At 35.7% G+C, this 142,912-nt stretch overlaps 12 protein-coding genes across 22 annotated transcripts in view; 6 read left to right on the plus strand and 6 right to left on the minus strand.

Moving 5' to 3' along the window:
• The first annotated feature begins 476 nt into the window (after window positions 1-476).
• Window positions 477-6,350, plus strand: LOC140878401 (glutamate receptor 2.8-like). Its single transcript, XM_073282004.1, has 5 exons — window positions 477-747; window positions 3,612-4,957; window positions 5,038-5,338; window positions 5,451-5,851; window positions 5,973-6,350. The coding sequence occupies exons 1-5, from the start codon at window positions 477-479 to the stop codon at window positions 6,348-6,350; spliced, it is 2,697 nt and encodes an 898-aa protein (XP_073138105.1).
• An 8,264-nt stretch (window positions 6,351-14,614) lies between these two features.
• Window positions 14,615-16,846, plus strand: LOC140878402 (glutamate receptor 2.7-like). The gene is made up of 3 exons (XM_073282005.1): window positions 14,615-14,867; window positions 14,992-16,325; window positions 16,435-16,846. Exons 1-3 carry the CDS (start codon window positions 14,615-14,617, stop codon window positions 16,759-16,761), a joined length of 1,914 nt encoding a protein of 637 aa, XP_073138106.1. The 3' UTR covers window positions 16,762-16,846.
• Window positions 16,847-17,786: 940 nt separating this feature from the next.
• On the minus strand, window positions 17,787-19,588 carry LOC140881041 (F-box protein PP2-A13). The gene is made up of 3 exons (XM_073286018.1): window positions 19,232-19,588; window positions 19,009-19,127; window positions 17,787-18,620 (listed from the first exon to the last, which is right to left on the minus strand). The coding sequence occupies exons 1-3, from the start codon at window positions 19,532-19,534 to the stop codon at window positions 18,194-18,196; spliced, it is 849 nt and encodes a 282-aa protein (XP_073142119.1). The 5' UTR covers window positions 19,535-19,588; the 3' UTR covers window positions 17,787-18,193.
• A 32,389-nt stretch (window positions 19,589-51,977) lies between these two features.
• Window positions 51,978-54,744, minus strand: LOC140877098 (peroxisomal membrane protein 11C-like). Of its 3 annotated transcripts, none has more exons than XM_073280619.1 (8): window positions 54,591-54,744; window positions 53,448-53,656; window positions 53,175-53,249; window positions 53,011-53,085; window positions 52,852-52,932; window positions 52,670-52,744; window positions 52,319-52,492; window positions 51,978-52,222 (listed from the first exon to the last, which is right to left on the minus strand). In XM_073280619.1, exons 2-8 carry the CDS (start codon window positions 53,637-53,639, stop codon window positions 52,187-52,189), a joined length of 708 nt encoding a protein of 235 aa, XP_073136720.1. In that variant the 5' UTR covers window positions 53,640-53,656; window positions 54,591-54,744; the 3' UTR covers window positions 51,978-52,186. The 3 variants fall into 3 exon arrangements, with proteins under 3 accessions (XP_073136720.1, XP_073136722.1, XP_073136721.1); XM_073280621.1 differs by having other exon boundaries at window positions 54,596-54,738; XM_073280620.1 differs by having other exon boundaries at window positions 53,448-53,717; window positions 54,591-54,734.
• A 506-nt stretch (window positions 54,745-55,250) lies between these two features.
• Window positions 55,251-58,649, minus strand: LOC140877096 (serine/arginine-rich splicing factor RS41-like). 6 transcript variants are annotated; one of them, XM_073280613.1, is made up of 6 exons: window positions 58,511-58,649; window positions 57,849-57,958; window positions 56,638-56,750; window positions 56,280-56,515; window positions 55,596-55,853; window positions 55,251-55,493 (listed from the first exon to the last, which is right to left on the minus strand). In XM_073280613.1, the coding sequence occupies exons 1-6, from the start codon at window positions 58,591-58,593 to the stop codon at window positions 55,457-55,459; spliced, it is 837 nt and encodes a 278-aa protein (XP_073136714.1). In that variant the 5' UTR covers window positions 58,594-58,649; the 3' UTR covers window positions 55,251-55,456. The 6 variants fall into 6 exon arrangements, with proteins under 6 accessions (XP_073136714.1, XP_073136715.1, XP_073136717.1 ...); XM_073280614.1 differs by having other exon boundaries at window positions 57,849-57,968; window positions 58,511-58,586; XM_073280616.1 differs by lacking the exon at window positions 58,511-58,649 and adding an exon at window positions 58,420-58,471.
• Window positions 58,650-63,508: 4,859 nt separating this feature from the next.
• On the plus strand, window positions 63,509-66,879 carry LOC140881040 (protein-ribulosamine 3-kinase, chloroplastic). The gene is made up of 9 exons (XM_073286017.1): window positions 63,509-63,897; window positions 64,539-64,692; window positions 65,025-65,115; window positions 65,201-65,275; window positions 65,353-65,441; window positions 65,664-65,782; window positions 66,027-66,167; window positions 66,349-66,425; window positions 66,504-66,879. Exons 1-9 carry the CDS (start codon window positions 63,789-63,791, stop codon window positions 66,654-66,656), a joined length of 1,008 nt encoding a protein of 335 aa, XP_073142118.1. The 5' UTR covers window positions 63,509-63,788; the 3' UTR covers window positions 66,657-66,879.
• A 1,263-nt stretch (window positions 66,880-68,142) lies between these two features.
• LOC140881851 (UDP-galactose/UDP-glucose transporter 2-like) lies at window positions 68,143-71,531 on the plus strand. 4 transcript variants are annotated; one of them, XM_073287478.1, is made up of 8 exons: window positions 68,144-68,350; window positions 68,460-68,724; window positions 69,594-69,622; window positions 69,722-69,923; window positions 70,139-70,381; window positions 70,487-70,588; window positions 70,690-70,797; window positions 71,109-71,531. In XM_073287478.1, the coding sequence occupies exons 2-8, from the start codon at window positions 68,599-68,601 to the stop codon at window positions 71,364-71,366; spliced, it is 1,068 nt and encodes a 355-aa protein (XP_073143579.1). In that variant the 5' UTR covers window positions 68,144-68,350; window positions 68,460-68,598; the 3' UTR covers window positions 71,367-71,531. The 4 variants fall into 4 exon arrangements, with proteins under 4 accessions (XP_073143580.1, XP_073143579.1, XP_073143578.1 ...); XM_073287477.1 differs by having other exon boundaries at window positions 68,144-68,346; XM_073287479.1 differs by having other exon boundaries at window positions 68,143-68,724; window positions 69,751-69,923.
• Window positions 71,532-72,680: 1,149 nt separating this feature from the next.
• On the plus strand, window positions 72,681-75,798 carry LOC140882651 (zinc finger CCCH domain-containing protein 48-like). The gene is made up of 10 exons (XM_073288779.1): window positions 72,681-72,779; window positions 73,458-74,036; window positions 74,163-74,258; window positions 74,352-74,441; window positions 74,531-74,632; window positions 74,738-74,884; window positions 75,006-75,125; window positions 75,217-75,273; window positions 75,359-75,456; window positions 75,550-75,798. Exons 2-10 carry the CDS (start codon window positions 73,467-73,469, stop codon window positions 75,668-75,670), a joined length of 1,401 nt encoding a protein of 466 aa, XP_073144880.1. The 5' UTR covers window positions 72,681-72,779; window positions 73,458-73,466; the 3' UTR covers window positions 75,671-75,798.
• Window positions 75,799-88,239: 12,441 nt separating this feature from the next.
• LOC140881985 (ATPase GET3A) lies at window positions 88,240-93,109 on the plus strand. Its single transcript, XM_073287689.1, has 7 exons — window positions 88,240-88,684; window positions 89,666-89,790; window positions 90,460-90,610; window positions 91,864-91,974; window positions 92,241-92,379; window positions 92,469-92,584; window positions 92,652-93,109. The coding sequence occupies exons 1-7, from the start codon at window positions 88,424-88,426 to the stop codon at window positions 92,826-92,828; spliced, it is 1,080 nt and encodes a 359-aa protein (XP_073143790.1). The 5' UTR covers window positions 88,240-88,423; the 3' UTR covers window positions 92,829-93,109.
• Window positions 93,110-93,333: 224 nt separating this feature from the next.
• On the minus strand, window positions 93,334-99,763 carry LOC140879887 (phospholipase D gamma 1-like). The gene is made up of 10 exons (XM_073283844.1): window positions 97,346-99,763; window positions 96,512-96,628; window positions 96,091-96,285; window positions 95,513-95,761; window positions 95,355-95,423; window positions 95,114-95,261; window positions 94,758-94,906; window positions 94,331-94,501; window positions 94,059-94,256; window positions 93,334-93,755 (listed from the first exon to the last, which is right to left on the minus strand). The coding sequence occupies exons 1-10, from the start codon at window positions 99,095-99,097 to the stop codon at window positions 93,462-93,464; spliced, it is 3,342 nt and encodes a 1,113-aa protein (XP_073139945.1). The 5' UTR covers window positions 99,098-99,763; the 3' UTR covers window positions 93,334-93,461.
• A 550-nt stretch (window positions 99,764-100,313) lies between these two features.
• On the minus strand, window positions 100,314-103,881 carry LOC140882363 (subtilisin-like protease SBT4.14). The gene is made up of 10 exons (XM_073288330.1): window positions 103,574-103,881; window positions 103,348-103,445; window positions 103,079-103,176; window positions 102,835-102,978; window positions 102,609-102,714; window positions 101,984-102,497; window positions 101,564-101,886; window positions 101,349-101,457; window positions 101,063-101,276; window positions 100,314-100,951 (listed from the first exon to the last, which is right to left on the minus strand). The coding sequence occupies exons 1-10, from the start codon at window positions 103,706-103,708 to the stop codon at window positions 100,386-100,388; spliced, it is 2,307 nt and encodes a 768-aa protein (XP_073144431.1). The 5' UTR covers window positions 103,709-103,881; the 3' UTR covers window positions 100,314-100,385.
• Window positions 103,882-138,478: 34,597 nt separating this feature from the next.
• LOC140882110 (agamous-like MADS-box protein MADS3) overlaps window positions 138,479-142,912 on the minus strand; it is a 4,906-nt gene continuing 472 nt past the window's right edge. Inside the window, exons 2-8 of the mRNA XM_073287875.1 lie at window positions 141,357-141,435; window positions 141,126-141,187; window positions 139,794-139,893; window positions 139,504-139,545; window positions 139,234-139,296; window positions 138,861-139,000; window positions 138,479-138,756 (exon numbers count right to left, since the gene is read on the minus strand). Coding sequence (XP_073143976.1) covers window positions 138,669-138,756; window positions 138,861-139,000; window positions 139,234-139,296; window positions 139,504-139,545; window positions 139,794-139,893; window positions 141,126-141,187; window positions 141,357-141,435 — 574 coding nt within the window. The 3' untranslated portion in view covers window positions 138,479-138,668. The remainder of the gene's footprint in view (window positions 138,757-138,860; window positions 139,001-139,233; window positions 139,297-139,503; window positions 139,546-139,793; window positions 139,894-141,125; window positions 141,188-141,356; window positions 141,436-142,912) is intronic.

Below are 142,912 nucleotides of genomic sequence, written 5' to 3' on the forward strand. Positions count from 1 at the left end.
CTTAATGAATTTTGGAAAGATTTTTTCCAAATCAATTGGAAGGATAATTTTGTAATTTCATGTGTATTGTATAACTGTAACCCAATGTGTAGCCCTCCATGTACATGTAGCATTACTCTTAAATATATGAGTTAATTAAGCTTATTTTCTTTTGTTGCTTATTGGGTCGTCCATTATTAATTAGGATGACATATATAGCTAGCTAGTTTGAACCTTCACCAATTGGAATTTCATTTAAAAATTAAAAAAAAACTATTTGAAATGGTGAAGTATATTTTAAGAAGTAGAAGAAGAATGAATTAATATAAAGAAAAAAGCCAAAAAGGGAAACTTCAAGTTAGAAATACATGATGAGCTGAAGACAACTACGTACATATATATATTATGTTACATCGATCCCTCGTATCTTATTCAGTTCCTGAAAAGTAGCAAGTGGGATTTATCCTAGTTGCTTTCCGAGGTTTATCGTTGTATGCATGGATTCGTTGTTGCTTCCACTTTTTGTTACTCTTGTTTTGCTGCAGTTACCTCTTGGTGCTGCACAAAGCTCCAGTAACAACAACAGCACAGTTGATTTTCATGTCGGCGTCATTCTCGATTCGAATTCGACCGTGGTGGGGCGTATAGGTGAGAGCTGCGTATCCATGGCTCTTGCCGACTTTTATTCGGTTCACAGAGACTACAAAACTAGGCTGGTTCTCCATTTCAGAGATTCAAATCAAAGTGTAGTTGATGCAGCTGCTGCTGGTAACTTTCATGCAGCTATATCTATCTATATACCTATTATATATATTCTATGTATATTATGGCACTGTTAGAGATAATTTATAAAACGTATATCTCAGTTTTTTTTTAACGAAATTTCAATTTTTGTTAACGAAAAACAGGAAAATGCTTCTTAAAAACTTTCTCAAACACCACCTATATATTATATATATCTTCATTACTTACTATATTAAAAATCAAGAAGACGACTATATGATTGCGGTGCTGTTGGTATAACATATCTAGCTTATCCATGCCACCTTCAATAATCCTTTAATTTACATTTAGAAAAGTGTTTTATTATCTTTATCTATGTTTATCATTAAATTTTCTTTATATATAATTCATAATAAAATAATTTTTTTAAAATTTATGGAAGTGTTTATTTATTTATTTATATAGATATTGATTTAACATTTAAAGTCATGTTTATTATTCTTTATACATGGATATTGGATAGTATAGCTATATGTATATGTAAGTTATGTTTAGCATTTAAAGTGTTTTGTTACTTTTATTTAGAATTCAATTTCCATAACGGAAAATAAAAGTAGAAAAAGACGGAATTATTTCAATAAATTGATTTTAGACGGTGTTTAACTAAACTTATTAATTAAAAATATAACCTAATTGTAATACTAAAACCTAAAATTAAATAATTGTATGACCAAAACACAAAACATATACTCTTCCGCATGATTTTGACTATTATTCCTTCACTATATTAAATAATGAGAAAGTTAATTACATGTTGAATTTGTTTAATTCTCAAGCAAATCACTCATGATCAGATACTTTAGGTGGAAATTCTTAGATTGACTTTTTTTTTTTTTTGGCACGAAAATTACGGTGATAGTTTCTTTAAAAAAAACACTACTATTTCACGGGTTTTTCAATTTTTTTAATTAAGTCTATACATTGATAATTTTCTACATAGTTTTCAATTCAGTCTTGAGATCGAAGAATGTTAAATGCTCATGATTTGTTTTTATAATACTCTATATGAAAAAGAAAAAAAATTATTAACAATATTTCATATAAAAATATATCATTACAATTACAGAGACGGAGCTAGAGGGGGGCGGTGGGGGCCGTCGCCCCCCCTCAATTTTTCCAAAATTGTTTGTATATATATTATATATATCATATATATAATTAATTAAATTAAAAAATTAAAAACTCTTTTTATATTTGTGAGATCAATGTATATTTTTCATTAATCCCGTAAGAACAAACTTTGATACAAAAATTCACATAATATGAATCACATTTAATTGCAAAATTTTTGAAACAAATATATTCTCGACGGTTTAACAAATTAAAAACAGTTACCTTTAAATAAGTATTTATATTTTTTATTTTGATTTCTTGTACAATCATCAATTTTTGAATGTATCAAACTACTAAAATTATAATCACTATTATAAAAAACTGAAAAATAATATATATGTTAGTATGTCATAGATATATTAATTAGATTAATTTAACTATTTCAATTTTAACTTTAATAGAACGTGTAGTTTTAGGTGTTAAATTTCTAATTAAATATGGAAGATTTATGTTTTAACATTTATTCGTTGATATTACACTTATGCATATTTTGTTCAAAATTTTATAATAAATTTAATCACTACTTAGTTTTAAATTTTATATAAAAAATTCGAGTATAATAATTTATCTAAATATACTCCCTCCGTCCCATATATATTGTCCTCTTTGGATTTTCACATAGATTAAGAAAAATGTATTGGGAAAGCAAATTTTATATAAACTTCCTATTTTATCCCTATTCAATGTATTAAAAAATGATTGCATAATTTTTAAGGTGTAGTTAATAGGGATATATTAGTAAAGAAGAGTAAAAAAATATTACTAAATATGATATATGACTATATATTTGGGACAAAAAAAAAAGAAAACGTGGACAATATAATTGGGACGGAGGAAGTAATAGACATGTAAATAAAAAAAATTACATATTATTTTAATTTTTAATCTACATGTTAAATAATTTTTTGCAGTGATTAAAGTTTTAATTTTAATATTTTAAATATTTAAAAACATTGAAACAATTGTTTTTAACTTTTACATAATTTAATATAAACCATATGTTTAATTTTTATTTTAAATTTCTTTATAAGAAATTCAATTTTTTACCAAAATTTTAATAAACTTTTCTCAATGATATGAGTCCAAAATTATTTTTTATATTATTATGTATATATATTTTAAATTTTTTAATAATCAATAATTACATAATCTAAATTCGCCCTCCTCACTTAAAATTCCTAGCTCCGTCCCTGATTACAAAACCAGTCAATGGTTACTGCCAACAAAGAAAATCGTGGAATCAAATATGTGATACGCAATTAATAACAAAAGTAAAATTAAAAGTTCGTAAAATTTTTGAAGCGTAAAAAAACGCAGACATTTTTTGCATTCTAAATAGAAACTAACCATTTCAAAAATAATCATAATTTATATTATTATGGAAAAACTGCAATTTTGGTTTTTTCGTGTTTCTCATTACTCATTTTGTGATTTCGATCCATTATATAATTATATTTTCGTATTTCAGTTTAGTTCTACATGATTCCATTTTTGGTAATTTCAATTCGTTTTATTCGAAATAATTATGTGACACTGTATACGTCAGTTCCATGTCACCACTGTCACGTCAGACTAACGAAACACTTTTTTCTTGATAGTAGCATAAAAAAAGCAAAATAAAAAATAAAAAAATAATAATAATAAAAAAACCTTGAATCTAGAACTAGAGTGTATTGGTTTCTTGGATCTTAACAAATGTGTTTAATTTGCTTTCTATGCGAACCCTTAATTCTCAGCTCTGGATCTTCTGCAACATGAGAGAGTGGATGCCATTATTGGTCCTCAAAGCTCGGAACAGGTCAACTTTGTGATGAATCTTGGAAACAGAACTCAAGTACCCATTGTTTCTTTCTCTGCCACCAGCCCTTCTCTTGCTCCTCGAGCTCAATTTTTCGTTCAGACATCACAAAGCGACGCCTTTCAAGCCAAGGCTATTGCCTCCATCATCCAGAACTTCAAATGGAACCAAGTTGTGGTCATTAATGAAGACACGGAATATGGTAATGGCATCATCCCTTATCTGTTCAATGCCTTAAACGATGTCAATGCCCGAATTTCATATCGAAGCGTGGTTCCGAAATATGCGTCCGATGATTTCATAAGCAAGGAACTGTACAAAATGATGGGTATGCAGACTCGGGTGTTCGTGGTGCACGCGTCTCTGTCTCTTGGAACAAAGCTGTTTCCAAAGTTGAGAGAATTAGGAATGAACAGCGCTGGATATGCTTGGATTGTCACGAGTGGGCTAACGGATTTATTTCATTTCATGGATTTGGAAGTTGTTGAATCCATGCAAGGTTTTCTTGGGGTGAAACCTTTAGTCCCCAACTCTAGAAAACTGCGATCTTTTTCTCATAGATGGGTCCGAACGTTTCATCGGGAAAACCCCGATTTGAAATTAGTCACTGAGACGAGCATATTTGGGCTTTGGGCGTACGACACTTTGTGGGCTCTGGCGATGGCAGCGGAAAGCATTGGAAGCACCAACCCAAATCTGGTTACGAACAAATTAAACAGGGGAATTAGCATTAATGCTGCTAATCCATTTGCTCTAGAGAGTTCAGACACGGGTCCTAAACTTCATGACGCATTGTTAGGAACGAGGTTTAATGGTCTTGCTGGAGAGTTTAAGCTCGTAAATGGACAGTTGATGCAGACACCGTATCAGATAGTTAATTTTGATGGAAATCATGAGAGACTTGTAGCAACCTGGACACCATATGTTGAAAATCAAAAGGAAACCATTAATTCGTACTTTACTCCAAAGGTGAAGTTCGGGCCGATCATAATATGGCCCGGCGATTCGACGGAGGCACCGAAAGGATGGCAAATCCCTGTAAACGGTAACCGCCTGCGAGTTGGGGTGCCACTAAAACCTGGTTTCAACGAATTCTTGACAGTGGAGATTGTTCCTACAACTAAGGAAGTGCAAGTTAGCGGATGCTATAAACAGGTGTTTGATCATGTAATAGCCTCGTTACCTTATGCTATAGTTCCCAAATTTGTGGCCTACCCATTCTTTGATGCAAATGGTTCAGCAATCGGGAATTATAATGATTTCGTGAATCAAGTATCTAAGCAGGTGATTTTGAATTTGTTGTAAATTACTTTTTGAGTTTCTAATTTAATCAACACTGACATGCTCATGGTTGATATTTATAGGAGCGATTTGATGCAGCAATAGGAGACATTACCATCACATACGAACGATCGCTAAACGTGGACTTCACCATGCCATATGTGGAAGGAGGTGTGACCTGTATAGTCCCGATTACTCGTGAATATCATTATAACAGGTTTACCATTTTTACCCTCTTCCGCATAGACCTGTGGATTACTGCTGTTGTCTTGTATCTTGCAAATGCTCTGGCTATATCAATTCTTGGTCGCCGGATCCTCTCTGAATCCACGGAGCAACTTGGGCAGCATCCTGGCATGATTGGCTATTTCCCATTTTTCCCTGGTAAAAAATATATATATTGCACTTTTAATTAATGTCTGAATAATTAATCTAGTGTAGTACCTTTCATCTGATATGTATATATATGAAGGGTTTATTTTTCTAATGTACGTAGGACAAGGACTCAATGCCAATTTGCTTTGTCTGATTTTGGTGGCATGGGTTTTTGTGTCATCTCTGTTGTACGCGACTCTTACCGCCAGTGTAACATCGGCACTCGTTGTGCCGGGGCTTCGACCTAATGTGACAGATGTGAGTGAACTTATCGGGAAAGGATGGCCTGTCGGGACCCAACAAGGGTCGTTTGTGTTTCGTTTCTTGAAAGACTTAGGATTCCGAGAATCAAATATATTGAACTATAATTCGACAGAAGATGTTGATAAAGCATTAGGAAGTACCGGAGATATAAAAGCATTTTGTGATACTGTGCCTCACATAAGGCTCTTGTTGTCGAATAAATACTGTGGCAAATACATGGCAATTGAGCCAACTTATCGAACAGAGGGTTTCGCTTTTGTAAGCATCTCATGTCAACTCAACAACATTTATATTACACATGCATGCGCACTTCAGTACGTACAGTTAATTTGCATATTTATTAATTGTTGACATGATGTTTTTTTTGGATCATGTTCAGGTTTTTCCCAGAGGTTCCCCCTTAGTTTCAGATGTCTCGCGCGCCATACTTCAATCGACGACGTTGGCAAACAAGAGTGGCACCATTGAAGACATCGTGAAAAAGTGTATTGAAAACGAAACATGTTCGGATCCAGATAGCAACTCTAGTACTGGATCTGCAGTGAAGACGGAACTGTTTGTGGTGCCTTTTATTTTCTCAGCTTGTATTACAGTGGCATGCCTCCTACTTTCAGAAGTAGCTGATCTTCGTAAGAAAGGAAAACTTGTGTTTGATCAGAAAATGCCGGCTAGAATACTGTATCGATGGAACTCTGCACTTGCTCCAATACTGCCAAAAAAATATGTTGGCCAGACTCCAAGTAGTACAGGTGAATGAATGAAAGTTGGTGTTTGAGCAACAAAAAGAATGAAGATTATGAATTTTGACGAAAATTTGCGAGTGGAATCAACATTTCAGGGGAGGGTGTGATGTGTATGTACGTAATTCATGTAAAGAAGATCCTTTTTTCACTCAGAAGAAGTTGATCCTCTTTTGCTAATGTACGAAGAAAGAGTTCACGTGGTGTGGTTTGAACTGTTTATTATTATTTATTAAAATTCAAACTGATATATATAATATATAGTTTGGTTTGAAAAATATTTTGTAATTTTTTTTTTAAAGTAGATATGTGCTTTAGGGGGTTATGCGGGTTTTTCCACAAGGAGAGTGATTGAAAAATACAAACAAAAGGTATGTTATTAATACATTAATAATCTATATATCTTTTATTATAAAATTGTGAATCAATTATGCCTAAAGTTTCACATTGTGTATTGATAACTTTATCTTTCGTATACACACGCTTGAGAAATTTGATAGGGATATTTTCATAAAATTAATTATTATGAAGATATCAAAATTGTCAAATTGCATGTATACTATATAAGAATCCAGTTACCAACAGTCGATACCTATTATAAAAATAAAACTATTATAAAATTTAGGGAAAATTGTAAATTTAGTCCTTTATGTTTGTCACTTTGCGATTTTGGTCCTCTATGTTTTCACATTTCAGTTTTAGTCCTCCATGTTTTGATTTTTGGCAATTTTGGTCCTTTTTATTCGAAAATGCTTACGTGACATTATACACGTCAGCTCCACATCAGCATTGAATTGATGCCACGTCAGCGCCACGTCGGAAAAAAGACTAAAATTGCCAAAAAAATAAAGATAGCGGACTAAAACTGAAATATGAAAATATAAAGGACTGAAATCGCAAAGTGACAAACATACCGGACCAAAAAAGCAATTTTCCCTAAAATTTAAACCAAAGTCAAAGTTTTACATTTTGTGTTGGGTTTAAAAATGCAGCCAATCTTGTTTTTGATAGCAACAAAACTTGTTTTTATGTTTCTAAAGTGTGTAAATGGGACAAAGTTGAAAGTTTTGAGAAGCTAAAACTCAAATTTATTCATGCTGGAATTCTTGTTTATTTGAATTTTTGGAACATATCTCGTAACTCTGTGATCCAAATCACCAAAAGCCAAATTTTTTGGAAAGCCTACTCAAATATCTACAAGTCATATTTCAGATCAGATCAGTTATTTCAAATGTTATCCAGACGAAATGGTGGTCGCAATATCGAACTGGATGCAATTGATACAATAACCAGATCAAACATGATCAACTCTGGTATTTTGGTCATATTTTCCAGCTCGGTTATCCAAATGAAATATGTTCTACGAAGCTAATTAAGACAATGATATACAAAACATATTCACAAGTCAAATTCTGAATCGAAGTGTAAGAAGCTGAAATATCGCGATGAAATTTTTGGTTCTGCACAGGATAAAGAAAGAGTTCAAGTTTGTCCACAGTCTGGTATTTCGAACATATCTCTAACAAAAATCCAAGACATTTTGAACATTTTTCTCTTGTATGAATTCGAAATCGATTGATTCTTGATTTCATGGAAAGCCAAGACAAAGGGCTACAATTGAATGTTCATCAATTTGCATAGAAATCAGTAAATTAAGAGCTACTATCAAGTGAACAGATCAGTTCAATCTTGACCAAACTAGATCCATTCGAATGGACCATATTAGTTGGACCAGACTAGATCAGTCAAATCTAGACCTGGCCAAGGGCCAAGGCAAACCTGGACCGGAATCGGCCCGTGGTCAATGGGTTTGACACGGAATTGTTACCGAACCAGCCACTAACTGATCTGGTCACAGTTTTTTATTTTGAAAAGCGCTGACCCGGCGGGTCCAACCCGTGGGGATGGCCCGGGTCCACCCGACAGGTCGACCTATTTTTAAATAATATATATTTATTATTTTATTAAAAATTTAAATAATATTTATATATTTAATACCCACGTATTAGATTTGAACCCAAGACCAAATGGTATTGGAGCATCACTCTTGCCACTAGGGTAAGAGATCATCAGTTAATAGATTGTGATTGAATATAATTAAATATAATAATTTTTTTATATAAAATGAAAGTTGAAATGTAATAGATTTTTTTTTTATTGATATAGATAGAGTTTTTAATATAAGATGTTGAAAATTAAAATATAAAATAGTTTTTATTGAATAAATGTAATAAAAATGGGAAAATAAGTTTTTTAGTCCAGTAACTTTACACTCTTTGGATTTTGGTCTATTAACTTTTCTGATGTGGGTTTTGGTACACTAACTTTGCATTAATTTTTTTTTTTAGGTCCAACTGCATACGTGTCAGCTTCTGATTGATCAACGTCATCATTTTGGACCAATAAGAAGTTGACACGTATGCAGTTGGACCAAAAAAACACAAAAAATGCAAATTTAGTGTACCAAAACCCACATCAAAAAAGTTAATGGACCAAAACCAAAACATGGACAAGTTAATGGACCAAAAAACTTATTTTCCCTAAATTTATTATTGAGAGATATAATTTTTATTATAAGATGTTAAAAGTTTAAATGTAATATATTTTTTTATTTAATTTGTATAATATATTTTTTAGTGACATAGATAGAGTTTTTTTATATAAAATGTTGAAAGTTGAAATGCCATATATTTTTTATTAAATAAATATAATATTGTAAGATGTAAAAATTTTAAATGTATATATTTTTTATTGAATAAATTTATAGATTTTTTATTGAGATAATGAAATATTTGATAGAGTTTTTAAAAGTTCAATTGTACAATTTTTTTTTTTAAAAAAACAAGGGTTGAGCCTGACCCGGAACCGGCGGTTAACCGGACCCGAACCGGAACCGCCGGTTCACCAACTCGAACCGGAATCGGCCATGGGCAGGCCGGTTAAGGGTTGTAAAATGCCAACCCGGACCCAGCCCATGTCCTGATCTAGTCAAACCAGTCTGATGAACAATAAAATCAGCTCAACTTTAGAAAATTGTCAGCAATTCAAATAAGATTGTTTCAACATTAGAAAGTGTCAAGAAAATTCCCAAACGACCATATTCTTGAATATCTTTGTATATGAGTTGAAGAGAGCTCACTCACACACATATGATAATGCTTTGAAATATTAGTTGAGTGAGTGTCTTAGCACAAAGACATTAAAGATTGTGTTTTTAGTCTTGGTACAATAGACTTTAAACATTATGCAGATTGCGAGGTTGAGACCTACAATCGAGTGTGCTAGGAGTTCTTGTTTAGGCAGTGGGTACGTAAGTACTATAGACTGCAGGAGTTTGTACAAAGAGTTGTATAAATCAAAGTTTCTAGTGGATCCTTTCAAGGGGAAGAAGGGGAAACGTAGAAGTTTTATCTCCGAACAACCATAAACAAATTCGTGTCTATTAATTATCGCTTTACTTTACTATTTCTAGTGTTTTGGATTGCATTGTTGAAACATTTTATGTGTTTGATAAAATTAAATACCAAAATACTGCATACAGAGTTTTTGATAAAATGCTTCAACCAGCTGTTTTTATCATTTCAACTTGCATTCTTTACAATTGATTTCTAAAAATTTTAGTCGGTTTTTAGATGGATTATTTTGAGTTATTTTCGTTCGGTTTGAAAATTGAACTCGATATAATATCTCGGTACTCGGTTCATTTTTGAACATTTAAAAAATGAGCTATTGTAGATCTAAAATATTTTTAAGCGTGTATTCAACTCGGACCCTCCCTCTACATACACTCAAGATCCTAACATTTTGTATTATCAACTTTATCCTTTTTTTACAAATGCTTGAGAAATTTTATAGGAATATTTTCATAAAATAATGAATATGACGATGTCTAAATTGTCAAACTACATGTATACTAGATAAGAATCTCGTTACTAACAAGACAAAAACTCCAAAATTATTTTATTTTTATTTTTTTGTAGATAAATATAATGAATTGAGGAAGCCAAATCGTGTGTTCTAACTTCTAAGGATGGTGAACGAAGAAGTAGGGTGTTTTAAATTTCGGATAAAATAAAAAAAATTATAAATAAAAACCAACAAAACTTTGAATTTGAATATAAATTTTAAAATCAAAATATATTTAGTTTGATTTTGAATTATATGTGTCAAAATCGAACTGACAAAAAAACAAAATTTTATTAAATTAATAATTTCGTAATTCCGAAGCAACAAAAAGTCTTGTAAAAAAAGAAAGAAATGTTGTTCATCCAAATTGTCACCACATCAATCGTATGCAGTGCGGTTTACACTGTGTTTTTCTTCTTATTTTTTAAATCGCGGTTTTGATCCACACGCGGTCGTACAGTGCAGTTCGATCATTTTTAGTCATTAATTATTATAAGTTTGATTAGCCAATTCTAGATATATGCCTCCTCCCAAGCAAGAGGCTTATTAATTATTATATACTTTGGATTTTTCTTTTTGAAAAATATAAATCTACATTTTTAATTTAATCAAAATAATTATATTCGAATTAAAGCCCCTCGTGACTATGACCCGATCAAGGCATGAAAGACTTGACTCCACATCCTATTCAAATTAAAAGTCTTAACTTGTCTTATGGTGGTGTTCAAGTTGATGGAGTAAGTGAACTCTTGACCTAGTGTGGTTTACCTGATTAGCGTAGTTTGCAGGCTATTGCGTTAGTCAATGGATTTACCCAGAGCGCACCAAAAAATAGCGACTGCGGTTTCCTATGTCACAAAAAAATTCTTAACTTGTTTTAATATTTGCTTACTAACCCAAATTGACTTGACCAGTGAAAGCAACTTTTTTTTTCTATATTTGTAGTTGCATGCACGTTAATTTGAGGACTATGACTTGTTCCCATCAATAATTTATTAGGCTAGCACTAAATTAATTACGCACTAATTTTCAACATCATGCCAATAGTCAATTTAAACATTATGGTAATTATTTAATTTACACATCGGAACAACGTTTAATGTTGAAATTCAATCCATTTACAATACCACTTCAAAGTTTAAATGTTTGTTTTAACATTATTATATTGTGCATGCACATCTTAATTACTATCTTAGAAAAGTAAAATAAAATTAACGATGATTTGATGTGTCTACTAATTAACACCATCCAATTAATAGACCCGATTTATAAATTTAATATACTCTAATTCGTTTCAAATATAAATGACACATCACACATTTGTTTTATCATTCATCGTAAATATATAGTCTAATGTCTATAATTAGTATTATTCTCTATATTCTTTTACCAGTGTACACACATTCATAAGGTACGAAAATGAGAATTGCATGTCTTGCAAAACTTATGTTTCCTATAATTTTATTATTATTCTTTAGAAAACATGGATAAACTTAAATATATAAGAGGGAGAGAGTAATATGAGAATACGATATTTATTTTATAATACAAAAAAATTACAGAAAAAAGTTTAGAAATGTATATATGATCCGAGCAAAGACTCTCTCCACCATTACTTATTAATTGTACTTGCGTGTGCATTAAATATGCGGTTGTAGGAATTCAAGCATTATTCTTACGATTTTGTCATCGAATTAATTGACATCTATCTCAGCGCATTTTCTCAGAAGTTACCTATCATTTAAGATATTTTGATTAATTGATATCTTTCAGTCAACTCCATTAAAAATATTTTTTAGTTAACTTAAGGTTGTATTCAGATGAAATTATTTGAATTTGAAAGGAAGAAACACACGTAATTAGATTTGTTTTAAAAAAATATTTAAAAAATATATTCTCAATATTTATGAAGATTTGGAAACCAACATGTTTACGAGAAGAAATTAAAATATAAAATGTAACGGGGAGGGTTTAAAATAATTAAGTAAGTATCATATTGGCATATCAATTTTAGTATCATACTAACTTTGATATGCCAATATGATACTAAAAAATTTATTTATAATTTTACCCTTCATAATATTTATTTTGATATGTCAATATATGATACTAAAATTTATTTATAATTTTACCCTTCATAATATTTATTATCTACTTTGCTAGTAGGGCTGTAAACGAGTCGAACCGAGCCGAACTATAGCAAAATTTTAGTGTTCGAGCTCGAGTTCAAATTGAAATATTTGAAGTTCGGCTCGAAGCTCGAAATTTTTTTATTTTCGGCTCGATTTCGATTCGAGTTCGAGTTCGAGTATATTATATAATATTTATATAATATTATCTATATATAATATAATATTATATATATATATATATATATATATATATATATATATATATATATATACTATTAATTAAGGGAGATGGGTGAATAGTAACTACTTTTTTGGTGAAGCTTTTTTTCTTAATTTCAAGTCTACCCTTTCATACATTAACTCCTAAACATATTTAATTTTGTAGAAATGTTTAATTTCTCATATTTTATATAAATAATTATCTTACTAAATTTTATATCATATTTATTTTTGTACAATACGGTAATTAAATGGAAATTTTTAAAAAATAAATATGCAAACATATTATGTTTCACACACAACGTGTGTGCCAAGTTGCTAGTATTATATAAAGGTTCGCGAGCCGGCTCGCGAACGTTCGAACAAAATATTTTAGGCTCGAGATCGGCTCGTATAATAGTTCGAGTTTGGCTCGACTTCGGCTAGAGTTCGAAAAATTCGAATTCAAATCGAATATTTTTTCGAGCCGACTCGAAAAGTTCGCGAGCCGGCTCAGATCGTTTATAGCCCTATTTGCTAGTGTACGTGTGTATGTTAGTAATTTTCGTACCTCTATCGATTTTTTCTCCAATAATGTCTCAAAGTTCAAACTATAACAATAAAGTCATATTTAATATACAAGTATCACATCTTAATTAATAACATAAAACCTGGTGAAAGATTACATAGACGACGGCACGACGCCTTACTATCCATAAAAACTTTAAAATCCAATAAAATTATATGATTTATAAATTATCTTGAAAAAATCTAAATTTTTTACGAAATATTCGTGAAAAACTCAGCTTGTTATTATTATTATTATCTTATAATCCATATATATTTTTGAAAAAATAAGTTTTTTGATCCATTAATGTGTATAAGTTTTGGTTTTGGTCCATTAACTTTTTTGATGTGGGTTTTGGTACACTAACTTTGGATTTTCAGTGTTTTTTTGTCCAACTGCATACGTGTCAACTTCTGATTGGTCCAAAATGATGACGTGGACCAATTAAAAGCTGACACGTATGCAGTTGGATCAAAAAATACTGAAAATGCAAAGTTATTATACCAAAACCCACATCGAAAAAGTTAATGAACCAAAACTCAAAAAGTATAAAGTTACTAGATTAAAAACTTATTTTTCCTATATTTTTTAGACAATAATGTATTCCGAGTCAGCTTTTATATGCAGTAGGATCCAAGTAGATTATATTTTATCAAATGAAAATGGATGTCTAACACAATTGAATCAACCCCCCTTAGCTCGTGCCGCTAACTATATATATAACTCAATTGCAACGAAAGTATTGAATTTGAATATATATATCTTATATTCGAAATTCAATTACGACATATCTCTATCCCAATTAGAAAAAAAAAAAAATACCCATTAGCTCGTAAAATAAAATTATCAGGACGACAAGGTTTAGGCCTTGTTTTAATTTTTTTATTTTTATTTTAAAATCGGCTTGAAATTATATAGAACTATAATCGTAAGGTAATAATAATATATTTTAGATTTAGTTTGACTTGCATGCATACGTCTATCACGTCATGAGTTTATTTGTAGATATATAATAACAAGTGAAAATTATTTTTTTAGCCATGTATATTTGTTATTTTGTGATTTTGATCATTTATATTTTCAGATTTCAGTTTTAGTCCGCTATCTTTATTATTTTGGCAATTTTAGTCTTTTTTCTGATGTGGCGCTGATGTGGCACCAATTCAGTGCTTATGTGGAGCTGATGTGTATAGTGCCACGTAAGCATTTTCGAATAAAAGGACTGAAATTGTCAAATATCAAAACATGCAGGACTAAAACTGAAATATGAAAACATAAAGGACCGAAATCGCAAAATAAAGATTATAAATGACCAAAATTTTAGTTTTTCTAATAATAATAATAATCTACCTTGGTTATCAACTACTGCTAAAGATCTACAACTATAAAGATACTGTGTTACATCGATCCCTCGCGTATTATTAAGTTCCCGAAAATTAGGAACCTTAATTTGGTGGGATATATTGTTTTATGAATAATGGATTCGTTGTTGCTTACATTGTTTATTAGTACTCTTGTTTTGCTACCATTTCGTAGCTCCAGCAATAGCAACACGGTTGATTTTCAAGTAGGCGTAATTCTTGATTCGAATTCTACGGTGGGGCGTATAGGGGAGAGCTGTATATCCATGGCTCTCGCCGACTTTTACTCGGTCCACCAAGACTATAAAACCAGGCTGCTTCTCCATTTCAGAGATTCAAATCAAAGTGTAGTTGATGCAGCTGCTGCTGGTAACTTTCACTCATCGAATAATCTTGTTTCTTGATTGGTTTCTTGGATCTTTAATTAATCCACCATCATGTATATATATATATGTGGTTTGGTTTCATCTTCTAACTTTATGCGATTTCTCAGCTCTTGATCTTCTGCAACATGTTAGAGTGGATGCCATTATTGGTCCTCAAAACTCGGCACAGGTCAATTTTGTGATGAATCTTGGAGACAGAGCTCAAGTACCCATTGTTTCTTTTTCTGCCACCAGCCCTTCTCTTGTTCCTCGAGCTCCTTTCTTCGTTCAGACATCGCAGAGCGACGCCTTTCAAGTCCAGGCTATTGCTTCCATCATCGAGGCCTTCAAATGGAACCAAGTCGTGGTTATTAATGAAGACACGGATTATGGTCATGGGATCATCCCTTATCTGTCCAACGCCTTGAAAGATGTCAATGCTCGAATTTCGTATCGAAGCGTTGTTCCGAAATCGGCATCCGATGATTTCATAAGCAAGGAACTGTACAAAATGATGGGTATGGAGACACGAGTGTTCGTGGTGCACGCGTCTCTGTCTCTTGGAACAAGGCTGTTTCCAAAGTTGAACGAATTAGGGATGAATAGCCCTGGATATGCTTGGATTGTCACGAGTGGGTTAACGGATTTATTTCATTCCATGGATTTGGAAGTTGTTGAATCCATGCAAGGTTTTCTTGGGGTGAAACCTTTAGTCCCCAACTCTAGACAACTGCGATCTTTTTCCGGTAGATGGATCAGGACGTTTCTTGGCCAAAATCCGGATTCGGAAGTCACTGAGGCGAGCATATTTGGGATTTGGGCGTATGACACTTTGTGGGCTCTGGCGATGGCAGCAGAGAGCATTGGAAGCACCAAACCAAATATGGTTAAGAACAACAACAGTGGCATTAGCAATGCTGCTAATCCTTTTGCTCTAGAGAGTTCAGACACGGGTCCTAAACTTCATGACGCATTGTTAGGAACGAGGTTTCCTGGTCTTGCTGGAGAGTTTAAGCTCGTAAATGGACAGTTGGAGCAGACACCGTATCAGATAGTTAATTTTGATGGAAATAACGAGAGACTGGTAGCCACATGGAGACCATATGTTGAAAATCATAACAAAGGAAACAATGCTTACTTTCCTCCAAAGGTAAAGTTCAGGAGTATAATATGGCCTGGGGATTCGACGGTTGCTCCGAAAGGATGGCAACTCCCTGTAAATGGTAAATTCCTACGAGTTGGGGTACCGCAAAAACCTGGTTTTAACGAGTTCTTGAAAGTGGAGATTGATCCTACAACTAATGCAGTGCAAGTTAGCGGATACTATAAACAGGTGTTTGAGTCTGTGATGGCGGCATTACCATATGTTGTAATTCCCGAATATGTGGCCTACCCATTCTTCGATGCAAATGGTTCAGCAGTCGGGAATTATAATGGTCTAGTGTATCAAGTATCTCAGCAGGTGATATAAATTTGTTGTCAACTTTTGTGTTTCTGAGGAGAATGAATTAGAATTGATCACATTCTCACTGTTTTGTTTCTCTTTTTTCTTGGGGGGGTTTGATATATAGGAGCAATTCGATGCCGCGATTGGAGATATTACTATCACATATGAACGATCGATGAACGTAGACTTCACCATGCCATTTGCGGATGGAGGTGTGAGCTGTATAGTCCCTGTTATTCATGAAGATCCAAATAACGGGTTTAAAATTTTTACCCTCCTGAGTAAACGACTGTGGGCGACCGCTGTTGTCTTCTATCTGGCTAATGCTCTGGCTGTCTGGATTCTTGGTCGCCGGATCCTCGCTAATGCCACGGAACCACCTGGGCAGCATCCTGGCATGATTTGCTATTTCCCATGTTTTCCTGGTGAAAATATCTCCCTCTTTTTCTAGCATTGCACTTTGTTTTGAGTACATGTATCTTTCATTTCGTGAAGGCTTTATTTCGAATGTAGGACAAGGACTCGATGCCAATTTGCTTTGTCTGATTTTGGTGGCATGGTCTTCTGTCTCGTGCCTGCTGATCTCGACGTTTACTGCCAGCTTATCATCGACATTAGTCATACAGAGTATTCAACCTACTGTGCCTGATGTGAATCAACTTATCGTGAAGGGATACAGGGTCGGATGTCAAGAAGGGTCGTTTTTGTTTGGTTTCATGACGAATTTAGGATTCCTCGAATCAAATATAAGGAATTACAGTTCGACAGAAGAAGCTGATCAAGATTTGGGAAGTGGACTTATATCAGCATATTGTGATGTTGTGCCTCACATTAGGCTCTTGTTGTCGGAGAAGTACTGTGGCAAATACATGGCAATTGAGCCAACTTATCGAACCGAAGGTTTCGCTTTTGTAAGCATCTGTGAACTCAAGAAGATACATTTACAGTTTTTGCATCAACATATTGTTCACATCTTCTTTTTGTTTGTCACGGGGCAGGCGTTTCCCAGAGGTTCCCCCTTAGTTTCTGATGTCTCACGTGCCATAATTAAGTTGACCACAGAAAACAAAACCATTCAAGAGATCAGTAATGCAACATGTTTGGTTCCAGATAGCAGCCCTGGCGCCCCAACGAAAATCTCAGTGAAAACCTTTGAGGTGCTTTTTATTTTCTCAGGTTGTGTTACAGTGGCGTGCCTCCTAGTTTCCGAACTCGTTGATCTACATAAGAAGGGAGTTTTGCTTCAGAAGATGTCAGGTTTTAAGGCTACTGCCAACTCAAGAATTCATGCATTTCACAGTGCCCTGAAACGAAGCAATTCTAAACTTGTTCCAATACTGCAAAAACAAGATGTTGAACTCCAAGTAGTTGATGAAGTTGGTGTTTGTGCAATATAAACTGCTGCTCAACCATAATCTTCACCTTTTTCTTGCAAGAAAATAATGGTGATTATGAATTTTGACGAAAAGTCGAGAGTTGAAACAAAATTGAAGGATGTGTATGTAATTTATGTAAATAAGATCCTCCTATTACTCAAAAGAAAGTTGAACTTTTTGCTAATATACAAAGAAAATCAAGGAAGCAATATTGATCATATTCTGCAACTAGCTTTCATTCTTGAAACTATGTACAATATACATACCATCACTCGAACAAAACAAATGTCCCAAAACAATCAATACAAAACTGAGACAAAATAATAACATAACTTTGGTGCTTTCAAAAAATTCTGCTCCTCAGAAAGCGAGTCCTTGAATAACATTGCAGCAATCAAAATGTGGCATTTTGGTCGCCGCAACAACGAATGAAGTTGCATCGTCACAACTAACCACTGCGATAAATACTCGGTTCTTATAATCTGTACACTAGAACGTTTTGCGCAGTTAACCATCAACAGAAAACATATGCTTTCCTAAACTAATGGGACATATCAAAACAGAATCTACACAGAGGCCCCCTTTTGTGTGAGTACAATCGATCTGAGTCAAAGAAAATTTGATCTTTGTCAATGAATCGGGATCCTTAACAACAAAATCTCCAACGCGGTAATGTAACCAGTTTCCTATGTTGTCCAATATGCACCGGGATTCAGCATGCTGCCCATCATGTGTTTTCAACTGAAAATGTGCGGGTTTTATGTTCCATCCATGCACATTATCAGAATTACATACTCGACGGCCCAGTCTCTTGCAGATTCTTCCAAGTTGGAGTCGGAAGAACAAGCTGTAAGTCCCGGCCGGAAGTTTGAACTCGAGGTCTCCATCTACTTGCAGCCACCACATCTGTTGCAAGTATGCAATAGTTTGAAATCTACACAGAGAGAAATGAAATAAGAATTTAGTCAACAAGAATCCATTTGCTGGAATCAAATAAGTGCAAAATAAATCTGCCTCATTCTCGAATCAAACTTCATCTTTTCTAAATCAATTTCCCAATTCTGTTTCTTTCCACAGATTCTTGAAGCTTAAGATGCCAACAAAATGAGTCATATTCATAAACAACTCCACTGATTCCATCAACAAAGATTCCATATAACACCAAACAATACGAGCAAAAACAACCTTAAAAATCGAAGGAAAGTAGAATCGACATAGGCTTTGTTACAGAAACAACTGCGAGTGGGATACTCATAATCTGCACTCAAAATATGCCAATGCAATCTTCAATGCTATCACACACACTTGACAAAAAAGCCAACCTAGATTCATCGGTCGCGATGTGATTCCAATACCGCCGATCATCAATCCCAGTAATCGCCATTGCCTTGGAAGAAATCGCCAAACAGACCCCTCCTGTTTTCTTGTCAACCCAAACTTCCTGTTTTCACCAAAAAAAAGAAAAAAGAAAAAGAAAGAGTAATTAATTCACATCCCAAAACCCCTCAAGAAACTTATAAGTCCAAATGAAATGAAATCACCCACCTTCGTGCCACCATCAAAGGGATTGGGCCTGCACAGTCTGAAGTAGATATCCTTCTTGCTCTTCCCTTCATCGGGCATCAATTTGCTGAGAATAAAGGGGTAGGTGGGTGGCAGTTTTTGATCCCATATAAAATCAGCTGATGACGCGGCCCTGAAAGCCCGATTGAGCCCGGCCAGCTTGATGATCTCCGGTGGGTTCATGTAACACAGGATCAGGGCCATGCATGACTCCGGGATGTCTTCCAATTCGGGCCGCCGCGACTCGTGTGCCTCATCCGATAAAGCAGATGCATTGGCGCCCATTTCAGTTGACGGAGGATTTTCAAGAAATGGTCTTCCGCAAGGAATGAGAAAGAGATCAAGAAAAAAACTGAGCTTTTATTATTTATTTAATAAATATGGGAATCAAACTCAGTACAGTTTCCTGCAGTTCCCAATTCTTTCCTTTTTCGGATTTTTTTTTCTCTTTTTTTTTTTTCCCTAAATACGGACACCAAAGGCTGCCATCGAACCTGTCCCATAAGGCCTAAAACTTGTGATTGCTACACGGAGAAAAAATCTGGAGCAATTTTAAACAATTAAGTTCGGAGGATCATTTTGTTTGAAAATATGCAAAGTATTTTAATTTTTTTTATTTTTTACATACGATGTTAGTCCAAACATCAATTGTAAATACATCAAGAAAATTTCATTAGATGAACTTACAATTTAAGATTAAACTTGGATAAATAACTAAGTCTATGTAAAAACAATCAAATTAAATGTAATAATTTAATGCTACGCGAATTTTTATGGAGGTGGAATGTTTAAAAATATATATAAGTTTTGAAAGTGGAATATATATTAACTTTCCAGTTTAGAAAAATAAAATGAATTAATTATTTTTTAAACTAACAGCATACTACGCCGTAGATTGTAGTAACTAACACCGTGTACTTACGAATTTAACAGTCGTGATTCTAATCGAACTCTTATTTTCAAATTATTGCTTTAAAAAATATATACGTTGTAATTTTTGAAATTTAGGGAGAAAATGGAAGGGAACCGCAGAGAATGTCACCGCAGAGAGGCGGAATCAATGTCTGTTTGGAATGCTGACATGGAAGTGGAAAGGTTCTTATCCAGTTTAGTTTGACGTTGGGTCCCATATTTCACGCGATATTATGGCGCGTGCATTACTTTCCCCTGTGAGAGAAAGTAGAAGGTGCGGCCACGCTCGCACATGAGAGTGAAATTTAATGGGTCCAAAGTGACGTGCAATAAAAGTTGAGCAAAAATTCTAAAATTAATAGTCCAGTTGGCTAACATTGAAAAAAGGAAATTAACTCTTTCTTTTCTTTTGGATATATAAAGATACACGTAGGAAAATCACTATTAGCCTTAATCATTTTTAAAATATCACACTCAGTGGTCAATTGGTCATAAATTATCCATCTAATAGTGTTTTTGTAGTAGGTGTCAAAAAAAAATGTTTTGCGGTACTATTTTCAAATCAAGTATGTTTGATTATTTGTTGTTATACATGAAAGGGGTTATTTTTTTTAAGACGTAAGAATTTGTAGTAGTGGTGGAGTCACGTATAGTTGTTATACATGAAGGGGTTAGCTCGGGTGGCCGAAATCATTTTAAAATTTTGTATATATTAATTTTGGAAAATTTGGATTAATTTGATATTATCTCGAGTGGTTCAATTTAAAAGGTTGAACAATTTTAGAATTTAAAATTTTAGCCGAGTAGTTTAAGAATTTTGGCTCTGCCATTGATTTATAGTCGCTATTATTCAATGTGTGTAAACCTTCAAACTTACATAGTAATAACAGTAATATGATAAATCGCGATGACCAATCTTGCTTGTATAACAGATTCGCTCGAAAAAATGTTCGGGAGATGAAATCGAATCCATGATCATTGGTGAGACAAGCTTACATCATATTCTACTAATTTGGACACCCCTTTGAGGACTACAATGGGCGACTTTTTAAAAAGTCTTACCGTGTATGTTTTTTTAAACTAGTTTTCTCGGTGTATTGAATAACTATTTTTATAAACATGATATATCATAATTTTTCTACAATATAAAATGGATAAAAATATGTAAGTTATGCCAAAATAAATGAGATTTATATAACCAAAAATATATGTTATGCTGATGCAACACTTATCTATTTCAAAAGTTCGGTTTCTTACACTCCTAATCAATGGGTGATGAATTGGCCATAAGGTCAATATCAAATCAAAATTGCGTAGTTAACATGAAAACATTTGATACGGCTGTATATGACAAAGCTAACATAAATAATATTGTTTTAAAAAAAACATAAATAATATTTGGGTGGTGTTAAGATTAAAAAAATTGATTATTGATTTTTGTTTCACAAAGTTTTCAAAATAATCTATACTATTAAGAAAAGGAGATGTGCTAATAGTAATTATTTTTGGTGAATCTTTTTAGTATACCAGAAATGTCGTTAATTTTTTTTATTAAAAGAAATTGATTTACTTTTCCTTTAAAAAATTTTAATTTTAATTTGTTCTTTTTTTTTCGAACATGTGAGTGAATTCATTCTATTGTCTTACAATTCATAAATTATTTAACTTATGTAATTGTCTTTCTTTGTTAAAAAAAATGTATAACTTTTACATTTTGTTTACACACATAACGTATGTCATGTGATTAATAATAATAATAATAATAATAATAATAATAATAATAATAATAATAATAATAATAATAATCTTTTAAATGGTATAAAGAATACATCAAATTAAAAATATTGAGAAATATATATATATATATATATATATATATATATTCTTCGATATATATTATTAAAACTAATTTTTTACTAATAATTACGGTTCTGTTCAAATTTTTAATAATATTTTCTTCGTGTGAACACCTTAAAAAAAGATGAACGAGTATTTTCCCTTGTGTAGCATGAAATCTCTCGTCACATAAAATGGCTAACGAACCCAATCTACATAAAAATAATCCTTTGTGTTTGAATGATTGATTTCTTTCATATCATTTAATTAAAAACTACAATATTGTCATGTATATCTTTTTTATTTATATTAATATTAATAATTATTGAAACAAGGAAGAAATTATAATTTATCATCTTATCTAAGATTTAATTCATTAAACAAAACATACTATTATTTTTTAATACTATTTCACATAAATTTTAAATATTTTAATAATCAAAATATTATTTATGTATACAATCTCACCAACTCAACTTAACAGGTCATCCAAACAAAATATCCATATATGGGTTGAAATTTATGTGCCACTCGCCAAACAATTTTGATTGACCGGATTAAATGTTTCCTGCAAAATTACAAGTTAATAGAAAATGAATTATAACAAATTGATTTTTATTTTTTGGCTTTAAATAACAATGATTGCTTTATATCATTTATAGCCACAATGATAAGTATCAATATCGAATCAGCATTCAATATCGTCTTATCCAAATTTTGTGGCCGGCGAAATTTTGGTGATTAATATATGATTAAAAATTTTTAAATGGTCCCATTAATTTTCTTATTTAATTAGTACTCCAATGCGCGTTGCGTGTTCCTACAATTCATTTTTTAAATGAAAACAAAAAATAAAATAAATTGTAATTTTTTAAAAAATACATAAAAATATAGCATTTTTTCCTAAACAAATAATCACAAAAACGCAATAGATATATCAATTTTATGAAGTGAGTATCATTTTCGTAAATAAAAAAATCAAATAACACAAAATGAGTGTCATTTTAGTAAATATTAGAACATTTAATGGCTAAAAACTAAGAAGACATAGATATATCAATTTTACTAAGTGGGTGTCATATTCGTAAAAAAACAAATCAAATCACAAATGATCGGTGTTACTATACATCTTTTGATAAATAATAGAACATTTAATGCCTAAAAAAGATGAAGCCTTATAAAATGACTAATTATTTTCCTAAAAATTTTGATTTTATTAAAAATAAAGTTAGGATATAATAGTAATTTCAAATCAGGCTTCACCAATTAATTGAAAGTTAGTTAATTAGAAGACATCTACTATAGTAAGATAGTAAGATAATGCATTTTTTTCTCTATGCATTGATTTTAACTACTAAATTGGAAAGATGTTTCGGACCTCGAGATCACTTTTTTTAAAAAATATATTATCATTGTTTCAATTATAGATGTCAATTCGGGTTGAGCCCGTCGGGCCAACCCGTCCCGCCATTAAAAAATTGCGGGTTGGGTTGAAGAATTGGCAGCTCGTTTAGGGGCGGGCCGAAACGGGCTGGCCCGTTTGGGCCGCAGGCCGAGGCGGGGTGGGCCGGCCCGCCAAATTTTTTTAATTTTTTCACAATTTTTTAAATTTATATTATAATTAATATTTTAAATATTTTATGTATGATTGATAAGTTTTGAACAATTTATATTGTTTGAAATATTTTATATATGATTATAAGTTCTAAATAACTTTTATAATTTATGTTTAATTGATTAATTTTAAAAATTTATATTATTTAAAATAATTTATTTATTTTGAATGAGTTATTAAATTTGTATATCATTTATAATTGTTTATATATGATTTTTTAAATTTATTTTTATTTTTTTGAATTTTTTTATTTTTTGGCGGGTTGACCCGCCCAACTAGGGGTGGTTCGGTACGGTATACCGCATACCGTACCGGAAATTTCGATACCGAAATTTCCGATACCGATACCTTACCAAAAATTTCGGTATGGCATAAATCCATACCGATACCGTATCGAATATCGAAATTCGGTACGATATCGGTATGATACTGTGCATACCGATTTTTTTATACTATTTTTTTTAAAAAAATATCGGTATACACGGTATCATACCGATACCGTGTATACCGATTTTTTTCTGGTATACCGAAAATTCAAAAATCTTATACCGATATCGATACCGAAAATTTCGGTACGGTATCATACCGTACCGAAATTTAAGGTGTGAGACCTCGATTCTAATCGGCTAATATCGAATAAACAATAATTGAACATCATTAATCAAAAGCCAGGAGATTTTTTTTAAAAAAAAAAGGGGCCGCGCGGCCGCGCCCTCCCGAGGCGCGGCCGCGCGTGACGCCCTGCCCGAGGAGAGGCTCAGGCTGCGCGGGCGCGCCTCACCTGCTGCTCCTGCTGGAGAAAAACAATCCAAAGCAAAACTAAACTCGGAAAGAGCAACAATCAAGTTCCAACAACAAAATCATACATCGGTGCTAGCTATTACAAGCCGAATACAAAACATAATCAATTGTATTACACAAGCAAGACACCTTCCAATCTAAGTTTGTGTTCTAAACATACTTCAAAACATAAAATAGATTGTCATGCTAACAAGACTTCTAGACCGAGTCTCACTTCTACACTTGCCCTCGAAGCTAGCCAAGCCTCCTCTGACTTGATCATGTCCCACCTGTTGTCAAGTACATATACAAAGACAAGACAACAGCCGGATAATCCGGTGAGAATACAATTCCCAGTAAAAGAGACAAACATGCATATCAAATAATATATCAAAACATGATATATATAAAAACTAAACAAGCAATTCAGAATCATCTCAAAACTCAATTCAAATGCGTAAATGCAATGCATGTCTTTAAAATATGGGATTATCAAGTCCGGATAATCAAGGAATTGCTGCTTTTGCTTTTGGGGATCCCGAGGATGAGATCACGTAAACAACTCACCGACTCTCCCGATCGAGGTGGTGCTACGTATCTCCATCCTCTAGACTTTGGTGCGACTATAAGGAGTATGCTAGCACTAGGTGAAACGGCTACACCCAGGCCACTCACAATATAGCCCCCAAAATGTCTATCATAAAAGGGTCGTCCTGCCCACTGAAATCAAGGATTCTTAGCTCAAGATGAATGCAATGCAAACATAACTCAATCAATTAAATTCAATTAAAAGCAAATAACATGCAAGTATGTGATTCTTCGGAACACTCGAATCAAGTCGGATTCGAGTCACTCGTTCCATTCCAGTCTAAGTCATCTTATACCTCTTTTCAACAACGTCGATGCTCCAAACCTGGGAACAACAACGATTCCTCAAATCAAGATTCATTCTAACATTCTAACGATAAAAGGCAAGTCGATACTATACCGGCTACAATCTTCAAAGCGATTCAACTCCTGAAATCTCACAACTCAACGGCCTTCGAACGAATCTGTACGGAGGTAAGAGAAGATCAACAATGACGATCAAACTCAATAGCCAAATGTCATCGACTCAAAACGGTTCAAAATCCCAATTTCAAACCAGCGGCATAACGGCTATATTCTAATCAAACCGAAATCGTAGACATCATCATAACAACGATATCAACTCAAAACAAAGCCCAAACAACAACAAAAGCTCAAACCCAACAAATCTAAAAATCCTCATTTCGAAAATGGCTTCCAAAAATCATAACAATTCCGAATGACGCTCAAACTCAAAACTGACAGATAATAAACGATCAGAACTCCGCCAAGAACAACAACTCGAATCTCAGACGATTCTAACAACATCCGAAAAAACAAAACGCATCGGATCGGAGAAATACTTACGGTATAACGGAGCTCTCGCAGCCGTGATCGCTAATCTGCCTTCAGAAATAAATTCCAACGGACGGATCGAGTGAAAACCAAATTCCCAAAGCTTGAAGTTCATGTTTCTCTCATCAATGGAGGAAGAAGACGAGATGGGGGAGGAGAGAATGGAGGAGACCAAGTCAAATCCCTTATAAATATCTAATAAAACCAATATTTGCATTTTAGTCCCTGAAAAATCCAAAATTAGAAAAAAAGACCCCGATCAAAATCAAGTCGGCTCTTGAACTCTGGAATCTTCGATTATCTAAAATAAAGTCAATTAAGATAAAAAAATCGGGGCATTACAATTCTCCCCCTCTTAGAAAATATTTCGTCTTGAAATCAAACACGGTTCCAACGCGAACTGTGTCTCTCAAATACTCCTTCAAGTCCGCCAATCAAAAGTCGACTCATTCTCGTCGGCAAAATCCTCATCTGCTCAGTCACAATACGAAACATCTCTGGTTCCAACTCAAGGCATAAAATCTAAAGTTCGACTCGTCTGATCTGGCTGTCCGTCGTTCTGAGGATATCGAACTGAATAAGTTGAAATCAGACAACAAAATCTCATCAAAGTCCTTGCCGAAAGAACGAGTGCCTCAAAGATCTCTATCTAAACTGACAGACTTCGGCAAAACATGACATCTGACGACCTCTGACAAGATATCAATCCTCTAATCTTGACTGAAAGTCATTGTGTACAGAAAACGGTAGCAGATTCCAACAATCGGTCAATCAAGGTCAGATAGTAGATAAAATAAGAACAGCTCAAAACATCAGTTGTTGCATTAAATTCCTCAGATAAAGATTCGCAGTCAGAAATCTCATTCAATCTAATCCTCTTATCTGCCTTCAAATCAGTTCTGTCTGCGAAAACAAAAACTCCAACTCTTAAGATTAGAAAAGATCGCGTAAATTTCCTCATAAGACAATAGATAACAGATCTTCTAATAAATAATATCGCTGCGACTTCAATGTCCAGATTCAGACATTGAGTCTCGAGCGTCTTCAGTTGTCTCGATGTCTAGATTAGAGTACGATTCCTCTGAATAAGAATACATCCCAAAATCTCGATAAGAAGAAGGCGCTGATCAACAGAAATTCCATCATCAAATCATACAATCGAAGAAGACCATTCGATCCAAAAAGAATTCAGACATCGAAGAATAACATACAACTGTTTGGTACCAACATCTGCTATACGATTCTCAAAAGCTCTGAAAGATCAGTACAATTCTCATTCCAAAAAAGTAAGAAATCAACGATAAGAATTCCTAATCTCAACTAATTCTTCTGAAAGATCCGATTAATAGAATTTACCAACACTACTGGAGCATTCGACAATTCAAACGATTCAACCAAAGTTAAGGAGCACGATTAACATTAAATAGATTCTTCAATAAGAAGGCAAGAGACTCACCAAAATCTAACATTCAATAAGAGTAGGAAAACCAAATCGAACGTTTACCTGATATGTCATTCTCGGGTGCAGCCTGAGTCTGCGGATCCTCAGACAGAGCAAAAACTCGTGCCTGCTGTCTGGGAGGTTGGTTCGCGTACTGATTAAATTCCTGTCTATTCTGCTGCTGAGGTTGGAAAGAGTGGACAGTAGGTGCTTGCTGCTGAGGCTGAGCTGACTGTCTCGAAGAACTTCCACTCTGTGCTTGCTCAGGGACACGCTGAGGACACATTCTTGCAAAGTGCCCTACCTGGTTACAGATATGACAGCTTCCAAAAATACCTCTACACTGATCACTGGAATGACGACCTCCGCAATTGGCACAAGACATGCCTGACTGACCCAAAAATACCTATTTTTTTAAAAAATAATATCGGTATACACGGTATCATACCGATACCGTGTATACCAATTTTTTTCCGGTATACCGAAATGCCAAAAATTCGAAAATCTTATACCGATATCGATACCGAAAATTTTGGTACGGTATGATTTAAGGTATACCGAAATTTTCGATATTTTCTGTTTTTTTCGGTACGGTAAAGGAGATATGACGACATTTCGGTATTTTTTGTCAGCTTCCACAACCCATGACGGGTTGGGTTGGGCTGGGATATTCCCAACCCGTCATCAATTTAGGCCGCCCCGCTCCCTGATGACGGGCCGAGCCGGGCCAGCCCGAACTGACATGTCTAGTTTTAATTATACAGACTTTTTAATCTCAAATATATAAGCTTGTATTACTTTAGTAATATTTTTCTAATATTTTAATTACGCCTTTTATAATTTTTTTTTGAATGATTTTTATGGGAATGAAGTTTTCTTTTGAATGTTTTTTCTTAATTTGTGTAAAATAAAATATATATATATATATATATATATATATATATATATAATCGATACGAAAGAGTATATATAAAAGTAGATATTCATGAGACGAGTTGATAAGATCTAAATCTATAATAAAAAAAATATTTTTAACATACAAAATAATATTTTTTTATAAACCGTCTCATAGTAGGTTTTTTTCCCCTATAAAATTCGAGGGGCGTTAAGCATATTGTTAAGCTTAATTAATATCGTGAAGGCGACAAGAAAGTAAGTAATGGAAATTAAATATTATAAATCTATAAATAATTAAGAAAAGTTCCATTTGTTTGGATACGTGGAGCTGAGTCAGATAAAATGCAAGGCCACAAGTCGGGCTTTGATGTCTATCATATAAAATAGAAACAATTTTATGATTGTGGGATACAAAGGGAACAATCATTCTTGCATTTCTTCATGTTTTAAATTCTGTCGTATATACCTTTTTTTAAAAATTAAAAATCTGTCGTATATATAATCTTCAAAATAAATAAAATAAATTATGTAATGTATATATATAATATAAATGAAGTAAGTGTCTTGTGAGAGGATTTTATGAATTTATATCATTGAGATGAGTCGATTCTATAAGTAATTTTTTGACATAAAAAATAATATTTTTCACGATGATATTAGGTCGAAATGTTTTCTGAAAAATTAACTCGTGAGAAAATTTTATTAGGTTTTTGTGATATAAAATGGTGTGTTAATATTTCCTCTTACCAACTGAAATTAAAAAAGAGAAAAAGAGATATAAACTATGCTTTTATGTGATACATAAAATTAGTGCAAGTTAAGAGTCAATTTTTGTTTTTGTTTTTGTTTTTAAAAAAAGAAGAGCCGTATATAAAAACGATGAAGAAAACTATTTGAATGAAATTTTTGCTTCCATTTTTTTATTTTAATAATCAAGAAAAAAGTAATTGTACTCGGCTCAAGATATAAGTTAATTATTGGTTAATAAGAATTCTTAATGTCGTTTATCAATTTTGTGAAATGAATTTCTTATTCGACTCGATGTATAAAAGAATTAATTTTAGCCAAAAGAATATATTACTTTTCATTGTAATATGAACAAAACTGATTTATCTCACGAATATAAATTTATAAGACAATCTAACAAAAAATCTACCATTAATAGTTCGGTCCCAATTTAGGGACATTAAAACTCAAGATTAATACAAGATTCCAACTTTGTTTCAAACTTCTCTTACTATCTTATTAAAGTAGAGACCCCTATAATTAACAAACTTTCAATTAATTGATGACGTTTGATTTGAAATTACCATTATTTCCTAAATTAATTTTCAATAAAACCAAAATTATTGGGCAAAATAGTCATTTTATACAGTTTCCTCTTTTCTAGCCATTAAAAGTCCACTTTGTGCCCGTTGATATTATTTTATTACAAAAATGACACTCACTTTATAAGATATATATTTTTTGTGAATATTTTTTTTTAAAAAAACGTTATATTTTTATTATTTTTTAATTTTACAATTTATTGTTGGAAAAACGTGTTCAAATCAATTAAGAATTGATACCCGGTGCAGCGGAAGTTTAAAAATTTTTATTTTTCGATATGAAACGATTCCATATCATGGGTATCAAAACTTTACGATTAAATTATGCAAGTAAAAATAAAATCACAATTAAATTTTTACCTATTCAAGCAACGGCTTGATTATGAACACCAACAGAATTTAATCTGCTCTTCTTGTATATCCCGGGAACCGATGGCTTTACGATCAATCTCCGAAATAAGGTCCACGAACAAAAAACAGAAACCCTCTGATTGATTGCACTAGAAATCAATCAGATGTTTATCGAAGAGAATAAACAGATTTGATCTGTTAATTCGGAATGTAATTTTTCACAAAAATCACAGACCAAATTTTCTCAAAAAGGGACAGAGGATTTTCGAAAATCCCCTTGAATTATTTTATGTGAATTTCGAAAAATTGCTAGAATTAATTGTGTCAATTTTCGAACACTACACATGTATTTATAGATAATTTCTAGACTAGATTAAGTTATAATTATATTAGGACTCTAACTCCTTAGGGCCCACAATCCATAACTTAAGCCCAACAAGCCAAGCCCGTTGTTATAGAAATTAATATAAAATTCATCATGACTCCGATTGATAAACCGATTTCACCAATGTGCACAAAAACCATTTCTGCACCTTTTAAAGTCAAGATAATTTTTCTGAATCCGAATTCAGTGATTTCCAAAAATGTTCATCCCTATGTCATTTTACAAAATTCCACTCCCTTTTAGTTAAGAAGTCCAACTTCTCTTTCATTAAATTTAACTCTTTAAATTTAACTATCTCAACGGGGTTTAGTAATCTATTACTTGTGTGACCCTCAATGGTTCAGGGATACAGCTAGCCGTGGGCTCACAACTCCTTGTGACTCGCAACAACAATTTTCGACTTACCCAACGAATCATGGTAAGAGCGTCTAGCAATATCGCCCCATGATTCCCTAGGTATCACTGATAGTGCCTGCAAGAACCAGTAGATTTTGGTTAGCGTACAATACGTTCCCTTCATCCATATATCCCGATCGAATCAACAACCATTGGTGCATCGAGAGTCGTTCGAGATTCGATAACTATGCATTACATCTTGGAGATCAAATAGTGACATCGCATGTGTTACTAGGAAAACCGAGTAACCTAAAACACATCATGTACTCTGGCCAGAGATTCGCCACAATAATATCTCCTCAGATCGCATAGGATATCCACACTCGCAAGTATGTGGTGAATCCTTGACAACAAAGCATCGACTCCTATATGTGTCGTAACTGTACCCAATCCCGACACCTGATGACCCCAATAGAGTCGGTAAACGAGTCAAAGTACAGTACTAGCATATAGAGTCTCAATGATGTTTCAAGTAGTAAGGACTAATGGTGTACAACCAAAACCGCGAACTTTATCCACTCGATAAGTGATAACCACTTGGAAAGTTCGAATAGGGTAGTTCGATCATTCATCATATGAATATCCATTGGCATGCTTTGAACATCTCCATGACCATTACCAATGAAACGTGGTACTTGGAATCACAAATGCTAGTCTCAATCTCGAGCGATCCTTATCCTTATTAGCGGACGGCTCAATTGACTAGGAACTGTTTAGAATATACAGTGACTATAAGATGTGTTTCATAATAGTGATCTCTCTTTATTCACTATCTCATCTTACTTACACTATAGTATATTCAAGGTCTTTATCAAAACATCAATAGTATATCACAATATAACAATATGAAGAAAGATAAAGAAAATGTCATTAATGAATGTAAATTATATTAAACAAATATTGTTTATACATAGAGTCATAAAAGCCCTTAGTCATAAGTTGGCTAACCGGGCACCCACTATTTCAATCTCCCACTTGCCGTAAAGCCAACTAGTCATACTACGTAATCCCATTGCTTCACGATGTTTGTCAAACAATGGTCCTGGCAAGGGCTTAGTAAGTGGATCAGCGATATTGTCTGTAGAGGCCACTCTCTCGACAGTGATGTCTCCTCTTTCCACAATCTCCCGGATGATGTGGTATTTCCTCAGTATGTGTTTGGATCTTTGATGAGACCTTGGTTCCTTTGCCTGAGCAACGGCACCAGTGTTGTCGTAGTACACCGGAACTGGACCAATAGCTTTAGGAATTACGCCCAACTCTTGGACGAAATTCCTCATCCAAACGGCCTCTTTAGCAGCAGCTGATGATGCAATGTATTCTGCCTCAGTGGTGGAATCCACTGTGGTGTCCTGCTTGGAACTCTTCCAAGAGACAGCACCGCCATTGAGCATGAATACAAATCCAGAGGTTGACTTCGAGTCATCCACGTCGCTTTGGAAGCTAGAGTCGGTATAGCCTTCCAATTTCAATTCTCTTTCTCCATAAACCATGAATATATTCTTAGTCCTTCTCAAGTACTTAAGAATATCCTTCACGGCTTTCCAATGCATTTGACCGGGGTTGGCCTGATATCTGCTCGTGACACTCAGAGCAAAGGCTATATCCGGTCTGGTAGATATTATCCCGTACATAATACTACCTATGGCTGACGCATATGGTATGTGTGTCATTTTCTCTATCTCTTCGTCAGTCTTGGGACACATAGACTTGGATAGAGAAACTCCATGACACATAGGTAGATGTCCTCTCTTGGACTCATCCATAGAAAACCTTTTCAATATGGTGTCGATGTAGGTTGCTTGAGTGAGTCCTATCATTCTCTTAGATCTATCTCTATAGATCTGTATCCCTAGAATATAGGATGCCTCACCCAAATCCTTCATCGAGAATCTACCTGATAACCATATCTTTGTTGACTGCAACATCCCTACATCATTCCCAATGAGTAGGATGTCATCAACATAAAGCACTAAGAACGTCACCGCATCCTTAACTACTTTCTTGTACACGCACGGTTCCTCCGGGTTTTTGATGAAACCAAAGTCCTTTATTGTTTCATCAAATTTCTGGTTCCAACTTCTTGATGCTTGTTTGAGACCATAAATTGATCTCTGAAGCTTGCATACCTTATGCTCGCTTTTCATGGATGTGAATCCCTTGGGCTGCATCATATAGATTTCTTCCTTAATGTTTCCATTAAGAAATGCAGTCTTCACATCCATTTGTCATATCTCATAGTCATACCATGCTGCTATGGCAATAAGGATTCTTATGGACTTGAACATTGCGACTGGTGAAAAAGTTTCATCATAGTCAACTCATTGTCTTTGAGTATAACCTTTTGCTACCAATCGTGCCTTGTAGGTAAGTACCTTACCATCAGGCCCAAGTTTTCTCTTGTAGATCCATTTACACCCTATTGGAACAATTCCATCGGAAGGATCTACTAAAGTCCAAACTTGGTTTGTATGCATCGAGTCTATTTCCGACTGCATAGCTTCAAGCCATAAATTAGAATCCGCATCAGAAATTGCTTCCTTGAAGTTTCTTGGATCACATCCAATGTCGGGTTCACTTTGATCCCCTTCAAGAAGAAGACCATATCGAATAGGAGGTCTAGAAGTCCTCTCGGATCTCCTAGGTGTAGGCGTGTCCACTTAAGGTTCTTGAGGTGTGGGATCGTTATTTTGTATCTCGGGTTCTTCTCGAATTTCTTCGAGTTCCATCATCTTGCCTTTCTTATCTAATAAAAACTCCTTCTCCATGAAGGTGGCATTTCTCGAAACAAACACTTTTGTTTCAGTAGGATGATAGAAATAATATCCGATTGAATTCTTCGGATATCCTACAAAATAACATAAGGTGGATCGACTATCCAACTTATCTCCCACTGTCTGCTTCACGTAAGCAGGACATCCCCAAATCCTTAAGTACGAATACTTAGGAGCTTTGCCATTCCATAACTCGTATGAAATTTTATCTACTGCTTTAGTGTGGACATTGTTCAACAACAATACCGTCGTTTCAAGCGCATAGCCCCAAAACGAAGGTGGGAGCTCAGTGAAGCTCATCATAGATCGAACCATGTCCAACAAAGTTCGATTGCGACGCTCCGAGACACCATTCAGCTGAGGTGTCATAGGAGGAGTCCACTGAGAGAGAATCTCATTCTCTTTTATATAGTTCAAAAACTCGGTACTTAAGTATTCTCCACCTCGATCCGATCGAAGTGCTTTAATACTTCTACCTTGTTTGTTTTCTACTTCAGCCTTGAATTCTTTGAACTTTTCAAATGATTCAGACTTATATTTCATTAAATATAAATACTCATACCTCGAATAATCATCAGTAAAGGTAATGAAGTAGGTGTGTCCAAATTTAGTACCGATACTAAATGGTCCACAAACATCTGTATGGATCAAATCCAACAGGTTTTGACTACGCTCAGGCTTCCCTTTGAAAGGAGATTTAGTCATTTTTCCTTTTAGGCAGGACTTACAAGTAGGTAGAGAGTTAATATCAGACATATCAAACATGCCCTCTCCCACTAGCTTGTTCATCCTCCTTGAGGAAATATGACCTAGCCTAGCATGCCAAAGGTTTGCCGGGTTTTGGCTATCGTTTTTCTTTTTATTTGTTGTTACCGGTTTATCAACATAATTAATTAGAACGTATTTTAATTTTAAGTTATATAGATCGTTTTCAAGTTGTCCATTTCCAATCAAACATTCATTCTTGTAAATATTGCAAATCTCATTCGCAAATTTTCAAAAAATATCTTCTCTATCAAGAATAGAAAAAGAAATAATGTTTAATGAAATCTTGGTACAAAAAACATCTCTCTAAAAATATAGCTTAAAATTGTTTTTGCAAAATTAAACAAATGTTTCCCATAGCTTTTGGATTTAACTCTGGAACCATTCCCGAGCCTTAACTGGGTCTCACCCATCCTAAGCTTACGACTTCTTGTCATCATCTGCAACTCATTGCAAATGTGAGATCTACATCTGGTATCCAATACCCAAGAAGTATTATTAAGTGAAACATTTATAAAATATATCCTCTGCAGTTCGTAACTACTCGATATATATTCTTTGCAGTTGCGCTTCCAGTAACCGGGTTTCTTGCAGTGATGGCAAACTTCTTTAGACTTGTCTAGTTTTGCATGTAACATTTGGCCTTGAGATCATGGTCCAACCATTTCTCTAGTTTGGCCAACCTTTCTGTATAGTTTGCGCCAGAAAGTTTATTTAGTTCGAGAATTGAAACATGTGGATTACGAAGATTCATCATAATGATATACTGAGATGAAACAGACAATAACCGATGATTGTTTAATTAATTTACTAAGACATAAAATATGGCAAATTTAATTTTATGAATTTCACTCCCACTATTTTAACGATATCACTACCCTCTAGTGAAAATGGGAAACTCCATTCCTTAGTGGGAACATGGAGTCCAATTGACAAATCATAGTCCCGAATAATATCAGCCAACCATAATTTTCAAAAGGTAGAGCCCAATTACTTCCAAAGTAACCCCCATGTTTTTACCTCATGTCCAATAAGGGCCAATAATATGACGCCGTTTATTGTGACATGTCAAGATAACCCATCAATATTAAGTTGTGATAGACGGTCGCCATGTGGATCCCCCAATAATATGAGCCAATCCCATGGGAGTTCCACCCAACTTATAATATGTATCGATCCAATGTACAGCTTTTCGACGAACGGGCCCCCCCAATAATATGAGTCGGACCGTATCCGCGGGTAGCATCTCATACATTGATCGTTGATGGAAGGTAGGAACATTTAAATAATATTTAAATTCCCTTTTATAAATCTTGATATCAATTTTAAATCATATTTAAAATGAGGGATTTTAATTTTTGAAAATTTGTCTCATCATGCAATTTATGTATGCTTGCGGGATTCATACAATTTAGTTTAAACATGCATACATCAATAATATCATATATTATTTAAGGATGATCGATCCCATTATCTAATCGACCCGTGGTTGCCAATCACGAGTCTAAGTCCAATCCTAGGTGATATGCAAGTATGCAATGCAATCCTATTACATTGAGCTTCCATTTACATTTCTTCGGTCTTTATCGTCTGCTGGGCCCATCATTGTTTTCAAATCTTTATCTCCCACTAAGTCTAACGAATTTACAATAAATTTCGATGACAAGTAGGGGATACATATTTAAGGGGTGAAAACGGGCCATAAACCAAACCCACTTTTTATTACAAATGACAATTCAAATTGGGCTATAAACCAAGCCCATTAATAAAACCCAACAACAATAAAACCAAATGTAAATTACCTAACATACACCTAAAACATTGGTCATGGCAATCGATCTTCCTTTTATCCAATAATTAATTCAATAATTAAATAATTGGATAACATGCAATGGCATCATATTTAAAAAGATAAAATCAAATTTTATCTTATCCTTTCATAAGATCATATCTTATCATCAATTGTACCAAAATAATTAATTTTATAAAATCTAATTTAACGGATAAGATTTACAAATTTTCCAAAAATTCAAATTTATCCAAAAATCAATTTTAAAAATTTCGGACTCAAACAATTTGATCCGATGCCTCGTGGATCAATCAAAAACAATTTTCGATCGGACCAAAAACTAAAATTCCAAAATATTAAAATTTAATTAAAAAAAACAATTTTAATTTTTCCGGGCTGCCCGGGACAATCCCGGGCAGCCCGCGCCCCAAAATGGGGGCCGGGCAGGGCAGCCCGTCGCTGCCCATGGGAAGCACCGTGCACTGCCCTGGGCACCGATGGGCTCGCTGCCCTTGGGCAGCGCCCAGCGCTGCCTGGGCAGCGACGATCGCTCCCGATGTGCCCATTAAATTTTAATTTAAAATTTTGTTTTTGTTTCAAAAACCCGAGGCCAAAAATTTTGTACAATCGATTAATTTAATCGTTTGATCTGAGAGCAACCTGGCTCTGATACCACTGTTGGAAAAACGTGTTCAGATCAATTAAGAATTGATATTCGGTGCAGCGAAAGTTTAAAAATTTTTATTTTTTGATATGAAACGATTCCATATCATGGGTATCAAAACTTTACGATTAAATTATGCAAGTAAAAATAAAATCACAATTAAATTTTTACCTATTCAAGCAACGGCTTGATTATGGACACCAACAGAATTTAATCTGCTCTTCTTGTATATCCCGGGAACCGATGGCTTCACGATCAATCTCCGGAATAAGGTCCACGAACAGAAAACAGAAACCCTCTGATTGATTGCACTAAAAATCAATCAGATGTTTATCGAAAAGAATAAACAGATTTGATCTGTTAATTCGGAATGTAATTTTTCACAAAAATCACAGACCGAATTTTCTCAAAAAGGGACAGAGAATTTTCGAAAATCCCCTTGAATTATTTTATGTGAATTTCGAAAAATTGCTAGAATTAATTGTGTCAATTTTCGAACACTACACATGTATTTATAGATAATTTTTAGACTAGATTAAGTTATAATTGTATTAGGACTCTAACTCCTTAGGGCCCACAATCCATAACTTAAGCCCAACAAGCCAAGCCCGTTGTTATAGAAATTAATATAAAATTCATCATGACTCCGATTGATAAACCGATTTCACCAATGTGCACAGAAACCATTTCTGCACCTTTTAAAGTCAAGATAATTTTTCTGAATCCGAATTCAGTGATTTCCAAAAATGCTCATCCCTATGTCATTTTAGAAAATTCCACTCCCTTTTATTTAAGAAGTCCAACTTCTCTTTCATTAAATTTAACTCTTTAAATTTAACTATCTCAACGGGGTTTAGTAATCTATTACTTGTGTGAACCTCAATGGTTCAGGGATACAGCTAGCCGTGGGCTCACAACTCCTTGTGACTCGGAACAACAATTTCCGACTTTCCCAACGAATCATGGTAAGAGCGTCTAGCAACATCGCCCCATGATTCCCTAGGTATCACTGATAGTGCCTGCAAGAACCAGTAGATTTTGGTTAGCGTACAGTACGGTCCCTTCATCCATATATCCCGATCGAATCAACAATCATTGGTGCATCGAGAGTCGTTCGAGATTCGATAACTATGCATTAAATCTTGGAGATCAAATAGTGACATCGCATGTGTTACTAGGAAAACCGAGTAACCTAAAACACATCATGTACTCTGGCCAGAGATTCGTCACACTAATATCTCCTCAGATCGCATAGGATATCCACACTCGCAAGTATGTGGTGAATCCTTGACAACAAAGCATCGACTCCTATATGTGTCATAAATGTACCCAATCCCGACACCTAATGACCCCAATAGAGTCGGTAAATGAATCAAAGTATAGTACTAGCATATAGAGTCTCAATGATTTTTCAAGTAGTAAGGACTAATGGTGTACAACCAAAACCGCGGACTTTATCCACTCGATAAGTGATAACCACTTGGAAAGTCCGAATGGGGTAGTTCGATCATTCATCATATGAATATCCATTGGCATGCTTTGAACATCTCCATGTCCATTACCAATGAAACGTGGTACTTGGCATCACAAATGCTAGTCTCAATCTCGAGCGATCCTTATCCTTATTAGCGGACGGCTCAATTGACTAGGAGCTGTTTAGAATATACAGTGACTATAAGATGTGTTTCATAATAGTGATCTCTCTTTATTCACTATCTCATCTTACTTACACTATAGTATATTCAAGGTCTTTATCAAAACATCAATAGTATATCACAATATAACAATATGAAGAAAGACAAAGAAAATGCCATTAATGAATGTAAATTATATTAAACAAATATTGTTTATACATAGAGTCATAAAAGCCCTTAGCCACAAGTTGGCTAACCGGACACCCACTCTTTCATTTATTATTTATTGTTTTCGTTAAAAAAATGAAATGTACGAGCACGCAACGCATACAACGAAATACTAGTTTCTATTAGGGTTGGAATAGGGTCGGGACCCGTCCCGTAAACCCCCTACCCAACTCCCGTCTCGAAAAGAATCGGGAAACTTTTTTTCCTCCCGATCCCATACCCAAAACATTTCGGGACCCGACTATTTGGGATCCCGAATGTTCGGTATCCCGTCGGGTAGGGAGAGAAAATCCCGAATTTTTTTTCATATTCAAGATTTCGTTCAAAAATAAAAAAAAAATTGTGATAATTTTATTAAATATACTATTTAGAAACTTATATTTATAAATAAAAATAAATATTCAACTTAAAACATATAATATTAAAATATTTTGGATAATGTTTCAAAGTTTTGTTAAGAAAAAAAATGTATCGGATAACTATTAATAAAATGTTCGGATACAATTATTAAATAAATTTTGGTAAATAGATTGTCAAATTAATCTTTTGAGTCTTGTTCTACATATTTGTTCTAATCAGATAATTATAAATATGAATTAATTAAATTATTAATTTAATTTTTAAAAAAATTACACAAAAATAAAATGGCATTTCGTGATTTTACAATTTGATGGTTCAACCAATAAAAATTATGTGAATTAATTTCACAATTAAGTGTTACATGAGTTGAAACCTAATAATATTTAGCTTATTATATTAATAATATTAATACAATATATTGTTATATTATTTCGGGACGGGTCGGGAATCCCGTCGGGAATCCCGTCGGGATAAGATTTTATTCCTGATCCCGCTCCCGATATTAATCGGGATGGGAAAAATCCCGAAAGTTCGGGTCGGGAAAATTTCGGGTTGGGATTTTTTCGGGACGAGAATGGGATGGGATTCGGGAAGAGTCGGGATTTTGGGAATTTTTGCCGCCCCTAGTTTCTATGAACCAAAACAGGACATAGCCCATAAATCCTCGATTCCTATTTCGTCTTTAGACTAAAAACAATTTTTTATTCCCATTTTTGGGAGCCAATTTCAGTTATGGTTCACAATCGATTGTGCATATCTTTCTTATGGTATCTGATATCCCGGAAGGCGATTAGCTCAGCTCATCGATGACCCTAAGCTCCAAAGACTATTATTTGACAAGCTACGATAGAGATAGGGTGTTCAGCCTCGGCAGCTCGGGAGGTTGGGACCTAAGCCAAGCCCCTTGTTGTAATTCCCAGCTCGGGTCGGGAGCTAAGCTCGGGAGTTTGGGAGCTCGGCCAAGCTTCCCCACCATAATTCTCAGCTCGGGTCGGGAGCTCAGCTCGGGAGCTCGGCTAAGCTTCCCCACCATAATTCCCGGCTCGGGTCGGGAGCTCAGCTAGGGAGCTCAGCTCGGGAGCTCGGCCAGGCTCTCTCGCCATAATTCCCAGATCAGTTTGGAAATTTGGGAGCTCAGCTCAGCCCTAAGGGGATTAGGAAGTGAGCTTGGTAGATTTGTTCGGAAACCTTGGTGAGCTAGCTAGGATGTTAGGATCAGTGTTTAAGGTAAGATTCGGGCGAGATCTTAGCCTAGATATTCGGGATTGTGATCCCGGGATTCTCGGGTTCTTGATAAGGAAGGTAGGCGTTAAATGCGGAGCTCTCTCCTATAAATACCAGGTTCACTTTCATTATTGGATCCTAATTCTTCACTCGTGTGCAAACACTACTCTCTATATTTCGCTATCCTAGCATCTGACTTGAGCGTCGGAGGGGATACGCCGGAACACCTTCCGGCCCCCCATTTACACTCTTGTTTGTGATTTCAGGCCAGCAGCGGCTCATCATTCATTGGAGGAGTTTCGTTAGCTCATCCAAGGAGATCACATTATTGAGGTATATCAATTGGCGCCGTCCGTGGGAAATTGAAGTTAAGGCGTAGATATGGCAGGAAGAGGAAGAGGAAGAGGTAGAGGAGGAGGAGTGGGGAATGTGGCGGACATGACTGTGGATCAGCTTAGCCAGTTCATCACTCAAACGGTACAAGAGGCCATGGGTCAGAACCCACCACCTCCTCCCCCTCCAGCAGGAGGGCAGCCGAACCAAATGGATGCGATGTGGGAGGAGATTAGGAGATTGGGCTGGCAGGTTGGAGGTCGGCCTGGGCCTATGCAGAGGGAGAGCCCCTTTTCTCGGGCTATTTTAGATGAGGAACTCCCTGCAAATTTCAAACAGCCTACTTTAGGGGAGTATGATGGGAGCTCAGATTCGGAAGAGCATTTGGGAAGATTTGAAAATGCAGCTCTGTTACATAGATATTCGGATGCAATTAAGTGTCGGGTTTTTCTCACTACTTTAGTGAGGTCAGCTCAACAATGGTTCAACCTCTTACAGCCTGGTAGCATCCGAATTTTCAACGATTTCAGTTCAGCTTTTCTACACCAATATGCGAGTAGTAAAAAATATTTGAAGACTTCCCTCAGTTTGTTTAATCTGAAGCAATCTGAGGTGGAACCCTTGAGGGAGAACGTTCAACGCTTCAATACAACAGCTCTGGAAGTGTCTACTGCCACTGTTGACACCTTGGTTAACTCTTTCACTCAAGGGTTGAGGGGAGGAGAATTTTTCAAATCCTTGGTCAAGAAACCTCCTTTGACTTATGATGAGCTCCTTGGCTGAGCTGAGAAGTATGTGAATTTGGAGGATGCACAGAGACAGAGAAGGCAGGAAGGAACATCTGGAAGTAAGTCATGAAGTAAATCAGGACTAAAGGCAGAAGGTAAAGTGGAAGTTGGGAGAAAGAGGAATGCGGAAGAATCAAGCAGAGGTAAAGGGCCTTATCCTTATGTACCTCTTTCAGTGATCCTGGAAAAAGCAATGCAGGTATGTGAGGAAAGGCAAGTGCTTGCGAGACCCCGGAATGCTGAAAGAGGCCCGTGTTTGCCTCCATCTAATAAGTTTTGTGATTTTCATCAAGAATATGGGAATTTCACTAATGACTGCCAGAGGCTAGGGGAGGAGGTGCAAAGAATTATTTCTGAGGATGCTCGAATCAGGGCTGAGCTGACTCGGAGAGCAAATCCTCCTCGTCAAGGCCGAGCTCCACAATGGAGAAATCAGAGGAATGAAGGCGGGGAAAATCAAGGTGATCGTCAAGGAAGAGCTCCTCAAAACGGTCAAGAAGAGAGGGTTCAGCAAATTGCGAATCACCCTCATAGGGGTATGATCCATATGATTTCAGGGGGCGCTATGGATGGAGATTCAGGGAGGGCTCGCAAAGCTCACGGGCGTAGGTTGGAAAACTTCAAGGTAAATTCTCAGCTCAGCTGTCCTAATGATCCGAACATCAATTTTGGAAGGGAAGATTTAAAATATGTGGTGATACCTCATAATGATCCTTTATTGGTCACTTTGACCATAGCCAATTATGACGTGGCTCGCATCTTCGTGGATACGGGGAGCTCGGTGAACATTATCTTCAAAGAGGCCCTTGATCAAATGAAATTGGAAGGATTTGAGTTGGATCCAATCACCACGGAGTTGTATGGGTTCACGGGTCATGCTTTACAACCCTTGGGACAAATAGTGCTCCCATTATCTCTTGGAAATGGGGAGCAGAGAGTAACCAAAATGACTTGTTTCACTGTGGTGGATGCACCATCCTCTTTCAATGGAATATTGGGACGCCCGGCCCTGAGTGATTTCCGAGCTGTGGTTTCCACTTACCACCAGAAGTTGAAGTTCCCAAGCGGAAAAGAAGTGGGGGTTGTTCGGGGTGATCAAAAGGCAGCTCGGTTATGTTATGTCAACGAAGTAAAGGTTGATGCAAAGAAAAGTAGGAGGGAGGTAGGAATGGTTTCAATAGGCTGGGCACCAAGAGTGTTTGGTCAAAAAGTGTTTTTTGTGTCTGAAGAAGGTCATGAGAAGGTTGAGTTAAGTTCTGGAGCTCATGTTGTGAAGTTAGCTGCAGATCTCAGCTCCTCAGTGAAGCAAAGCTTGGTCGATTGCTTGAAGAAGAACAAAGATGTTTTTGCTTGGTCTGTTTCAGAGCTCCAGGGGGTTAGTGCAGACATTATGGTTAATCGACTCAACATTCTTGCGGAAGCAAGGCCGATAAAGCAAAAGAAGAGACACTTTGGACCTGAAAAGGATAAAGTTATTAAGAAAGAGGTGGATGAGCTCCTTAGGGCAGGTCACATTAGGGAATTGCAGTTCCCTACTTGGTTGTCAAATGTGGTTCTTGTCCCTAAGAGTTCAGGCAAGTGGAGGATGTGTGTTGATTTCCGAGACTTAAATAAGGCGTGCCCAAAAGATTGTTATCCACTGCCTCGAATTGATCAGTTGGTTGACTCTACGGCAGGTCATCAATATTTGTGTTTCATGGATGCATATCAAGGGTACCACCAAATTCCTTTGGCAGAGGAAGATCAAGATAAAGTAAGTTTCACCACCTCTCATGGAACTTTCTGTTACAGAGTGATGCCTTTTGGTTTAAAGAATGCAGGGGCTACTTATTAGAGACTTATGGACAGAGTGTTTGCTTTCCAGGTAGGGAGAAATGTGGAAGTCTATGTGGATGATATCCTGGTAAAGTCTCAAGATGATGAGGGTTTGATTACTGACTTGAGGGGAGACCTTTTCCACGCTCAGGTCTTACGGAATAAAGCTCAATCCTGATAAATGTGTGTTTGGAGTAAGAGGAGACAAGTTTTTGGGATACATGGTTACTGAAAGGGGAATTGAGGCTAACTCGGAGAAAGTGCAAGCTATCCGATCCATGTCTCATCCTAGAAATAGGGATGGCAATTTTTCCCGCGGGGAAAACCCGAAACGGGGGCGGGTTCGGGGGCGGGTTCGAGGATTTTTTTAAAATCCCCGCAGGGGAGTGGGGAGGGGATGAGGATGCCATCCCCATCCCCGAACCCGCCCCAATAGCCCTGAAAATATATTAAATAAATAAATAATAATAATAAGCTGAGATTATAATATTATATGTATGTCACTGGATTTATATAAAGAAAATGAGTTGGAAAAACGAAAATTTCAAGTCGGAATCTGCAATAGGGCACGGGGACAGGGACGGGGATGGGGATTTGATCCCCGCGGGTTTGGGGACGGGGATTCTCCGGTTAAGCAGGACCGGGGATGGGGACGGGGGTATAATTCGGGGGCGGGGATGGGGACGGCAAACCCATCCCCGCCCCGCCCCGCCCCATTGCCATCCCTACCTAGAAATCTGCAGGAAGTTCAAAGGTTGGCAGGGAGGATAGCGGCTCTATCTCGGTTCATATCCAGATCAGCTCATAAAAGTTTACCTTTCTTCAGGGTTCTTCGGAGAGCTAAGAAGTTTGAGTGGGATGCTGAATGTGGGAAGGCGTTTGAGGATCTAAAAAATTATTTAGCCGAACTTCCTGTGTTGGCTAAGGCGGTTTCGGGTGAACCGTTGTACATCTACCTATCGGCTTTGGAAGGGGCTGTCAGCTCAGTCCTCATCAGACAGGAGGGTACAGTTCAGTACCCCATCTACTTCTTCTCACACGCTCTTAAGGGTGCTGAGCTCCGGTATTCAGAGGTCAAAAAGTTGGCCCTTGCTCTTGTTATGACGGCCAAAAAGCTCAGAACTTATTTCCTATCACATCCTATTGTAGTGTTAACTAATAGTCCTATTGGAAGGATATTAACTCATGCTGACATTTCGGGACGATTGGTGAAGTGGACTACTGAACTCAGCGAATATGATATTCAATATGAACCAAGAGTAGCGATTAAAGCTCAGACATTGACTGATTTCTTAGCTGAAACAAAACACATGGAAGAACAGGGCTTATGGAAGGTGTATGTTGATGGTTCTTCTAATAGTGAAGGATGTGGAGTGGGGGTGCTGCTGATATCCCCTCATGGAGATGAGATCAGGTTAGCAGTTAGGTTGGATTTTCGAGCTTCTAATAATGAGGCAGAATATGAGGCCGTGTTAATTGGCCTCCGAGCAGCTAAGCAAGTTGGAGAAGCTAGGGTACACCTCTACTCTGATTCACAATTAGTAGCTCAGCAGGTGAATGGAACGTACGAAGTTAAAAATGAAAAGTTGAAGGAATACATGAGAACGATAGAGGAAGTTCGGGGTCACTTTGATGAGGTAATGTTTGAACAAATTCCGAGGAAAAGCAATGAAAAGGCCGATTCTCTTGCCAAGATGGCTAGCTCACTTCATAATTGGAAAAACAGAGAGGTAGTCGTGCAAGTGGAATTAACACCCTCTGCTGAGCTCACACCATTAGCTCAGAAGGGGAGTGACTGGAGAAAAGAGCTCTTGGAATACATGGAGAAGGGTGAATTACCAAAGGATCCAAAGAAGGCATACCGGTTGAAGCAGAAGAGTCTCCTTTGTGAGGATGGAGGGAGTTCTTTATAAGAGATCATTTTCTGGACCTCTTCTCAAATGTTTGAGCCCTAAGGAAGCTCATTATGTCCTGAAAGAGATACACGAGGGGTGTTGCGGCAATCACTTGGGTTCTTATTCTCTAGCCCGTAAAGTGCTCTTAGCAGGATATTTTTGGCCTACTATTCTAAAAGAGGCTCTATCCTTGGTGGCTTCCTGTGATAGTTGTCAGCGACATAGCAGACTTCAGCGCCAGCCAGCGGCATTAATTAAGGGGATAGTGGCAGCATGTCCCTTTGATCAGTGGGGAATTGATATTGTGGGTCCTTTCCCTCCAGCCCCAGCTCAGAAAAAATTCTTATTGGTTGCCATTGATTATTTCTCCAAGTGGGTAGAGGCGGAGGCCTTGGCGCGAATTACTGAAGGAGAAGTTCTGAAGTTTCTGTGGAAAAATATCGTGTGCAGGTTTGGAGTACCTAGAAAGCTCATTTCTGACAATGGAAGACAATTTCAGGGAGCTCGGGTACAAGCCTGGTGTAAAGAGATGAAAATTCAACAGCACTTCACATCTGTCCATTATCCTCAAAGCAATGGTCAAGTGGAGGTGACTAACCGGTTTTTGGTGCAAAGTTTGAAGACGCGCTTGGGAAAAGCCCAAGGAAATTGGGTGGAAGAGCTCCCTAGTGTGTTATGGTCACATCGTACTACACCGAGAATTGGGACTGGAGAGACTCCATTTACTCTGGTGTATGGAAATGAGGCAGTCCTCCCAGTAGAGATTGGAGAAGAGTCAGCTCGGATCATTTTCTATGATGAGAAAATAGAGAAAGGAGAATGGAAGACTTCGAATTTCTGGAGGAAAAGAGAGAAGCTGCTGCCATCAGAATGGAGGCATATAAGAGCAGCTCGATCCTATAATCGTCGGGTGCGCAAGAAGGGATTTCAAGTAGGAGATTTGGTACTCAGAAGAGTTCAAGATGCGGCTGTAGGGAAGCTTGACCCTAAATGGAAAGGACCATACAAGGTGGTGATGAGGCTCAGTTCGAATGCTTACTACTTAGAAGATTCAAAGGGGAAGATGCTAAAGAGACCTTGGAGTGCTTACAATTTACGCAAATATTATTCTTAAATATTGCAAGAACAATTTTCCTTTCAGTTGTAATTCATGCAAGCTACATTTTACTTTTATCTATAAGCAGTTGTTCTTTCGAAAATATTGATGTAGACATGCCTCAGCTCATCACCTTAGTCACGCCTTTTAGGCCCCTGACTTTGGTTCAGCTCATCACCTTAGTCATGCCTTTCAGGCCCCTAACTTTGGTTCAGCTCATCACCTTAGTCACGCCTTTTAGGCCCCTGACTTTGGTTCAGCTCATCACCTTAGTCACGCCTTTTAGGCCCCTGATTTTGGTTCAGCTCATCACCTTAGTCACGCCTTTTAGGCCTCTGACTTTGGTTCAGCTCATCATCTTAGTCACGCCTTTTAGGCCCCTGACTTTGGTTCAGCTCATCACCTTAGTCACGCCTTTTAGGCCCCTGACTTTGGTTCAGCTCATCACCTTAGTCACGCCTTTTAGGCCCCTGACTTTGGTTCAGCTCATCACCTTAGTCACGCCTTTTAGGCCCCTGACTTTGGTTCAGCTCATTACCTTAGTCACGCCTTTTAGGCCCCTGACTTTGGTTCAGCTCATCATCTTAGTCACGCCTTTTAGGCCCCTGACTTTGGTTCAGATCATCACCTTAGTCATGCCTTTTAGGCCCCTGACTTTGGTTCAGCTCATCACCTTAGTCACGCCTTTTAGGCCCCTGACTTTGGTTCAGATTATCACCTTAGTCACGTCTTTTAGGCCCCTGACTTTGGTTCAGCTCATCACCTTAGTCATGCCTTTTAGGCCCCTGACTTTGGTTCAGCTCATCACCTTAGTCACGCCTTTTAGGCCCCTGACTTTGGTTCAGCTCATCACTTCAGTCATGCCTTTTAGGCCCCTAACTTTGGTTCAGCTCATCACCTTAGTCAAGCCTTTTAGGCCCCTGACTTTGGTTCAGCTCATCACCTTAGTCATGCCTTTTAGGCCCCTGACTGTGGTTCAGCTCATCACCTTAGTCACGCCTTTTAGGCCTCTGACTTTGGTTCAGCTCATCACCTTAGTCATGCCTTTTAGGCCCCTGACTTTGGTTCAGCTCATCACCTTAGTCACATTTTAACTGAAACACATCTAGTACTTGGAACATAAGCCAGGTCAGGTCGGGAGCTCATTCAAGCTTTCGGGCAACATAAGCCAGGTCGGGTCGGGAGTTCATTCAAGCTCTCGGGTAACATCAGTTAGATCAGGTCGAGAGCTCATGCAAGCTCTCAGGCAACATCAGTCAGGGTGGGTCGGGAGCTCATTCAAGCTCTCGGGTAACATCAGTTAGATCAGGTCGGGAGCTCATGCAAGCTTTCGGGCAACATAAGCCAGGTCGGGTCGGGAGTTCATTCAAGCTCTCGAGTAATATCAGTTAGATCAGGTCGGGAGCTCATGCAAGCTCTCGGGCAACATCAGTCAGGGCAGGTCGGGAGCTCATTCAAGCTCTCGGGTAACATCAGTTAGATCAGGTCGGGAGCTCATGCAAGCTTTCAGGCAACATAAGCCAGGTCGGGTCGGGAGTTCATTCAAGCTCTCGGGTAACATAAGTCAAGTCAGGTCGGGAGCTCGGCCAAGACTCCCTGGCATATTTTCCAGCTCGGCTCGGGAGCTCAGTTCGGCTCGGGACCTCAGCTCAGCTTGGGAGTTCAGCTCGGTGCAGGAGCTCAGCTCACCCTAAGATGTTAGCTTATTTTTGAAATGTTCATTTTACCTCCCTTCAGGGAGCTCAGCTCAGCTCACCCTCGGGTGTTAGCTTATTTTTGAAATGTTCATTTTACCTCCCTTCATGGAGCTCAGCTCAGCTCACCCTCGGGTGTTAGCTTATTTTTGAAATGTTCATTTTACCTCCCTTCAGGAAGCTCAGCGCAGCTCACCCTCGGGTGTTAGCTTATTTTTGAAATGTTCATTTTACCTCCCTTCAGGGAGCTCAGCTCAGCTCACCCTTGGGTGTTAGCTTATTTTTGAAATGTTCATTTTACCTCCCTTCAGGGAGCTCAGCTCAGCTCACCCTCGGGTGTTAGCTTATTTTTGAAATATTCATTTTACCTCCCTTCAGGGAACTCAGCTCAGCTCACCCTCGAGTGTTAGCTTATTTTTTAAATGTTCATTTTACCTCCCTTCAGGGAGCTCAGTTCAGCTCACCCTCAAGTGTTAGCTTATTTTTAAAATGTTCATTTTACCTCCCTTCAGGGAGCTCAGCTCAGCTCACCCTCGAGTGTTAGCTTATTTTGGAAATGTTAATTTTGCCTCCCTTCAGGGAGCTCAGCTCAACTCACCTTCGGGTGTTAGCTTATTTTTGAAATGTTAATTTTGCCTCCCTTCAGGGAGCTCAGCTCAGTTTACCTTCGGGTATTAGCTTATTTTGAAATGTTAATTTTTCTCTCCTTAGGGAGATCAGCTAGGGCCCTCTTCGGGTGTTGGTTTATTTTTAAGTGTTTATGGTGTCTCGTATCATGGAGTTTAGCTAAGCTCGTCTCCAAGGACAATTATTTGGGAATACTTTGAGAATCCCTTTGGTGAGGTCAGCTCAGAAATAATAGTAATAATAAAACAAGGGCACTCATAATAGCAGAAGGAAATCAAAAGTGTTTACATCCACTAGTACAAAAAATTAATGTTCATTTTCACCCTCACCCTTGCCCCTCTCAGCCTCGCCCTCATCCTCCTTTGTTGCCTCTTCGGAAGTGACAGCCAGGGCAAACCTATCCAAGTCGAGGAAGTCTAAGGGAGCCCCTTCAGGAGGATAGCCAGCCGCCCTGAATTGGTCGGTGCAGCCCTGGAATCCTTTGGCAAGATAGCTGTAGGCTTGGACAGCCACTTCGTCCATATACTCATCTGACTTCAGGAAGATTTCCTTAAAACCCTCAATTCCTTTGGTCAGCTCAGTCCGGGACGTTTCCAATTCTTGAACGGCTTTGGCGAGCTGATCCTGTGATCCTTTGAGTTCCCCTTTGAGGACTTCCTTCTGCACTTCAGAGACTCGGAGGTCACTCTGATACTTCATCCTCTCGGCCTGGAAACCCATCCTCATCTCCTCCAGCTGAGCTTGGAGATTGGCCACCTTCTTGTCATAAGAGAGGTTAGTGTCCTCCAATTTTTGGGTCAGATCAGCAACATGAGCCTCGTAACTTTTGGTGTCCTTGATAAGTTGCTTCCGAGCAATAGAAGCTCGGAGGGACACTTCGGCATTCAGAGCGGTAGCCTGGCATAGGAAAAAGAGCAAATGTTATGAGCTGAGTATAAAGTACTAAACAAAGTGAATAAAGTATAAGTCACTTTAGCAGAAGCAGTATTGGAGCGTTGTAAGAGCTCAGCCCAACCAAGGTTCTTTACATAGTCAGCATCGGCTTGAGAAAGCATGTCTCGAAGGACTGAGCCGGCTGTTGGGGTAGGGCCTACCCCCACTATCCGAAGTTCATCATGATACATGTCAAAGAAATTGGAGCGGCATCGGACCACGGGGGTTTGGGGCTTCTCCGACCTGAACTGTCGAAGAGGCGCTACCTCGGGAATAGTAGATTTTCCCGAATCCAGCTCTACTTCTTCGGGGTGGGGGCTGGAGGTAGCACGCCTCTTGGAGCCTTTGGAAAGAAAAGTGGAAGGCTCAGAGACATTAGCAGCAGCTCGGGAAGAGGCAGCTGTGGGTTTGGCAGAGCTTCCTTCAGCCTTGCTCCCTGGCTGAGCTGTTGTTTTCTTCTTCTCTAGCATTCTTTTCATGGCAGCGTCCATGACTCTTTTTTTTGTACAAGAAAGAAGGAAGGCCAGTTAAGGAAATAATGATAGTGATACGACTAATAAATTGGAGCAAGGGCGGGGGAAGGGCCATACCTAAGTTTCCTCGGACCGAGACATCGGCCGAGCTGAGCCCGTGATGGCAGAGCAGATATTCTGCCAGAAGGGCAGAAGTAGCAAAGCACCTGCCCCCTATAGCCCTTTGGGCACCAGTAAACAATTCCCCTTGTCGGAAGCCCGGGACGGGAACAGGTAAAAGGGGGAGAGCCTCCCTCCAGACCGAGCATATATCCCAGTCCTCGGACGGATGGACAAAAAAGAAATTATTCTTCCAGTTCTTGTTTAAACTAGGAGAGCCCTTGAAAAACTTGCAATTGGGACGGCAGAAAAAATAAAAAGGGCCCTCCTCAGAACGTTTAGGGAGCAGAAAATTGCAAATGGTGAAACAATTGACCTCAAAACCTAGAGTCCTAAAAAGTACTACAAAACTACAAAGAGTTCGGAAAGAATTAGGGGTGAACTGCCCTAAGTGTAGCTCATAGTATCTACTGAGCTGTTGGAACAGGGGGGGAGGGGAAACCTAAGACCTTCCTCCAACTGATCTACATAAAAAGTATAATATCCCATGGGGGGGTTGTTTGCTCGGTCGTCAAGGTCAGGAATTATGAATTCGTAATCCCCAGGGGCATGGGATAGAGCTCTTATTTTGTCCTCATCCGAAGCATCTAACTCGGAAGGGTACAGCTCATACCAGGGTATTGCAGATGCCTTAGGGTCATCACCCAGGGCATCATCCTGAGCCGAGGTAGTGGGTTCAGCAGGATCCTTGCCTTTAGGCTCTCTTGCTGGAGCAAGAGCGAGGGAATCAAATTGATCCACCTCACGGAATACTTCATCTGAGCTCCCAGAGTGAGCTCGGGAAGAAGTGGCCATGGAAGGTTTTACTTACTTAGGAAGCTCGGAATCCTGGGGAGGGGAAGAAATCTGAAGCAACAAGACAGCTCAGAAAAGGAAATAGAGGAGAGAAAATCGGAGAACGAGAATCAGAGAAGGATAAAATGAAATTTTGACAGTGGGGGGCTATTTATAGAAAGCACGGAGGAATCAGGATCGTTGATTTTGGGACAGATGGATGGCTCAGATTCTCTGGAATTTGAAAAGTTACCGTTGGGATGTCAGAACAAAGTACGTCTTGTCAGAATGACAGCTGAGCATCAGTCGTACACCTCAGTTCGGCATTTTCTTAGGGTCATCTCAGAACAAAAACAACGAATTTCGAGTCTTTGACCTCAGTTCGACTTTCAAGGGGGGACTTGTGATACCCCGGGAGGCGATTAGCTCAGCTCATCGATGACCCTAAGCTCTAAAGACTATTATTTGACAAGCTACGATAGAGATAGGGAGTTCAGCCTCGGTAGCTCGGGAGGTTGGGACCTAAGCCAAGCCCCTTGCTGTAATTCCCAGCTCGGGTTGGGAGCTAGGCCAAGCTTTCCCACCATAATTCCCAGCTCGGGTCGGGAGCTCAGCTCGGGAGCTCGGCTAAGCTTCCCCACCATAATTCCCGGCTCGGGTCGGGAGCTCAGCTAGGGAGCTCAGCTCGGGAGCTCGGCTAGGCTCTCTCGCCATAATTCCCAGATCAATTCGGAAATTTGGGAGCTCAGCTCAGCCCTGAGGGGATTAGGAAGTGAGCTTGGTAGATTTGTTCGGCAACCTTGGTGAGCTAGCTAGGATGTTAGGATCAGTGTTTAAGGTAAGATTCGGGCGAGATCTCAGCCTAAATATTTGGGATTGTGATCCCGGGATTCTCGGGTTCTTGATAAGGAAGGTAGGCGTTAAATACGAAGCTCTCTCCTATAAATACCAGGTTCACTTTCATTATTTGGATCCTAATTCTTCACTCATGTGCACACACTACTCTCTATTTTTCGCTATCCTAGCATCTGACTTGAGCGTCGGAGGGGATACGCCGGAACACCTTCCGGCCTCCCCGTCTTGTTCGTGATCACATTATTGAGGTATATCAGTACCCAAAACCGTTGTTGAAGAACAATGTATACCCAAGATTCTATGCATTTTCTTGACAACAACTTATTAACTAACAAAAATAGCTTGCATACAGGTTTTCACTTGTTCTCTTTAAGCCAGTGCAACTTGATCTTCCAATATGCTGGCATTTTATCTGCCAGTTTCGATATACTTTGCATAATCTACTCCGATGACCGCAAATTCGCCTCCTTTATTATGCACACGGATGAATTATCACATAAATATTTGCATTGCTAAGTAATAAGTGTGTTGTAATGCATGGTTTTGTGCTTCAGACCATCAACAATGACAGCATTGGAGGTCCTAACTTTCGACTTATACCCAAGTACTCCCCAGCAAATGGCAGAAGTTGACATTTAGCATTCCATTATACATATGATTATTTTGTCTACTGACAGAGTTAAGCCATCCTTCTTCAGGTTGTCTTCGCCTTCGGTGGCGATGGAAGCAACTGCCCAGTACCATGAAAAGGGTCTCGTCAGAAAATTTGATGAGAAAGTGGAGCCTGAGAATGATTATGAAGAGCATGGAAAGGACGGGCAAATACCTGATAGCAGGAGATGAGAGAGCTCGCGAATCCAACAGCACCTGAGACGCGAGGGGTGACTTTCTTGGGTGCCAGTTGAAGCAAGCCCACTGCAACCACTATATCCAGGGCTGCTTTAACAAAGGCTAGAGATCTCTCGTTCGACTCTTGAGCCTTGCTTTTATACTGCTCGTTCTGCAACGAAGATGCGTAAAAAGAAGAAACGTCACAGAAAATAAGATAGATCGCCAGATTATTAGAAGTTGTTACAGAACAGCAGTGAGGCCATGGGACAGAAAAGAGAATCAAATCTAAATGACTTGCGTGTTAAATATAAATAAAGGCTATATTGGACATGTAACAATAGCTAACCTTATATTTGTTAGTATTTTTCAGTTCCTTCTCTAGCTTCTTCATTGATATTGAAAGCCTTCCAATTTCACCAATCTGGAGCAATAAGCACACCATATAAATTCATGTATCTAAAAACAGGACGACGCGGTTGTGAAAGTGAAACTACCGTACTAAAGGAGGAAAGTCGCCATCATAAATACCTCAACCAAAGTGCTGCAGATAGAAGAACCCAACCAACAAAAAAGAGAGATCCTTCCGATTAGCTCAGTACGTTCTTTGTTCTGCGTGCCAAAAATATCTGATGGTTACTTAACGAAAACATTCGCAAGAATGTACACCAAATGACGGATAAACCATACCTTGTAAATACCTGACCTGCCGAGCCACACAAATTGATCCAGAAACAGGAAAGTTGATAGAAGGGCATTTTTCGACTGGAATGGAAACCAAGAAGAAGGTGAAGACAAAGATAAAATAAAACTACGGATTGAGCAGAAAACCATAGTTTAAAGAGTAAAAATACCTTTCCCAACAAAATCAAAGGAATTGGAGTTCCTGGAGCACTTGGACTAATGAGAACATGGAGATCATTGATGAACTATAAAAAATAGGGAGAGAAACTTGGTCAAGACCATAGACATTATATGTTAGAGTTTGCTTCCTAGACATGATCGATATTCTGAACTAACATGAATAATCAGAAAAATTTAAACTACAGCTAATGAGCTAAAGAAGCAGAACCAAAAACACAGTAAAAAAGTTACTGCTCCTTAGAAAACCTATTTTTAATGCTGACCTTGAACAAACGGAAAACTTTTCGAGCCAAGCTGACTGATTTCTCAACATTTTGTGCAGTTCCCGGCTCCCCATTAGCCAAGAACCTCGAACCATACTGTATTGACCTGCATATCTTATCCCTGGTTTCAGCTTTGTTCAGATACAAAACAGCAAGAGCAAGTTCTGCTCTGGTGACATCCAATGAACTCATATTTTATCTCGATGAACCTAAAAGATCCAGCTCCCAACTCAATTAATATGCATCAGGCAGCACCTTGCCAAAAAAATTCTTAGAATAGGGCAATATCAGAGACTGGAATGACATTACATAAGCAGTAAAACAATTTCACACTAATGAAAATTATTTTTTTAAAAAAAAAAGAAAGCTCGATGAATCGCGGGTATGAGACAAACTACTGGAACCTGTCTTCACAGCAATTATTTGGACATTCAAAGATTATTCATTGCCACAACAATCACTAAATAAAGAATCCCTGTTCTAGATTATCCAATATTTTATCGAAGTATATATCATCCACAAAATCTCGTCTAAATGCTAAAATCATTTCTGTCTTTCCATTTTCCGCTTTCAATTTTTAAAACAAGTATCATCAAAATAAAGGAAAAACGATTGCTAATCCCAATATATAGTCAACAATATAAGAGGTCAAATACAGGGAAGAAAAGACAATCCTTCAGTACTCTGAGCAGAAGTGTTGGAGGCAGAATTTGAAGTATTATAACAATTTAATACAAACATTCAAAAAGAAAAAACCATTTTTACCTTCTTCTGACGTTTTTCTTAGTGAAATAATAAACTGCATGTGCACTAAATAAACTAACTGGAAAATGGCAATTCGAAAACGTTTTCAGCAAAAGGAAATTTGGATTCGCCAACTCAACTCTTCCATGAGCTACTCCATCAAACTTGATTCAACAGTATATCAACCAATTATGCAAAATACCAAAAACAAACCAAAAAGAAAGAAAGAAAGAAAGCTCAAACACCACAAACATTCGTGCAAGCATGTTTTTTCTACATATCAGAAGCCAAATACAAGCAAATTTATCTATAGCCAAAGAGAAAAAGATTCAAGCTTTAAATAAAAAACTATACGTACAAAATCAGATTATATATAAACAGTTGAGAGGCAGTCATTACCGGACCTGCGACGAGCCCTTTTGTCTGGAAATTCAAAATATTTTTTCTGGAAAGTTTGTATTATTGTAAGAGCAGTGTACCATATTATCGCGGTGATAGATTAGATACAGGCCGAGTAGATAAAAGGCGTGTTTGGTCCTCTGTTTTTTCAATTTTTTTTCTCAATTTCATATATTTAAAAAAACAACAAAAAGTACAAATTAATTCAGAATTATCAACAAAACATGGAGGGTTCGGTTGCAGATAGGATTCGAAGGCGTCAATTTGGAGGCATGCACATTATCGATAATTCCAGTCGAAAAAATGTTTTTACAAACCCAATCTCCTTCAATAAAATGTTATCAAGCATTTTATTATTTTTTCTTATCCTTGTCCAAAATGATTTTAAAAAGTCTCCTCATACGACAATTGTTATTCTTTTTTCATTAGTTAACCAATGAAATTTTGATATAATACATATTAATAGACAAATAGCTTTGCGTATGAAGAAATAAACTTTTTTAAGTACATAAGAGGTTCAATGAAATCACAAGAGGTTTTTAACTCTCATTTTTTTATGCATTCCACAAAGGCAAAATACACAAGTCGAGAGTTTTGTCTCGTCAAACTCGACTCAAAATAAATAATTCATGGAACAACAAGTCATTTTCCCGGCCATAGTAAAACTGGAACAGATAACAGCACCACCACAGGAGAAATTTTGCCTAAATCCAACTGATTCATGAACTTCAGACACAAGGGCAACAATTCAATTCAAAAAACCATACTACAGAACAAACACATTCTCAGATACCGGCTACGTACTACATTACATTCAACCAGAATAACGTCCACTTTCACATAAAGAAAATTCAGCTGAAGTTTCGTCATTCTTGAGATGGAGATCTTTCACCAGGCGAGCGGCTGAATGATCAATGAAGAACAAAGGTATTATCGTTGATCAGCATCGAGATTATGATAACAGTAAATCCAATGTTCAAACAAGAAAGAAAGGGAAACACTTACCTTCGGTATTTGTCCTTGGCGGGGCTTTCTCCCCTGTCAGGACTCTCCCTTCGTCCAGATCTGGGATTTGGAACCGATCCATGCCCGTAATCAGGGCTATCTCTGTCCCTGCGATAGTCATTTGGGGAATGTCCCCGACCAGAGTTTCTCCTATCAGGGGACATATCTCGACCTCTTCTATCAGGGCTGTATCCATTTCTCTTGTCGTCGTCATCTCGAATGGCATACTCGACAGAAATTACTCGATCCATGAATTTACTGCAACAAAATCGGATAATCAAAAGTGAGGAGAATGTCAAGCACAAAGTTTTTGGGTATATTCCCCGGTACGACAGCAAACATACTGCTTCATGACGTGAAATGCAATAATAATTTAAGCACGTGAAAATCGCAACGATGAATGCCATCATCAACAAAAGCATGTAGAGGACGTGAGTATTGGGATTTTAATGTTTCTTTCCACAGCACCATCAAAGCTAGTTTTTCTCCCTAACATTTCAAACATCGTGTAAAGGGAAACTAATAGGTTATATGACTGCAAGACACGTATTTGCAGAGGAACGCAAGTATTAAGAGAAACTGCAGCAGACACCAACCCCACATGAAATTAAACCTAGACCCACGGAAATGCAATTTGGTATCAAGCTACTAGCATAATCAACAAAATTCGTTTCACACACAAACCACATATGAGTAGCTACTAGTGCTCGTGTGGCATCTTCCATCGAGTCATAATGCACAAATGCGAAATTCCTTCTGATTCTGACATTCGATACCCTTCCATATGGTTCGAAATGCTTTTCGAGATCACTTGTCCTGGTATGGATGGGATCAAAGTTGATGACAAACAAAGTTTTTGAAGGTCTTCCGTTGGGTGGGGGTTTTCTTGAGCTATCAGACATCCTGCCACCTCGTTCTTGCTACAGTTCAAACTCAATAAAGTCATTATGGTAATGAATAGATCAAAACCTAAACTTTATCAGATGTTATTCCAATTGATTTATAGGGTACATCATCACAACCTCAAGGGACGTCCTAATACCTTAGTCCACTCAACGCGAAGGCGGCGTCCTTTTCTACCAAACTCTATCCTGTCAAGTTTTCGCACTGCATCCTCTGCATCTCGCTCATCTTCCATATAGACAAAAGCAAAACCTAGAAAGTCAAAAGAAAGTAAAAAGAGAGAAGGGAAGTGTAAAGCTATACCAGAAAACTTCAATAGGCAGAGAAAAAAAGTGCATTCATCGAAATGTGACGGTAACATGCCTCCAGTTGGAGACACTTAATTACCACACACTGTAACTAAACAAATTTTACCACCCAAAACCCCTGCAAATGAGAGAAAGAAAGAGAGGGGGAAATCTTTATGAAGAAAACACAACACCTGCCACAGGATCCGGAATGAACATGAAATCTATGTTGAAACATGTCGGAAACTGAAGAGTGCAAATTCATGAGGAATGCAAAAGGCAAGGGTCTCAGGAAAGTGTGTGATGGTATGACAATGGCAGATCATATTGGTTCTTTCGAACAAATACAATAACATGTATCTTGGGCACAAGCCAGAAAATAAACGGAGAGAACCATCCATCCAGGAAGATCATGGAATATCCAAACAATCCTGCATCAAAGAAACTATTGAGCTTTGGGCTTCACTACAGAAAATATGCCCTTTTAGGAAAAAAAAAAACACATTAAATATTCAGATAATAATAATTATTTTAAAAAATATGTTTATCCTTTTCCTCAGAATAGGGATTTCTTCAAAGACGAGGAATTTTATCAACAAAAACTGTCCAGCCACCAAAAAGCAAGGGTTTAGCAGGCATCAAATGTTTTCCTTTCTCATCCAGCCTCTTGTATGCCCATTCAAAGGGTCCTAAAGGGTTAGGATGAAGCAATCGATTTCAATCATCAGCGGGAAGTGTACAATACCAACGTATACCAAAAAAAATCCATCCAATAATCATCATCATCCATAATTCTTGCTACATGAATTCCGTTCCGTGTCATGGAAAATCTTCTCAACAAGAGTCAAAACAGAAAATGAATGACACTTTCAGATTTGCTAATATCACTAAACGAATCGGCACGGCCAGAACGATTTGCACCCGCAATTTTTTCACCTGTTAAGTTCCAGTGGTGCCGACCACCAAGAACAGCTGCAGACTGAGTTGGAGAAGCAAACAGTCTGTTTTTTAATTTTAATTGCATATTCCTGATATATTTGGGTAAAACTAAATGCAAACTCACCAGATTTCATATCCACCCGGTCAACCCTCCCATATTTTCTGAAAAGGCGTTCAACATCAGACTGGTGAGCATCAAACTCCAGATTTCCACAAAATATGCCCCTCATTATCCTGAGAGCTTCTGAAAAAAGTTAAGATCTTTTCACCATAAGTTCGAACGATAAATAACAGTTGTTCCGAAAAAGGGGAAAGAAAAACTTTATCTTGATGCATCAAGAGAAATTCAATTCATCAATTCACATTCCTTCACTTTCCGAACTATTAGAGAGAGGGAAGCAAAATATCCAATCAACAAGCCCGCAGCGTTAAAATTCGAAAAACTTCTTGTGCAAGTGAATTTGTAATCACCATCCCACCAAATGCCAGTCTCGAGTTCAAGCAACAAGAAACCCAACCCCCAACCCACCACCCCCAAAACGAAAAAAACTCATAGAACATGAATGATTATTTTTTTTCAAAAAAGGTTCTTAAAAAAATCAAGTGCTAGAATCAATCAAAAGTGTGTTAACAAAATTCTCCTCCACGAAGGGCAAAACATAATTCGTTTAACAACCTGAGATCGGCACACTTGCCGACAATTCAAAAGATTTTCAACAAAAAGATCTGAACTTCCAACTGAAATAATCCGAAAATACAAAGAAAATGGTTGCTGTAAGTACGCACCTTGGGAGCTTTCTGCAACAGTTCCAATTGGTCGCGCCGCCCGAAACCCTAGGGTCAATGAGTGCAGATTGCGGGAATACCATTGGGTTTAAACGACAGCGTTTGGTACTCAATTGGGTCAGCCCAAATCACGTTGAATTGTCGGGTCCTGCAATGGGTTGGGCTATATTTTTTGGGTTAAGAACAACCCTTAAACAAGTTTTTTTCTTCTTCTTTTATTTAAATAGATTCCTTCTTAGATTATTAGACATCGGTATTCCAGATTTGACTCCACACAATTCTTTTTAAAAAGCAAAAAAATTGACTCCAAACTAAAATATTTTGAGTTTGAATTTATTTTAAATTTATTGGATTCGACTGGAGCTTAGATATTATGCGTTCATAAAAAATTTTGGATTATTACGCAAATTTATTGGGCGTAAACGAACCAATACAAAAAAGTAAGATTCGAACTAATTATATTCGAGTTGATTCAAAATATTTGATCTATTGACGAGTTATTCGAACTATTGTTCGGACATTAAATTTCGAGGACTATGGTTTCGAAAATTAAACTATAGTAATAAATTAAGTGCGCGGGGAGCTCATGAATTATCGAACAAAAAAATTGTAGCTTGAGTCTAGTTCGAAAAAGAGTTTAAACATGTTCTAGTTAGGCTTGAATTCGAAAACTTCAACTACGAATAAATATCAATTCGAAAAGTTCGTAAATCGACTCGATTCATTTATCACTCTACTCATATATGTAATATTATATTAAATTATTTACTCATATAGTATGTTTGCAATGCATTAAGTCCATGTCATTAATTGTTACATTTATAGTTGATGGATTATAATTTTATATAAAAACAAAAATAAAAAATGATTTATAGGATTAAATGATCGGTGGCTCGAAAAGTGGTATTTGGTTGCAAGCCATTGGATGGAACAATAATGAAAGCTTTATCCCACCATATTGGTAGGTGGTGAACTAGTGATGACGCTTTGTACAGTATTGAAATTTTGTTTTGTAATAATGTATGCTTCTTTAACATAAAACACACGTCGATTCATTGACTATCATTTAAAAACAAAAACAAGCGCACACACAACACAACATACCAAAAATTTTGTTTAATTATTTCCATTGATGTGTTTATTGGATAAAACTTTGAACTAACTCAATAATATGCATACTATATTATCGAGGAAAATCGTATTAAACAAATTTCGTGTGATACGTTTGCCCGAAAAAATATTAATTGGAGAATCGGTCTCATGATCATGGAACAAATTATATTCACATATTCTACCAACACTCGTCAATATCTCGTTTTATGTATCCTATTTAATTTAACACGAGACAGCTTAAAAGGCAGCTCAAAAATTTACAGCTTTACAGGAAGTCCCTGAGCTTTTATTTACATGGCCGTCTGAGATATCACAAGGATTTTATTTTATTTTATATCTAAATAACTTTTGTCTCCTGTTGAATAAGTGATATAAATAATATTTGAGAAACTGAAAATTAAATTAATGTGAAAATTATTCATAAATCATATTGGATTTTTTTTTAATACTGATTAATTTTTAGAACTTGATAACTAAGGCTTGAGGCTATAAATAGTGCTTATAATAATTTAGATACGTGACTAGTTAGTTTTTGCAACAAAATAAATTAATGACTAACGACATATATATATATATATATATATATATATATATATATATATATATATATATGGTGAATTATTAGTATCATAATAATTATAATCTAAGCTTGATTTAAATGAGCAAAGTCATTATCAAATTCAATATGTAAAGAAAATGGACAAAATTATTCATCCAATATGGCTTTAACAAAATTTAATTAATTAATCTAATTTTAGTTACTAAGATGTATGATTAGTTTAATAAATAATTGAATTTTTTTGGATGGATCGAAGAGAAACAAACACCACAAAAGACACGTACATTGTTTTGAAATCCCACAAATAATTCCATCTCCAATAGCTAAAAAACATTTGTTAACCCCACTAATTAATTTATTAATCTTAATTAACGTTCCAAAATCCGTTCTTCACTTGTATAGTAAATGACTAATAAAATAAGACCTCTTCTTGCTAATTTGTCTCTATTGTATCACTTATGCCATTATTTGTTTAAGCTCTTAATTTGGCTCTTCTTAAAAAATAATGTTGATGGGACTCCGATTCTGATTTCTGATTACATTATAGTTGAGATATTTAAATAAGATTCCAAATATTATATTGGATACATGGTAAATATTTAAATCAAGGTAACTTTTATATATAGTATTATGCATGAGTTGCCAAAATATTTGAAACTGCTTAAATATATCCAAACTCATTCATAATTAAATACAATTATAATGCACGAACACTGATTTCTAATAATGGTAGAACGTGTTTTGAAAAAATAATGGTAAAACATATTATGTATGGGAAACTAATTTTTTTAGTCATATAACTTACATATATATATGTTTCATTTTTTATTATATTATAATCAGAATTATATCGCCTTTGTTCACTAAAATAATTGAAAAAAATACAAATTAGTAAAGTAATATTATAAATTGGTTGAGAACATTAGAAAAAATGAAAAAAAAACATGTCAATAACAAAACCCAAATTTAATTCGGAGGAAATTTACAATTTAAATTATAATAATTATACAGTAATGTATGTTTCAGGTATTATTTAGGATAGCTTCTTGGTAGCACTTCTTAGTTTTTTCTCAACATAATTTTGAAAATATTGTTAATGAATATCTATGAATTACTTCCTAGAAGTTCTTCAAACACAATTTAAATATATCTTGAGTTTAGCTATGTTCCTTGTTAGCCAACTACCCACTAATCCCAATTTATACATAATAACCTCTGTTTTATGATTATCAATTATGCTATTCCATGTTTTGCATAACGATCCAATTAGATGTGAGAGATTGGATTTATTTAAATCAAACACAATAAAAATGGTTCAATATTAGGATATCCAGGGTGATCTGGACATGCTGACAAATCGGACAAATGCACGTTCTACCATAGACTCACCCGTAGATGCCATGGAGAAAAGAGAAAATGTCAGTTGAAATATAAGATTGGAATTCTATTTATGGCTTATGCGTCTATTAATATATATTTGGATATAACAAAGGTGATAACTATTTTTTTTTAAAATAAACTAGAATATAATTTAGAACATCGCATCATCAGTATTATATACATATGTAGACTCTTCAAACGCAGAGAGCACAAGACTAGTCAAATTTAACATACTTCCAAACACACTTAGAATTATCATGGCTGGAGCGAAAACTACAGGAGCCACGGCCAAATCACCGGCCAAACCGAGCACATCGCAACGTCGATTCATTGGCGTAAGGCAGAGGCCGTCCGGCAGATGGGTGGCGGAGATCAAAGACTCGTCCCAACGAGTGCGACTATGGCTCGGGACATACGACACACCCGAAGAAGCCGCACGAGCCTACGATGAGGCCGCTCGTGCCATCCGAGGAGAAAATGCGCGCACCAACTTCACGAGGAACCAACCCGATCCCATCAATGCAAACAAGACAGATGACGAGTCTGATACCAAACAGGGGATCAGTTTCTCCTCTTTGAAGGCTAAATTAAGCAGGAATCTGCAGAGTATCGTGGCCAGAAACTCGGCGAATAGAAGTAGAGTAAGCGATCACTTCACTTTTGCTAGCATATTCCACTTCAAGGGATATAATCAGGGCCAAGAAACACCTCTTGATATCAAGAGAAATAATACTATGGATCATAAGATGGTGAAACCGAGTGTGATCGTGCCTCATGTTCTTGATGACAAGGATTATAATGGGGAGAGCTCGAGCGTATCGGATTACGGAAGAGAATCGTTTATCGGATTCGGGCAACATAGGCTGGATTCGGAGGGATCGGACGTGGTAGAAGTTTGTAATAATGGTTTAGGGGATCCAATGGTTGGGTGGATTACAAGTCCGGAGGTAATTACAAGCTGTGGGATTGGAAATGAGTGCTGTAGAAGTAAAAGATTCAAGGTTTCTTCTTCTGTCATTGTTCCACCAACATTCAGCAACGAGTCTCCAAATCCATGGTGATTTGATACAAAACAATATCGCCATTAATATGGATAAAATTGATATAGGTTAAGAGTTTGTGTTGATCCAGCTCAAATGAATTCCTCAGTCCCTGCCATTTCATAAAGTTTGATCTTCATTTAATCTATATGCATGGTTTCTGCCAAAAAGGTTTTATGCCATGTCAAATGTTTATGTATAACTTAAATTCTGAAGCGAAAGAATTCTGAATCCTCAAAAAAGAAATTAAACGTGCGCAAATTTCAAGTTTTGTTTTAGGACGGCATAAATACATCAGAAAAATCTAAAACAGACTTAAACATCAAGGGTGGATTCAATTTTAAATTTTAATGAAAATAATACAAGGTCTTCAAATTCTAATCAAGAACTCGAAAGCTGGCCATTAAAGCTATTGTCTTATTCTCCATGAGAAAAATGATGATTAGTTTTTTTTTTAAGAAATTGACTTGTCATAACTACGCCCAAATTGACTTGAACCTAACTCAAAAGTTAGCTTAAAAGAAAAGTTTGCCCTTGTCGATATAAAGGACCTTCAGGTTATTTAGCTAATCGACGTGGGACACATAAGACACCAACAGTTTTCAAGGATAGACATGAATGAATCAATATGCAATCAAATTTTTAAGTGAAGGATGCAATTATCAGTTGTTTACCTGTTCATTGGTAAATTATATTCTACTTCAATGCCCCAAAGAATATTTTCTCAAAGATTCACTATTTTTTCAGTTACATATATTGATAAATTTACATCTTTAGATGCATTATGAGGACAGTGTACTTGTACAGATATGATGGAATTTTTTCGGTTCTTACATCGTTAAAAAAACATTTACTCATTTACATCGAAAATTTGACCCAACCTCTTAATAAATTTAAATAAATGTTCTAAAGAATAAATATTAAACTAAATCCAATATCAATTCGCCAAGGATCTCTTGATCGACGAATATGCTCTTTAACCACACAATTCGAACTTCAGATTACTGCCTTTTCTCGTCTTTTATTTTTTTCCCTTAAAAATTGTCATCCAACAGAGACTCCAGACTTGGTAATGTGGATAAAAATCGAACCAATAGAGAGCCGGCAGGCAGCGGCAGAAGGAGCCGACGCGTAGAGTTTTTTCTTGGTCTTTGCTGAGCCGGTGAAAAAAATTGACCGCAGAAAAATGACAGTGGCTCTAACGGGACCCATTTATTTTTCCTCCTGCATTCCTTCTCTGTCTTCGCCGGCTCCTCGCTTGCGATTCTTCTACACTGGGCACAAACTGCTGACCAGTAAGTGCGGTAACCAAGAAGGGAAAAGAACCTTTTTTTTTTTGGTTTGTTTTTGAAAAACCATCTGCTAGACTCGGCTTTTATAATTGAATTTGGCTAATTTTATCCTTTTTTGGTTCAAGACTGTCCCATCATTGAGTTGTTCTTCTTGAATTTAGTTGGTAATGTTGGTTGTTTTCTGGATTGACTGCTGAGTTAGAATTGCAAAGAGGGGTTAAAGACTTGATCTTTGGATGCTTCTGAAGAGGGTTTTTGGAGCTTATTCTGTGATTTATTTTAATGGTTTTTTGCAAGCTTATTCTGATACTGAAGTGAAGATGTTGCATCATGATGTTGAATTATTGTTTGATTATCTTGTTTTGAGATGGTGTTGAGTACGTGTATTGTCCGTAGTTTCCAGAAATTATGTGTGTTGGTTTTAGAATTCTTTCCCATTCTATTGCTGCATGATAAAATAGTGCATTAGGAGTTCTGTCGTGTGGACACAAAGATCTAATTTGAAAAAGGAAAAGTGAGGACTGACTACTTGAACTTTGGAGTATACATATGAAATTGAAAATACTGGAACTTGTTTTCTGCTTTGCTTGCCATCAAGCATATCTATTTTTTGCTGGTGCAAGTAATAACTTGCAAACTGACAGTGGCGTCAATGGGTGACGATCCAATCCGTGAATGGATCCTATCTGAAGGCAAGGCGACTCAAATTACTGGCACTCGTTCAATTGGTGGTGGTTGCATCAATCGTGCCAGTCGGTATGACTCAGATGCAGGCTCCTTCTTCGTTAAAACTAACAGGTATGTGCATGCTGCAGCCACAACAGAGCTTGACAATAAATTGCAGAGTTGCATTTCCATTTATCTGTATCCTGGTCATTAGGGAATGAGTCACTTCTCTATTTGCTGTTCAATGCATGACTTACTATTTCAATGTCTCGACCTCTAGCCCTCCAATTCCCTCAGGACTGCGTGGCGTTCTCATGTGTGATCTTAAACTCTTTAGTGGATTATACGTGAGACATCCTCTGGTTGCTCAAATAGTAGTTTGAAATTCAATAGACTGTGGTAACAACGTTTTCATTGCTGCAAAGAATTTGTGACAAATGTCTTATACTGTTAATTGTTAACAGGAGTATTGGGCCAGAGATGTTTGAAGGAGAGGCTTTGGGTCTTAATGCCATGTATGCAACTGGATCAATCCGTGTACCAAAACCATTCGAGGTATGAAGAGTTTTACTTTTCTTTCGCTCTCAATGATAGCTGGTGATGTGTATTTTTCGACTATTTTTTTTCCTTGTGCATTCAGGTTGGACCACTACCAACGGGTGGCTCCTACATCATCATGGAGTATATCGAGTTCGGTGCATCTAGAGGCAATCAAGTGAGGAGCTAATCTCTTCCTTCTTTCAGTTGGTTATAATTAATCTTTCGGCCGTTTGATAACTCCCCACCCCATAGTCTATACTAGGAAGGAAGCTTGCGGAAATGCATAAAGCAGGAAAATCTGAAAAAGGCTTTGGTTTTGATGTTGATAATACAATTGGCAGGTAACTGTTTTCTCATATTGTCTAACCAGAAAAATAACTACTTTCCAGGAACATTTATCAAATATTGTACTCTTTCGCAAGTTATATACACTTGTATTGTTAAAATATTAATGTATATGTTGTCAGGATTCTGTTAACAATTTGTGAGCTTTGAACTTGTGATGTGCGTGTAGTTAACCACTTGTCATAATTGTGATACAACTGGTAGCACGCTTGATGCAGTACTCCGCAGATAAACACATGGACTTCAGACTGGATTGAATTTTATGGGGTACACAGGTTGGGTTACCAGTTGAAGTTGGCTCAACAACAATATGGTGATTATTTGATTTATGAAAAAGGTAAATCTTTTTTGTCTTTCAAGTTGGATAAAAGAATTTTTTTGGGGTGGGGTCCTAAGTTAAGATGTGCTTTATGCAATGAGATAGATAACTCCACGTGGAAACTGTGTAAATTTTGTGCTTTATGTTCAATGTTTAGAATTCAGTTTGCAAAACGGATCCTCGACTCCTCGTTCTAGAGCTGTTCCATATTCACATTCCATCTATAAAGTTTCATCGATAATTTATAAATGCACATTTTCAGGACAAAGACTGGTAAAGAACATGGCACCTCTCTTTGAAGATGCTATGATTGAGCCATGCTTGTTACATGGAGACTTATGGAGCGGGAATGTTAGCTCTGACAGCAATGGTGAACCTGTCATACTCGACCCGGCTTGTTACTGTCAGTCTTGTTTTCTGAATCTTTACTGTCTTATTAAATCGATTTGTCACTAATGCATTTGTTGAACTCGACTAAACAACTAGCGAGGGTGGACGTATCTCAGAACTAAAAATCATACTCAGTGATCTCTTTTTGAGACCTTGTTGAGCATAAAATAATTGTTGGAAGTACATCCTCGCAGATGGACATAGCGAGGCCGAATTTGGAATGTCGTGGTGTGCTGGATTCGGAGGATCATTCTACGACGCCTACTTTGAGGTAACAAACATTTGATCTCACGAGCATTACATTAGAATGTTTCTCATGCGTATTTTTGTGTGTTTGGTGGGGGATCAGGTGATGCCTAAAAACCCAGGTTATGAGAAAAGGAGAGATCTTTACATGCTGTATCATTACTTGAATCATTATAATCTGTTCGGATCAGGTTACCGCTCGTCGGCCATGTCCATCATCGATGGCTACCTGCAGATGCTGGAAGTTAATGTCTGAAACAAGTAGTTTTAATCTCTGTACATCACCGTGTTCGAATTACACGCTGTAAAGGCCACGAATATCGTGCATATATATTCACAAGGTCAACATGAATGTGCCCAAGTTTATCTGTGGGCTCAATTTTGTCTTCTGAATTCTTCGTTGCCAAATGTGTGTATGTAGGATAATGGATATAATACAAATTTTTATATTTTAATTTATACCATCTAAATTGAATTGTTGGGAGCTAAAAAGCGTGTATAAGCCAGAAATTGAATAATTTTAAAATAGGCAGTAGATATAGTATCATTAGGTAGATATGTCAAAACAGGGGTCGATCCATAATATCATTAAATGGGATGCGACGAGTCCATCTTTTAGGCGGGTCGTGAAAACATACAAACTTACTTATAATTTGGCAAGTTAGAGCGAGCTAACTCACAACTAACTGCAACTCATTATCAGACGGGACGAGTTGTTTTGTCGTTTGGTAGGTTGAAAAATTGTAAACTCGATCTATCTATTTTATATTGGGGAGGCCTAATCTGACGAGTCTAACTCATTTTGACACATGTACCCTCAAGGGTAGTGTTTAAATCATGGATTTGATATACTAGATCTCAACGCATATATCTAATTAATGCTGGAGAATTGATATAACTAATTATTGAGTCATTAGATTGTATTTATGTGAGCCTAATAAATGTATGTTTGAATATGACAAATATGTGGTGGTGTGAGGATAAATTTTGATGAGAAGAAAAAATTATAAAATTTGTTGAAAGTGTCAAGTGTTGGTTGAGACTTGAGAATTAGTGCTACATTAAATAAAAATTTAAAGATAAATGTCGTATTTTTTTAGCAAATAAATGTCGTATTTCTAAACAATATTAACATGGTAAAAGATATATAAGAGTATAATCATAAAATCATATTTTTTTTAATAAAACTTTAATTTTATGAGATAAATTTTTTATTCAGTTCGACTCATAAAAAATATACTTTTATTATAAATAAAATATGAGCTCAAAATATGAGCTCAATCGATTGTCTCACACGATATCTATACTGAGAAAATGCATTCCTCTAAGTATGAGAAATATTAGTTGTGGGATTTTTTTTAAAAATAAATCTAACATTATGCCTATTGTCCTCTTGTGTGTTTTACACTTCTATAACTTACAAGTCACGAGAAATAATTTAACACAGAAGGGACCATTGAAGTAATTCATGTTATGAATTTTTGTATTTATTTTTATTAATAACAAATTTGAAAAGCACAAAATGTATTCCCTGTTTAGAAAATGACAAATCCTTAGAGAAAGATAAAATTCAAGAGCAAGGCGAACATGTAAAAAATAATGAATAAAAAATTTGTCAACTTCAAAAACCAATTAAAAATTATTATTATTTGATTGATATAGATCCAATTAAGAAATTGCCTTAATGATGGAATCAACGCCTTATTCTTGGCAAACAAATCTTTGTAAATTCCATTGATTTGCTAAATTACTCTCCCCAACAAAAAAGATGCTTTAAAAATTCTAAAAATGCTTTAAAAATTCCAAACTCTTTCATATTCGCTCTCCAAGATCCTTGAAGGAACACGTATCCTATTCCAAAAAAATGATTTAAAAATTCCAAACTCTTTCATCTTCGCTCTCCAAGATTCTTGAACGAACACGTATCCTATACTTACACATGATTTGTACGTACGTGTGAAATGACGACTCTTTTTGTTAACGCAGCTGTAACCGATTCAATTTCCTCGTATTCTTTTGTCCTGCTGTTTATTTTTGGTTCTTCGATTTCAACATGCAGACTCATTGAATTCAGTCCACGATTATTAATTGAATTGAAGCGAATTCAATGTTCAAGACCCTTTCTTTTTTAGTTTTCGAAACGGGTTTTTGCTCTTCTCCAAATAGAGAGTGAAGGAAATTTTCCAAAATAGAAAAGGATGAAGAATGAAGAGCAGGCGCGGTCTTTGTTCGGAATCTCACTCAATCAACGGCCCAGATGGCAGCAGTTTCTCATATGTTCTTCTGGTTTTTTCTTTGGATACCTTGTCAATGGTATCTGTGAGGCAAGTGATCTGTTTCTCCCCCCAGAACGAAGCTTTTGATTCTAATTTTCGTAAAACGATTAGCAAACTGGAAATAGCAGAGATTTTTTATTGTTTGGTTTCTTGTGTGTGTTTGTGTGTGTGTGCGTGTGTTTTTAATCTTGGCAGCTATGAATTTTGAAGGGTTTACTCCTTTCTACAAGTTTTTATTTTATTTGTTTTTGCATTTTGTGTTTGCTTATATGTATTTTTTCCAATGTTTCTGTGTTGGTCAAAGGCTTGATTTTGTTTGATTTCATTGCATTTCTCTGTCATCATTAATGTGATTGCCATCTTCAATTGTTGTTTTTAGATGTTCTTTAGTATGACTCAGCATGTTTGGATATCAATAATTTAATGAATAACGACTGAGAATTGGAATTGACCTTTTCACCTTCATCTTTCAGTAATTTCCTGGCTTTTAATCAGTTCCTCTTCTGAAAATATATCTGTGCCAGTAAATTGCTATAGAATTTTGGGTTTTGACTGATGTTACAGAGAGTTATACTGTTCGATAAGGTCCAAAAAGCTTGTGGGTCAATCATTAAATATTTTTAGGGTGATTTGCAGTAGAGGCATCTGCGGATACCATACCCGCCAGGTCCTCACGGTGGGAAGAAAATGCCCGTGTGGCCCTGGTCTGTTTAACTAGTTAGGATGCATTTAGGCATAAGGTTAAGCGAGTAAACACGCATATATTACGTTTCTGCTCGCGTTCCTTGCATTTTTTTGCAGTTTGGAGGTTTCCACATAAACTTATCTGATCATGCCACTTAGTGTGCTTGCTTTTTGGCAAAAGTTTCTCTTTTTCAGTTTTTGTAATACAGTTTAGTTTTTCCCCTTGATTTCAGGAGTATGTTTACAACAGACTCCAATTCAGGTAAGATTGAATCTGAAGTATAATGATACTTGATTTTGAGCATTTTTTGGCAGTTTTGTTGTCTTGTTTTGATTTATTTGGCCATTGGTTTAATTGTAGTTATGGATGGTACTTCACCTTTGTGCAAGGTTGGGTTTACATTTTGTTGATTTATCTGCAAGGATTCACCACCAAGCAAATGGTGAATCCATGGAAGACTTATGTGAAGCTCTCTGCCGTGCTTATGGGGTCGAATGGACTTACGAAAGGTTCTCTGGCTTTTCTCAATTATCCGGCACAAATCATGTTCAAATCAACAAAGGTGAAAAGTAACTAGTTTTTTATGACTTGAAACTTTTTTCATGGTTTGATTTGGGGCTTTGTTGTCCAAGATGATTGAGATTGAGTAGTCCAATGAAATTTACTGCTTCTTTGCTCAAACGTTGGTCTATCTCTGTTTATCATTGTTGTTGTGGGATTTTGTTTATTTTTTTGATCTTGTCCGCTTGTTAGTCACCCATTATGTACTGATTTCAGGTTATACCGGTGATGATAATGGGCTCTTTTATCCCTGGACTAAGACGAAAGTATCCACCTCACGAATATTTATCTGCTGTACTATTAGTAGTTGGCCTGATTCTTTTCACGTTGGCAGACGCCCAAACGTCTCCTAACTTCAGTGTGATCGGGGTCTTGATGGTATCTGGTGCATTGATTATGGATTCATTTCTTGGGAATTTGCAAGAAGCTATCTTTACAATGAATCCTGAAACAACACAGGTGATGCACACTGTAAATGTGATTTCTTTTACCGTTTTTGGTGGTCGCGCATGATTGTCGACCCTAAATAATTTATTCTTTCTCATGAATCCAATCTTATAATAGACAGAAATGCTCTTCTGCTCGACCCTTGTTGGCATGCCTTTCTTGATCCCACCAATGCTGGTCACAGGAGAATTGTTCAGGGCTTGGACTGCTTGCTCGGAAGTATGGACTATCTAACTATTAACTATTCTTTTCCTGAACAAGAACAAATGTATTCAATTTAAATCTGTATTTATTTTCATCTATGTTGGTTTTCGATGCAGCATCTTTATGTATATGGAGTTCTTGTGTTTGAAGCCATGGCCACTTTTATTGGCCAAGTGTCCGTCCTTTCTCTCATTGCTCTGTTTGGTGCCGCCTCCACTGCCATGGTACGTAGTAGTCGTGCTGCCACCATTGCTCTGTTCTCTATCTAAAAATTCTGAAACTCTATTCATAATTTTTGCCAAAATAGTAGTTTCGACCCCGTCAAATGCATTTGTATCACCATCTTGATCGGGGCGAGCAAGTGTAAATTTCATGAAAAATGGTCGGATTCCTCTCTCGATTACATTTCAAAATACAATAAATTACATTATTCTAAGTAACACTTTTAATCATTTTTTGGTTCATTCCCATCTTATTGCTACACTTTGTGTTTGATATTGGTATTCATGTTCGTATCAACGCAAACTTCATGCAGATAACGACTGCTAGGAAAGCCGTCACGTTACTGCTATCGTATATGATTTTCACCAAGCCTCTTACCGAACAACATGGAAGTGGGTTGTTGCTGATAGCAATGGGCATCGTGTTAAAGATGTTGCCTGATTACAAGCCTTCAAAGCAAAGAGTAACTTCTATTTCCCATGCCAAGATTGAAAATATACCGCCGAGGGAAGACGGAGGAGGGTTTCAAACCGGGATCCAAGTAGATGATGAGAGAAGACCTTTGGTTTGAAAATTGAAACATATATATATTTGAAGGATGAGAATCAAATGGAGCAAGATGAAGGAAATTTTTGTTTGAAATTGATTGATACTTGGATTTTATTTATTCGCCATGTCAATAGCCTCATAGAAATATTTTCAGGTCCCTTTTCTTTAAAATTAAAATCGAGTTTAATGCAATTAATATAAAATTTTATTACCGCATTTGGGTATTTGAGATCCTAAATAAATGCTCAACAATATAATTTTATGAACACGACAAAATGTGTATGTAAAATACATCGATTGAAAGTAGTTGTCAATGTCATTAAATTACTAAGAATTCACCTAGTTTCAACTATATTGCTCAACGGATAAATTACCGAAGTCATCGTATATCATCTTCATACGACGAACTAAAGATGACAACTTAGATTATCGCACATATAATATGAATCCATATAATACAAACAAATTGTTCAGTTTAACAAAATAAGTTTTTTAAATTAAACTCTTAAAAATTATCATTTGAATCAATTTTTGTTTCAAAATATTTTAATTATACAAAAATACTTGTGACACGATCTCACGAGTCAATTATATGATACATATTTTTTACTTGAATTAATCATACAACATATAACTTTTATGTCAAAAATATTATTAAATATATACATGATTAACTCGTCTATATCTATCCTTCAAATTATACGTATTTTACTTTAAAAATATGAAAAATATACTATAAAATTATTAATTACTTTTATTATAATTTATAAGACTTTTTTTAAACCAATTTATAAGACTCTTTCAGAACAGTAATAATAATCAAGAACTTTAGTATTTATAATTTAAAATTTTTTTCAAATACATCATCATCTAATCTTTCCTTATATATAAAAAAATCTGTCACCATCTTTTTTTTCCCCTCAAAATTACCCTTATACTAAATATGTAAATTTGATTCTATTTACCCTCAAAATTATCTTATTTTATACACATGCATTATGTGTGCTTGATTATACTAGTTAACGATAAAAGTTTTGATATTTTAAAATTTAACATTAATAAATTATATAATAAAAATAAAAATAAAAATAATTTAAATATGGTAATTTTTGTTTTCGAAAGTAATGCTTTTTTTTTTCCTTCTAAATTTGTTATTCATAAAAGCGATATATTCATCTAATCTAATCTAAAATTTAAAAATATAGGAAAAGATAAATACACGTTTTTAGTAATAATTTAAAATTAAAATATTTTTTTTTAAAAAAAGATAAAGATATTTGATTGGGATTACATATTCTATAAACCCTTATACAGACAGCCGCAAGTCTCTCTTCAATTAGTTGATTCATCGTTTTCCTTTCTCCCAAATCATCGAAGATTCTATCAGGTTTTCTTTTTGATCGACCAAGAGTTTTTTACAGTTCAATCTCTCCAGGTTTGCAAGCCTTCTTCTTCGATTTTCTTCAATTTTAATTGGTACTCGATACTCGATTCATCGCAATCTATCCGTGTTCAAGAATTGACGATTAATTTCTCTACGATGACGGGTTCATATCCTTCGGCTTTGTCGTGGAGGCGATTTTTGTTTTGGAAAGTGGAGGATCTCGTGTTTAAGAGATTGTTTATTAAAATTAGCTAGGTTTGGTTACTGGATCTTGGTGTGTTGTTCGATCGACGATGTGAATTTTCCCGACCCTGATTTGAAGAAACCAAAATCTCGGGTTCTTGATGTGTTTTCTTGATTTTCTGATTTATTTTGTCGATATTCTGGGCACTGGCTAGGGTTGAGATCACGTTGTGGGTTTCCGGTTTCTTTCTGATCATCCATGGCTTTGATTATATGGAACAAGTTGTCAAAAGATGGATCATCTGCCAATACCCTGGCCTTCAAGGCCGTGGAATGTTTGGGATTGGTGTCAACTGTCAACAGATGTAGGATGAGTCATTGTTCTATTGTGGAGTGACTGGTGGAAACAGCTTTGGTTGTTACAGAAGTTCCTGAGTACTGTTGCCCTTGATTGATATATGTTGTGGTAGCTAAAAGAGTTTATGCACAAGCTGTTGGAGGGGTCGGCTTAGATTTTGATTCATGTTTTGTTTTGTTTTGGCTTAGTATACTGTAATGGCGAGCAAGACAGCTAGGAGATGCTCAGTTTTTGATCGTTTTGAGAGGCAGAATGTGAAAAACCAAGTATGCGCCTTTTGGGTGGCTGGAAAATGCAACCGCAATCCCTGCAGATTCATGCACAGAGACTCGCCACCGCCACAACCACAGCATCATCAAAATCCATCCTCATCTTTCGATGGCAGCAGTAAATCGACCTGGAAGAATCCCAACTACTGCAGTGCCAAAAAAGGCATTCTTTCAACTGATGAAAGAAAGAACTCAAATGGAAATAGAGGCCAACAGACTCAGCAGAAGGTATCGAATGTCGAGACAGCTGAATCTGAAAGGAAGAACTCTAATGGAAGAAAGAACTCTAATGGAAATAGAGGCAAACAGACTCAGCAGAAGGTATCGAATGTTGAGACAGCTAAATCTGAAATCAGACGTGTAGAAAAAGTGCAGCCAAAGCCATGCAAATATTGGATTACTGGCAATTGCGTCCTTGGCGACAAGTGCAAGGACCTTCACTCCTGGATGTGTGGTTCAGGATTGACAGTGTTGACAAAATTACAAGGCCATGATAAGGTATCTTCTATATCTACAGTTTTTAAATTAGTTTTTTGAAAATCCAGGTCCATTTCTAGTGAGTTTACCATGTTTGCAATGGATTTCATTGAAAAGTAATTGCTGGTATATTGAATTGTCACACAGGCCATCTCTGGAGTTGCTCTTCCTTCTCGCTGTGACAAGCTATTTTCAGCTGGCAAGGATAAATGTATCCGCACTTGGGATTGCAACAGTGGTCAGGTTGAAATAATTTTTATTTTTTTGTACTTTACCATTTAGATGGAACAGTGGGCTTATATTACATATTTGTACGGTAATTCTTTCTCGACGCAGTGTCTTGGCTCTGTTGATATTGACGACGATGTTGGGTGCTTGACCCATGAAGGTCCGTGGGTGTTTGTTGGATTACCAAATTCGGTGAAGGTATGAGTGGTTCTTCACAGTTTTATCACCATCTGTTCATGCCATCTCAGTTATCTCATAGTTGTACTGTTGTTTTTTATTTGGTCTAGGCCTGGAACTTCCAAACCCAAGCCGAGTTTACTCTCAATGAATTTGTTGGGCAAGTTCAATGCTTGATTGCTGATAAGGATATGCTCTTTGCGGGCATAGAGGTATGTTCTGGGGACATTCTATTTTCGACCCATGTCTCCGTATCTATAGCATGTTTAGGTCGTTTTTAAGCCTGTTTGCTTGTATCTATCTACACGTGGCTGCAGGATGGTACCATTTTGGTTTGGAAATGGGATCCAGAGGCCAATATCCCTAAACCAGCTGCAACCCTGAAGGGGCACAATGGTGCTATTTGTTCAATTACTATAGGGGGTAAGAACCTCTATACAGGTTCCAAGGACCACACCATAAGGGTACGTATCTTAACTAATTTTGATAGGCTCATGTCTGCATGCTTGATAGGAATCCATGTTCTTTACTCAAATGGATTTGGATAGGCTCATGTTCACTCATCTCGTTTACGTGTCATTCCAGGCATGGAACCTTGAAACTTTGCAGTGTGTGCAAATATTAAGTGGGCACACCGGAGACGTGACATCTCTTCTTTGTTGGGACCGCTACCTGCTCTCTGCTTCTCTGGACAACACGCTAATGGTTGGCTCTCTTGTTGTCAATGACTCAATGTTATTTGCTTCAGACACTTGGTTATTTGGCTGGTTATTTGACGTTCTTTTGTTTTAATTAGATTTGGGGTGAAACTGACAGTAAGATTATAGAAGTGGTGTGTGATCTCAAAGAACAAGTAAGTTTAAATGATTTTGAAACCAAAATTGCTAAGTCTCTTGGCTTTACATTGGTGTTTTATAATACTCATTTTGTAACGTCAGGGGTTTCTTGCCATCCGGGGCATACGTGACGTGGAAGAGAAGCCTATACTCATCTGCTTGTGCAATGATAACACTGTTGGCCTCTATGAATTACCTTCGTAAGTATCACTGATTTCGTAAGTATTTCTGACGATGAAACAAGCTTATTCCTAGAGTAGAGATTAACTTGATGGGTACTTTCTTGGCTTCAGATTTGAAGAAAGAGGCAGAATATTTACAAGAGGGAAAGCCAAAGTTGTTGAAACTGGCGTTGATAGACTCTTTTTCGTCGGCGATGACACTGGGGACCTCACCATCTGCAGATTGCAATGACTCAAAGACAGAAGAATGGAGTCTCTTTGTTATTTGCTAGAGAAAATTATTGTAATTGTAGAGTCTCAATTTTGTTAGTGCAGAATTCTCTTACTGAAATAAGATGATTTATTTATTCTTTGACTTTTCGTTTGTTCTTGCCAAATGCAAATATGTCAATCACTACTATAATTTTTCCATACGACTCAAAATGGATTGTGTGAGGTCTGCCATTCGAAAAATGTATCCACTATAGATAATTTACCAATACCTCGTGTCTTTTTTCTTAGTTTAAAAAAGAAGAAATAATTTTTAATATAAAGCAAAAAGCATATTACTAAAATGTAATTTGGTCACCGTAGGATTTTCACTTCGATAAATTAATAATTGCTCTCAACTTAGACAATTTTTTTTATAAAATTAATAATTGATAAATCGATAAGATGATAATATTTTAAAAATTCTTACATAAATCTATAGTTCAATCAACAATAAAGTTCAATCAATAATAATTTTCCAAGTTACAAGAAAATATTGAGGAAAATATAGTGAAAAAAATAAATCTTCTATTGTTTTTGAGAAATTTTAATTTAGTTGGGTTATATTTATAAATTTTATCATATCAAAACTCATATGTGACTTGTTTCACGTATTATTTTTGTAAAATGAATATCGGACACGATTCATAAAAATTACAAATATTATTTATTACAACAAACACGTATTATCCACATAATGCGGTGATTTTTATTTGATTAATCAATACAATGAAAATTATTTTGTATATAGTTGAACATTTTTTGGCTGGAATCTTTATTCTCAACTTCGACCAATTTTCTAAAAATTTTGTGATGAAGAATTAATTGATTTATGTCCATTATTCAAAACAATAACTATTTTTTTCATCGTTGTTACTATTTATTTGTCAGACTTTTTCTGAAATTTCTTTCATTTTGCTTCAGTTTTTTCTTTTTCATTTTTTTTTTGTTGGGTATAGTATAGTTATCCGGTTATGTTTGTATTTCCTTTGCATTACTTTTACCCTTTTTATTTATATTTTATAGTTTATTATTACCTTTAATGAAAAAAAACATTAATTTATAAATAACAAAATTCAATTTTTTAGCCATTAGATAAATAATTCTAACTATATAAACACATCTCGCGTGTAAGAATAATTATTCTTATCGAAAATGAATTAGAAGTATTCCGACTTTTATTTGAGCTGGACATATTATTTAACTTGCATATGTATTTATAGCAAGGTTCATTTTTTAATAATTTTAATTATATTAAATTAATTAATAGAATAAATAACATATAAACTTAAGATTTTAAGAATAAATACATAAATTTTCAAGTTATAAAAAACGTAAGTCTCAAAATAACAAATTATCTAGAGTAAAATGTTTGTGTTAGATCAGATTTCATCTTTTAGTCGCAAAAAAACGAAATGTACGAAACAAATTTAATTTTGACGTATTTAAATATTTTAAAAAATATACATTATTAAATATTTATCATTTAAAATAAAATTCAAAAGTTAAAAATATTAAATAAAAATTAAAATGTTAATTAAATATTATTTTAAAAAAATTATATTTTTCACGCTTTTTTCGAGCTTTTTCACGTTTTTTTTTTTAGCTTTTTCACGCTTTTTTGCGCTTAATATGATGAACCAAGGGGTTGACCACTTTTTCACGCCTTTGTCCAAAATAAAGTTTTTTGGTCACGCTTTACGCTTAAGCGATACTTTTTCGCGTTTTTAAAACACTGATTGCAAGTAATATTATTGGGATAAGTCTCTCATTTCAAAAAAAATATTAGGGATATAATCTTTTATTGAAAATGTTTGATTTGATATCCATACAAATTATTATTATTATTATTATTATTATTATTTTGTTATTATTATTATTAGGGGTAATTATTTTAAAATCCCTAAACCTAAACATAAATTTCTTCTAACTCCCTACATTCAAATTTTTTAGTTTGCACTCCCTAGTGGTCCCCAATTTTGATTAAACAAGTATTCAACTAATATTTTGTACTTTGACGTTGTTTTACCTATCGAACCAGTTCATGTCGTGAAGAACTATTGGTTGCGCAAGGTTTCCAGCCTATATACTTTAGATTAGGGTCCAACATGCTTCCGTAAAGTAAATCAAATTTAAATACCTCTTTGACCATAATGTCATCGGGTCATACCTGCCGAGTTTTACGAAGTGCTCCTCACACTCCAACCACGCAGTCGCAACAGATGGTTTCTGCACAAGCTCCTTCAACAACACCCAGCACAGCCTTAATTCATTTTCTACCTTAAGGCGTATGGTATATAAATTTAATTATAAAATATGAACATGAAAGAACAAGAGACTTTAGAAAAATTATTCAGACATAATATTATTACATAAATCAACTCCTTTGAAGAGGAGAAGACAACTTGTTTAGCTACTCATAGTAGCCTCGTTCTTGAAATACATAAACGAAAACTTATTACAATAGAAAGAGAAATATTACAACAATTTTATTCGTAAGAAAACTGAAGGAAATGATCGATGTCTTCAGCTTTCTCAAATGCCTATATTTATAGTTGTAGTTCCACTCGTTTCACCGAGAAACTTCAGGGAATCTTACAGCTGTCTTGTATTTCTTTATGTCATTATTGATGGCATCTTTTACTAGTGGAGGAGGCAGCTGTCTTGAATTTTTTATGCCATTATTGATGGCATCTTTTACTAGTGGAGGAATCACATACCTGCCACTTTATTTTGGCTTTATTCTCCTCACATGCCTGCTTTATTGTTGTCAAGGCATCTTTTGCTTTTGAAGTAGACCCCTGTGGAAACGCATCTTTGGTGGTCTTTGTCCACCTTTGCTTGTCTCGGAAAAATCCTTTCAATCCGTTCGGGGTCTAAAGGTTTTTCCAAATTCTGGTTCCTTCTGATTTGGGAATTCTGGGCAGATATTCTCTGACCATCGTCCAATATGAGCCATGTTACAAAATTTTCGGCGAGTTTCTTTACTCCTCGGCAGCTTGTTGTTCCACAAAAGATTTCTCTTCTTTTCGAAGAGTTCTTTCGCAAATGATGTAGTTTTTCCTGTCATTGTGTTCAACAGGAACGATCCGTTCACAGAATTCTGATAACATTTGAATGAAAACTTGACTTTGTCCATCTCAGTAAGACAGACCCAAATACCCCATGCCCTTCTGGTTGAGATCTCATTTTCCCCGAAAGTGGACACCAAGGGTATTTCTTCAGTTTTAGGATCCTTGATAAATTTATGACTATTTATATCAGGTCTCCTCAGCTTGATAAAATAAAAGGGTTCGTGTGATCCTTTCACTGTTGGTTCTGGAGCTGCACTGAAAAATATAACTCAAGCACATCTCCTCTGGACAAATGATCATTATTTGCCCATGTTTCTTGGACTGCTTCCTGAATCCATTTTGGTAATTGTGATATCTCCAGAAAGCTTGGTGACGTTGTATAAACTGAGGCCAAAGCCCCAAATTCATACCAGAGTTTTACATCTTTAGGATTGACATTGTTTTTTAGCCAAACCCTTGGATATATTCCTGCAACATCAACCCTGCAAGTGTTCGGGTTAATTTCATTCCTTGTATTCAATTTCTCCCACTTCTGTTGATAAACCTGGAATGGAGAAATAATAGATGGATTAGTATCAATCTTAGATTTTTCCTTGTCAGTGTTGGGCCTAAGATTGATCTCTTCCTCTTTTACCCCAGAGGCGGAGGGTTGACTTGATGAGTTATCCTCATCAATTGTTGCTTCATCCAGATCATCAAAGGCTGATGATAGATTAGCTCTTGTTTCTTGAGTTTGAGATTCCTCAACATCTTGTTTCACAATCGGTGGTTGTATTTCTTGTTCTTGTAAAACCAATGGTTTTAGTATATCTTGTTTATGAGAAACCAATGGTTTCTCTATAGCCTTCACAATTGGCCCTTGAATAGCAGCTCATAGTTGTGTTTGAGCTTGCATACATCCTGTAATTCGATTAGATACTTTGATCCGATCAGCTTGTTGTAACCTGCCGGCCATTTCAGCATTAATGGCTAACTGGTTGAACTCGTTTTGAAGCAACCTAAGGTGTTTCCTGAGATGCCTCTGCATTTTCAGGATGGAATCCACGTCACTGCCTTCCATCTCTTGTTAAAAAATCTGCAAGAATATTTTCATGAGATTTAATAATAACAATATCAAAAATATAATTTTGACATAATGCTTGCCATCTTAATAACCTAGCTTTCTCAGGTTTAGATTCAATCTTATTCTTTAGGAAAGCTTTTACCTGGGTGTTATCAACCTTCAGAGTGAATTTTTTAGCAAGTAAAAATAATGGCCATTTTTCAAAAGCCCTTTTAACCGCATAAAATTCTTTCTCGTTGATATGTCATCTAATGGCCTCAGATTCTAAAAAAAGACCGCTACAGTATCTGCATGGTATTTCCCCATTTGGAGTGATTTTGGTAATGACTGCCGCCCACCAATCGTCGCTGGCATCCGTCAATAATACCAAATCATCTTCATCTACGGGTATAGCCATTTTTGGGAGATTCTTACATATCTCTTTTAATTGGTTTACCCCTTTAGTATGGTCATCGGTCCATATAAACCTAGCATCCTTTTTTAACAAAGGACTGAACATCTTTCTATACATTGCTAGATTGTTAATGAACATCCCTGCAAAATTAACTACTCCAAGAAAACTCTGGAGTTGTTTTACATCTTTGAGTTTATCTGAAAAATTCTTTACCTTTTCCACAATATGGGGTTGTAGAATTATTCCAGTTTTATCAATCTCAATACCGAGGAATTCAATTTTCCTTGTTGCTATGACTGCTTTCTTTTCAGATAACACCAGTCCTTCTTGTTTACAAATTTTAGAGAAAATCTCTAAGTGTTTAACGTGTTCGTCTATATTTTTTGATGCTATAAGAATATCATCAATATAAACAAACATAAAGTTGAAATAATCTATAAAAATGTTATCCATCTTTCTTTGAAATATCTGGGGTGCATTAGCCAATCCCATAGGCATAACTTCCCAAATATAGTGTCCTTGTGGAGTAGAGAAGACTGTGAATTTCTTACTGCCTTCTTCCATTCTTATCTGGTAGAATCCAGACTTACAATCAAATTTTGAGAACACTCTAGCATTTCGTACACAGCTAATTAGATGTTCTCTACTAGGTATGAAGTACCCGTCAAACTCCAGGATTTTATTAATACCTTGATAGTTAATAACTAACCTGAGTTTCCCTCTTTTTATTTCACCATGATTTCTGACCAGAAAACCTGGGCTACTATATGGTGAAACTCCTTCTTTGATTAGACCAAGGTCCAAATGTTCCTTGATAATCATTCTCATATCCCTTTGATATGTTATGTTCATCGGGATAGGCTTATATCTGACGAATTCATACTCTTTGTCTTCCTTTAGAGTAAGACTGGCTTTGAGTTGATTTCTATCCCACCATGCCAAAGGATGCTCATTATAACTTTCTTTGAGCCTCTTTTTGACATCTTCAAGGGATACCTTATTTTCTAACTCTATATCTCTATGATTTAGAGTTACCTTGAGAAGCTCCATATCCTCTGTTTGGAGTTCTTGTTCTGTTGTTATTTTCAACATGGTTTCTCCAAACCTTCTTGGATCTTTCATTTTTGGGTGAAAAAGTTGTCCCTTATCACCACGCTAGCTACGAAATATTATCGGCAATTGTCGATAAAAAGCAACTTTGAGTCTTTGAACGATAATTTTATGATCACAAATTGTAGTGAACATAAGTCTTCTTAACTCATTGTCTTGTGCGTACTTCTTAAACATTTGTAAGAAGTTATTTCCTAACAGGATATCAGCTCCTGTATCATGGAAATAGATTGGTGGTGTCTTTACCTTGTACCAAGGTGTCTGACCTGCTCCTCCTATAAGGATCTCTGTTTGTTTTATTCCTTTGCAAATAATTAAAATTCTTCGAGAGAAATCTCGTCCAGCAATTTTTGGCAAATCTTCTTCACATTTTTCAGGGAAGACTCCTCTTTTTGCTGTACAAATTCCTGCTCCCGAATCAATATAAGCTGCAAAGTATTCAACCTTATATTGTTCATACAACATCCCTATCGGAATGTATATGGAGAAATGACTTGTTGTCATTTTTTAAAGGGATTACTAAATGGCCCTACCATTTTTAACAGACTGTGTTGTTGAAACGACCCTAACTCTCTAAATATAAATAAATATGCGGAATTTTTTTTTAATACTTACTAAATAATAATATGTACATACATGTCCATACATATATGCACAGAATAAATAGTTTTAAAAATAAATAACTAAAATAAAAATGCAACCTTTAATAAATTAAATATCTGAGTCTAACATTTAATAAAATACTGACATATGCAAAATAAATAAAATTTGCATGCACTGAAAATATTTAAATAAGATGAGTAATAATATCCACCACTGAAAATAAATAAATAAAATGTATGACATGATAAAAATATTCAAAACATGACGTAGACTCAGACAACGGTCACGGGGTTACTGCATGTCCGCTCATAGGTCCTCGCCGCCGGTGGGTACTACATCCTCCTCTACGTACTCACCTGCACCATATCAGTGTAGTGAGCCTAGAGGCCCAACATGCTAACATAACAAGGGTTTAAAATAATTTAAATCACTTTAATACTAATACATAACATATACATGAATGAGCATGCTTAAAAAAATATCATGAACATAACATAAACTTAAATATCATAATAATACATAAACATTGTTGAGCAAAGTATTTTCTAACATCGAAAGGTCGTCTCCATAGTGTAACCATACATACATTAAATACTGATCAGCGTGGTAAACCAACGTACGTGGCGGTGACGAATCACCTCTTAAATTGGCAGTAAACTGCCCTTCAATAGTTCACATATGGGGACGAATCCCCCTTAAATTGTCACACTACTTCAACTTCCAACATAAAAATTATTTTTTTTTGCTCAACCTTAAACATTAAATCATGCAATAAAATTATTTCATGAATGCATGTACTTAAATAAAATGTGTGTCCTTCATATATATTTAATTTAATTTCATACTAACATATAAATATTAAAAATAACTTCCATACATAAAAATAATTAAATATATATTCAGGACACATGCAATTTCTCATGGGTTGTACTGAACTGCTGGCCCTGACACTCAAGCCCATTTCCTTAAATTCTGACCCATTAACACTGAGACTGGCCCATTAACACACTTAAACCCAAAAAATACATTTCTAAGCCCAATTAATTTATTCAAACTCATTAATGCACACTTGGCCCAATAACAACCTAATCTGGCCCAATGGGCCCAAAAGCCCAAAGACTGGCCCAATAACTTCCATGGGCCCCCAAGCCCATAAAAATTATTGGACTAACTTAATTAAATTTAAATAAGCCCAATAACAAATAAATTCAACCCAAAAGAATTTAAATGGAGCCCAATTAAATTTTGAGATTTAATTAGACTCATTAAACACTTAAATTTATTAATTAACTTAAAAATAAAATACCCGAGCCCTACTAACTTAACCTGGACCCGGACCCAAATAACTTAACCCATGACCCACTGACATGACCCGGACCACCAACCCGACCCGGAAACCACCCTGGAACCCTAGCCCGATCCACCCTCCTCCCGTTTCTGTTGCGGCCGAGAGCAGCAGCCACTCCTTGGCTGTTGCCGGCCTGCTCCGGCCGCCCCTGGCCAGAGCGCCGCCGCCCAGACGTAGCCCACGTCTGGGCGGTTCGAACCTAGTCCTTGACCCAGCCCCATGCAACCCACAGACCAAATCCCGAGCCCCCTTCCACGAAACCCTATTCTGCGCCTCCAAAGGACCCGACCTGCAACAGCTGGTTTCCTGGGCTCATTTGGCTCGAGCCACTCGAGCCATTCGAGTCTAGGCAACCCTCACACACCCTACAACCCTTCGACCAGCAGTGGTACGAACCATGGCTAGGAAAATCATGAAGATGATCAAGAATCACAAGAACAAACGCATAAAACCATAACAACTCTCGTTTTTCTGAAAATTCTTGAAGGAAATTGATGCTCACGCACACACACACGCATAAACACTGATATAGCACGTTAAAATGAAAAGGGACATGCCTTGCACCATTAAAAGAAGAGATAGGAGCGTGTAGAACGAATCCGGGACGACGGGACGACGAGCAACCTTGAAACTTCGAAGAAAATCGGCTATGGAGTCCTAGGGCCTGCTGATCGATGAAGAAGATGAAGGAGAGGTGGAGGTGGAGGTGGAGGCTGAGAGCTTGGAGGCGTGAGGGTTGGGTAGGTTTAGGGTAAGGTTTTAATTAAAAATATGTTTTTTTTTAGGATAATAAAGTATTAATAAGGATTTTTAATTATGAAATATATAACTTAAAAGCTCTAACTAATAATTAAAATCTGATAACTAATTTAAAAATCCCGAAATAAATAATTAAGGGAATTTTAAAGATAGCAAAAAGTCATTATTTTGGCTAAATTTGGATAAAAATAGACTCCTAAAATTATATAAAATTAAATACTGAAAATTTTGAGAAAATAAAACTCAAAATAATATTTTTGGTCTCTAAAAATGCTCATGAAATAAATTGGATAGAAAGTTGTCCTCTCGTCCGTCCACGGTCCCGTCAACGCGATAAAATAATTCAATTACCATAAATCATGAAAATCTCTAATTATGGGTTAAATGCTTGAAAATCAATTAAATCATGCACAAATAATTCACATAAATATTTAACCCATAATCTAAAATTTCAAATAAATAAATTTCCTAATTATGCATGCGAATTTACGTATTAAAAATACCGGATGTTACAGTTGTAACTCAGTAATCCGATTAAAACTATTCACCTTTAGTCTTCCTAAGGCTTCAGAAGGTAGAGTATGGTTACTCCTTTCTACCTCTTCAATGCGATCTAGTAAATCATGTTCATGACTTACTAATTTCAACAGCTGCTTCTTCCTCTGTTTGTAAACAGAGTTCTCGAATCTGATTAAGAGATTGTCCCTTATCCAATTCTCTTGGTTTTCCATTTCGTAGAATTCTTATTGAATCCTCCAAGTCTTTTCTTTTACCATGAACTCTATTCCTTTTTCAAGGCGTTTCCATGGTTTATGGTCCTCCAGAAACTCTAGGCCAAGAATGAGTTGATCCACTTCTTTTCCTGGAATTCCACATATTTGAACTTCCAATTCTCCAATATTTATCAATCCTTGGTAAGTTTCTTTTTCATGTTGTTCCAAATAGTAAATCGAGTTACAAGGGAACTGGTTCCGATGACTTGTAATATCGAATACTATTTTCACTTCTTTCCATCCTTCTGGAGATCTAAGTTTTCCTATTATAGAAAACTCTTTTTCTTCTGGTGGAATTTCTTGAATAGGAGATTTGTCCCATCTCCTACTTGTCATTCGGTTTCCTTGAAAAGATAACCTTCGAGGTTCTATTTTAAGGTCTCTGTATAGAACCGGTCTGTCTTGGATTTGAATGTCTATTTCCTGAATTAAAGGAAACTCGATTTTTTCTGGGTATATTGCATGAGCAACTTTCCCAAAGATATCTGGAATTTCAATGAACTCATTTCTAATAAATAATTCAGAATGATGAGTATTCGAAAGAGCATATGAAATTTGATATGTAATAGAATATGGTCTATTACCTTCCTTCATTAGTCTCTTTTCCTTGAAGTTTTGATGCAACGTCAGGGCTTGACTAAAGTCCCTGTCAGCTAAATTGTAGGCTATTCTTGGATAAATAACTCCTACAATTTTTCCTGCACAAAGATTTCCTGAGATAGTACCCAGGACAGCATCTTGAATATTCCCCATTCTTTTATCGCATACTACGATATCTATGGGTGAATCTATTTCTTTTTAAAAGTTGCCTTGATCATTATTTGGATTGCTCCAATATGAATCCAAAACATCGTCCTTGCTACCTCACCTTTCAACTTTTGCAATTCCTCTCTTATTTCTTCAAAATGAATTAACTGCATCTCTATTTGATTACTTCTTAACTCCATGGGGATTGCCATTTCCCTTCTGGATACTTTGTAAATCAAATTATGTCTTCTTTGTCTAAGCCCTAGGTTGCCTAAGACTCTTTCTACTTGTCCTTCCAAAAATCTCTGGTATTTTTGTAACGTTGGATTTTCTCTCATAATCCTTTGGACCATATTATGAGATATCGTGGTTTGGCTAAAGAATCCAGCCAAACTTTCATGTGTTTCATGCCAAAACACTTCTTCTTTATTCTGATTCTGATTCTGATCCATCCTCAAAATCTTCTTGACTAAACAATATCTCTTCTTCGTATATGCTTTCATCTGAGGGGATATCCTCAAATTGATATACTTGGACTAGATCTTGAAAGAAGACCGCATCATCCATATCTGGTGTTGCTTCAAAGAGTTTAACTCCTTTTTTCTCATTTTCTGGACAATTTGTAGATATATGTCTTCTTGCTCCACATGTCCAGCAGTTGCAATCCTTGAAACTTTCACTTGCTCTTGTATGAGTTCTTCTGAAAGTTCTTCTTGATGGTGTTCTTCCCCTGCTTTGTGATGAGCTTGTTACTGAGGATGTTCTTGTAGATCCACTTCTTCTTCCTGACCTATAAGATCTGGCCTTTTGTTTGGACCAAAATGTTCTTGGTTTCCAAGAACTTCTCATTCTTTTATTATAGGGATTACTTCTGAATTTCATCCTTTTAAATCCCTGTGATCTGTTTCCAATGATCGTTGGAAGATCATTATCTTTACAACATAAAGGTGTATGTTTATTTATACCCCTTATTTTCTTGTAGTTCTTCTGTAATGCTGATATATGGCACCATTCTGCCAATTTTTCTTTCAAAAAGGACGCGCGTCTTGCCAAAGTGTCAAGATGACCTGGAACGTATTCTTTAATCAACATTTCTCTCCAGGGACTTGACATTTTTGCGAAAAATAGCTGAATAGCTACATTTTCCTCGAATCCTGAATTCCATCTGTATTTAGTGAATAACATAATGTATTCATCAATTAAATAGATATCATGTAACTCGAGGCTATACAGAGCTTGAGTATATCTTCTCTTTTTCTCTGTATCTTGATTGTTGAAATAGTCTACCCCTATGAATTGTGCTTTAAATAGGGTGGCCATTCTTTCTCCAATTTCGCTGAGGGATTCTCCTGCTAAGATTGATTCCTTCGTATCTGGCATAGTCATCTCCCAAACAATCTTGACAGATCCCATTAGACTCATTTCTAGAAGTTTAATGAATCCTTCTTTATTGAGATCTAATGTCCCTGCTGCAATTCTCATAGCTGACGTCCAATCATTTATAAGATCTTCTCTATTTTTGAAGTCCAAAACATCAAGGTTTAACATAACCCCGTAAGGATGTATTGGATCTAAAACAGTTTTTCCGTAAGGAGTTTGATGGAGTGGGATTTTACTCCTTCTTGATCTGGTTCCTGCTGGATGTGAATTTTCTCCAACCTGAAACTCACTATGTGGTTCTTCTGTTTTAACCGCATATCTTGGGGGATTCCCTATTGGTTGTTCACCCTCAGGGGAGTTCATTTTTAGATCTACTACTTTGAGATTCGCAAAAGAATCCGCGAGATCTTGTAGATCCTCGAGATTTAATCTCTCTAAAGTAGTTATCAGATAGTGTTTTTCTCTGATACTGCTTTTATAAGATTAATCATCCTTTCATCATCAGTTAAAGGTTTTTGAACCATTTTGATTTTACCTTTCTGATATAACAACGGTTCGATACCAAACGAGAGTGGTAACCTTCCTCCTGTATTTCCTTTTCTAGAACCTGAAGCTTGTTCTAGATTTGTGATTTTAGTTTGAAGATCCTTTAGGGTTACAAGAATTTCTTCTTGTTTCTTAAGGATTCCTTCAATCTGCCGAGGTATTTCATACAGCTGATTGTTGTAATATTGTACCGTCTTTTGAATTTCTCTAAGATCTCCGGAGAGTTTAGAGGAATCTGGGATAATTTCTAAAAATTGAGAGTTAGAAATCATCTTTCTGTCGTAAGTAATCTATTGTGAACAGATTAACTTGTTTATAGGATTTCATATAAATAAAATCCTCTTGATTCAAACCTTCGTTTGAAGTCATCTTTTGTAAAAAATCTTCTCCTCAACAAAAAAAAATATGAGTTAACGAATAATATTAAGTGTGAATATTTAACCTAAAGCTCTGATACCATTTTTTGCACATAATTCTTTGTTTCAAAATAAGCATTAAAACATGAGATATAAGCACAGAGATCTTTAGATATAAGTATAAAACCTTCAGATCTAAGCACAAAATAACCCATATTGAGTACAAGAATTAAATATTAAAATAATCAAGTTTTGTGGTCTTTAGGGAGTGCAAAGAAAAAATCTTTAAGGGAAGGAGTTAGGAGAAAGAAAAGTTTGGGTTGGAGGATTATTCATAATTGACTCTTATTATTATAGGAGTAAACATATTAAATAATAAAATAAAATAAATTTCCCAACCAGAAGCATCTGTCCAGTCTTGTTGTGTGGGCAAATCCCTATTCTTCTCAAAATTCCTTCCCTAAATCGCTATCGCACTCCAACTGTTTGTATTAGAACCAAAACGACCAAAGAACGAGAGGCCTTTTCAGCATTCGCGTAGCGGGATAATAATCTTACATACGGTTTCGATCGAAATTGATTGATGGGTTCCACCGAGGATTTGCCGGAGGGAACCGTGCAGAACATATTGGAACAGGATTCACTGAAGTGGGTGTTTGTTGGGGGGAAAGGCGGCGTTGGTAAGACCACGTGTAGCTCTATTCTTGCTACCCTTTTTGCACGGGTGCGATCCTCTGTGCTCATAATCTCCACCGATCCTGCTCATAATTTGAGTGATGCGTTCCAGCAGAAGTTTACCAAGACTCCTACCCTTGTTAATGGCTACTCCAATCTGTACGCTATGGTGATTTGTCTTTCCTTCTTTTCTATCTTAATTTCCTGGCGTTTAATTTTGGGCCGTGTTAAGTTGGTTTGATATCTTCAGATGTAGAAATGCGACACTGAATCGAAATTTTATATTTTTATTTCTTGGACGATTAAATTTTGATTGTCTCAATTGATATCTGCCCTTGTCTATTTCCTCTTGTCGTGGATCATGAAAAGTCTTTTGCTTGATTGGTGGGTTTCCAAGCTTTCTGATTTTAAATTTATGAAAGTAGGATTCTTACTCCGCCCGTAAATGTTGAAAGATGCGGTAATTAATTATCACATTTGGGTTGATTACTACCTGGAAAGCAGCGAGACTGAACATTTGCTGGTTTATCAAAAGCTTTTGGTGGATGGTAAATTGGTAATGTTAGTACAACTGAGTTTTTTAAAATTGTATAGCATACCAGTCGCTAATTTCAATCATCCTCTTAAAAGTGACTGTTATCGTTCCCTAATAATACAACCCCCAGTAGTTGTACTAACTTGCAACTTATAGAAATTGAACCATCGACTTTACTCTAATACCAATTATAGAATCAGACTCTTACCGTTTTATCAAAACTTATAGAATCAAGCACTTGTGGCTTCTTTGTTTGTAAAGTTTCTTTATATTCGAGTTGAGTTTTGTTGGCCATAATAATGATAGACATTTTAGTTTTTAACTAGGTTTTGAAGTTTAAACAAAGTCACACTAGACAAACAAGAGCCATTCCCACTTTATTCTTCGATTAGTTCATGTCTTTGGATAGTTTTTAAAAGGCAAATTACTTGAATCAAACCAGATTTTGGTTTTGTTCAGTCTGTCGTGTAAGAATAGAAGAAATCTGGTTTGGTTCAGTCTGTCATGTAGAAAAGAAGAATCATGTGTGGGTTGTGTTTATTTGGGTATGGCTGGATTTCTACAATGTTATTGCTTCTTAAAGTGTGATTGACAGTACTCTACTCTTTCTTTTAGGAAGTTGATCCAAATGTGGAACACGATGAAAGTCTCGGATCAGATATGACTGATGGATTTTTATCAGATTTAGCTAATTCTATTCCAGGAATCGATGAGGCTATGAGTTTTGCAGAAATGCTGAAGTAAGTGCTTCAAAATTATAAAATTTTGATGCCTCAGACATATTTGAGTGAAGTAAAAACCACAACTGGGTCTGCCCTTTCTGTTTTCATGTATTTGTAATGCAGTCCAGTTTGGAGTGTTTTTTTGTTATTTTTTCCATATTTATCCTTTCTCACGAAGTTCTTTTGGAAGAAGTATGTTTTGCCCGACATCGTATCTTCATGTTGTTTTACTGGAAGTCTTTCAATTAGACCATTTGATCTGTGATGAAGAGTTATGGAATTCTATTTAACTGTTATTCTTCATAACTTTTGCTTCCATGTGTAAAGTTAAAAATGTGTAGCTGAATCTGATGATGCTATCAAGTTACAAAATAATATGATGTCAACTCCAATTTCATCTTGTATACTGGTCAGACACATTTATCTTCAATATATACTGCTCTCATGAAACCTTTTTAGCTTCTTTTATCCAGAATATTACCCTTTATTAGACTCGATTGAAAATAGTTTTGTGAGATGCAAATATAGCTTGATTTGATGTATAGAAAATATTCCAAATATCAAGTTTGGAGCTGTGATTTTTTTTTTTGACTTTTATAATTCAATAATTGGATATTTATCATGGATCATACCAATTATTTTTGTTTGGTGATCTCATTCAAACTTCTCCTCAAATATCTGTTGCAGGTTGGTGCAAACTATGGATTATTCTGTCATAGTGTTCGATACTGCTCCAACTGGCCACACTCTCCGCCTGCTACAATTTCCTTCAACACTAGAAAAAGGGCTTGCAAAAATGATGAGTTTGAAAAATAAATTTGGTGGCTTGTTGAGTCAGGTGTGAATTCTCTTTACTTTTATTTACCTTGTGTGGTAGATTTTGTTGGCAGGGCGAAGTTTTGGAATGTATCGTTTTAGCCTAGGAACTTATATTAGAATTAGCTTTTTCACGAAAGCAGTTTGGTTAACATTCACTAATACACACCAAAATGTTCTAATAGAGTTTTCATGCATCAAAATCAAAATGAAGTTCTACATGTGACTGCAACTCTTATATTCTTTTGGGATCAAATAGTGTATGTTTCGTCAAATTTCTGACAATGTTGTATACTTAGCTGCTTTTGTTTTAGGTTCGGGGTATAAGTTATTTGAACATGTACTCGTGGCATATAGCTATTTGTTCATGTTCTCTATGGTTATGTAGATGTCTTGTTTATGTGATGAAATCATATAGAAGACAGGACCCGAAAGGCCAAAAACAATAAGGGCAAACATTTTTTTTGTTGTCGCTTTTCTTTGGGTCGGGTGTTGGGCATATTGTGATTTGTGAGTAAAGTTAATGGAAGGGATCAATTTGCCTCTCCAAAGTTTGTCTTCCCTCTTCCAATCAGGATTTGCAAATACACTATCTTTTCTTTGGTTTATTCTGATTCGTTTTGTGTGGATCTTGGACTTTTTAGGGTTTTGAGCTCGATAATCACTTTTTATGTTGACAGATTACACAATATTTATTTTACATGGCACTTATCCAACTGGAGCAAAGATGACAGGCTAACCTGAATTTTCAAGGAAAGTTAATGATGCATAACACAAATTGGTGACCTTTAATTTTAAAGGTCAAGCTAGTTCATTTTTTTCCTAAAATGCATTCCCAAACATGAGATTTTCTGAGTATCTTTACAGTAACCGCATCAGATAATGCTATTCGTGTAAATGGGCGTAAAACTGAAAAGTTAATCTGTTTTTTTTCCCCTCACACCCTGTAATAGCATGCCTTTGTTTGTCTTAACTATTTGTCATATGAGTTGATGATCATGACTTGAAGTTTTGTTTTCGGTCGCATTAATGGATGACTCGTGAGATTGAAGCACAAGTAACATTCATCAATCGCTCAAACATCCATGGCTTGGATGATATATTAGATCACTTTCTCGTTCAAGAACAAGCACGACCAATTTTCTTTATTTACATCCTTTATTGCTTTTAGTTAAAAATGAGTTTTTGCTGACATTTTTTCAGAATCAGGTCAGGTGTGTTATTACTTAGCTTTTTATTTGGCTTTGATATGCGAAGAAGTTTTTTAATTGGCAGATGACTCGCCTTTTTGGAGTTGATGATGAATTTGGTGAAGATGCCATTCTAGGGAAGCTCGAGGGCATGAAAGATGTGATTGAACAAGTGAACAAGCAGTTCAAGGATCCTGTAAGATTATTTTTGCTTTGGTTGGGATATACATTTCTGGTTTATCACAATGTGCACAGAAAGTGATTTGTGGAATCTGGGGCGGGGCGTTTAAGAGTTAAAGCTTATGAATTCCACAATTCTATACTTAACAATGAATCATTTCTTTCGAATAGCTGGAAATTTTAAATTTGACATGATATCATCATATAGGCCAAGCTTATATTTCATTTTCATTTCTGTAGCATTTATTTATTCCCTGAAATGCTTCTTTTTGTCTTTTGTAGGATTTGACTACTTTTGTCTGCGTTTGCATACCAGAGTTCCTGTCTTTGTACGAAACTGAACGGCTTGTTCAAGAACTTACTAAATTTGAGATTGATACCCATAATATCATTATTAATCAAGTAATTTTTGATGAAGAAGGTACAACTGAAACATGGTAGAGCAGTCCTTTAGTTTAAACGTCTGCTTTTAAATACCTAAACTCGCTCCTGTTCTTATTTTTTTTTCAGCTGTTGAATCAAAGTTGCTCCAAGCTAGAATGCGCATGCAACATAAGTACCTGGATCAGTTTTACATGTTATACGACGATTTCAACATAACTAAGTTACCTTTGCTTCCCCAAGAGGTAAATAAATAACAAAAATACTGTTGTATTTTCCAGAGTGGTTTTATTTGATTCATCTTCTTGACAGGTTTGTGGGATCGAGGCCTTGAAAGCATTTTCACAACATTTCTTATCACCTTATCAACCATCCATAGCTCGAGGAACGGTAGAAGAGCTGGAGCAGAGAGTATCGAGTCTAAGAGTACAGCTGCGGAATGCCGAAGCAGAACTCGATAAACTCAAGAAGGGGAAACAAAAGGTTTGATAAAAAGGTTGAAGAAGGAGACGAGTGCACTCCAATATCAGATAAACCCGAATATTCGGCTTGCTTCTAGATTACTTTTTTACTAGACATAGTCACTGCCACAGTAGCGAATTGTGTCAACGTTTAATTGTGAAGGCATCACTTAGTATGTATAATTCATACCGAAACTACTTATCAATTCTTAAATTTTTGTACCAGTTTTTTTTAGACAATAAGTCTGGGTTCTTATAACGAAGTGAGTTATTAATAAATAATAATAAATAAAAAGTATTATTTGTTTACTTTTTTTGGTGTATTGACAGTCTCCTCGACTTAAAATTAATATCTCACTGGGTTAATTGTCTTTCCTTTTGTGATGCCAGAGCCTTTATCCTAGAGACGAAACCAGAAATTTTGACCATGTTACCTTGGCTTAAGTTATGGTATTATTGGGTGCCTCTTTAAATCCTGGATAACCAAGATTTGGAGAACTCATGCAAAAAAAAAAAGTAAGAAATTTTCCTGAAAGTAGCAATTAATTACACAGTAGACTCGAGAGAAAAGTAAATCAAAAAATTGTTTTCCTCAAGTTATCCTCTAGTGAGAGTAACGTACAACGGAACGCTGCTTCCCACTTAAGTATTGCGTTGTGTCTTAAATCGTCAGGTTTTCCTGAATGGCAAGAAATGATCCAACTATGTTCCCTCCAACATCAGGGAATGTCTCACAGTCGGGGAGCGGCTTCACTTTGCCTTTCCGATCAACGTCAACTGGATACTTGAGAAGGTGTCCCCTCATTTCTGATACTTCGTTTGATGCAAACTGGTTCCAGTTAGCCTCCCCCATCGATCTAACACGTCTAACACATTCAAGAGAGTCGGGTCGAGTAAAGCAGTCCTCTAGTACTCCAAGATGCTCAGCCCACAGAGACATTCTGTATCCATATATCTGTAGAAAAAAGCATGCGAAGTAAGATTGTGAGTCTACGAAGATGCAGTTTAATTTAATTCTGGAGCTTTCATAGCTTATGACCAGTGGCAAACGAGGGTGGCCATAAGGGGCTGTCGCTCTATGGAGGTGTACATTTCTGCAGTTCTGCTACACACTGAAAAGGAGAAAAACCTGATTTCTCCAGTCCATAATTTAATTTTTAGAACTATTTTGTGTTATCTTCTTAAATTTCACAACCAAGCACACAGGGTGGGGGGTACTCGACCGAAAGGAAGATGCATTCAGATTTTACGAGGATACCTGTCCACGGGGGCTTGATAATCTTCTTGCCCATGTGTGATGAGGCTGATAAGCACCCATTGCAATCTCCGTGTCTCGAGTACCCTCCATTGATCTTTGATTAATGTTTGCAGATCCCAGTATTACATATTCATCATCCACTATCATACCTTTAGAATGAACATAAATCATGAACCTTCGGTTTTTCCGGCTGAGTCCCTGAAACAGAAGTTAATAAAACTTCTATATAAAAATATATCATAATATTCAATATATCACAGAGAATTAATTACCTGAGGAGTGTTTGACGCGGTGTGACTCTCGGAGAGGTCACAAGCATCGACAGTCTCACGGTTGCCAAGGCAGTAAAAATTTAAATAATCTTGTGGCGAGTAAGCATCCTCAAGCCCAACCTCCACTAAAGCTTTGTGAATAGTTTCATACATCATTTGCATTGTCTTATGCTGTGAAAAAAATTATCAGTTAACGGAACTCTACACCAATATAACTATGGATTGCAGATCCAGAAAATCCAGTCGAGGGAGGGAGACAATTGTAGAAAGGCGAAGTAACACACAAAACTTTAAAATATTATTATTCCAGCCCTGATGATTAGGTATCAAGCATATGCTATACATAGTTAGATGATCGAAAAATGTTGATTGAACTTTGGTCTTCTTGATCTGTATAAAAAAAATCATCACCAGAGGAAGTGCATACCTGCCAGAATAAAATCCTCTGTGTTGCAGCCCCTGTTGGATTACCTTCAGGCCACATAGGGAGAACAATATAAGCAGCAAACCTCTGATGTGCTCTGATTTTTTCAGCAATTTTAAGTGCAATTTCCATTGGAATTAAATTATTAGCACCTGCATGGAAGATGATACTTTTAACGTCCATAGCTGTCGTATCACGGTCAAGCTGGTTATTGCTAACTCACGATCAGGCAGGAAGAAGTAATTTCGGCAACAAAGAGAACTTCAATAGGATTGACTTGAATTTAAGTGTGCAACAATATGGCATAAGTAAACTATATATCTGCACAAGTGTACATTACAAGAAAGACAGTTCCTCACCAATGTCCTTGTATGAACTCCAGTTGTACGAGGACCCAATGAAGTATTGATTTTCGATATAGATGAAATGTTGGGCAGCTCGGATAGCCTTCACATATGCCGTATGTATGCTCATATCGATAAGAACATTCTTTCCACATACCAAGTTCTATTTCCAAAAAGACGACACAAACATTTAGTGAAAAATTATGATGTGTAACCACCAATAATTTGAGCACAAACAATTTAGTTTTCGGCTCACCCTCATTGTCGCTTCCTTAGGATCTTTAGGGAATCCTTTGACCGAATTTGAATCGATGGACCGAAATACCTGCATAACATATCACAACAAAATAAAAACACTTTGGTGGTTACCAAAGGTAATTTGTATTCTGATAGAGATTTCTGGATTAAATGTACCTGTGCATGCCAACTTTCAGGATCATCATCGCTCACACAAGGAGCATCAGTCAACCCTAATATGTCAGGTATCCTTTCTATAGAAAGCAAAGCATCATCAGATGACGTTTTCAATTTTTTAATTCCATGGGGTCTTGAAGCCTTTCTCCACCGATCCTCAAAATTAGTCAGGACATCATATGCTGCGGGACCATCAATTTTACAGTGCAGGTCATGCCATGGTTCTCTGGGACAACCAGTGGTACTACCCTGCTCGAGTACAAATTTACACCAACATATTGCAAAAGTCAATACGATTTACTATATCACAGAAGTTTCACATATTTAGCTTAAAAGCTCGTACACCAATCTCAATTTCAGGCAGGTAAAGGTCATGACAAGTGGGTAAACCTGTCATTGGTTACTATGTAAATGGAATAATAATAATCTGCAACTGACAAAACAGCGAAATACTATATATAAAGGGTATATAAAAGTCCATTTTTCATAGATTTGTGAAAAAACAAAACTTTACAGCCGTGAATAGCAGTTTAAGATGCCTGGAGAAAACATTCACCGGAGATAGGAACATGAATTACCGTATAAGTGGGGTTGTGATAGTCGTCTGAATGCAAAGTATGAAGTGTTCTAAATATAGGATGATGAGGAGTATCATATCGTCCATCACACAAGTCTAGTCCTCCTAGAAAAGCTATGATCCTCCTTCGGTTGTTTCCAGCATCAGCATCCACAATCACAGTCTTCTGATGGTGAGTATAAATGACTCCAACTTCCTAGCCAAAAAATACCACAAACATCAGCATTATGTTAAAAAATTACAACTAGCCTTTTCAAAATATGGACCACCACTATAAAAGTGCAAAACCTATATTTTTAAAAAACCAAAATCTCAAATACGACATAAAGTATACATAACTTTTTGAAGCAGTGGACTCGACAGATACACATGCATTTGGCATAAAACAATTATTTAAGTGAATCATTTATTTGAAAACATACCCTCTGATTTACCCAGCTGTGACGCTTTCCAGCCACTCGGGGACAAAGTAGCACTTGAACGGAAGAATGCTTGAAAAATCGACGAGTTTCTTCATCATGAGTTTGCATAACTCCATCCTGACCACATCGAAGATTATGATAAAGAGTTAGATGACGCCCAAAATAAACTATGCAAGGAAAATTGACCTCCAAAAAAAATACATATGAGAAATGAAAACTCAATGAACCAGCAGAGATACTTTAAAAGCTAATGAAGGTCAACAACTCAAGCAAAGCACACTGATTAAGTAATCTTGGACCGTAAAAACCAAAATTTCAAGTTTTAGAGTACTTGGAATTTTGTTTTCTTGCTCCTGGGGGTATCAAAAGACCACCAGGTCGGGATATTTCATCCGTCTCCAGGAGAATGATTATCTCCTAAAAGTATTTCAAGTACAGGTTTTTGTTCTTAAATTTTTTTTTTGTCTACTTGGACCAACCGGCTACTTTGCTTCTTGTTCTGTTTTAGCTTCATCTCAAGTTTCGAACATTTGACAATCAATTAAAAGAAATTTTGGGCTGCTTGTACCATGACCTGTAGGACATTTGTAATTTTCCCTTCCATGTTAGAAAATCACAACTCAATCGTTATATATAGAGGCAAGGAAATATTCAAGACTACCTAACCTTACAACCATATATTCCAAGGTTTTCTTGAACGCAAAAAACCACAATAATGGCGTGTTGTGCCCAAAATTAGCAAAGAGAATCCAATTCAGATATTTGTTTGAGGCATAACCGATGGTGTAAGCTCAAGATTTATCAGTCTAAATATTTGAAGCATGTAAAGCTTACTGTTTTGTAGCCCAATATGCTTCTTGACGTAGGATCGTCCCATACGAGAAGCAAAACTCTCACCCCTTCCTGTGATTTTGACTTCAGCAGTTCACCCAAAGTGGAATCAGAGATAGAACTGTCATCCCTAACTAGTCTAACTTTGTGCCACACTGACCATCCAGTTATATAGATGAAGCGCCGAGCTTGACGTATTGCCTCAAAAATGTCACGCCAGCACTTTCCATGTATGAATTGCATTCCATTATCGAGCTTTAGATTTGGGAGGGATCCATCTGGTACGTGCGAATCTTGATAAAGGGTGACTGTCCCACCTCTCCTAAGAGGAAAATATGTCCCATGAACTCCCTGATAATTGGGACCAGCTCCAATCCCATTATGGTAAATACTCAGCTGCTCTATTGGGTAGTACTGAATTGATAAACTCAAAACAGCTCCAGTCTTGCAGGGTTTTCCACTAGCATTAAGGATTGGAAACAGCCCCTGAAGTTTTCCTCCTCCATATATGTGCTCCACTGGAATAGACACTGTCCCTATATGCTGTGACCCCACAACATCATTATCCTTAACAACAAAGTTCACTTCAGCAGCATAATGAGCTACGGGGAGGACAAAATTTTGCCTCCAAACAGGATTTTCATCATTTTTTATAACAAAGGTCCTTCCAATAGTGGCTCCGGTTAATGTTATGGAGACGTAGGGATCGCTAGTAATCTTACTATGTGCTTGCCCCTCAATTTTGTTGCTTGTGTTTCCAGGAAATTTAAACATATCCCCGAATGTTTTGTGGATCATATCCATGTTTGGAAGGTTTTTCGCTTCATATATCCATACATCTAAGTTCCCGTGTAGAAGTAAAACCTTCAAAGATGTTTTTGCGGGTGAGACTTGCACTAGCTGCATACCCTGACTATGTGATGGATTCGAGTATGTGGATTCATGTGATGATACTGGATGAGAGGAGTGCCCCTGGGTGACAGGAGATGCCTCCGAACTTGAAAACGAGCTATTAGGATACCCATAAATTGTCCCAGAACCATCAATTCTATTAGTCATTGGTAAGGGTCCTGAGTGATACTTTTGTGGGGGGACGGCCACAGAAGAAGATGAAGGGGCTGGAGGGGAAGCAGATACAGATGGCTTACCGTGATCATCAGACAAATTCATATACGCCAATTGATTGTCAATAGGTGGGTAAAGCGGAGGGTAAGTTTGGGAACTATCATTCTGACGATCATACTGCAATATGGAATCACTGAAAGATGATGAACTGTCGTGATACTGATGATGAGTGGAGTAATCACTGTTAACTCTAGGAGGAATATCAGATTGAATGTCAGGAGGATGTAACCTTCCAGATGACTGATGATGGAGCTCACTGAACGAACCATTTTGGAAACTCCCAAAGGTCTCTGGGTTCGGCTGAGGAGGGGCAGAGGGTGGTGGAGGCGGAGATGTGTATGCATGGTACCGGTAAGGATAATAACTGTGCTCTAGTGGGTGGTAAGGTGGAGGAGTGGGTGGAGGTGGTGGTGCTGAACCAGGATACGTGTAATTCACAGGCGTGGAATGCGTAGTGTTATGTGTGGTGGGATAATGGGAATGCCGTAGATACGGGTATGAAGCAGGAGCTGGAGGAAGATGTGAAGGTTGAGGTGGGTACTGATTTGGGGGTACAGGAGCATGAGTATAACCATAGGCAGGATTGTAAGGATATGGAGATGGAGGGTAACTATTATTGCTGTCATCCATCTATGCATAAAGTAGTTCTCAACGCTTATGCATGCAAAAGTATTACAAATTCAATCAAGCAAAGATAAAGATCATAGCTTCAACTTTCCTAGGAACAGATTACTAAGTTGATCATGCAGAAGTAAACAAACGGACTATTAATCAAAAGTGTCTCACAACTTCAATCCAAAATTGAACTTTCCTTGCGAAACGATGACTAACTCGATAAAATAAAACCGAAAAAATCTGTCTTTGTCGCAAGATTATCTCAATTTCAATCCAAGGATGATCTTTCCTCGCAAAACAATCAAATTGGATCCCACAAAACTCAATGAACTGCACATTCAACAAAAGTTCCCATCAAAGAAAAATCTTTCCTTGGTAGAATTAACCTAAATTGAACAAATGATCCAGATAATGGAGAACAATAAATGCCTCTGGTAGAACGACGAAATCTTTTCAGCTGAAGGAATCAAGAACACCCAGAAAAAAAAAAACGTAAATCAAAGAGGGACTTTCTAAATACCTCCCGTAATCCAATAATTACTCTCTTTATTGAGTTGATCAGAAAGGAAATGAGTGCTTTTCAACGAGATTCAGGAAGCCCAAAAGGAGGAAAAAGCAATAATAATTGAACAAATCGTTCGGGTTTAAACCAGGTCGTGTGTGACGTGTATTGGATTCTTGCATTCCATATTTAGTATCATCTTTTTGGATAAATGTTTTTGTTTTCAAATTAAATTTGGGATATGTTTTGTTACTATGTGATGTTTGCTTGTTGACTTGCTCTAGTTTTTTGAATAACATAACTTTTAATTTGAATGTTATGTACATGAATAATTATCTGGTTATCCCGATTATTTATTGTTTATCTTACAATACGATCTCACAATGAATATTAAAAAACAAATAAACACCCATTTTGAGACAATAGTTAGATTATATAAAAGCATACACAATTTTTATATTTTTTTCAAACTAATATACGTATAATTATTTTTTTTACCGATCATACAAACTATTAAGATAAAATAATAAAAGATTAATACATTAACATGAAATGTAATTTGAAACGGCAAAAAAAAAAATTGTTTAGTAGCATTTTGGTGGTCTTTTTGAGATGATATACTTTGTATGGAAAAATTAAATGTGATGTAATTGTAATTTTTTCCCCCCTAAAACTAAATAATTTTTTTTCAGACATCATGTGAAAAAGCAGCTTCAATCAAGAGAAGAGAGCCATTGAAGTCACTTGCAAATATTGATTTGATACACAGTTCGTTGATGCACAATGTTTGGTTATCTCCTATCATAATTTGGAAGCAGTGCCTGTTACTACTAGTTCATTTGAAATGACAATGGGACTCCTCACACTATGATGAAAGCTTCTCCATGTGAGTGAACCTGATCCGAACACACCGTCTTGCTTCGGTTTCACCGTCACCACCACCTTGAATCTTCGTTTCTGCAGCGCCCGAGTGAACGACAGGCTCGTCGGTTTCACCACTATCTCCACCCCTGATGGAGCCTTGACAGTGGCATTGTACACAGAAACAGGGGCCCCGACGTTGGTCACCGTCCTTTGGAAGACTCCTATGGTTGTTTCATGATCACTCTTCAGTGAAAGTTGCATGGTGGGATAATTTAGAGCATCTTCCCCGTTTGCTGGAATCAGTTTTGAACAATTTATCGGTCCCTGACCGAGTAAAGCCGCTAACTCCGACTCCTTGTAGCCTTCGTGACACAGAAACTGGATGTATGAGGTTTCATCCAAGTCGTATATTAGTCCAGGGGATCTTGCTCGGGTGGGATTGAGCTGCCCTGACCCGTATGCGAATTCTGCATCTTTATCTACTCTGGAACTCATTTTTGTTGCTGCAGAGAGAGGAACAGAAGTTTCTCGATTAACTAAAGCAGGGGTGAACTTTGAAAAGAGGATCAGTTTCTAGCTAGAGGAAACTGCGAAAGAATCCATTCAAGATACACCTGTAGTCATGATGGCAGATTTGATTGCTGCTGGAGACCATTCGGGGTGAAATGATTTCACATAGGCAGCTGCACCGCCGACGTGCGGACAGGACATTGAGGTACCGGACATGAAGGTGAACTTTGAGTGCTGGGTGTCGCCTTTCAATCCGGTTAGCGAATTCAACGGAGTGTATGAGGCTAGGATGTCGATTCCAGGAGCTGAAATATCAGGCTGTTCCTTGTTTTTATCAGAAGATAGTTAAAAACAAGACCATAAACTACCCAACTTCCATCCAATTCATACCTTGAGAAGGTGTTGTGATCCAGGATTCGGGCCCCTGGACGAAAATGAAGCCGTGAAAGGAGAACGGATTTCAATGACCTCCGATTTGTATATAACAGCAGACGTTGATCTGTAATCAGAACGAGTAACATTGTTTTCAAAAGAAGACTTCAAAATATATACAAAGTGTTGCTTTCTGGTTGATATCATGAGAACAAGCTAAAATATTTATTTACTTGGTGGAATGCAGATAGTCATTGATCTTCTTCCCTATGGTGGTATTCACCATAGTTGCTGGAGCCATGTAGATTTGCGCCACGTCCTGGAACATGTCACTCTCGATCACTGTTCCAATCCCTCCCAAACTTTTGATCACAGAGTCAGCACCCCAAGCTTGTAGCTTGCAATAAACTATCTTTCCTTTCACCTTGCTCGGATCCATCGAATTATCGAGACAGTACCTTGACTGTTCTTTAGTCTCGGAATTCATGGACAAATCGACCCCACTCGCAAGAGGATAGGACTTTTTTGTAGGCTCAAACGTGTTTACCCCAATTCCCTGCATGCATAATACATGCAGCATCAGATTTATATTGTTTAGAGATTAATGGTTTTTGAAATGTTTCAACCAAATTTATGTGTGATGCTAAACTTACTGATATGTTCACGCCATTTCCTAGTACTACTTTGCTCCTCAGCTGTCGACCGATCCCACTAGCAGCCACGGTTAGGATCCAAGGTGCATGATTCACAACAGTGGAAGACATCGGTCCATCATTCCCAGCTGAAGCCACAGTAAGGATCCCTTTCCTCATGGCACGAAACGCGCCAACTGCTATAGAATCCTTTGTGTAACGTGACGTTTCCCCTCCTATCGAGATGGAAATGATGTCTACTCCATCACTAATAGCAGCGTCAAATGCAGCCAGGATGTCCATATCTGCACATCCCGAATTCGCCCAACAAACTTTGTAAATAGCCAGCCGAGCAGAGGGCACCCCCCCACGCGCGGTGCCTTGTCCTAGCCCAAACACGCTAGCATTTGGAACGAGACGTCCTGCTAGAGTGGATGACGTATGTGTACCGTGGCCATCTACATCTACTGGTGACAATATATCATTGGGATTGTGTCCTTTATCTAGCTTGAAATACTTTGCTCCAATAAGTTTGCTTCAGGGGGGCATAATAAATTTGAGGAACATGGAAAAAATCATATGTTATTGTCATAGTTGATCTAAATACGATGAATCAAAATAAATTAACAGATGGGCATGAAGTTACTTGTTACATCCTGTGAAATTTGCAAAGTGTTTACAACTTCCTTTCCATATTGCTGGTGGAGGGCCAAGACCATCATCCTTAAAGCTCTCAGATTGTGGGGTGATTCCTGGTGCAGAAGTGAGATCAAGTATTAATGTTCAATCTCTTAATTCAGTAGACTGTGCCACTACAGAATCGCGACATGATCGATGATACATAAAAGGTAAAATTGTGACACTGAATTTACCTGTGTCTAGTAGGCCTACTATGACATCGCTCTCAACTTCTAAGTTCCTTTTCGAATCCGGGGTTAGTCCTAGGAATTCCCATGATTTGGTGGTGTGTAGTTTCCGGTATTGGTTCGGAAAAACCGAAACCACTTCATCCATATCTGAGAAATACCCCAGTTCAACACAGGTGTAACAAAAAATACTTATTCAAGATCATGTGACCATGTATTGCTGGCTATTAACTATATGCCTTGCGCGTACCGGACAACTTCTTGGCTTCATCTTCAGAAAGCTTAGCTGCAAATGCATTGAAACTTCTTGTGTAACTATAAACAAGAGATTCCGATGCATCTTGTTCACTGTGAGATCAGCAAAACATACTTTTCACCAGACATTGATGATGTTAAAACTCAAGAAGAACGCGAATTGCAAGCTCCCAAATCATGGGATATTATAATGCAAGTTTCTTGAATAGACAAGTACATGAAAAAACCACCTAAACATGGAGAGTGTCTAGCAGGAAAGCCCACCTTTCCTTTATGGACGAGAGGACACCAAGATGTGTCTCAAGAATCGATCTTCCGGTCGTCAATGGATGATGGTCTTTCAAGAAAACGATGTAGAAGTCCTGCAAAAACTAGAACACGATGATGTAACATGGCGATCCAAGAAACGTATAAAATAACACTAAAGCCATCCAAGAAAATCATGAACTTGAATGGATAAATTAGCTAGCTACAATAAGTGGCGATAGACCTTATGCACATTCCCATTTGCTGGTAAAAGACATGTAAAGGTAATGATCAGAAGTACTAAAAGAAAATGCATTGGATAGCCTTTGAATTCAAATATCCCTGCATAGTATCGTTGAAGAGCTAGCAAACTTGGCATTTAAATAATATGGATTTGAGGGATTAGAGAGGAATTAGAAGCAACAAACTTTTCCATGAATAGTAATTGAATATTATACGAGACTTTAGCTTAACTTTTAGTCATGTATTGATAGAGATTTGGATTGTGAAACCTTAGAAGAAAGATCAATAAAGCTTCAATATTACGAGGGGATCGGAAATTAATCTTGAAGCTCTTCCTGCACTATATATATATATATATATATATATATATATATATATATATATATATCTTGATTGCTCATTTTCATTTTTCGATCAAATAGTGTTGCCATGAACGATGATCGTAATAAACTTCATGTCAAAATATGGTTAATATCATAAATTCATTATTAATTGATCATACACACATATATTAGTATATCTTGGCACGCACGTGACGCAAATTATATTATTTTTAATATAAATTTGTACCAGTGAATAGAGCAAATTTTTTATTCAAAGTTAATGCGTAAATTGCAATTTTGTTTTGTTTTGTTTAGGTTGCAAGATAAAATTACATTTTTGGCTATGTAACATTGTAACTTCTAATTTTTTTTTTTTATTTTTGATCATTTTATCGGTTAACTTGCAATTTTAGTGCATGAAATTGCATTTTTTTTTTCAATTTTAGCCCTTTTTATCGCAGTGATGAATGTCTATCATTGAAAAAAATTACCGATGTCGCAATGAATATTGCCGATGTGTTCTCTATTATGTCAACACTCTCCGATCAAAGAAACTAAAATCGAAAAAAATATTGCAAGTTAATTAGTAAATTAAAACCGTGAATTGACTAATAACATAACCAAAAAAAAAAATGAAAACGTACTCCAGATTAGTGGAGAAAAATATAATTTTTCCTTACTTTTGTAAAAGAAACAAATAAGGAGCTTAGGAGGAATTTTAGCAAGGGTGAGTGGAGCAAGTCATCGATTTCTTTTATAACGCAAACCTACTTTTATCATGTGCAATTATATTTCTTGGAATTTTCTCTTCTCATAGAAATGAATTCGACTTCATATAAATATTTTATAATAATATATACTGTGAAACAACTTTTGATTCAATAGGTAAGAACATTACTTTATTTGTGAGTGCTAGTTGAATAAGGGCAAGTCGATCGATGATCGAATGAAAAAATTGCAATTTTTTGTATCATCTATAGAAATTAGTGAAATTTTAAATAATTTACTTGTTTAAGCTACAAGTTATAAACTCGGTACACTGTAAAAATATCCGCAGAAAACTAGCTTACTAAGCCTAGTGATAGAGCTAGCTATTCAATATTAATTCATGATTTTATGATGTAGAGGTATTGGGTATCACTACAAAAAAAAACTCGCTTTTTAAAACCATCGCAAAAATATGCGACGCTTTAAAAAAAATATCGCAATTTGCGACGGTTAATTAAAACCGTGGCAAAAGATTTTTTTTTTTTTTTTTGTAGTGTATGAGTGTGTGATTTTATGCTATACTTGGAGTAAAACTCTCGTTGCATTTTTTTTATGCTAGATGTTCGGACGAACATCACTCATTTTTTTTCTTTTCAAGCGAAATGTTCACATGAATATTTCGTACTAATACATTGAGATTAGTAATATATATAATCACCTGGTATGAGTCATGATTCGATAAACCCTTTTGGGGAAAAAAATCATAGTGCGGGTTGAAAATATAGGAGCTTAGTGTTCGATATGCAGACATGCTAACATAAATGCAATATCCCGTTATCGCGTGAATAGTCCAAAATTATTGTTGTATATGAGATTCACTAACAAAAAAAAAATGAACAACTTATATAAAATAATAATTATAGACCATTGGTCTATCATAAAGTTACTACTCTTATGGCAGTATCATTCAGCTATATTGCGTACCACGCCGATTAATTATAAAAGATAATACCATATATTGACCAATAAATAAGATTTTGTCGACTACTTGTTAAAAATAAAAACAAAATAATTTCTCAGGTTATGTGTGACGTGTGTCGTATTGGATAAGGATCCCTTTTACGGTAAGTTAGATACTACATATACAGGTACTGCCTTGAGATAGATCTAACGGTGAATATTTATCAATAAATATGAGATCCATTATTTTTTAGTGGACCCCGCGTGTATTGATAAATGAGGATCCTTAAATCTATCATGTAGGTAATGTCTGTATAGGTAGGTTGAAACGAACCCCTTTTATGGTGCAGTGCTAGCTCCCACAGCCTGTGGGAGTTATTTTTGGGTTTTTAAAAATGAGCTTTTGTTAATTAAGTAAAACTTTTTCCATCAAATTTTAATTTTTTTTATTATAAATACCGCAGATGAATATGTTATAAATTTTAGTTTAAGTATTAACATATTATAGTCTTATATTGATAAAAAATTTATTCATTAATTTAACTAAATATAATTAATATATTGTATATATTATTTCATATAAAATAAATTTAACAAGAATTTAATATATATATATAATTATTTGAAAATTTTACCCTTCAGTTAACAAAAAATTCGAACGAGAATACAACCATTTTCAACATTTAAATTGAATAAGAATTTAACATTCTTTGAATTCTACTCTATTGAATGCATTCCATTGGCTTTTGTCCTATTAATTAGCTTATCGAAATTAATTCGGAGGCCCAAAATCAACAACGGCCGATTAAATAACTGCCACAGCATCGGTCGGAGGCTGTGGGAGGGACGTATTTGGATCCCCTACTGTCCCCACAGTAGGGGATGCTGTGGGGTCGTTAACCCCTACAGCCGACTTGTATTTTTTTTTTTTTTTTTGCTTTATTTAATATATTTTAAATCTTTTTTTCCTTATTTTTGGATTTTGTTTCAAATTTCTTCTATATCAAAATATCATTTTTTTTATATTTTGTAATATATATATATATATTTATTTATTTACTTTGCAGACTTTTGGTTGCTTCTAACCGAATTTCTTCTAAAACCGACGTAATCGAATCGAATTAAACTCGGTTAGTTCGGTCGGTAACAGCATTAAAAAAATTTAGTTTTTAAAACTATTTTAAAAATAAAAATTATGAAATTGAATATGTGATTTTTATGATAGTAAACACATTAATCTTGAAAAAATAAAAAATAAGAAAAAGATTAAATATATAAACATTAACAAATACCGTATAAAAATCAAAATATAATTAATTATTTATAATTCTGTTAATTTGGTAAATCGATTTTTTATGGAAACCAAAAATTGAACCCAATTAATTGAATTTTTTTAAAAATAAAATCGAATTTTTTAATTAACCGAACCGAATTTTTGGTTCAGTCGATTAATTCGGTTTAACTGATATAATGTTCACTCTTAATTATCTTAAAACCATTAATTTCAACATAGTGGACATCTGACTCATGCGGAGGGGTCCTATTCGGGGTCAACCTTTTTTTATTAATTTCAACATAAATTAATCTAATAATATTTTTAATCAATTGTCTTTCTTTCTACGTCAGTTGAAATTAAATCACACACCATATAAATTATTTATTTGTGTTTCTATATTAACAATAATTAGTTGGTGCATTATTTATGTAATATTGAAATATAAATTTTAAGAAGAAAAAAATGATATAAGAAAATTTGACAAAATAAAAAAAAAAGAATTAGAATTTATAATAAAAACAAAAGAAGAATAAGAGAGAAATAAAAAAACCCACAATTTTAGCAAAAATAAAACCCCCACAATGAAAAAAAATTAAAGAATCAAAATATATATTTTTTTAAAAAAGAAAAAAAATAAAAGTTGGCTGTGGGGTAAACGACAGTAACAGTGACAAATTTTACATAAATCCCGACCCGTCCCGATTCCCGACCCGTTCCCGTCCCGAAATTTTTCCGTCCCGAACTTTTCCCGACCCGAGTGTTCGGGATTTTTCCCGGCCCGATCAATTTTGGGATAGGGATCGGGATAGGCAACTCTTCTCGACAGGATTCTCGACCCAATCCGAATATAAAAATAAAATTTTTTAATAAAATTTTTAATTTAAAAAAATATTTTTTTTAATTTTATGTTTTAATATTAATGTTTTATAATTATATACCATATAATTTTTTTTATATTTATCTTTTTTAATATTAACATTGAGTTATAAATTTTTATTTTGTTTTTTTTATTATTATGAATAATTTTATGTTTTTTTTATTAATCAAGTAGTTGTTTTAGTTTATTTGTAATGTACTAAAAAAATTTTTAGTTTTTTAATGGTTATATATAAAAAAATTTAATTTATTTGTAATGTATTAAGAAATTGTTTGATTTTTTTCATAATTTTTTTTAAAAAATATTTACATAGAATTTTTTTTTGAAAAAAATATTATTCAGGATTACTCTCTCCCGACCCGACGGGATCCCGAACATTTGGGTCCCGTTACTTCTCGGGTGCGGGATCGGAAGAAAAAAATATCTCAATTTCTATCGGGACAGAAATCGGATAAGGGGGTTACGGGACGGGTCCCGACCCGATTCCACCCCTAAACGACATCATCCCCTACTGTGGGGATGCCCACAGTACGGGATCCAAATCCGGGAGGGACACTGCAAGGGATCTGGTTGTATTCCGTATTTTGTATTATCTTTTAGGATAAATTTTTTAAAAAAATATAATTTGATATTTTTCGGTAGTGTGTGAATTGTGTTCACATTAGAGCTGTCAAAGTGGGTTGGATCTGTTGGGTTGGCCCGCCCCACCCTTCTATATAGGTGGGTTGAGTTGACAAATTTTCAACTCTCCTAAATGGTGGGCCGGCCCGCCTCGTCCCGCCAAGAGATGGGTTGCAGGCCAACCCACCAAATATAACTAAAAATTGGCGGGTCAGCCCGCCACGCACCGCACGACCAAGTAGATGGGTTGGGTTGATAAATTTCCAATCCGTCTAAATGGTGGGTCGGGCCGCCCTGTCCCGCCAAAAGGCGAGTTTTGGTAGGTTGCGGGTTAGCCCGCCCCACAGGCCCGTTTTGACAGTTCTAATTGTGATGTTTGCTTGCTAGACCCGTTAATTCGATTTTGACTCGTCGAACCAACCCGTCTTGTCATTAAAAAAGGGCGAGTTGTGCCATGCTTTTGACGGTTCGCCAGTCGTGCCGAAACGGGCTGGCTCATTTGAGCCAGGGCCAAGGCAAGCCGGCCCGCCAATTTTATTTAAAAAAATTATATTATAATTAATATTTTAAATATTTTATGTATTATTGATAAGTTTTGAACAATTATATTTTGTTGAAATGTTTTATAAATTATTATAAGCTCTAATTGATTTACTATAATTTATGTTTAATTAATTAATTTTAAAAATTTATATTTTTATAATGATTTATTTATTGTTAATGAGTTTTTAAATATGTATATCATTTATAATTGTTTATGTATGATTTTTTTTAAAAAAAATCATATTTTTTTTTTAAAAAATGTGAATTTATTTTATTTGTTGGCAAGTTGGCCCGTCCAACCCGCAACCCATGGCAGGTTGGGTTGGGCTATTCCCAACCCGCCATCATTCGAGTCGGCCCGAATTATCAGGCCTATTGGTTGTTGTTATTATTGAACAATATAATTTTTAATTTGAAAGTTATGTACATTAATAATTATTGTGTTAAATTATGTCGGTTGTTTATAAGTTATAGCTCGATATATTCGATACTCAAATATATTTAAAAAAATTGTTTCCCTGCTAAAAAAATATTAGCTATTGAGTTATGAGATCTAATGACTGTGATATGTTTGTATGCATACATACACAATATATTGAGTTATGAATCTAATGACTGTGATCAAAACTTCTCCATGTAAGTGAACTTGGTCCATACAAGCCATCCGGCTTGGGTTTCACCGTCACCACCACCTTGAATCTTCGTTTGTGCAGCGCCCGGGTGAACGACAGGCTCGTCGGTTTCACCACTATCTCAACCCCTTTCGTAGCCTTGACACTGGCATTGTACACAGAAACAGGGGGACCGACGTTGGTCACCGTCCTTCGAAAAACTCCTACAGTTATCTCATGATCATTCTTTGGTGGAAGTTGTATGTTGGGATAATTTAGTGCATCTTTCCCGTTTGAAGGAAGTTTTGAACAATTTATCGGTCCCTGATCATATAAACTCCTCAACTCCGACTCCTCGTAGCCTTCGTGACACAAAAACTGAATGTAGGACATTTCATCCAAGTCGTATATGAGTCCAGAGGATATTGCTCTGGTGGGATTGAGCTGCCCTGACCCGTATGCGAATTTTGCGTCTTTATCTACTCTTGGACTCATTGTTGTTGTTGCAGAGAAGAACAGAGCAGAGGTGAACTTCGAAAACTGGATCAGTTTGAAATGATTCAAGATATACCTATAGTCATGATGGCAGATTTGATTGCTGCTGGAAAGTGGAGACCAATCGGGGTGAAATGATTTCACATAGGCAGCTGCACCGCCGACGTGCGGACAGGACATTGAGGTACCCGACATGAAGGTGGACTTTGAGTGTTGGGTGTTGCCTTTCAATCCGGTCAGCGGTTTCAACGGAGTGTAAGCTGCTAAGATTTCGATTCCAGGAGCTGAATATCAGGATGTTCTTTGTTTTTATCAGAAGATAGTTAAAAAAGACCATAAACTACCCAACTTCCATCCAATTCATACCTTAGTCAGTTCAACACAAGTGTAACAAAAAATACTTCTTCAAGATCATGTGACCATGTATTGCTGTCTATACACTATATGCCTCGCGCTTATCGGATAACTTCCCGGCTTCATCTTCATAAAGCTTTGCTGCAAATTCATTGAACTTCTTGTGTAACTATAAACAAGAGACTCCAATGCATCTTGTTCACTCATGTGAAATCAGACATTGATGATGTTAAAACTCAAGAAGAACACGCATCACAAGCTACCAAATCATGGGATATTATAATGCAAGTTTCTTGAATAAACAAGTACATGAAAAACTACCTAAAAATGGAAAGTGTCTAGCAGGAAAGCTCACCTTTCCTTTATGGACGAGAGGACATTAAGATGTGTGTCAAGAATCGATCTTCCGGTCATCACTTGATGATGGTATTTCAAGAAAACGATGTAGAAGTCCTGCAAACTCTAGAACACGATGTCTTAACATGTCAATTGATCACGAAAGTGTAAAACAATTAACACTAAAGTCATCCAAGAAAATAGGTGGCGACCTTTTGCACATTCCCATTTGCTGGTGAAAGACATGTAAAGGTAAAGATCAGAAGTAATAAAAGATAATGCATTGGATAGCCTTTGAATTCAAATATCCCTGCATAGTATTGTACTTGATGAGCTAACAAACTGGCATTTAAATAATATGGATTTGAAGGGATTAGAGAGAAATTATGAGCAACAAGCTTTTCCATGAATAATAATTGAATATTGTACGAGACTTTAGCTTAACTCTTAGTCATGTACTGAAAGAGATCGGGATTGTGAAACCTTAGAAGAAAGATCAATAAATATTGATTCCTGCACAATCTTGATTTTCATTTTCATTCCTTCGATCAAATAGTGAAACTTTTATGATCCTGAATTCTCATATTTGAATATAAGAAACAAAACAAGTAAATGCATACAAATATGAATCCAAATAGAAGAAAATCCCAGAGTAAAGCCTATGTAGCTCCCTAGCTGTAAGACCCGAAAATATTAAATTATTAATTATGAAATTTGAGAATTAAATTCCATATTAAGGGCTAATATTTATTTGACAAGTTATGAAAATGATAGATTTAATTTCCGAGCCGAAAATATTTAATTTGAGAATTTACGGATTTTGAAAATTAAATTTCGAGAATTCTTAAATTAAAAGAATAAATATTCGATTTGAATATTTATGGGATTTAAGATTAAATTCCATGTTTCGAAAATTAACAAAGATTAATTTTGAAGATACAACCCGATCAGGGACTGATTTGAAAATATCGAAGTTGCAAGGGCTAAAGTGCAAATGGTCGGGATTATTTAATTAATCCGAATTTAATTTATTTTAATCCAAGTATATTTAATTTGGGAATATTTAGAGTTTCGATTTTAATTCTAATATTTTTAAATTATTTTGGACTGAAATTGAATTAAAAAGAAGGCCGAGGACTGAATTGCAATTAATGAAGACTTGAGGTACTAAATTGCAAATATTCAATACATATCCGATTTCCTGAAACTTACTCAGCCTTGATACGTGTATGTCAATATCAGATTCAGAAATGAGAACAGAGGAGCTCGAACCCTCTTCCATTTCCTTTGCTTTTCGATTTTCAAACGTCGATAACTTTTGTTTCGCTCGTCCGATTTCAATTTCGAAAGATGTTCTGGAATCCTTGCGACGAGGGCTTCGATTTGATGTAAGTATTTTGTTATCTTGGCATGTTTTGAAGAACTAAATTTTGCAGAGATCAGATTATGACTTGATGTTTGTGTTCTTGAATTCGTATGCCGTTATATATCGAAGCTGGATTGAAAATGAACTAAGGAATGAACTTGTTATGATGTCCAGCTTACATTTGATATATTTAGCTGCTGATATGATGAATTGAATGATGAATTCAGCTAATATAAGTGATACGAATGATTGAATTGATTAGAAATGAATTCGGTACCGAGTCGGTTCCCGATTTTCAATCGCTACAACACCGGTTGATGTTTTAGGATCAGTTTTGATAACCAAAGATTGAATTGAGATGTGAGTGAAATGTTAGCGATGATATAGCATTTTTATTTCTCAGTTTCAGTCACGTTTGAAAGATGAACGATGCAAGACTCCAAGTTATATCGAATAAGAAAAAGTTGAAGTTTGAAATGATGTTGATTGAATCTATATTGATGAGTTTGATTAAATTCTGAAATGATTGAATAGAATGAGGTTTGATTTGCATGTTTTTGATGATATGTTTCAGAGTTTAATAGGAGACTATTGACTAAAGAACCTCAACTTGAAACCGAAGAAGAAGTGATCAAGATGGAAGCGAATGTGAGTGAAGATGATTGATGTTTGAATGATCAGATTCTTGTAGGCGTTGTTGTTGTACTTCCTATTCAGATGTGGAACATCGTCAACTCGAGAATGAAAGGTATAATGAAGACATCGCGAGTCAGGGACTTTGAAACTCAAGAACGACTATTCTTGAGTTATCCCGAACAAATCACATACTTGTTTAAGTACTTGTTCTTGAGGTAGAACTTATGTTATTGTCGATCCATCACAGGTAGTGGATCTTTATTGCTTTTGATATGATTGTATATTGAGTTGATTCTATGCCAAGGTTGCGGTTAACCTTATTTGCGAGTCGTTTACGAACTCGTTAGATGAATATCCATGTCAAGATCGTTTACGAATCTTGATGGCAATGAAGTGATAAGAATCAATTCTTGAGATAAGTGCGCTATATAAATTGAAATTTTGATTTGAAGTTGAGTCGATTTATGCGTTATTTTTACTCTATTCTTGAGTTGATATGAATTTATTTAACGCATTTATATGTCGATTATACTGAGAATGATTTCTCACCGGAGTTTATCCGGCTGTTGCTTTGTTTTGTATGTGTGCATTGCAACAGGTGGGGGCAGGATCTTGGTTGAAAGAACATTGATAGCTCGGCAGAGAGATGTAGCAAGTGTGGACTCGGGTTAAGTTGAAGAATGGTAGTAAATAGCATTGAACTTGACATTGAAATCTTGTTTAGAAGCTCACTATTGAGAGTTAGTGTAGCTTGTTGATTTATGTCTTTTATGCTATTCATTGGATGTATTAAATTGTATGAGTTGATAATAGGAACTGGGTATATGAATGTAGGCATGTTCTCAGATTTTATAACATGCTTAGAATTGATTTGGATGATGATATATACCTTGTATTAAAGTTTTGACAGCAATAGATCAGCAAACAGAATTCTGCAATTTTCTGAAGAAGATAGCTCGCTCGATCGGGTGATTATCACCGATCGAGCGAGGCTTGCTTTGTTGGGCAGAAAAAATGATTTTTCTTGCTCGCTCGATCGGCTGCTTTTGACCGATCGAGCGAGGCCAATATATGTACAGACCCGAGACTTTTGTTTTGATGCTCGCTCGATCGGATGATTTTAACCGATCGAGCGAGGCTCGGGATTTTAAAATTTTTTTTTTCTGCTCTTGATGTATTATTCTTTAATTATTTGATTAATTGTTTAATTAATCATTAGTTGCCCTAAAACAAGATTAGCAACCCGAGGTCCCCACAACAGGTGGTATCAGAGCGTAAGTTTCTTGGACTGAGATAGAAGCTGAGCGGGGTAGAGTGAGTTACATGCATTTATAGTATTGCATGATTATGCAATAGTTGATTCGATAATTTAATAAATTGCATGTACTCTGGATCTACTTTTTAAGTTGAATTGTTTAATTTACTGATTTGTAAATTTTCAAATTCTTATCGATGTTATTCTAAGAATTTCCCCGGGTGATGTAAGCACCCAAAATCGAAGAGAATATTGTTCTTTGGGTGATGTAAGCACCCCAGACTGACAGAGTTGTATGGCCAGACTGAACAGAATGGTATGGTCAGATTGAACAGAACAGAATATCAGCGAATGAATAGATGTATTGCAGGTAGAAGTTGTTCTGAAGAACTGATGTTCAGATATCTGGAAGATACCGATGAATGATATATCAGATTGATTTTCTACCAACTTCAAGACCTAGCAACTAGCTGATAGATTTTGACGAAGAAGTTTTGACAAAATAGAGGTATATATGTTTGTTGGTAAGTTCTTAGAATAAAGTTTTAATTAACAAGTTCTTTGCCACAACAAATAAAAATGAGGAGAAAAAGAAGAATATACCAATCAGAAGAAGAGTACTTTGAATAGGAAAGCATGCATTGCTAGATTTCAAGCCTATTATGATTCTTTGAATTGTAAATGATAATAATGAAGCTTGGGTTTTAGTTGTTTCATTATGGCTTGAATTGGAAGATTATGCCTGAATAAATGCTGATGGCTGAAACATGTTATGAAAGACATAGTCTTGGTTACTAGAACTGAAGTTGAATGATGAAGCAAAATGACTGAAATTGTAAAGATGCTACGGTGTGTGAGAAAAACACGTATTTAACTACAATTTCTATTCCAGAAGTATACAGAGAATCAGAATGAAATTGCACTTGAGAATGAAAGTACAGGTAAAAAATTTATGTTGTTTTAACCTGTTTAATTTTTGGTGCAATAGATGATGATGCAATAATCGAATACAGATGAATAGAAGAATTGATGATAAGAAGCGATAAAATTAGATCAGTAAGAACATAAAATGCATATGAATAAGTTGATATGATATAGAATCTCGAATTAAGATTCTGTGATTTTGGTTTGATATATGATGTTTGATTACAGAAATATTCCGAAATTAGTATATTCGATGCATTAGATATGTTCAAGATCTAAATCAGCAGTGATAAGTATGCCAATGAATAGAGATTACGGAGATGTTCCAGTAATATTTTTGACTTTAGATTAAGTTGCGAACTAGAATTCAATAGTGAATTGATGAATTGATGAAATACCGACGTGATGAGAATATGAACTAAATAGTGATTTTGAGGTTTAGAAAATAGAGGATGATATGAAAATCAGTTACAGATGAGTCTTTTCTTTGATTATGCTGAATCGATTACATCAACTGGAGATATAATTCTTGAATGATTGAATATTGATTGGCTCTCATGGCACATTGCTTTCGTTTAGAGCCTGTGTTGATTCACTCATTCTGAGTTATGCGATGTAAGTGAGTTGTTTTCACTTTGCAGAGTTTGTTATCCAGATGATTTGATTTTTGGATGACCTTGATTGAGGAATTTTCTCAATCTTGATTTATTCTTTTGATTTTGAGAATTCTTGATCCTTTGATGATATTTCAGCGTATTTTAAGATTGTTAGCTCGTAACTGATAGAAGAATTTGAATTTGATTCCTGAATTTTTGGGATTAGATGATATGAATTGTTTGTACTTAGAGATAGAAATGAGGAATGGACTAGACATCCGATGAATTGATTTTAGATTTCTGTGTATTCTGGTTTGACTATTCAGATGAATATGTGACCAATCAGAATGATTTTTGATTGGAAGCGATCCAAAACTGTTTATAAGATGAAAGAAACACAGAAAATAAACTGAAGCGATGAGAATTCAGTAAAGAATGCCAGATGAAGATATGAATTGAAGCCTCAGATCAGAATGAATGAATTCTATTATGATTGATTATCTGATTGTGCTTGATCTTTCCGAAAAGAAATATCAGATTATGAAGAAAATGCACAACAATGAATTTGGGATTCATCCAATAATTGTTTTATCAGAAGATAAAGCAAATAAAAGTAACCGAATTAGTACGTTTTTGAAGTTAAACGTACAGAGAGTTTCTGATGAAGTTGAAAATCGTTGACCAGATGAGTTCGGTGACAGTTTAGAAATTCCAGAATTGGTATGAGATCATGAGTTGAAAGAATATTTTGTGAAACTACCAAGATGAAACAGTTTATATAAAGTAAACAGGTGGTAGTCATGAACAAATTGATTGAAATTACTGGATACGATAATCTGTCTGTGTGATCAAATCACTGAATTGTGATTAGATTCGTTGCAAGACGAATAGTAAGCCAAGAAATAATGTTTCAGATTGAAACATTGAGTTTACTATTACTTTGTAATACAGATAATCCAAAGAATTTGAATACTTTTTAAGGTAGAGGTACAACATGTTATCTTTGAATTGGAAGACTAATCAGAGAAGATGAATTGAATTTCGAGAATGAAATTTTATCTGTTATGATACCGATTATCAACAGCTCTGAATACGTTGAAATCTGAGAATACAGCATATTATACTCTGATTACTAGATAGTTCGATAATCAGATTTGTAGAATACACTATATAAGATGTGAATAACAACTATCTAACGATAGAGATATGATGAATTATAGGAATGATTAAAATCTATTGTCAGAATTAAGACTTTAGATTTATTCGACAAATGTGGCATTGATTGATTGATTGATGTTCTGAGAGTTGGTTATATGTGATTACATTATACCATTTGTCGATTGATGGCTTATTTGAGTTGATTTTCCGGATATTGAGACTATTCTAAGAACTTTGATACCTGATTCGGTAATACTTGTCTTGATGTGTTGCCACTTGATAATTATAATTCCTGTAACTGCTAATGAATCGATTTTGAGATAAGGTCATGATGATATGATGAAGGAAATTATATTTCTTTGTGTTGGAATGATACTACTAAAATATATGATATCAGATCAGACATGATTTGTTAACAGCAGATCAGATTTGATTTGAGGAACACAAGGATGATGAATATGAATCTGTATGGAATGAAAGCAAAGAAGATGAATCAGAATTAGTAATTGAATGATAGATATAACAATTGAAGCTGAAATTGATTAGTTAAGTAGAAAAGTTATTCTTGAAACATCATTCAATTTCGAATAGAGAAAGAGCAGAGTTAATTTACAGATTCAGAATATGAAGTTGAATACTAATCTTGAAGCGATGAACTGAATAGCAGTGTAGACTTGATTTATGTTCTATACTCTGTATAGAATGATAGAGAAAGAATCAAGTCATCACAAAGGATGAATTTCACTGAATGAACTGTCAGACATAATTGATGATTTCATTGACCGAATGTATTCTTTTCCTGTTTGATAAGTTCAGTATCTAAGTAAAAGAAGTATCAATAGATTCTTCTTATGTACTTTATTCAGATGAGATAGATATTGACGAGATTCTAAGTTAAGTCGATTATTCGACAAATCCTTGATTGAAGGAAGAAACGGCTCAGAATAAATTCTTTTCAATGACTTAAAGTACAACTGAATAGATACCGAATACAAGAGAATAGAAGCAGATTCGAAGTAATAATCTGACATGAGATTGAAAGATGAAGTGAGATACGAAATGCAGAGTTGGATGATTGAAGTGAGAATCACTTCAGATAATCATTCAGTCAATTATATTTGATATTCCGGATGAATACGATTTCGAGGACGAAATCATTTCTTAGAGGGGAGGAATTGTAAGGCCCGAAAATATTAAATTATTAATTATGGAATTTGAGAATTAAATTCCATATTAAGGGCTAATATTGATTTGAGAAGTTATGGAAATGATAGATTTAATTTCCGAGCCGAAAATATTTAATTTGAGAATTTACGGATTTTGAGAATTAAATTCCGAGAATTCTTAAATTAAAAGAATAAATATTCGATTTGAATATTTATGGAATTTAAGATTAAATTCCATGTTTCGGGAATTAACGAAGATTAATTTTGAAGATACAACCCGATCAGGGACTGATTTGAAAATATCGAAGTTGCAAGGGCTAAAGTGCAAACGGTCGAGATTATTTAATTAATCCGAATTTAATTTATTTTAATCCAAGTATATTTAATTTGGGAATATTTAGAGTTTCGATTTTAATTCTAATATTCTTAAATTATTTTGGACTGAAATTGAATTAAAAAGAAGGCCGAGGATTGAATTGCAATTAATGAAGACTTGAGGGACTAAATTGCAAATATTCAATACATATCCGATTTTCTGAAGCTTACTCAGCCTTGATACGTGTATGTCAATATCAGATTCAGAAATGAGAACAGAGGAGCTCGAACCCTCTTCCATTTCCTTTTCGATTTTCAAACGTCGATAACTTTTGTTTCGCTCGTCCGATTTCAATTCCGAAATATGTTCTGGAATCTTTGCGACAAGGGCTTCAATTTGATGTAAGTGTTTTGTTATCTTGGCATGTTTTGAAGAACGAAATTTGGCAGAGATCAGATTATGACTTGATGTTTGTGTTCTTGAATTCGTATGCCGTTATATATCGAAGCTGGATTGAAAATGAACTAAGGAATGAACTTGTTATGATGTCCAGCTTACATTTGATATATTTAGCTGCTGATATGATGAATTGAATGATGAATTCAGCTAATATAAGTGATACGAATGATTGAATTGATTAGAAATGAATTCGGTACCGAGTCGGTTCCCGATTTTCAATCGCTACAACACCGGTTGATGTTTTAGGATCAGTTTTGATAACCAAAGATTGAATTGAGATGTGAGTGAAATGTTAGCGATGATATAGCATTTTTATTTCTCAGTTTCAGTCACGTTTGAAAGATGAACGATGCAAGACTCCAAGTTATATCGAATAAGAAAAAGTTGAAGTTTGAAATGATGTTGATTGAATCTATATTGATGAGTTTGATTCAATTCTGAAATGATTGAATAGAATGAGGTTTGATTTGCATGTTTTTGATGATATGTTTCAGAGTTTAATAGGAAACTATTGACTAAAGAACCTCAACTTGAAACTGAAGAAGAAGTGATCAAGATGGAAGCGAATGTGAGTGAAGATGATTGATGTTTGAATGATCAGATTCTTGTAGGCGTTGTTGTTGTACTTCCTATTCAGATGTGGAACATCGTCAACTCGAGAATGAAAGGTATAATGACGACATCGCGAGTCAGGGACTTTGAAACTCAAGAACGACTATTCTTGAGTTATCCCGAACAAATCACATACTTGTTTAAGTACTTGTTCTTGAGGTAGAACTTATGTTATTGTCGATCCATCACAGGTAGTGGATCTTTATTGCTTTTGATATGGTTGTATATTGAGTTAATTCTATGCCAAGATTGCGGTTAACCTTATTTCCGAGTCGTTTACGAACTCGTTAGATGGATATCCATGTCAAGATCGTTTACGAATCTTGATGGCAATGAAGTGATAAGAATCAATTCTTGAGATAAGCGCGCTATATAAATTGAAATTTTGATTTGAAGTTGAGTCGATTTATGCGTTATTTTTACTTTATTCTTGAGTTGATATGTTTAGAGTTGATATGAATTTATTTAACGCATTTATATGTCGATTATACTGAGAATGATTTCTCACCGGAGTTTATCCGGCTGTTGTTTTGTTTTGTATGTGTGCATTGCAACAGGTGGGGGCAGGAGCTTGGTTGAGAGAACATTGATAGCTCGGAAGAGATATGTAGTAAGTGTGAACTCGGGTTAAGTTGAAGAATGGTAGTAAATAGCATTGAACTTGACATTGAAATCTTGTTTAGAAGCTCACTATTGCGAGTTAGTGTAGCTTGTTGATTTATGTCTTTTATGCTATTCATTGGATGTATTAAATTGTATGGGTTGATAATAGGAATTGGGTATATGAATGTAGGCATGTTCTCAGATTTTATAACATGCTTAGAATTGATTTGGATGATGATATATACCTTGTATTAAAGTTTTGACAGCAATAGATCAGCAAACAGAATTCTGCAATTTTCTGAAGAAGATAGCTCGCTCGATCGAGTGATTATCACCGATCGAGCGAGGCTTGCTTTGTTGGGCAGAAAAGATGATTTTTCTTGCTCGCTCGATCGGCTGCTTTTGACCGATCGAGCGAGGCCAATATATGTACAGACCCGAGACTTTTGTTTTGATGCTCGCTCGATCGGATGATTTTAACCGATCGAGCGAGGCTCGGGATTTTAAATTTTTTTTTTTCTGCTCTTGATGTATTATTCTTTAATTGTTTGATTAATTGTTTAATTAATCATTAGTTGCCCTAAAACGAGATTAGCAACCCGAGGTTCCCACACTAGCTAAGCTAGTCAGATTCCAAATGCAAAATATACTGAATGAATAACTTCCCTTCCAACTCCTCACGATATAACCCTTCCCTAATTAATCCCTAGCCCCAACCCATTGGAGCCCATTACAATTTCATCCTCTAAATTATTTAAGCCCAATATATTTAGTTTCCTAACAATACCGTTCTCTTCAAAATCAGTCTTGTCCTCAAGACTGAATCTTGAACGGTGCTGGTCTTTGGTGTCAGCTTCCACAACAGCCTCAATCCCTGATCATGGAGCATATAATCCAGCAACAAAGTCAGTCCTTTCCTCATTGAGGAGTCCCAATGTCAATGTCCATGCAATCAAACAAGTAAAACTTTCCTCACTGCAAATTACCACTGCTCCCTCAGCACTTCGAATATTGATCACGTCAGGTCCTGAATGAAATAGAAACTTCAAAATTCTTGATTCCAAACTTTGGTAGACTCCCGCCTTGTTTTACCCAAACAACTGAAGATGTGCACTTAGCGGTGCATAGAACGCAGAATATGTATAGCCCAAACATTACTCATTATCTTCCCATATTGGCACATCGCTAGTAATTGCTTCTACGGAACCATGATTGAGATCATCACCGCTAATATTTGCAACTGGGCCAGGAGTCCCTCCTCGCCACCCATATTTTAAACTTGAGCCCACTATAATAATATCCCAGAGATCAAACCATGAATTCCCTATCTGTGTATTATCAACAACTCAAGGTGACAAATGTGGTGTCTTACCATGGTCATATGAACTGCGAGTTCCAGTGCCCCATGGCCAACGACCGATCTTCTTTTAGGGATAAAAGGTAATGAGCACCCATAATCCCTGGTGAATTGCGTCCCACTCTCGGTCTTTCCCCTTCCCCCTTTCGACGCTTGACTATTAGTTACACAGCTTCCATCTTTGTAATATATATGCCATTTTTTTGGATATTAGGGCCCAACTTGTATTCTGACTAATGGGCTGGTCCAACATTCTCTGGAAGCTATTGTTATTGCTAACTTGTGCCCTAAAAATTTACCCTCAATTACTTGCCTCCATTCAAGGCCAGCAACAATTGTCATTGGGCTTAGTGCTATTTTTTCTTCAGAGTTCCACTTCTAAGCCCATTGAGATTGCAGCCCAAATCTGGTTCGTCATGTATGTGATGGAAAAACCCGCTGGCTCCAGGCTTTTTCCCCATCTCATAAAACCATGTTATGGTCTTAACACGTGTAATTGGACTGTGGCCTTTTTCTTCATTCCACTTTTCAACCTTGGGCTTAAAAATATAGCCCATTACTTGATCCATGTCGACAACGAACAAAAGCCCTAAATGTGCATCGCAGCGCCTTACCGTCATCTCCTTCGCCTATCGATAACTGTATCTTTTTATTAACTCGAGTCTACCCCAATTCCTATCAAAGAGATTAAACCAGAGGATCATCGAGCTCTCCGCGTACACATCCATAAATTTTAGGAAATAGATTATATGTTCCTTTATTACTTCCATTTTCTTCATGGGAGCTCTTGGCTTTTCTATCAATTTTGACTTCTCTTCGACTATGTGCCATTCCTCGCATGATAATTCACCCATGAAATCAACTCGCTCGAGACTATGGTGTTCAACGCTTCGCACGGCCAGATTCAACTCACCTACGGTCAGGGGCGTAGCCAGGAAATTTTTTTTTATCCTGGGCTATATGATACATTAAAAAATATATATATATAAATTAAATATTAAAATATGATAAAAGACTAATGTATAATCAAATAACACTTATCAAATATTTAATGGTAACTGCAAATATTACATAGTGACATGAACAAGATATAACTACTGAAGTTGTGCCCAACGGTTTTTCATAGAATAAAATTCATCAATTATTGAATTAGTGTCAATCTTTGCAGTAATCTCTCTTTAAATTAGCATAATTATAGAATCTGCCAAGAACTCTTCTTCCATATTATTCCAGAGAAGTTTTAAAAAGTTTCATAGACGCACAAGTAAAGAAAATACAAGAAAACTATTTTTTTTAAAAAAATAATGGCTTACAACTTAACCCGACCCCTAGCTAGCTATAATATTCTACTAAATACTTACACTAATATATAATTGAAGTGACGATAAAAAGATATATATATATATATATATATATATATTCGAAATGGATCATAATTATACATATACGGTGTATATAAGATCAAACACAAGATTGCTCAATCGTTTTTTGACCCTACGTCCATGAATAATAATAATCAAGTTTTAAAATTTTATAATGTCCGTTATTTTTAAATCAAATTTCCAATAGTCAAAATTATTACTACTTTCATAATAATCTCTTATTTAAATAATAACTCTTCAATGTTTCCTATAAAATCCAAGCTATTCAAAAATCCAAAATATAATTTTACATAAAAAATGAAGAAATGATAGAGAAGTAGTCCAAATCGATTGAAAAAAAGAAAAAAGGAAAAAGGAAATGGAATTGAGAAAGGAAACAGAATTGAGAAGGCCGAAGTTTGTTGTATTTGCCTACTAATGAGCTGGACCAAATTAGGATTGGACAATAAAAATAATTTTGCCCAAACCATATTTAAAATATACACTATACTACTAATAATTTTTTTTTATCCTGGGCTGGAGCCCACCCCAGCCTTTGGGGTGGCTCCGCCCCTGCCTACAGTATAGCCTCCTTCACCAACGTGCACTGCATCCTTTTTTACGGTTTGTTCCGCATCCTCGTTACCCATTGAGACTTCCTCCTCCCCAAAAATCTGGTTAGTACGCTCCTTCATCTCTTCCACTTCGGTTGCCAGATCTTTGGAGTTGTCTACCAGATTTTGCTTCCCTTCCTCATTTTCATTTTGTGCTTTCTGTGATTCTCGACTTTGTTTCACAGATCGAATTCCAACTGTCGCTGGAATGAATTGTTATGCCCATGACTTCAATCCCAGCTGAGATTTGAGAGATTCGTTAAGTGCTTCCATCTTGTCTGCTATGCTTTTTGTAGTTTCTGCCATAATTTTCGATCTCTCCTTCATTTCTATCAATGCCTTCTCCATGACTGCCATTCTTTCTTCCTCGTTGGCTGTCAGACCGTCTTCTTCCTCCAACGAATCCGGCAGGTCGGACCAATTGTTATGATCTTGAATTCTCATATTTGAATATAAGAAACAAAACAAGTAAATGCATACAAATATGAATCCAAATAGAAGAAAATCCCAGAGTAAAGCCTCTGTAGCTCCCTAGCTAAGCTAGTCAGATTCCAATGCAAAATATACTGAATGAATAACTTCCCTTCCAACTACTCACGATATAACCCTTCCCTAATTAATCCCTAGGCCCAACCCATTGGAGCCCATTACAATTTCATCCTCTAAATTATTTAAGCCCAATCTATTTAGTTTCCTAACAGAAACCATAACGATTGTGAAATTAATTTTGACATGATGCATGAACACTTATTAAAATTTAAGAAAAAATAGTTTTTGAATTATCAATTTTTTGGTTTTAACCCATTAATTTTTTAATATTTGGTTTTGGTACACCAACTTTTTATTTTCCGGTATTTGTGTCCAACGGATGACGTGACACTGAAAAATGCTGACGTGACATCGAAAAATGCTGACGTGTCAAATTGTCACATCAACAATTAGACCAAAATAACCAAAAATTAAAATTTACTGCAAAAAAACCAAAATTTGAAAAATTAGTAGACCAAAACCAAAAGATGGACAAGTTAATGGAATATAAACTTGCAATAGAATATTTTTGTGAAATTATAATGATAGAGTTATTTTTTATTCAAATTTACTGCGTAAGAAGTTGTTCTGTTTTCTTTTAAAAGTGGTATTTTTGAGACAATTTGGTATGACAAAGTATTATGGCTAAAATGATTATACGATATACTTGGTTTGATTTATATAGACTTATATATGCTCCATCCACTCCAAATATACAAACTAGTTTATTTTTCTCATATATTAAGAAAATTGTTGGAAATGCAAGGTTTTGAAATAAATTATTTTCCTATTTTATCTCTATTAATTCATTCAAAAACTGGTTGTATATTTTTCAAGAGTAAGTTAAGAGGCGTATATAATTAAAATAGAAATGAAACTCATATAATTGAAACCGAGATAGTATATGCTTTTGCACAGATGTAAAAAATTATTGGAAAGTAAAATTGTGCATTGAAAATTTTTCATTTTAATTTAATAAGTGTTTTTATATAATAAGATAAAAAAAACTTGTTGAAAGTAATTAATATATTTAATGATAAAGATATATTAGTAAAAGAAATTGAGGAAAAAATATGAAAATTTGGGCAATATATTTGAGGGTAGAAAAAATGTGTTTTAAAAGTAATATCCAAGAAACAATTACTTGGATTATTAAATTGAAAGTAATATGAAGATTTACAGCATAATCCTAAAAATTTCAGAAAGAAAATTCCCAATTTAAATATGTTTTAATCATGTGAAAAAGAAGCACCATCTCAAATGTATGTACTTAAGTGATCAAAGAACTCGAATTAATCTCTTCATGTTATATGTCAAATGTATTATTTATTTTCTGTAGCTTTCAAGCAATAATAATCTAGTGCTTCAAACTTAAAATCATTATCCAGATAAAATTTTGGTGACCAGGTTTAATTAACAATATTTGCTAGGATAACGACCGATATCACATACCTTAGGTTGCAAGATAAAATTACATGTTTTGCTACGTAGATTCAATTTCTTCATTTTTTTGTCATATTATCGGTTAACTTCAAATTTTAGTCTATTAATTTACATTTTTTTTCGATTTTAATTAACCTTTTTCAATAAATTGATGGTGTGTCTGTTGGAACACGTTCTCGGATCCGTAGATATGATACCCAAGATAGCGAAAGTTTAAAAATTTTTATTTTCTGATCTGGAACGATTCCAGATCGTGGGTATCAAATCCTTACGATTAAAACAAATAAGTAAAATAAAATAACAATTAAATTTTACCTCTCAAGTCTCAACTTGAGGTTATGGACTCCAACAGATAAAATCTGCTCTTTTTGTATATCCCAGGAATTGATGACTCGATCGATCAACTCCTAAATCAGGTCCACGAACAGAATTCTAAAACCCTCTGACAGACTGCACTAGAAAATCTATCAGAAGTTTCTACGAAGAGAATTAACATATTTGATCTGTTAAACTAGACTGCAACTAGACTGCAAATTCGAATTTTGCAGTCTAGATTGCGAACACTGAGAGGAGAGGGGCGGTCGAACCCTAGGGAGAGAGAGCTCTCTAGGTTTCGAAAATTATGAGCTGTTAATTCTAATTTCTATACTGCAATAACTTATTTATAACATGTGCTGCTAACAGCTTAGGGCCCATTAGTCATAAGTTCAAGCCTGACAAGCAAAACCCGCATGTTCAGAAATTAATATAAAATTCATCGTAACTTAATTTGACAAACCAATTTTACCAATATGTACAAAAACCTTTTTTGAACATTTTAAAGTCAAGATAAATTTTCTGAATCCGAATTCAGTGGTTTCCAAAAATGTCATCCCTATTTCATTTTAGAAAATCTCACTCCCTCTACTCATTAATAAGAAGTCATACTTCTCATTCGCTAAATTTAACTCATTAAATTTAATTATCTCAACGGGGATTAGAAATCTATTACTTGTGTAACCCTCAATGGTTCAGGGATACAGCTAGCCGTGGGCCCACAACTCCTTTGTGACTCGGAACAATAATTTCCGACTTGCCCATCGAATCATGGTAAGAGCGCCTAGAAACATCGCCCCATGATTCCCTAGGTATCACTGATAGTGCCTGCAAGAACCAGTGGATTTTGGTTAGCGTACAGTACGGTCCCTTCATCCATATATCCCGATCGAATCAACAACCATTGGTATATCGAGAGTCGTTTGAGATTCGATAACTATGCAATATTTCTTTAAGATCAAATAGTGACATCGCATGTGCAACTAAGAAACCAAGTAACCTAAAGTACATCATGTACTCTGGCCAGAGATTTGTCACACTAATATCTCATCAGATCGCATAGGATATCCACACTCGCAAGCGTGTGTGAATCCTTGACAACAAAGCATTGACTCCTATATGTGTTGTAACTGTACCCAATCTCGACACCTGATGACCCTCATAGAGTCGGTAAACGAGTCAAAGTATATTACTAGCATATAGAGTTTTCATGATGTTTCAAGTAGTAAGGACTAATGATGTACAACCAAAACCACGGACTTTTCCACTCAATTAGTGAAAACCACTTGGAAAGTCCGAATAGGGTAGTTCGATCATTCATCCAATGAATATCCATTTGCATGCTTCGAACATCTCTATGTTCCATACCAATGAAACGTGGTACTCGGTATCGCAAATGCTAGTCTCAATCTTGAGCGATCCTTATCCTTATTGCGGACGGCTCAATTGACTAGGAACTGGTTTAGAATATACAGTGATTACAAGATATGTTTCATGATAGTCATCCATATCCACTATCACATCTTGCATGCACTTTAGTATATTCAAGGTCTTTATCTAAACATCGTATAGCACGTCACAACATAACAATATGATAAAAGATAAAGTAAATGTCAATATAAAGTGTAAATTATATTAAACAAATATTGTTTACAAATAGAGTCATAAAGGCCCTTAGCCACAAGTTGGCTAACAGGGCACCCACTCTTTCAATCTTCCACTTGCCCTAAAGCCAATTAGTCATACTACGTAGTCTCATTGCTTCGCGATGTTTGTCAAATAATGGTCCTGGCAAGGGCTTAGTAAGTGGATCAGCGATATTGTCTGCAGAGGCCACTCTCTCGACAGTAATGTCTCCTCTTTCCACGATCCCCCGAATGATGTGGTATTTCCTCAGTATGTGTTTGGATCTTTGATGAGACCTTGGTTCCTTTGCCTGAGCAATGACACCAGTGTTGTCACAGTACACCGGGACTGGACCAACAGCTTCAGGAATGACCCTCCAACTCTTGGACAAAATTCCTCATCCAAACGGCCTCTTTAGCAGCAGCTGATGCTGCAATGTACTCTGCCTCAGTGGTGGAATCCGCTGTAGTGTCCTGCTTGGAACTCTTCCAAGAGACAGCACTGCCATTGAGCATGAATACAAATCCAGAGGTTGATTTCGAGTCATCCACATCTCTTTGGAAGCTAGAGTCGGTATAGCCTTCCAATTTCAATTCTCTTCCCCCATAAACCATGAATATATTCTTAGTCCTTCTCAAGTACTTAAGAATATCCTTCACAGCTTTCCAATGCATTTGACCGGGTACGCCTGATATCTGCTCGTGACACTCAGAGCAAAGGCTACATCCGGTCTGATAGATATCATCCCATACATGATACTACCTATAGCTGACGCATATGGTATGTGTGTCATTTTCTCTATCTCTTCGTCAGTCTTAGGAGACATTGACTTGGATAGAGAAACTCCATGACACATAGGTAGATGTCCTCTCTTGGATTCATCTATAGAGAATCTCTTCAATATGGTGTCGATGTAGATCGCTTGAGTGAGTCCTATCATTCTCTTAGACCTATCTCTATAGATCTGTATTCCTAGAATATAGGACGCCTCACCCAAGTCCTTCATCGAAAATCTACCTGACAACCATATCTTTGTTGACTGCAACATCCCTACATCATTCCCAATGAGTAGGATGTCGTCAACATAAAACACTAAGAATGTCACAACATCCTTAACTACTTTCTTGTACACGCACGGTTCCTCCGGGTTCTTGATGAAACCAAAGTCTTTTATTGTTTCATCAAATTTCTGGTTCCAACTTCTTGACGCCTGTTTGAGACCATAAATTGATCTCTGAAGCTTGCATACTTTATGCTCGCTACCCACGGATGTGAATCCCTCGGGCTGCATCATGTAGATCTCTTCCTTAATGTTTCCATTAAGGAACACAGTCTTCACATCCATTTGTCATATCTCATAGTCATACCATGCTGCTATGGCAATTAAGATTCTTATGGACTTGAACATTGTGACTGGTGAAAAGTTTTCATCATAGTCAACACCTTGTCTTTGAGTATAATCTTTTGCAATCAATCGTGCCTTGTAGATCAGCACCTTACCATCAGGCCCAAGTTTTCTCTTGTAGATCCATTTACACCCTATAGGAACAATTCCATCGGGAGGATCTACTAAAGACCAAACTTGGTTTGCATGCATGGAGTCTATTTCAGACTGCATGTCTTCAAGCCATAAATTCGAATCAGCATTAGAAATTGCCTCCTTGAAGTTTTTTGGATCACATCCAATGATGGGTTCACTTTGATCCCCTTCAAGTAGAAGATTAAGTCGAATAGGAGGTCTAGAAGCCCTTTCGGATTTCCTAAGAAGTGGCGTGTCATTTATTGGTTCCTGAGGTGTGGGATCGTTATTTTGTATCTCGGGTTCTTGTCGGACTTCTTCGAGTTCCATCATCTTGCCTTTTCTTTCAAGTAAGAACTCCTTCTCCAGGAAGGTGGCATTCCTAGAAACAAACACTTTTGTTTCAGTAGGATGATAGAAGTAATATCCGATCGAAATCTTCGGATACCCTACAAAATAACACAAGGTGGATCGACTATCCAACTTATCTCCCACTGTCTGCTTCACGTAAACATGACATCCCCAAATCCTTAAGTACGAATACTTAGGAGTTTTGCCAGTCCATAATTCGTATGGAGTTTTATTCACTACTTTAGTGTGGACATTGTTCAACAACAATACCGCCGTTTCAAGTGCATAGCCCCAAAACGAAGGTGGGAGCTCAGTGAAGCTCATCATAGATCGAACCATGTCCAACAGAGTTCGATTACGACGCTCTGCTACACCATTAAGCTGAGGTGTGGCATGAGGAGTCCACTGAGAAAGAATTCCATTTTCTTTCAGATAGTCTAAAAATTCGGTGCTCAAGTATTCACCGCCTCGATCAGATCGAAGTGCTTTAATACTTTTACCTAGCTGGTTTTCTATTTCAGTCTTGAATTCTTTGAACTTTTCAAATGATTCAGACTTATATTTCATTAAATATAAATACCCATACCTTGAATAATCATCAGTAAAGATAATAAAATATGTGTGTCCATATTTAGTACCAATATTAAATGGTCCACAAACATCTGTATGGATCAAATTCAATAGATTTTGACTACGCTCAAGCTTTCCCTTAAAAGGTGTTTTAGTCATTTTTTCCTTTCAGGCAAGACTCACAAGTAGGTAGAGAGTTAATATCTGACATATCAAACATGCCCTCTCCCACTAGCTTGTTCATCCTCCATGAGGAAATATGGCCTAGCCTAGCATGCCAAAGGTTTGCCGGGTTTTGACTATCGTTTTTACTTTTTATTGTTGTTACCGTTTTATCAACATAATTAACTGGAGCGTCTTTTAATTTCAAGTTATATAGATCGTTTTCAAGTTGTCCATATCCAATCAAACATTCATTCTTGTAAATATTGCAAATCTCATTCATAAAATTGCAAGAAAAACCATCTCTATCAAGCATAGAAACAAAAATAATGTTTTTAACCAAATCTGGCACAAATAAAACATCTCTCAGAAATAACTTAAAATTGTTCTGCAAAATTAAATAAACATCTCCCACAGCTTTGGCCTCAACTCTAGAACCATTTCCGAGCCTCAACTGGGTCTCACTCATCCTCAGCCTACGACTTCTTGACATCACCTGCAAATCATTGCAAATGTGAGATCCACATCCGGTATCCAATACTCAAGAAGTAGTATTAAGTGAAACATTTATTTCAATATAAAACATACCCTTTGCAGTTCGCAACTTCTCGAGATATTCTTTGCAGTTACGCTTCCAGTTACCGGGTTTCTTGCAGTGATAGCAAACATCTTCAGACTTATCCATGTTAGAAGCTTTGGTCTTGTGCTTCTTCTTGGGCCCAGTTTTCTTGGGTGGAGCAGAACGTTTCTTACCCTTTGCACTTGGCCCCTTCTTTGTAGAAGAAAAGGAGCCCACCAAGAGAACCGGTTTATCCTTCTTGAATGTGGCCTCATAAGTGACAAGCATATTGACCATCTCTTCAAGGGTGGCCTCTATCTTGTTCATATTAAAGTTCACCACAAAATCGTCAAACGATGAAGGAAGAGAAAGAAGCAGTAAGTCCGCAAACAGTTCGTGCTCCAATGTCAACTCTAGGGTCACCAATTATTCAATGAGCCAAATCATGTGTACCCCATGCTCACGGACCGAAGTCCCATCTCGCATGCGGCATGTCATTAGCTCTTTGACAGTGGCGTACCGCTCAGATCTCAACTGAGCTCCAAAAAGTTCCTTGAGGGTCTTGTGAATGTCAGCAGCATTCACTGCATCCTCAAATTGCCTCTGAAGTTCATCAGACATCAAAGCCTGCATGTAGCATTTGGTCTTGATATCATGGTTCCACCATTTATCAAGTTTGGCCAATTCTTCCGGACTCACATCAGCCGGGGCTTCCTTTGGAGGAGACTTTTCTAACACATAGAAAATCTTTTCCAAGCATAGGACAATCTTCAACTTTCGGAACCATTCCGTATAGTTTGCGCCAGTCAGTTTGTGTTGTTCGAGAATAGAAAACAGTGGATTACGCGAATTCATTATAATGATATACTGAAAAGAAACAGACAATAATCAGTGATTGTTTAATTAATTTACTAAGACATAAAATAAGGCGAGTATAATTTTATGAATTACTCTCCCACTATTTTTACGATTTCACCACCCTCTAGTAAAAATGAGAAAACCATTTTCTTTAATAGGAACATGGAGCCCAATTTACAAATTATAGTTCCGAATAAAATCAGCCAATTATAATTTTAAAAAGGTAGAGTTCAATTGCTGCTAGAGCAACCTCCATGTTTTTACCTCATATCCAATAAAGGGCCCAATAATATGACGCCGTTTAAAGTGATATGTCAAGTTGACCCATCAATATTAAGTTGTGATGGACGGTCGCCATGTGGACCCCAATAATATGAGGTGATCCCATGGAAGTTTCACCCAACTTACAACAATTGTCTACTCAATGCACAGCTTTTCGGCGAACGGGCCTTCCCAATAATATGAGATGGACCACGTTCGCGGGTAGCATCTATCATGCATTGATAGTTGATGGAAGGTAGGAAAATATAAACTATATTTAATTTCCCTTTAATTAAACTTGATATTAATTTTAAATCATATTTAAAATGAGGGATTTTAATTTTAAAATTTTTCTCACCATTAAAAAATTTGTATGCTTGCAGAATTCATGCAATTTAGTCTAAACATGCATACAACAATAATGTAGTGACCCTTACCTGGATCACCTACTAAACAAAACTTAGGCATGCAATTAACTTAATTAAATGAATATCAGAATAAAACTGCGGAAACCATAAACATTATACAATCCCAAGGCAAGGAATCTGCAAATACCCAAATATTATACAACCAAATCGAATAGTTGTATCAATCCAAATAACAACAGAATAAAATCTAGGCGAAGCTCCAGCTGACCAACCACTGCCTAGCCCCTCTTGGATCCACCCGCCTCGTCCAATCGCAAACCTGCCCCATGGAATAGGGTGTCCAGAAACAAAAAGTACGAGAGTATGAGTATACATGCATGCAAAGTAAACTCCGATCCCTATAAACTCGAGATCAAGGATCAGATAACAGAGACAGACCGGGCCCTGGTATGTAGCACGCTGTGCCGTCGCTTCAGGAGGTGGCTCCCATACCATAATACCAGTGGATTTACCGGACCCAAAGCCATGGAAGTCCATCCACTAACAGTATAGGGTACAACCCTACTAATAGACATCTCGAAGGAGATAGCTCAATATGCAATGAATGCAGCATAAATCATGACATATAAATCATGCAGTCACATAATACATGCATACTTAGTCAGGATATCTCGAACAGTACTTTCGTACCTCAAATCAATGCAAGCTCTACCAACTCTAGGTCCACGCCTATAGTCTGCTCTACACTGCCAAATGATACTACTATCATTATAGTGCTCTAAAAGCCTTAACTAAGCTATTGCATACTTCTAAATATTTATAGGAAGCAAAAGCTATACCTTCGTCCGTCGTTAGCCTTTTGATGTCGAGTGCCTCAAAACTAGGTCACAGCTCCACTACGACGCCTAGATCGCTATGCCACTTCCGGATTCCCCACGGGACGCCTAGAATTCCCTAGACCTGAGTTAGAAGGCTAAGGAATTGAGAGAGAAGAGAGAAATTGGTGCACTCAAATGTGAGCTCGGCACCCCCTATTTATAGATGACGATCGGAACCTCCGTTCCTCGATCGGAACATCCGATCACGATCGGACGTCCGATCCCGACATCGGAGCTTTCGATCTCGATTATCTGTCACGTGTCAAAATCTCACTGGTTGACTTCGGATAGAGGTGATCGGAACTTTCGATCCTGATCGGAGCTTCCGATCCTGCCACACGTCATGCCTGACGTAATTAGATCGGAGCTTCCGATCCTGCCTTCGGAGCTTCCGAACCCTTCCCAAGTAATTATGATTAATTTCTTAATCACTGATTTTGGTTACGGGCTACTACAAATAATATCAAATATTAACTAAAGGATGATCGATGCCTAGATCTAATCGACCTGTGGTTGCCAATCACGAGTCTAAGTCCAATCCTAGGTGATATGCAAGTATGCAATGCAATCCTATTACATTGAGTTTCCAATTTACATTTCTTCGGTCTTTATGTCTGCTGGGCCCACCATTGTCTTCAAATCTTTATCTCCCACTAATTCTAATAAATTTCAATGACAAGTAGGGGATACATATTTAAGGGTGGGAACGGGCCATAAACCAGGCCCACTTTTATTACAAATGACAAATCAAATTGGGCTATAAAACAAGCCCATTAATAAAACCCAACAACAATAATAAAAACCAAATGTAAACCACCTAGCATACACCTAAAAAATTGGTCATGGCAATTGATCATCCTTTTATCCAATTATTTAATTCAATTAAATGATTGGATAACATGCAATTCAAAATGACAATAAATATAAATAGATAAAATCATATTTTATACATAAAATTCCATTTTATATATAAAATCATATTTTATCTAGTATATCCATAAAATCATATTTTATACATAAAATCATATTTTATAATCAATTGTACCAAAATTATTAATTTTCATAAAATTTAATTTATTGGATTAAATTTATAAATTTCCAAAAATTCAAAATTTATCCAACAATTAATTTTCTTAAAATTTTAGGTTCAAACAATTTTAACCCATTGCCTCGTGGACCAATAGAAACAATTTTCGATCGGGCAAAAAACTGGGCCCAACAACTATTAGCGGGCCGAAATTCAAAATTTCAAAAAAAAAAAAATTTAATTTTTCTGGGCTGCCTGGGACGATCCCGGGCAGCCCCCGACTATCGGGGGCCCAGCCCCACTGCTGGGCCGCCGAGCGCGGCCCAGCTGCGCGCTGGGCTGCTGGGCCGCTGCTCGCGGCCCAGTTGCGCGCAGGGCAGCGGGTAGCCCCAAATTTTTTTTCCTTCGTTTTGTTTTCTGAAAAATCAAGGCTTTGTACAATCGATAAATTTTAATCGTTAGATCCGAGTGCAATCTGTCTCTGACGCCACTGTTGGAACACGTTCTCGGATCCATAGATATGATACCCAACGCAGCGGAAGTTTAAAAATTTTTATTTTCTGATGTGGAACGATTTCAGATCGTGGGTATTAAATCCTTACGATTAAAACAAATAAGTGAAATAAAATAATAATTAAATTTTACCTCTCAAGTCTCAACTTGAGGTTATGGACTCCAACAGATAAAATCTGCTCTTCTTGTATATCCCAGGAACTGATGACTCGATCGATCAACTCCTGAATCAGGTCCACGAACAGAATTCTAAAACCCTCTGACAGACTGCACTAGAAAGTCTATCAGAAGTTTCTACGAAGAAAATTAACAGATTTGATCTGTTAAACTAGACTGCAAATTCGAATTTTTCAGTCTAGAATTCGAACACTGAGAGGAGAGGGGCGGCCGAACCCTAGGGAGAGAGAGCTCTCTAGGTTTCAAAAATTATGAGCTGTTAATTCTAATTTCTGTACTGTAATAACTTATTTATAACATGGGTTGCTAACAGCTTAGGGCCCATTAGTCATAAGTTCAAGCCTGACAAGCAAAGCCCGCATGTTCAGAAATTAATATAAAATTTATCGTGACTTAATTTGACAAACCAATTCTACCAATATGTACAGAAACTTTTTTTGTACATTTTAAAGTCAAGATAAATTTTCTGAATCCGAATTCAGTGGTTTCCAAAAATGTCATCCCTATGTCATTTTAGGAAATCTCACTCCCTCTACTCATTAATAAGAAGTCCTACTTCTCATTCGCTAAATTTAACTCATTAAATTTAATTATCTCAACGGGGATTAGAAATCTATTACTTGTGTAACCCTTAATGATTCAGGGATACAGCTAGTCGTGGGCCCACAACTCCTTTGTGACTCGGAACAACAATTTCCGACTTGCCCATCGAATCATGGTAAGAGCACCTAGAAACATCGCCCCATGATTTCCTAGGTATCACTGATAGTGCCTTCAAGAACCAGTGGGTTTTGGTTAGCGTACAGTACGGTCCCTTCATCTATATATCTCGATCGAATCAACAACCATTGGTATATCGAGAGTAGTTCGAGATTCGATAACTATCCAATACTTCTTGAAGATCAAATAGTGATATCGCATGTGCAACTAAGAAACCAAGTAACCTAAAGCACATCATGTACTTTGGCTAGAGATTTGTCACACTAATATCTCCTCAGATCGCATAGGATATCTACACTCGCAAGCGTGTGGTGAATCCTTGAAAACAAAGCATTGACTCCTATATGTGTTGTAACTGTACCCAATCTCGACACCTGATAACCCTCATAGAGTCGGTAAACGAGTCAAAGTACATTACTAGCATATAGAGTCTCCATGATGTTTCAAGTAGTAAGGACTAATGATGTTCGAATAGGGTAGTTCGATCATTCATCCAATGAATATCCATTTGCATGCTTCGAACATCTCTATGTTCCATACCAATGAAATGTGGTACTCGGCATCGCAAAAGCTAGTCTCAATCTTGAGCGATCCTTATCCTTATTGCGGACAACTCAATTGACTAGGAACTGGTTTAGAATATACAGTGATTACAAGATGTGTTTCATGATAGTCATCCATATCCACTATCACATCTTGCATGCACTTTAGTATATTCAAGGTCTTTATCTAAACATCGTATAGCACGTCACAACATAACAATATGATAAAAGATAAAGTAAATTCCAATATAAAATGTAAATTATATTAAACAAAGATTGTTTACAAATAGAGTCATAAAGGCCCTTAGCCACAAGTTGGCTAACAGAGCACTCACTCTTTCAGTGTCACTGGAAATTACTAATTTGACCACGAAGATTTTTGACGTGTCTTATGTTATGTCAACACTTTTCGATGAAAAAGAACTAGCTAGAATCGAAAGAAGTACAAGTTAGTAAGACTAAGACCAAGAATTGATTGATAACATATATACAAAAAAAAAAAAAATCTAAAATGTGCAACAAAAATATATATATTTCCTTTCTATATATACTTTGTAAAAGAAAAAAAAAAAAAAAAAAAAGGAGCTTAGGGGGAAATTTTAGCAAGGGTACGTGAGTGGAACAAGTCATCGATTTCTTTTATATAACGCAAACCTACTTTTATCATGAGCAATTATATTTCTTGGAATTTTCTCTTCTCAAAGAAATGAATTCGACTTCATATATTTTCTAATAATACTGCGAAACAAATTTTGATTCAATAGGTAAGAGCATTACTTTAATTAGTTGTGAGTGCTAGCTAGCTTGAACCAGATCAATCCGATCGATCTTATATATCATCTATAGAAAATAGTGAAATTTTTAAATAATTAATTAATTACTTGTTCAAGCTATAAGTTAACTTGGTATACTGTAGTTTTTTGGGAGAGCTTCTAAGCTAGGAAACACTTCTCATTTTTTCTTTCATAAAATTTTGAAATTTTATGAAACTTTATGAAAGAAAAGCTAAGAAGTGCTTTCTAGATGCTTTACCAAACACTACATGTGAAAATATAAACGGAAAACTAGCTTAGTGATAGAGCCTAGCTATTCATTTTCTAAGATAGAGGTTTTGGGTATGAGTTACGGGGCGGAGCCACCCTAGCCAGGGTGGGATCCAGCCGGCCCCACCCATTTTTTTTAAAAAAATTATTAGTTTTAATTATTTTTTTTGAAAAAAATTTAAAAATAGAACACTCTATTACATCTTTTCGTTGGTTTATTGTTGTTGGTTTTGAAATTATTTGATTTTGAGGGAAATTCGAAAACTCTAAAAACTATTGTTGCGAATTTTGGGAAAAATAATCATTTGTTTGAAAATTAAAATATTTGAGGATTATTGATGTTGCAATTATTATTGGATTTGTATTGCGATTTTTTTAATTAGAATTAATAACTAAAATTGAATAATTACGAGATTTGTAAAATGACTATTTGTTGTATATTTTTGGGATGACTGAAACTTTTTAGTTAGGTACGCGTAGCTCAGGAAATGAAGAAAATAAATATTATCAAGTTATTTTTAAACCAAAAGACAGATATCGATATATCATGGGCATACATCAATTACAATTTAAGATGAGTAGAAAATATCAATTTCAATCGAAATAACATTTTGAATTGAATTAATCTGAAAAATCGGTTTAGTTTATTCAAAAATTCGGTTGTAGACTTTGGTTTCGGATTTTAATATAATACTTTGGTTTACCAAACAAACCTAACATTTATTTTTAAAAAAAATATTACTAAATTTTCTAATAAAATTTTATTGGACCTAGACTTGAAAATATACTTTTTAATAAATAAAATTTAAATTTATATAGTTCAATTTTTAACTACATCTTTTTAACTAAAACTTGATTTAAAAAAAAAAAACTAGAAGAGTTCTTTTAATTTGGTTATTGATTGAAATAATAGATTTTTGTTTTATTTTTTTTGAATTCATAGTAAAGTTCGGTCAGTCCATTTTATAAAAAAAAAAATCGATTAATTCGATTTGAAAATGTTCGGTTTACTAAATTTTCACCATATATAATTATCTAATATATATGGGGCAAAATCAGCCCCAAATATTTTTAAATCCTGGTGAGAGTCACTCAAAATAAAGTTGGCGTAGTAATATATAATTTTTTAAAACGCATCTTCTTCCATGTGATGGCATGCAATTGAACGCTATTAATTAATTGTTAATGTTGAGCTGAAAACATATTATTTTGGTACTTGGTTCGGATAAAGGATTTCGACATATTTTTGCTGATAAAAAATAATGGGGTTTCATCGTCATGAACTTCGTTTATTCTATTTCTTTTTCATGGCATATTCATGGCACTGTTCTGTTCACCATATTATTAATATACGTATAACTCATCTCACGTTCTTCTCATCATATTATTTATTCATATATTAACTATTTATTTTACATCAATCAAATCATTAATTATTTATCTCACATCAATCAAATCATTGAACTCAAATTACTATATTACCCCTTATAAATAATATATATTTTATTTTATTTATTGTTAAAAGGACAAAATAGTCATTTAACATTTTTATATAAAATTTAATCAATCAAATCAAATAAACCATAATCTATCAGTCAAATCCAATACTATTTTATCTATCATTTCTTATTTATTTTTTATTACATTATAATACTTATCTATATATTACTTATATCATACATCAAACCAAACGGTTAGTACTGATCTATTCTCTACATGATTTCAAGATACAATCATCGAGTATCATGAGCATAATTTCTCTACGTATGATCTAGGTATATATTTTCACACAATTATATATCATGATGAGCACGAATATAGCGACTCAAACTAGCACCTGAAAAAACCCAACAAATTTATGATCTTAATTCTAGGACAAATTATATGAGAATAGATAAATATTTATTCAAACTCCAAAATCTCTGGTTCACGAGATCATATATAAATCCGTTGATTCATATATTCACACAACATATATATACTGCTCGATCATATATAATGTAGGATATAATCCCGGAACACGAGTCATTTAATCAGTCAAACGGGGATTCATATATAATCACAAACATTTTAATACTCAATAATGCAACCAGATATATAATTTATTAATTAAAGCGTCCACCCATGGATAATATTATGGTCAACATCCATGTTTCTTTGAACAGTTGACGCTTCTCCAAGATTATAGTGTTGGTACCTATAAAAAAAAATTCCAAACGTCATAACATCATCGTTTCGTCGTTTACAACGAACATATAATTAGGGTTTTATTCGCGCACACATGTATATATATGTATATACCCTATTTGGAGGAAAGGCTCCTGTTCGATTTCCGTAGGATTAGATGCTGGAATTTGCACAAAAAAGTTGCTGGTTCCGGCTGCTGCGTCGGTGTTCCACGGGAAGGGGAGGGTTCTGAGACCTTGTCCTTCAGCCTCCAGCTGCAAATTTACATTTCATATAATATATGCTTCTCCTTTAAAAAGATAATAAAATTATATGTTATTTATTTTTAAAATGAAAATATTAAGAAGTTATATCTAATAAAATACTTATGCATGGTTTCATTTTTCCACACACGTAGAAAACTGATCACTTAACCATGTCCATTCATGATTTTTAAATGTGGATATTTTCATAATTAATTTAATTTACTTAGTAAAATTTCATATACCGATGACATTTCCTGTGAAACCTTCATTTTGAGCTGCTTGTTCATGTCTCCTAGTTGGCGCTCCTGCAAGTATCAGTAAAGTTCATCGTTAAGTGACCGAGTTACCGGACAGACTAATTAGAAGAAATTTTCAATTTTATATTTTTTTCAAAATTCATATATAAATTTTGTCTGAAGAGATATACACGAGTCGTTCATCGACTAGAATTTAAGATTTTGAAAGACGAAAATCGAATTAATACTATTCAAGAATTTCCCAAGGATCAGTACCTTTCTGCGAAGCTCTTCCATCTGCTCCAGCATGATTTGTGTCTGGAAATGTTTTACCAAAGGAGAAAAAGATCAGCAAGAATCAATATAAAAAAAACCATAGGTCATCATGCATGGTTCATAAATGTTAATAACATAAACTTCATTCTATGATATATATATATATGCATAACACTGGGAATCTTTCTTTAAAATAAAACTGGGGTTCTCTATTCGTTTCGCATGCATTCGTCTTTTTACGCTTATATAGTTTATATATATGCATGTATGCACATAGCTAGCAAATGTACCTTTCTCTGCCTTGCTTGAGCAAGAGCTCCCTCTAGTTGTTTTTCAAGATTCTGCAGCTCTTTCACACTCAACGGCCCGAGATCTTCCCCAAGCAGATGCCTTCATTATTTAGTTCATATGTTACCATGCACACCCACTCACACACGTGTAGGTATATATTTAGTTCACATTATCAATTATTTAATGTACTAGATTGGTTTTGCTTAATGTGCATCAATGAATCATTTCTCAACAAATTTGTATTTTACATAGGTTAAAAATTTTTTAGGGAGGGTGGGTCGAAAAACTTATCATGAGATGCCATAGACTTCGGTGCTACATATCTAATAAGTTGAGCAGAACATGAGCACCATTGAATGGACGAGAGTTTGGTGAATCCCTACCTGATTTGTTCAGATAAAACAAACAATTGATATGAGCGGGAGACTATAATGAAACCGAAAACTATTACAACAAACTAAGGTTGTGTTTGAGAGAGCTTCTAAAAAGCACTTTTCAGCTTCTCCTTAACAAAATTTCACAAATTTTTAAAATTTTGTTAAGGAAAAGCTGAGAAGTGCTTTCTAGCTAGAAGCTCTCTCAAACACTACCTAAAAGATTTAGGAACTAATTAATGGGGACCCAACTAAACAAAATCTACTAATTCTTTTGTGATACATGTTTTTTTTCCTTTTTTGTAAGTACACCTGAAATTAATCTGAAATGTATCTTTAAAAAAAAAATTTAATCTGAAATATGAGTTATCAAAGGCAGAAATTATCCTTTTTTTAAGAATAGAAATTATCATTTTAAGCACGATATAAAAGCACAAATATGGTTATTTTCTTGGTCTTCATCGCTTCAATTTACTGCATACCAAAAGCTTTAGGAATTTTCACACAGGAGCTATTATGGTAAGATTAAAACTAATTGAAAAGAAATTCAATATATTTACATTTTAATCTATATATTACATTTAAAATATTGTTTTTATAAATTTAAGAAATCTAATTTCAGATAATTTCAGTCATACACATATAAAAGGCAAAAGCACATGCACGTTCAAGGAGTTGGATCATTAAATTTTCTCACCGAGGCTCTGGCCTTTTTAAAATGACAATTGACACATACTGAATTTGTAATACTTTAGGTGTTTTTACTATATTAATTAATTTATTGATTTTATCATGATATTTACGTAAAAATTTCAAATTTAATGGCATTTGTTCTTCTGTCATTCAATATTGTTTAAAGAATTGAACTTAAGTGAATTATTTTTATTTAGCACTCGCAAAAAAAATTGTGATAAATTAAGATAAGAAAATTTTTGAAAGGGAAACGTAGCTGCGAACCTTTGAGTCCGTTGAAGCGATTCGTACTTGGCCTTTAATTTTGAGACCTCTTGATACCAGTTCTGTTTTGACACCCAAAATAAATTAAATAAAATTTTTGAAATTCGAAATGATGAAATTAGTTAAATCATTAAAAATATTTATCAACCTCATGTTTTCTACAATAAATTAAGAAATAAATATAGTTGCATTAATTAAATTTAATAAATGAAAGTTCAAATTAATCCAAACCTGTGTTTGAGTTGGTTCGGTACTATTTTCGTGAGAATTGAAGCAGCATCTCTGGTAGCGTTCAAGGGTACTCATGAGACTGCAAAAAAGTAAAAACAAAAAAAAGAATTTATTTCATAATTCAGAAATTATTAATTATAGGACAACACGAGGACTAATTTACTGACATACTAAAGATTAATTAAATTAATATATAATTAGAATTAATGTTGACAAACATGGAAGAAAGAAAACAAAAGCTTAATGTATAATGTGAGGGAGGAGATTAAAAAATAAAAAATAAAACAATGAACCATTTTAATTAATTAATATTGAGTCCTTCATATAAATACGTCTATTTTTCAAATTTAATTTTAAAATAGTTTTTTTTTCCTAAAATGTGGTAACATGAACCAGAGACTGAGTAAGCTACCTGAATTCATATGAGGAACAAGAAATTCTGGGAAAAGAAGTATAAGGAAAACAGGAGTAAAACAGTACCCCTCCCAAGAAAAAGGTGCAAGATATATAATAAAGGGGAGTGTAATACAAATTAAACTTTTGAAAAATATATAAAAGGTGAAATCAGATTCTTCTTAATTTTTTTTTTTAAAAAAAATATACGTAAATTCCCAAAAACAAAAACAAAAAAAAAATTGATAGCAGGGGGAAAAAAATTAAAAGGGATATATAAATTGTTCTCCATGTATAAAAAAAAACTAACCTAAAAATCTGGAAATAAAATCAAAACAAGAAGAAAAAGAAAAATACCTTCTGTTCACTTCTGATATGGGAAAAAAAATATCAACAAAATACACAAAATCATGCCTTTTTGTTGAATATCTTCCAAAAACATATACAAGTTTCTCCCAGAATCATCAAAATATTGCATGTTGTGGATGGATTATTCGGATATATACAAGGTAAGTGCTTGATTTAAGGGCGAAAGCTGGTAAAGAGATCCACCCAAGAATCTGAGGATTTTGAAGAAAGAAGAAAAATCTGAAGCTTTTTCTCTAAAGGGTCTGACCAGTGCTTCATTTTTTGGGTAACCCAACTAAATGTTAAGAACCGAGGAGTGAAATAATTAAAAAAAAATGTGGGGGAGAAAATACAGAAAGAGAAGGAGAGAGGAAGAAACCCTAGCTAGATCTTGCACAGAGGTCCAAGGAGAAGTCTCACAATCACAATGTACCTCGTCAGTCATGTGATCTCTTGATCCATGGGATTCTCAGAAAAACCCATGAAACGTGTCGATCTCTCATTGGAAGATTTACAGGAAAAAAGCATCAATCTTGAAACCATAAAAAAAAATATGTGGAGAAAGGGAAAAAAATATAATTATTTGATCCCAAAAATCAAATCAATGGATGAAATAAATCAGAACCCAGAAAAATGGCTGCGAAAAGCTTTCACAGAAGCTCTCCCTCCAGCTTGATATGATCTAGAGTTCTTGTTATCTCTGCATTTTGTGGAGTTTTTGTGGCAAAAGTTACAATCTTTTGCGGTTTCTAGGTATTTTATGGGAAACCCATTTGACCAAACAAACAAAACGTACCAGAAAACCAAAGTTTAGC

Source organism: Henckelia pumila, chromosome 2, assembly GCF_033568475.1.
Source record: "Henckelia pumila isolate YLH828 chromosome 2, ASM3356847v2, whole genome shotgun sequence".
NCBI classification, from domain to species: Eukaryota; Viridiplantae; Streptophyta; class Magnoliopsida; order Lamiales; family Gesneriaceae; genus Henckelia; species Henckelia pumila.

What these genes read in the sequence shown, in the direction of transcription:
- LOC140878401 (XM_073282004.1), top strand. Translation starts at nt 477, where the DNA reads ATGGATTCGTTGTTGCTTCCACTTTTTGTTACTCTTGTTTTGCTGCAG. An exon ending in AGTTGATGCAGCTGCTGCTG is followed by an intron (nt 748 to 3,611) that starts GTAACTTTCATG and finishes CTTAATTCTCAG; the next exon opens with CTCTGGATCTTCTGCAACAT. An exon ending in CTATTTCCCATTTTTCCCTG is followed by an intron (nt 5,339 to 5,450) that starts GTAAAAAATATA and finishes TAATGTACGTAG; the next exon opens with GACAAGGACTCAATGCCAAT.
- LOC140878402 (XM_073282005.1), top strand. Translation starts at nt 14,615, where the DNA reads ATGGATTCGTTGTTGCTTACATTGTTTATTAGTACTCTTGTTTTGCTA. An exon ending in AGTTGATGCAGCTGCTGCTG is followed by an intron (nt 14,868 to 14,991) that starts GTAACTTTCACT and finishes GCGATTTCTCAG; the next exon opens with CTCTTGATCTTCTGCAACAT. An exon ending in TGTATCAAGTATCTCAGCAG is followed by an intron (nt 16,326 to 16,434) that starts GTGATATAAATT and finishes TTTGATATATAG; the next exon opens with GAGCAATTCGATGCCGCGAT.
- LOC140881041 (XM_073286018.1), bottom strand. Translation starts at nt 19,534, where the DNA reads ATGGGCGCCAATGCATCTGCTTTATCGGATGAGGCACACGAGTCGCGG. An exon ending in CCTTTGATGGTGGCACGAAG is followed by an intron (nt 19,128 to 19,231) that starts GTGGGTGATTTC and finishes TGGTGAAAACAG; the next exon opens with GAAGTTTGGGTTGACAAGAA. An exon ending in ATCGCGACCGATGAATCTAG is followed by an intron (nt 18,621 to 19,008) that starts GTTGGCTTTTTT and finishes CTCTCTGTGTAG; the next exon opens with ATTTCAAACTATTGCATACT.
- LOC140877098 (XM_073280619.1), bottom strand. Translation starts at nt 53,639, where the DNA reads ATGAGTTCATTGGATGTCACCAGAGCAGAACTTGCTCTTGCTGTTTTG. An exon ending in CTTTGATTTTGTTGGGAAAG is followed by an intron (nt 53,086 to 53,174) that starts GTATTTTTACTC and finishes TTTCCATTCCAG; the next exon opens with TCGAAAAATGCCCTTCTATC. An exon ending in GCAGGTCAGGTATTTACAAG is followed by an intron (nt 52,933 to 53,010) that starts GTATGGTTTATC and finishes TTTGGCACGCAG; the next exon opens with AACAAAGAACGTACTGAGCT.
- LOC140877096 (XM_073280613.1), bottom strand. Translation starts at nt 58,593, where the DNA reads ATGGTATTCCCGCAATCTGCACTCATTGACCCTAGGGTTTCGGGCGGC. An exon ending in CCGGGTGGATATGAAATCTG is followed by an intron (nt 56,751 to 57,848) that starts GTGAGTTTGCAT and finishes TTGACTTTCTAG; the next exon opens with GTTTTGCTTTTGTCTATATG. An exon ending in CTAGTAGCTACTCATATGTG is followed by an intron (nt 55,854 to 56,279) that starts GTTTGTGTGTGA and finishes ATTTTGTTGCAG; the next exon opens with TAAATTCATGGATCGAGTAA.
- LOC140881040 (XM_073286017.1), top strand. Translation starts at nt 63,789, where the DNA reads ATGACAGTGGCTCTAACGGGACCCATTTATTTTTCCTCCTGCATTCCT. An exon ending in GTGCATCTAGAGGCAATCAA is followed by an intron (nt 65,276 to 65,352) that starts GTGAGGAGCTAA and finishes CCCACCCCATAG; the next exon opens with TCTATACTAGGAAGGAAGCT. An exon ending in GTTGATAATACAATTGGCAG is followed by an intron (nt 65,442 to 65,663) that starts GTAACTGTTTTC and finishes CGCTTGATGCAG; the next exon opens with TACTCCGCAGATAAACACAT.
- LOC140881851 (XM_073287476.1), top strand. Translation starts at nt 68,599, where the DNA reads ATGAAGAATGAAGAGCAGGCGCGGTCTTTGTTCGGAATCTCACTCAAT. An exon ending in TGAATCCTGAAACAACACAG is followed by an intron (nt 70,382 to 70,486) that starts GTGATGCACACT and finishes ATCTTATAATAG; the next exon opens with ACAGAAATGCTCTTCTGCTC. An exon ending in CTTGGACTGCTTGCTCGGAA is followed by an intron (nt 70,589 to 70,689) that starts GTATGGACTATC and finishes TTTTCGATGCAG; the next exon opens with CATCTTTATGTATATGGAGT.
- LOC140882651 (XM_073288779.1), top strand. Translation starts at nt 73,467, where the DNA reads ATGGCGAGCAAGACAGCTAGGAGATGCTCAGTTTTTGATCGTTTTGAG. An exon ending in CTCTGGACAACACGCTAATG is followed by an intron (nt 75,126 to 75,216) that starts GTTGGCTCTCTT and finishes TGTTTTAATTAG; the next exon opens with ATTTGGGGTGAAACTGACAG. An exon ending in GGCCTCTATGAATTACCTTC is followed by an intron (nt 75,457 to 75,549) that starts GTAAGTATCACT and finishes TCTTGGCTTCAG; the next exon opens with ATTTGAAGAAAGAGGCAGAA.
- LOC140881985 (XM_073287689.1), top strand. Translation starts at nt 88,424, where the DNA reads ATGGGTTCCACCGAGGATTTGCCGGAGGGAACCGTGCAGAACATATTG. An exon ending in ACTCCAATCTGTACGCTATG is followed by an intron (nt 88,685 to 89,665) that starts GTGATTTGTCTT and finishes TCTTTCTTTTAG; the next exon opens with GAAGTTGATCCAAATGTGGA. An exon ending in AGTAATTTTTGATGAAGAAG is followed by an intron (nt 92,380 to 92,468) that starts GTACAACTGAAA and finishes TTTTTTTTTCAG; the next exon opens with CTGTTGAATCAAAGTTGCTC.
- LOC140879887 (XM_073283844.1), bottom strand. Translation starts at nt 99,097, where the DNA reads ATGGATGACAGCAATAATAGTTACCCTCCATCTCCATATCCTTACAAT. An exon ending in CTAAGGAAGCGACAATGAGG is followed by an intron (nt 95,262 to 95,354) that starts GTGAGCCGAAAA and finishes TTTTGGAAATAG; the next exon opens with AACTTGGTATGTGGAAAGAA. An exon ending in TATCAAGCCCCCGTGGACAG is followed by an intron (nt 93,756 to 94,058) that starts GTATCCTCGTAA and finishes TTTTTTCTACAG; the next exon opens with ATATATGGATACAGAATGTC.
- LOC140882363 (XM_073288330.1), bottom strand. Translation starts at nt 103,708, where the DNA reads ATGCCAAGTTTGCTAGCTCTTCAACGATACTATGCAGGGATATTTGAA. An exon ending in CAAATGGGAATGTGCATAAG is followed by an intron (nt 103,446 to 103,573) that starts GTCTATCGCCAC and finishes TAGTTTTTGCAG; the next exon opens with GACTTCTACATCGTTTTCTT. An exon ending in ATCTGCCATCATGACTACAG is followed by an intron (nt 100,952 to 101,062) that starts GTGTATCTTGAA and finishes CTCTCTCTGCAG; the next exon opens with CAACAAAAATGAGTTCCAGA.